The sequence below is a fragment of the Paramormyrops kingsleyae genome, chromosome 16, assembly GCF_048594095.1.
Source record: "Paramormyrops kingsleyae isolate MSU_618 chromosome 16, PKINGS_0.4, whole genome shotgun sequence".
NCBI classification, from domain to species: domain Eukaryota; kingdom Metazoa; phylum Chordata; class Actinopteri; order Osteoglossiformes; family Mormyridae; genus Paramormyrops; species Paramormyrops kingsleyae.
The window spans coordinates 10,747,577-10,891,755 of NC_132812.1; the positions used below are offsets into that span (position 1 = coordinate 10,747,577).

A 144,179-nucleotide genomic window follows, 5' to 3' on the forward strand; every position below is an offset into this window, starting at 1 on the left:
GAGAATGGCATGGATAAACAATTGCTTAATTGAGCATACCAGCTCCAGATCGATTAATTGACTGGCAAGTGCCGGATCTCCTGAGAGAAATTAGGCTGACTGCCGGCTGTGAGAAAGCCGAGAAAATGTTCTTGCTTGACAAACGAATCTTTCAGCGGCTTCTCATTACACGTGTGCCAGCCATTCAAGCCTGGGCCTGCCAACAAGGAGCCGGCCTTGGCCTTCATCCTGCCTCTGCTGCACCGGATAGCTGGACCAGGACAGTGCTATTCAGGAACTGCCCAGAGATATTAGTTTACATCATAATAACATATATATATCATGTCTTCCATTTCTGGGCAAGTAGTATTTATGAAAATAAATTCTATATTCGGAATTTTTAAAAAATGGAATTTTTCTGTCTTCGGTTAATTTGGAGGCAGAATGCATGGATAAAATTGATCACAGACCGGAAAACTACATAACAACAAGCCAAACAGGTCAGTACACTATATAAGTCACAGATAAGGTGGTACGATGGCACAGTGGGTGGCACTGTCACCTCACACCTCCACGGATTGGGTGTCAAATTCTGCCCCCGTTCTGTGTGTGTGGAGTATGCATGTTCTCCCCAGGAACACTGCTTTTCCCCTGCAGTCCAAAGACAAGCAGTGAGGTGAACAGAATCCTAAATAGCCCATGGTGTGTGTGTCCTGTTATGGTCTGGCATCCCATGCGGGAGCTGCCCCTGCTATTGGTGCAGTACCTCAGCGCGTAGGTTCAACACCAAGCAGCGGGCAGATGGGTTAGTCATAGATCCCCCTTTATTAGATAGAGTTATCGCCATTAAAATGCTACTTTTCAATAGATTTATCTTTCTGAATGTATATTTTGAATTTATCAATGAAAATAGCTATTTTAATCTATTTAGTTAATGCAAAAATAAATTACTTATGCTTGTACTGGAAAATTGACCGAAAATAGCATAACTTTGTCCCCCATATTAGCAGACAGAAAATTTTTATTTACTGATTATTATTATTTGACTTAATTAATTTATTGATGTTATTTATTTTTGACATCCCTAGTAACTCTTCAGAATTCTCATGAATAATTAATTTGCTCATTTAAATCACTTATTCATTTAATGAAATATTAAGACACAATTTGGTTTTTATAGTCTCTAATGAAGATGAATTATTTAATCACTGCAACTGTACTGGTCTACAATAAATCATACAATAAAAGGAAAGGTCACACAGTCAATTAGTCTGGAGTGAGTAACCTTGACCATAATAGCTTACCTCTGTAAACAAAGCAAAACCAAATGTTTTGAGAATGAACGCCTATTCTTATGTTTGACATCATGTGACAGCATTGTTCTACAGATTGGGACAGAAAAAAAAATGCCAGAAAATGCCTAATAGTATGAAGATAAATGTATAATTTGGAATAACATGCATTTACAAGTATCGCTCATGACAAACTTTGAGTTATTGACTTTGGTAAGACTTTAATTAAGGCCATGTTTTTCGTAATTTATAAACTCATTCAAAACACATAATAATGTGTTCACAAAGAATTATAAACATGGCTATAAATATTTAGAAAAATGCATGACATGTTACAGCTATGTATATTATACATTATAAATGCTTTATAAAGTTCTCATCTATAATGCACTATAGATACCTTTATAATGCATAATAATGGTGGGTATAAGCATTAAGGATGCTTTGTATTGTATTATAAAGGTATTTATAGTGCATTATAGATGAGAGCTTCATAAGGCAGTCACAATGCATTATAAAATGGCTATAATGTGTTATGCCTTTTTTATAAATGTTTATAGCCATGTTTATAATGCTTTATGAATGTATTATAATGCATTTTGAATGTGTTTATAAATTACCAAAAACATGGCCTTAAGTAAAGTGTTACCTTGACTTCTTATGTCTGGTGTTTCTTAAAGAGTTCAACATTCAGTAAGCAGTATACTACTTTATTTATTTTCTTTTTTTTCTTTATTTTGAAAATTTTTATAGTCAGCTATATCCAACCATATTCCAGAAAGCTTAGACCACATTATGGTACACCCTAGGTATTCTGTTTCCTGTTCAGTACATCCTTTATAATATATCTCCATTAATGTACTGCCTTTTAAAATCAAAAGACTATACCACAGGATTCTTGAAAGAGTCTGAACTTGATTTTCAACTGATCTCCATTATAACATCCTATCATAAGCAGAGTGGACATAAAAAGGGCTGGATCGAGTAGAAATAGAAAAAGCGGTTACATGAAGAGAGATGAGGAGGAGGACGTGTCCATAATGCTATTAAATTATACACAGTAAAATGTGTGAAATCTCAAAGCATGCATTATCATTGACTGTTCTGTGATGGACCACTAAGTCGTCCAGGAATGGCAGATCAAGATAAGCTGTTAGAAGATAGATGGGCAGATGATGGATGGATGAGTCAATGGATGGATGGATCAATGGATGGATAGATAGTTTTAAATGAGTTTTCATATAGTATTTTACTCTGCTCAAAACCCAATTTGGAAGGAAGACAGCAGAAAATTTCACAGATACACATACAAGTGACGCACATTAGCCTCTCAAAATGCTGCTCTGCCCGGGGCCGCAGTGGTCGGTGTTTTTTCCTGCTCATCCATCATGATTGGCAGAGAAGGCTTTTGGGGATCTTTGGTTGGCTACCCCTCTTGTCACTTACATATCACATAGGTAAGCATTGACGAAGTTGGTCCTAATCACCCCAGTGGCTAGACACAGCAAACTGCCCACAAACCGCAGCTGTGTAATCAGTCACAGCAGGGGATACCCAGTGGTTATACTGCTTTGTAGTATTCAGTCCATGAAGCTGTAGGTTCATTTGTCTATCAGAAAGTACAATGTTCCCACAAAAGGAAATCAGTGCTGGATTTTATCTGGCCCCTTATAATAGCTGTAGTGACCCCCCCCAAACCAGATGTACCTGGAAGTAAAATGGATACGGCCTCCAGTTGTCTCGGGGGGTGGGTTGGATTATTTGTATTGATCAGTTCCCCTGTCTCATGTTGCTATCCCAGGAGATCATCCCCACTTCCCACTGTGATGCATCAGTCTTTCAAATGTTTATTTTATTTTATTTGACTTTATTTTTTATACGTAAGCCAAGGTCCTTCTTCGATATTTTTATTTCTACAGATCTGTTTCTTCCATGTTAGCTTAACCTCAGCCAAGACCCCTCTATCTCTGAAATTGCAAAACACCGTCAGTAGACTTGGCGACATGGTTCTGTCTAGAAAACAAAGATATTCCCATACTTGTGTTTCTATATGTTGAGATGAGTTGACATGGATACACATTTACAATAAGTAAACTGTAATAAACCAAGTGATTTTCGAGGGCTGAAAATGAAACAGTGCTGGTAAAACAGTTAGTTATAAACACATTTTATGTTTTTCTTAATTTTGTCTCAGACTAACAATTTTCCCTCACAGAATGTCGTTTTAAAAGTAGTTTTTTTTCTTCACTCACAGAAATCTCCAGCCTGCTGCTTATTGATGTTTTTGTGTTACTCAACCACAACGAGAGATAAATTGCTTAGCTGAAACTCCAACAGCGAGAGTTGGATTTGGAAAGAGGTGGTGACAACGGATGGGAATGCACACGGACAATTCCAGGATGAGGAAAATTCCCCCAAAATAAATGTGTCATGGGGGAAATAAGTGAATCACCTTGAGCACCATCTGTCACATTTATTTCTCTCTTTTTTTTTTCGTTTCTCAAATCCCAGCAAAAAGAGCACATAGCGAACGACACTTTAGACTATCAGTCTGTGTATATAAAACATGCAGACACAGCACCGTACTTCAACAGGCATGCTTGTTGGCCCAAAACTTCTTGCTTTAAATCCAGTTCTGACTATGCGCTCTGCACAGCTCCAATAGTGTCTATGTATTAATGATATTTTATTAAATAAAAAACACTTAATGAGCTGATACATATGATTTTGTTGTTGTTGTTGTTGTTGAAAATATATTAGAATTACATATTGGGCATTAAAGTGTACAGCTGTACAGTATGTAAATTCCAATTTTGTTGGACTTAGCTAAAAGACCTTGGAAACGCTATATAACTGTAGAATCTAACATGCATAGCTAGAAATATTGTAAGACCATGAGTGATACAGGGAAGAATATTAAGAAGCTTTTCTTCTTCCGTGACTAATCTAATTTTTTAAAAATGTTTACACAATATCATTTTGTTTGTATCTCTCAAGGAATTAGACGTTACACACGTCATTCATTCTCTTGCAGGTAAACTATTAGCTACTAATCGAATCAGTTTTTACGAATAGTGTAGATATACTGCCCTCATTGAATATGTGTATTTCCCGTCGTATTGCTTTTGAAAAAATGAAAATTGATGATAGTTTTAGCTCTTTGTTTCTGCCTTGGGCCTTGGACTATGATTGGTTTAGGAGACCATGTCATGTTCCTTGACAAGGCTATATAACGGCCCAATTGAGCCTCCTTGTCCCGGCCCGCCAAACATCAAGGAACTTTGAGGTCTGTTTGACAGCCGCACTCTGCTGCTCTCCCGGGGACAATAGCATTTCATTGCTCCCAGTCTTCAGTCATGACAAACCCCGCCACTGGATGAGGCTGCTCACTCCTCAGTAACGGCTCAGAGGCACTGGATGAGGCTGCTCGCTCCTCAGTAACAACTCAGAGGCACTGGATGAGGCTGCTCGCTCCTCAGTAACAGCTCAGAGGCACTGGATGAGGCTGCTCGCTCCTCAGTAACGGCTCAGAGGCACTGGATGAGGCTGCTCGCTCCTCAGTAACGGCTCAGAGGCACTGGATGAGGCTGCTCGCTCCTCAGTAACAGCTCAGAGGCACTGGATGAGGCTGCTCGCTCCTCAGTAACAGCTCAGAGGCACTGGATGAGGCTGCTCGCTCCTCAGTAACAGCTCAGAGGCACTGGATGAGGCTGCTCGCTCCTCAGTAACGGCTCAGAGGCACTGGATGAGGCTGCTCGCTCCTCAGTGATGGCTCAGAGGCACTGGATGAGGCTGCCCGCTCCTCAGTAACAGCTCAGAGGCACTGGATGGCAAATAGGTGATGAATAGCTTTGTTATCGACTAAAGTTGGCTTTAATTTGTGGTGCTTAGAAAACCATTCACATAGTTTTCAAACTATCAGTACTAAAAAAGGGGGTTGCTTTATTTTCCATTCAATATCACACCTTAGCCCGACACCAAGCAGGAGATGCTAAAGTTTTAATCATAATGGCATTTTATATATGATTCATACAAATGACACCTATTCTACGATTATCACAGCAAAGACAGGGAATTGATTTCTACAGAGAAAGAAGTCTACTTTAATCACTAAACTTTTGCCAGATGGCTGGATTGTATAAAAGTATGAATGGTATCAAATGAACTTAAATTTAAATTTAACTGCCTCATTATTGTCTTGTTGTCCAGTGCTGCTGGCTATTTGGATTCCACAGCTCATTTTTACAAGCACATGACATCAGTTTAAGTAAACACATTACATTGCAAATGGCAAGTCAGATTTAATCAACTTCCCCTCAGATAACGTTTGTCATCCACTGCTTGAATTCCGTGAGCTGTTTGCTGGAAATAAAAGGTAGTTGAACAATAATGATTGTTTGCACAGTGAGTCCAGAGTCTAACTCATTCTCTGCCTCACTGCCCTTTTGTGTGTGTGTGTGTGTGTGTGTGTGTGTGTGTGTGTGTTCTATCACAAATCTATATATTTTTATTTGCCTGGTACTGTACATTGCTCTATGTAATTATCAAGGCAGAACTAAATCCATACTGTATTACAACACCCAACTGAAGTGGAGAGCCAGCAGTAGACGGTCACCCTGCCTGTAAGACCCACCCAAGTCAAGAAAATATATTTCTACCTAAAATGGCAAAAAATTAAGATAGCCTTCATTTGCAAGTAAATAGACATTCCTGGTAATGGACTGATAAGGTGCTATTCTATACACATTGGTTTAGTGGGTAATTGTTTATAAGATTACAGTAGTTCATTCAGTTCATGAACAATTTCAAATTCTTTCCCTTACTGTCCATGTTATTAGTTTTATAGCTAAAACCATAGAATGAGAGATTGTTACGGTAGATGATTTAGTCACTGCTTCTAAACGCTTAATTGTCATGTGTCAGATATATTGTTGGCTATGTTGATATCAGAGAGAGAGCTGGCAGTGTTTTGATGCATTGGCTTCCATAACCGATAGCTTACATCTGAATCGAATAGAAACACACTGCATGGGATTCGGATTAAAAATTTTCATTCTTGCACCTAAAAATCTACTGTAGAAAGGCGGGCTTGTTATCACTTTGGTTGGCTTGCACAGAGGTTCATCTGTATGCCGTGTGCTGATATAGGTGCTGCAGTGTTTATAGCTGTAGTGTAATGAAATCACATGGTATCACATTGGGCATTCCGTTCAAGCGAGATTAAGCTAATATAAGGGATTTTATTGGTCTGGTAAAAAGCCAACTTACTTATTTGCCATTGTAATTGGGGATGCTGGTGAGTCTGTAACTTTACTATGTAGCTGTGTGTCTGAGGGGTGATGACCTACAATATAAAACAGAACAAGCCTTTGAACAAAGCATCTTTTGGCCTCTGTCATTTCTTGAGTACTGGATGCTTTTTTTTTACTATTATGAACATAACAGGTGGAGTAAAGTCAAGCTATTAATTGCAGTATAGCCATTGTAGAGGTCTTTGCACTTTTCTGGATTTTTCTACCTGCATTACTTCCTTTTCAGGTCTCCTCATGAACAATCAAAATACCAAGGATACAAAATTCATTAGTTATGAATATTTAGCATGGAAACCTTGTACGATAACAACAGCAGGCCTGTATAAAATATTACCAACATTTAGAAAGTGACTTATGCACACTGGCCACTCTGAGTTGCGCAGGGCTGAATTGCAGTAGAGTTATAGTTTAATACCAAGCTTTGCATCGCTGTGGGAGTGAAGGTTGGAGCCAGAGGAGGTGCCTCAGCTCGTCTGACAGGCGCCCACAGCCGGCACTGGCACCGGCTCCTCCAATCAGCGATCGCCGTCTCACTCACCACGACATTGCTGGCAGAGCATAAAGGCAGCCGGCCGTTTTGTCAGACGGTGCCGTGGACGGGGGGGACACCCTGTCTTCCGGGGATGGTGTCGAGCGAGGGGGCAGCGCAGAAGGGTGACTTTGATGCTGACATGGACTCAACAGTTTGGGGCTGCAATAAAAATATCATCCGCTTAAATCTTGTCATGTTGTCATGTCATGTGACATATGCTGGCCATAAATAGTTGTGTTCTGCACACAGTCAGTGTGGGTATGTACTGTATATGTTTTTCAGTTCACAATATTCTTGCAACATCCTGTGCAGAACTTCCTGGATACACGCTCAAACTAACATTGATTCTCAGATTATCCATGGGTCGATGTTCTTTCTTGCTACTTGCTCTTACTCTCCTTATATGAACTGATTTGGAAATTGCTTGGTGTACAAATGTCGGATAAATGACTTGATTCATATGTCAAGGCAAATGGGCAGAAGGTACAGGATGTTTATGGAGGCTGGCGCTCCTTATTCGCCGGGGATCTTGACATGAAGAACAACGTGTGGCAGGGGAGTGTAGAGAGGGGTTCATTAGGCAAACACACACTGCGAGCAAAGCTACTTTAGCAACAATGGGTTTCGCCTCGTTTGCCAAATCAGGAGTGCGCGATGTTGCTGTGAGTTATGCGGCTATCCCTTTGTTTTGCTGATTTTTGTTTCTTTTTTGATTTTTTCCAGCTTTAACTCAGCTGCGAATCTGCACAAAACTGTAAAGTTACCTACCTAGTTTGCCGAAATGTTAGCTGCACATATGTATATCTCTAGGCAGAACATAAAAGTATTTTACAATATTTAATATTATTATTAGTAGTAGCAGTAGTAGGAGGTGTAGTATTAAAATAAATTAGAAAATATAAAATACCACGACTGATGATACTGCCTACAGTGTGTTCATCAAGTGCCACTGATTTCTGTTTTTTATTTGTGTGCTGAGGACTTAACTAGTCCCTTTGGCAAGTCAACATGCTCAAAATCTAGGCATTAATAATTGAGTGATAATGAATACAAAAGAGCACTTCACAGCAATATATCAGCCACTGACAAGTGGTTTGGTGTCATATATTAAGATTCCATTATAGTGAGTTTCTCCCGAGAACTCCCAGCGAGATAGCTGTCCTTCACAGGATCGTTATTCCGGAGTTCCCATCGCCTCAGTGATTTCAGGCATCATCAGAGTCCAGTCAGCTCCTCCAAGAATCGCTGTGCTTGTTTTCTATACAGCCATCTATCCAGCATGAGGTATTCCACATATAAAGCATTGTTTAAGACAAGCAGCTTTTAATAAATGAAGAAACGGGAGATCTTATCCTGAACAGATGGAATGCCGTGTCTTCAGGGCCAGAATCGTAGCCGTGTAACTCACTGATGGGCATAGAACTCGAGCACTAAGCAGATTTCAATCGTGAAGGCAAACTGAAATTACAGAAAACACTAACAGGCAAAACAAATTATGAACTTTTCAAAAAGCAGTGACTATCACTGCAAGAATAAGAATATCACTGCACCATGGAATTTATTCTGTACTGGTGTTACACAATTTCATGAGAGTGAAACACCTAATCAGTTGATTAGTGAGCTAAAAATGTTAGGAGGTGAAATCTATTTCTTATTAAAAAGACTGATTTATTCTGACAAAAAACGAATGCAGCAAAACAGTAATGCAATAGAAATTATTAATTATAAATATCTGGAAGTGGCACCAAAGCAAACTGAAAATGATTATACTCAAGAACAAACTGAATTAGATTTACAAGAGCGATGTCTGGGAGGTCGGACCTGCTTAGGAAAGCTCATCTTGTTCCTGAGTGCTGGAGAGAAACATCTCAGTTTCTGGTGGAGAGAAACAAACATCTCAATTTCAGCATGAGAACAAGTTTAACTCTGCAAGTGCCGCTAGGGTACTGAGCACCGGGGGAATGTATATACCTTAATGCACATGAGAAAGGAGAGAAGTTGAATCATTTATTATTCAAATGCAGCATGCGTACTTATGTTCTGGAGTTTGTCTGGATGCTGACTCTACTTACATAAATGGAAAGCAGCTAAATAAACGGCATGTCCCTGGAACTGGACCACTGGATTTTTTCCCCTGTAGTTTTTTGGTTCCTCTTCTTTTTCTTCTGGTATTTCCCCCCCCTCTCATTCACCATTTTGTATTAATGATCTAATAATGGATTGGTGACTGTGTTTTTAAAAGTGATATATAAAAACAAATTGCATTGAATGGTAAAATGAATGGGCAGGTAAACACATTAAATAAATACGAAAAACTGAGTAAGCCTGCAATTTCTATATTTCAACAGATTCCATGTTCTTCAGTCTATCCTTGCCTATTCCTCAGGCCGATATCACCCTTGGCTTATTTTGGCAGGTACCAATCCATCCAGTCGTAACAGAGTCTGGGTGATAATGGGATGAACTTCATTAATACTAGAGGAGAAAATTAGCGTGAATACAACGGCAACATGAAACGAGTGCAATTGAAGGATGAGGCACAAGCAGAGCAGCATCAGAAGGGGAAATGTTAATGCGTGTTAATGCGAGTGCATAAGGACATGTAGCACTTGTGCAGCAGCATACGCAGACAGAGATGGAGAATGTCATTTAATTACAGTGAAGGGCAGAAGAGGAGTTTAAAGCAAAGAAAAGCAAGCATAAAAATAAAGAAGGCAAATAAATAAAATAAAACAACATAAACAGGTAGGGAAATGTGATAAAAAAAAAAAGAAAAAAAGAATCATGTTAGCAGAGTTGCTGCCATAAAATATATTTGCGATTAAGGGACTGAAACAGAACAACAGTCCAATTTATACTATTTTTGGGAATCCGGGGCTGGTGGAACTAATCTGCATATAAAAACCTTGGTCACCTGACTCTGCCTCCTTTGACCAGCCCCCAGAAAAGCATTCAGAGTATGAAGGCTGGTAAATATGTGCTCTGGGCTTTCCCTGCAGTTATTATGCAGACTTGTTCCTAAGACCGTGATATACAGAACTCTGTAATCTCAGTCGGTAAGCCGCCACACAGTTTGTTGTGGGGGCAGTTTATTTTCCAGTTTAAGTTCCAGTGCTGGTTTTGTGTGAGTTTATTGGCACGCTTACAAAATGCATCTGTATGATGTAAATCCTAAGTGGAGAGGTAAGATTAAAATTAAGATGGACTTTATTGATCCCAGGGGAGGAATTCTGACATGTGCAGCAGCGAGAACGTAGATTCAGTGCCAAACAGACACGGTGTAAAGACTGTACACAAAGTGCAGACAAGTTAACGTGGTGCAGACAAATATAAAAAGTGTACAGTACTCAAAAAACCCCCAGAAAAACAGAATATTTCAATATATGTATGATATGTATGATATGAGGTATATAACTGAGACTTCTAAGCACTTATATAAGTCGCTCTGGCTAAGGCTGTCTGCCAAATGCCGTCAATGTAAACTGCAATTTTGAAAGACGTCATAGTGACTTGTGGATAATATTGTTGTTTGCACCGGTAGGGCTGCTGGTGTGAATCCCACCTCAGCTCAGTGTGTGAAGCTTGCATATTCTTTCCTTTAGAGTGCCCTACTGTATAACGAACTGGCATCCCGGTTGCGCTATTTACTTGCCCTATGCTGCCTGGAATAGGCTCTAGGCCCCTCCATGTCCTGGATGAGATTGGAAGATTTAGTATCGTATAATTTTCCATCTACATAGCTGGACGTTTAGTCTAACAACGAAAGCAACAAATCAGGCACCTCAATCTTTCACAATAAATAAATCTGCATTTTTATACATGCTTTTACACATTTTCACCTTGAAATTATCTGAGTGCGATTGAGGAATCCTAGAAGCGGCCTGGAGCAGGTGTGGAGGTTAATGGCTTTGCAACTTTGCTTTGATACCTTCTGATGGCTCTTATAGGTTGTCTTTTTTTTGGTCACAGGGGAAACAGAGTTGATCAAGTTGCCACATCCTGCAAACCATTTGGCGCTAATGGAAATCATCTTTGGCCTGCCACTTCAATTTACACCATAGTCTCCAGGAGTAATTTAAGCCTGCAGGACTTAAAGAGAGCAGATTCCCATTTTCTAGGCTAGTCCTCCTCAGATAATACCTCCCTGTTACACGTGGCCATTAGGTATGAGATGTTGTAGAGAGAAACATATCAGTCATATTGTCCTCCTGTTTCTGCACTTGTTTCAGACTCATCATCATCCTCAGCAGCACTTTGACAAGGATGCCATTAATTGGGGGGCGATTGAACAACAATAAGGCAAGTGCTCTAATCTATTTTCTGATGTAGCACCAGTACAAACTAAGACTTATAGACTGGAATATACTGTATGGGAACTGGGCTGGTATTCTCAGTGGATGTGTCTTCAGGCATGTATCTTTGGTCAAGTCAAGTCAAGCTTTATTCAAAATATGCAGGCATGCAGTGAAATTAATTTGCATCTCTCCAAGACTTAAAAACGACTTTACACAGAATATAACAAACTGGTCACACAAGACAATAATGCATAAATAAATAAATATGCTCTACAAAGTGCCACTTTCGACTAAGGCAGTGCGATACTTTGGTTGTTCATTATCACAGCTAAGAAATGTTTGTGTAAACAGCTTGCAGTGAAAGAACAGTGGTAAAAAGCAGTGTATTAAGCAGGGTGTGAGGCAGTTCTTGAGCTGTTATGTGCAACTGATACATAAAGTCAAGGACGTGCGGAGGGGAAGCAGGGTCTCTGTAGCACCTGGCCTGTTTTGTCCTTCATGGAACGTCCCATGGAAAGTGACTCCCATTCAGGTCCTGAGTGCTCCTTTCCCATTACTGACATTCACCTCAAATTTATGAACCCCCTACCCCGGCCTGCCCCATCGGCAAAATTTATCAAGGGGGACTTCCCTCTCCCCACTTGGCAAATTTTACCAAGGGGACACCCCCTGCGTAATGTGACCAGTGCAGCCAGTAATGGGACCTCCTGTCTTCCATCGACTCCTCCTGTCTTTCCCAGTAATCACATGGGCCAACTTATTCCGATCAGATACAGTAGATGCATACATTTTGCTCATCTGTGTCATATCAGAGACCCGTGCAGCTGCCTTCAGAAGATAATGATTTGTAGTTTGTCACTTATTTGAAATAGATTTACCGTGTCCAACGTCCCCCTGCTTCGGGAGAGCAGCCACTGAAACTCATCAGTTCGGGGAGCGAGACTTTAACGTCTGGCTTCCATACTCGTTCCTGACTTACCAGGTCAAGTTATGATGTGGCACATTGGAGGGTCGGGTGTTTCTTGGGCCTGTCAGCGCAACATCTTTCGCAAAGCCCACAGTTTAAATGTAAATTTCTGGTGCCGTCGATGGTTAGCTCAGTCATGTGACAGCTAGCCATTATTTTCCCCGCTAGCGATGGGGTGGGTACCTGATCCGCGGATAATAAGATCCACTCTGTCACTCTCTGAGGTCTGTCACCAGCAATTAATTCAAAATATCGTCCAGGGCCTATTTTGGGAACAGGGACCGTAGAATGCTTTTTCCTTGCCACAAAGAGTGCTATCTTCTGTAATAATACGGCAGTGTGGTTTCAGTATGAATTATGAAATCGCAAGTCTGAACTGTCAGAGGAGTTAGAGGAGATCGGGCAAAAGGTGCCCTCCTGCTAAATAGGAGAATCAAATGTTTTATTTAAAAACGTATGATACTCAGCAAGAAATACATGTGACAACCGCTGACTATCCAAAAAGTCCCACTTTGAGATAACTTAGGTGTTTTCCCACATAATTTGTTTGTGTGCTTGTTTCTTGGGTGTTATTGTAGTATTAGGTGTTATCTATTTACTTAAAAAAAAGTAAAACAACTAAGAAACACTATGTCTGTGTTTTCCAACCTGGTCTTTGGGGACCCACAAACAATCCACATTTTTGCTCCTTCTCCGCTCCCTCCCAGACAATCCACATTTTTGCTCCTTCTTGGGTCCCTCCCGACAGTCCACGTTTTTGCTCCTTCTCAGCTCCCTCCCAGACAATCCACGTTTTTGCTCCCTACCAAGCACCGGGTTGAGAAACGCTGCACTACGTCACATCTTGTTCGTTTTTTCATATTGTGAGATGAACTGATTAAAATTCAGGTTTGGGTGCTTGTGCTACAGATGTTCTCACATAAGTTATTGATGGGGCAGTAAGCTTTCAGAAAAATAACTCAAACGAATAAATCTGCCCTTATTGGCAGTGGAGACAGCGTGACCTGGGATGGATCAGGGAAGGAATCGAGGGCTTCTGTCAGACCTGATGCTGCCCTTTTTTACATCATTGCAGAGTCTTGCATTTGCTCTCTCACCATGTGCCGTTCAGATAATTACCGGCTGGATTTGCCCATCTTCACACCTTTGGCACATGGTGAGATCACAGGCCAAACTGAGCTCTGTAAAAGCCAGCAAAGTGCGGCCAGGTGCGTGTTTTCCTGCGGCCGGAGAAATTAGAGTTTTTTTCAGGAAAATATGCAGTTTCATGAGTGAAAGATGAACCTGAGAAGTTGTTCTTCATGCTGGAAAATCGGCTTCAGTGCTGCGGGAGATGCATGTTAAAATGAAACATTTAAGCTGCAAAAATAAAAGAAAGTAAGCGGACCGTGGGGGATACAATAGCATTTTTATTACACACAATTAAGCAATAAAATAAAATAAAATAAAATAATAAATAAAGCAACCTGCTCAACTCCTCTAGGATATAATGTAGCCCTGGACTTGTTATGCTCTTCGTCATTATCATGAAATTTCAGTGACATTTCCAGTGTGTTAATAACCCTGACACCTCTCTGCTACTAAGAGTCGTGCCTTGAACAAACACTTCGCTGCCTCTGCAGTCAGGCTGCTCCTTATTGCTTCCATAGAAGCTGAGCAGATGAATGACCTCAAGGCACGACACTTCAGTCTAAAGGTTGTTCTCATTTCCGGACGGATAAGGCTGCAATCCAACATTATGATCACTATGGTCAGCAACTAACAAATCAATATCCCAGTTGTTGTGTCTCAGTTGTGAATGTCATGTATGGGGGATGGCTTCTTCGAGGTGTTAGTAAGCATCACTCTACTCTCTCTTCAACCATCTCTAGAACATCAGGACTTTTATTCCCAGTCAAATCCATTGTGTCCACGGTGGGAAAGTACACAAATGTAACCCTTTGGCTGAGTATAACTGAAAGGTCAGATTCACTGGGTAATTTCTTGCATGTGCTACACACACACACTTGGCCAATAAACCAGATTCTGATTTACTGGGTAATTGTAGGACAATGCATCCTCTTCGAGGGATATATACCATCAGGCATTACAAATAAAATATGGCTAGGGATCTTTTACATGTATTTCATTGAGCAGACACCATTGTCCAAAGTGACATATGACTGAGGCAAATAACACATTACAAATAAACAGATGTTAGGGAGTGAACTGGGCATAAGTGCAGTTAGGCTGAGCTTCCAGTAAAGGCCCAGTTACTAGTGTAAGCAACATTGGTGCAGGAGCTAGACAACGTCTTCCAAACAAACCAAGAACCTAATAATACAGCTACTGAAATCAGCAGAATGTGCAGCATTGAGAGCAACTCAGAGAACATGGAGTGGCAAGAGGCTAGTGGAGGTGTTCCTGGAGCAGATGGGTCTTGATGCGTCTCTTTAAGTTGGAGAGGGAGTCTGATGACCGGTTGTGGTTTGGCAGCTCATTGCATGATCAGGGGAACCACACATGAGAAACATCTGGAGTGACACTTCTCACACGGTGGAGGGATCTCCAAGATATGACTTTTTTTCTGGTGACTGTCTCTGGATCCAGCACAGCTGAAGAGGTTTTACTCAAATGATGGTTGATGGTCCAACCAGCCACCTCCTTTGTTTCCAGTATATAAACTAGATATGAGATTTGAGACATGTCCACATGTGTATTTTGGAAAGAATCAACCCAAAGCAGACATGCAACAATGTTACAGCACTGCTGAAATTCTGTTTGCGATTATAAGCAAGAACAGCCATTGGAATGTTATAAACAATTGCTTTTTTAAACTCTTAATATAAATTATTTTTACAGTCAGACTCTATTGAAAGGAACGTGAAATCAATCCTACGTAAGACCATAAAGCAAATCCAATCAAACTTTTGTTCCAACAAGGCACCGGAATGGTCCTTGAGTCAAGCAGTAATACAAGGTACAATCAATAATACCCTTGAAGTCCCCGTTCCTGTCAAGTGAATTGTTAAAGTAATACTGTATCATTCACTGTGCAGAGAGGTCGACAATTAATCATGTTTTATGGACTGAAAAGAAAATGAGGAAATCTTTAAAAGAAGACTAAAGAGAAAAAAGGCAAAACAGAAGCAGTAAATTGCCAGCGAAACTTCTGCATCAGACAGGATTCCAAAAAGCCTGACAGCAAGAAAAACTCGCTCATGGAAGACATCCTAGCAGTGCTCTGTTAATGGTCATTCTGATGTCTCTATGTTCTCCATCCTCTAATTGATGAAGAAATAGGCATTAAGTTTATAGCGTGGAAGCGCACACTAACACATTCACAATGTATCTCGTATTGCTGGTGGAATGGGGGGCTCTCGACGGTGGCCGTGTTCCATAGTGTGCTGTCCGTAACCCTGAAAATAGAGATAATCCTTTTGCACATTTCCTCTGGCTCCTTATCAGTGCTAGAATACGCAACGGTGGCTTAAGTTAAGTGGCCAGCAATGTAAGTGAATGCAGCTGATAACGGCCGCTATCATAGATGTACGGTCTGTAGATTATACTGCTTAATATTTGATGAGGAAAAGCAACAAGAACATAGGAGGGCAGAAAGAAAACAAAAAAAGCTGAAATATTATCCTAAATAAATAATTAATCACACATTATTTATTCATGTAACTCTTTCTCTTCTTTGTCTTCATTTTTTTTTTTAAATGAGGCTGATTCAGATTTTATATATATATAATGTATATATTTAATGTAACTGGGTAGGCCCCAACACATTCTCATGCTTTTAAATTCTCCTGTATCCTGATGGAAATATCATGTCTCAGGACTGAATTGTGCCATTATAGTAATGGAGTAGAGTAAGTCAATTTACCCATGTAATCTGTGTTCTTTATAGACAGCTCTGTAAGTAAAATGCGTGCTTCTTTTACATTTCATACTGGAATAATAAGGCCAACAAGAATTTTGAGAATATAGACATGAAACACCTTTCAGCTGTTTTCTGAGGATTTTCGAACGTGAATATTGGTTTCTCTTTTGAATCAAAATCAGTATAAAACTTTCTGCAAAGCAGACATATGGCTTTCAGCGTATTTACAGTAAGCACTGCGACTGATTACAGTAAAAAGCGGCTAAAATACAGTTTATATACAGTTTATATATTATGTTTTTATACATGGAGGAGTGGTTATTTATTTTCATGGAATTGTGTAATTATACCATACTCATATCAAGGTTTGGTTTTAATGCATTTTTCTCCGAAAATCAAACGTATATTTGTTTTATAATATTTTTAGTACCTCATACTCTTTCTTTAATCTGTGTTCAGGCGTGAAACAGTGGTGGGACTTTCCAGAGAAGCAAATCTCGAGAGAAACCTCACACATTCACAAGATAATATAGCAGGAAATAAATATAGTCACTGAAAATACACCCACGCCTATAGTAACCAGATTTCAAGAAGTAATGGCAGAGAACAGAGGGGTTACATATGATCTTTCAGGGCAAAGCTTCATTGTAGATTTAATAAGAAAAAAAAGACATTTCAAATTATATCCTGATTAACAGACTTGCAAAAGGTATTAATACTAATGACATACATAATGAATAACTGATAGCTAATAACATCATACTGAATCAGTTAAATAATAAGGATTGTGTTGTTTTAACATATTGTTCAAGTTTCTTCCAGATTTAATGATAAAAGAGGGGAGTTCAAATGGTTAAATTCAAACTTCATGTGTCAGCAGGCTTTGACCTGGAAAAGGTCTATGTACAGAATTACATTTTGAGTCAGATTAGGTTCAATCTTCTACCTAGGTCACCTGTGCTTTTGGTACTTTCAAACTCCACCATTTTAACACTCTAGCTCAGCACGTCTGCTCTCAGTAATGGCTTCAACTTGGAGGTATTGTGGCGTGACAGAGGAAAATCCCGTTAGCGGGTTCGGCTGTTGGACCTCTCCGGTGCGTAAGCGGCACCACACTGGCGTGTTCTCTCGCAAGTCAGCGAAACTGTGGCCCCTGACAGTAATCACTCTAACAAGAGCGGGCTCTGCTTTGGGGCCAGGATCCAGCACTGCAGCAGCCACAAGTCAGGCTGGCTTTATCCACACCTCCCACCCTGTTTTTCTCCTATTCCAGATGGGAAGTCAGACTTAATAACCTTAACAGTGACACTTCACTTTGACCAAAGGACAACCATCTCAGGCAAAGGTTTTACAATAGTCACAATAGTCTTTTGGTTTGGGCTTCTGAGTATCTAAAAAAATCATCTGGTCACAAGAGAAACTGCCAACAGAGGAATGCAGTAAGCGTTAGCAATTAACCACAATTACTTTAATTATACTAGTTATTTTTTCATGTATTATAGTACTATTTCCATTTTCACCTAATAGAGGCCTGTGTGTTGAATTGCATTAAAACCATTATATAGCCTTTATCCATAAAGACTTGTCAGAGCAGCTTGAAGACACTGGTACTCTTACCATGATGTGCAACATATCATAATCAATGGATCACAATCAATAGAAGGTGAGTCCTCATATTTTATTCAGCCTCCTCTCACAGTATCAGTACCCTTCACTAAAAAATGTCACTATCAATTATTTCATAGGTACAAATTTTCAGAGAACGAACATTCACTAGGGCATCATTGTACAGTTAAGCTCTTTGTGAAATGCATTAATTTGTACTGGTTCGCGATAATCCCAGCTGTCTCTTATAACACCCATAATCTAGTGTAAAGCCCCTGTATAATTACCAGGTCTTGTAATGCTAAGACCTTATTTAATTATATAACCAGATCTTTATTTATTTGGAATTAGAGTGTATTTACAACCTCAATATAACCGACATTGTAAACAGACATGTTTTCTAAATTATAACTTATATTTAATTCATATCATATATCAATGGTATATGAAAATTTGTTTTTGTGTATTTACAAGGGAAATGTTATGCATGGACTCAGTAGCCACTTTATTAAGTACAGTACGCCTATCTAGTACCAGGTAGGACCCACTTTTGCCTACAGAACAGCTTTAAGGGTTGATGAGTTGTTCATTCAGAGAAGCCTTTCCACACATCACTTTTGTACTGAGCTGTTATTTTTTGCACTTGTGGTTGTTAGCTTTTAACTTCTGCAAGCTTTAATGAGTCTGATAATTTTCTCCTGACCCCTCTCATTAACAAGGTGTTCTCACCCAAAGAACTAGATGTTTTTTGTTAATTGTGCTTTCCTCTGTAAACTCTGCAGTGTGTGAGAATAACACAGGCTGACTGTTTCCAACATGCTGCAACCATCAGGCTTGGCACCAACAATCACACGGCTCTCTAAATCTGTTAGATCAGGTATCTTCACTATTCTGCTGCTTATCCAAATAGAAACTGACTCTTTTGACCCTGTCTGTCTGCTGTATGTATGTATTCTGTTGCAGCCACGTGGTTCACTGTTTGGATGAACAGGCTGTTTGCATTAATACCTAATAAAGTGGCGACTGAGTGTAAATATATGTAACAAATATGAGCTAGTAAGCTATGGGGATAGCTAAGTTTTATTATGTTATTGCATTTAATAATGGCAATTGAATAGATATTCAATAATTGTATTCTAGCTACATAGTTGCAATTTTCAATATAAAGCTGCTTAAACAACACAAAACATATACAAACTTTATGTGTCATTTTGCCTTAAAAATGGGGCTCTGCAGGACAATACTGATAATGACATCTGCCAAAAAATATATAATGACAATTAATTGTGCTCTGGAAACTCTCCTGGACATCTAAAGACAGCCTTCTAATTATCTAAAGAAGCAGATGCAGTTCCTGTAGTGAAACAGCAAAGGTTTTACTGAGTCTCTGTGGGTTGCACTGTATGCCTACAGGTGTGTGTGTTTCCATGATGAAGTAAACCATGAAATGTTGACAGCGTATGTACTTTTTTCCCATCTTTGAGTGCTGGGAAGGGTGTTCAGTGTAAATCTGGCCTTTCCTTAACCTCCTGACAGGAGTCAGCAGGTCTTTGTGCAAGCTTTCCGATTGACTGCTCTATCTGGACCTCGGCTTGAGTCAACCGGCATGTAGCTGCGCGTGCTCCAGCGTGGTGTACAAGCCATACTGTAACGCTAAATAATAACAATAAAACACACTCGTGTCCAGCACAATTCCCAAAGAGGAAAAGCACTGTGCACAAAAATAGTATATTAAAATTAATAGTGAAGTACACAGGCTAATGCTTTTCAGGTCAACATTCAACAACAGGTCTATGGTGTGTTAGACATCGCCTTTGTTATTTTCTCATTTGTCCAGAGCACCGCCAATGACGAGTCAGGATGACACTGTATTTGTGCATCAGGAACGTCGTCACCAAAGGCCAAACTCTGCGTCCTCAATAGAAATGGCCTCCCAGCAGAAAACACAATTAGCTTACGCTTCCTGTGTCCCCGTCTTCTGTAAATTACATATAATTGCACTGCATATAGTTTCTAATGCAACCCACCTGTTTATGACCATTGAAAGTGCCTAACCTCACACATCAGACTGGCCAGTTATCCGCCTTACACTCATATGCAATATGCACATTTTTTGCATTATGTGTTTACACTGCACAGTATTTATGTATGTTGTTATAATTGTACTCATATTTTTTGTTTTATTGACTTACTGTTTAATTGTACTCTGCTTTTGTCTTGAGTGTGTAATTTGCGTTTTCTGTTGTGGCCAGAAGGTCATCCAGACTATGATTTTAATTGTATAATGGAACTGACTGTTCACTGTGCGTCTGACAATAAACTCTTGACTCAACTTGTGAAATGTGTCCCATAGTCCAAAAAAAGTGAAAGATGAAGGGAAATTCGTGTTGCGTGAGCTGTGAAGCTGCCAGGCCGTTCATTGAGAGCTCCCTGGTATCGCTGCCATCTCTCACCCCCTTGCTGCATCTGGCTGCTTCTGGGTGATGCTCTTGTTTGACCTCAATTTCGAGGTCAGCAGACCCACAGAACAACAACTAACGGTACATTACACGTCCACACTATTTTTTTCATTTTAAAATGAAAACTCGGCTACTATTTCCAAAATGTTTTGCTTTGCCACTGTTGTCATACAATGCTTTGAATGCTATAAAGGCTAATTTAAGCCATAGTGGTTGTTTTCATTGTTTTTTTGTTTTTTTTTAATCAGACCTAATGCATTTATTGCAATAAAAAACAAACTAAAATATGAAAATATGTTTATTGCCATAGCAATGCATTTGATGTTTCATTGTTTTTTTACATTTGTATAATGTGATAGAATAAACGTATGTTAATTAATTGGTTTTTGAATACTATATTATTAATAATAATTACTAATGAGCATAGCTACATTGCAGTCACGGTGAAATGTCCTTCCTGGGGGGCTAAACCTGTACTATGGTCGCACATCAATCACTGGAATAATAGTGGGACACGTCGTTGCGGAAACTTATGGCCTGATCATCTATTTCATACGCACTAATGTGTAACAATTATCTATATTTTAGAAAATAATCGTGTCAAAATGTTTCAAATGACGCGTAAACTGTGATATTATAGTGTGCTAAAACAAACGGCGAATTTGATTTTTTAAATTTTTCTTAATTTTCCTAGTCAGCACACTAGAAAAACAATATTAAAATGTTCAGTGCGAGGGAAATGCGGCATTTTATTATCTGAAAGATGAACACACTCGGTAAAAAAAAAAAAAAAAAACCAGTTCAAAAATATTTTTATGTTCTGTTGAACTTATTTTATAATAGGGCAACCAAACATAAAACATATTTTTATATCGTTACTTTTAAATATGTAATAAAAAATAATGAATGCAAAAATGCATTAACCGATGCAGATTTAAACTGAATTGTCCCTATTGCCTGATCCGCACTTCCCCATTTGTTCGTTTTTGTGTCATTACACATTACAGAGGCCCTTCAATCGGAAATCCAACAGGCATAGTTGGCATTATGTGTAGCATATTTAATTTGGGCGTAAAGACACGACTGCTCTTTTATATATATATATATATATATATATATATATATATATATATATATATATATATATATATATATATATATATATATATACATATATATATATATATATATAATAAGTGAAGTGTTTGGAATTTTGGGAGATAAATGTAAGCGGACGGGGAGCTGTCCATTGCCATGGTTCTGTAACTGCAGCGTGGAGTTATACTGCCGTTCAACTAGCTATGATTGCAGTTTAAACGTGATAATTGGATAGAAAGCATTATATTTTACAATTAACATACATTACGCAAAAACTGCTGCCGGGGCTGCTATGCGAGAGAGAGAGAGAGAGAGAGAGAGAGAGAGAGAGAGAGGGGGGGGGGGGGGGGGTGGGAGAGAGAGAGAGAGAGAGAGGCGCTCCCGGGGTCCGCAAGCGCGTCGCGGTAGGAGCGTCTTTAAGGGTCTGCGGGGGAGACGCTTTGCTATATTATTACCGGCAACCCTGGCTGCAGGGTGAGGGTACGGAAGCTTCTCTGGAGCATTACTGGATGCAAGGCGCTTTGGAGATATTTTGCCGAAAACTTAGGATACAAGGCGGTCTGGATTCTGGGTGCTGAAGATGGGATCGCAGAATCCGTCTTGGTGCTTCAGCATCACCGTGTTGAGTGTCTTCACTTCAGCGTTGGCTGCCAGTAGCTGTAAGTTAAATACGTAAAATAAGCCTGTTTAAAGTGTTAAAACAATAATGGACCATCTGCATAGTCTGAAAGCTTGCGCAAAGTGCATGTTTACATTTGTTTTATTTTTATTAATTCTGGAGTTTGGGGAATCTCGTTCTGTGTAATAGGCAAAGATGGGGTTGGAATTAGTCTGGAACTAGTTGGCCGTGTTGGCTGGTGGGTAACATACACTGTGATCAACACTGCGCTCTGTACAGCTGGTTTGAGGTTGACAACACATTTTCTGCGATCGCATCGAATCTAGCGTGTTGTAGCTGGAGGATTTGCTCTGTATTCCCGAGAAAAAGATGTATACTGATCGTGATTGAACCTCTATCCATGTATATTTCATTTTATTTTATGTTATTTTATTTTATTTTACATTTACAGCCTGCATAATAGCATAGTTATTGCTTGCACTGATGCTTTCCCCTACGATGAGACTTATTTGAATGCAGTACAGACCTTGCCATGCAGGAGCACGTTTTGACTTCAGCACTCTCGGTTTATGTTCTGAGCATGTTGCGCAGATATTTAAGCCTCCTCCTAATTCAACAGCGCGCCTGGCTTTCGCATCTTTTAACGGGCTGAAGTTGGAGAAATCCTGTTTTCCTGCATGTACGGATCTGCAAACTTCTTTCTCCTTGCGCTTCACTAACTTTAACAGAACATATACAAAATATGCATTTTTCCCAACGTGCCACGTCACCATATAATAGCGACAAACTCATGTTATTTAAACATATGATAGGATAGACTGTCTTGTCAAAAATATTTGGTTTTGTGATGCATCCCAAACTTAGGTTTCGGAGCCTAATCTTAAAATCCCATACTTTAAATCTGGTGTTTTGATTCTGTAATCACTAGAGGTCGCTGTTCTTCGTTTTTTTTCCCCAGTCACAGTAACTGATAACAGTGGAAATAACCAGCGCAAACAAATCCGTAAATGTGAATACGATTTGGATATCGCGCCTGTCCTTCCTCACAATTATTCCCTAAATCCCACAGAAGTCTGCACGTGAAATAGTATTAATTTATAAATCTGGTTCTTACAGGCTAATATATTCGCAAAGATGAATGCCGACAATATGTCGCTGTTGTAAGGTGTTACATTAAAAATAATATAATGGCGTATTATTTTAAAAACATGGACGTTGTGGTTAGAGATATTGCATTTTTAAATAGTTTCAGTTGCTGATGTACATTATTATTATGACTATTATTATTAATATTAGTATTATTAATAATAATAACAATAATAATGATAATAATAATGCTAAGTGCAATTCTTTCAAATACGATCGTCCCTTTATTATAATTATGATTATATGATTATGACTATGATCATTACTAATGGATTTTATTTTGTTTTCCCTGTATTCGGCACATGCCCATGCAGTCTCTGAATTGCTGCTCAGTCAGGACTGAAAACACGGCTGTTCTTCTCCACTGGTTTGCTGAATAGTCAGCATCTGTTCTGTCAGTGTAGTTTCGGGTTATTTGCCTATAAATCTAGTTTATTCTGCATGTGACAGGTGTTCAAGGACCTGCCCCATGGGCAGTGATAATATGCACACTACATTTACTTCGGGCCTGGAATCCAGTGATTTTAAAATATTTAAGGAATATTTGAGATTCTTTCAATTACCTGTTACATTTTTTTCTTTAGAACTGTACAGAGTAAATTGTATTGATTAGTTCAGAATTTTTTTTGAAGATAGAGAATAGTTCCCGCACCAAGGAAAAAGACAAATATGTGACAAGAACTACTGAAGAATTCATTTAACACATCAAAGCAAAGGAAGTCTAGGTTGCTCTTCACATTGTGTTCGCTTGGCAGCACTTATCTGAAAACCAGATACGGATTTTGGCCAAGAACAGTTTATGCTAATTCTGCTTCTCTATTGTGGATCAGAGATGTCTAATATAACAATATTGGTTCAAAATTGTATTATTGTTGCATTGTTTAAATAGGAGAAAAAATATAAATTTGTCGGCAGTTTGACAATCTAAATGTACATACTGATTGTGCGGTACAAGTGATAATGCGTAACTAACAATTTTTTAAATAAGAAAATTAAAAAAAGATGTTTACCCAGGCAAGATTAAATCATCAGGAGTTTCTTTATTTGTATATTTACTGTTTATTCGTTTGCTTGTTTAGCTACTGAGATAGAATGTCATTAAGCAGCATTTTATACATTTTAATGGAGGGGATTAGGTACAGTATTTCTGCTTTTTCATCCTTGCAAAGTATAAAATAGAATAGAATACGTTTCTTGTCATTATATAGTGTACAATGAAATCAAACACTGAAGAATGCGCCATTCGTTTGTCTTATTTTGGATGAATCCATGCCAGGACAGTTTTCATACCGTACCGTTAACACGCTTGTCAGGCAGAGGCCTGGGCTACTGGACTTAATGGATCATTTAACAGTTTATAATTAACACAGTCAACAGTCAAATAGCACCACTTATGTATTCGTTGTTGTTTGTGTTGTTATCTTAAAGTAAATGCAGTCAAATTACCGGGGACCAGCAAGTGAAAAATTCTGTTTACTAATATATGCTTGTGATTGATGTCAATATCAGCATCTGTTTGCCCAAGGATGACCGTATTGCAAATGTTTGTTTATTTTACTCTTCACAGATCATATGAGTCAAGGTAATATTTTAGTATGCCCATTAACTGAAATGTGCTGGCAGTTTATGTTTAGATGTCTCAGTTGTTCAATGTATACAGAGAAAAATACTATTCAAAAATAACACATGCATTTAAAAAAAAAAAAACTCTGTGGAGCAACTTTATCAACAAACAGACTCTGTAAATAAACTCAGACTTACATTTTACATATATATTTTTTATTTGCCTTGCGCTTGTAGCCTCTGGGATAGGCTCTGGACCCCCCCGCATCCCGGAATAGGACAAGCAGTTACAGAAAATGGATGGATTTTAAATTTTTTTTTGCTCTAACATTCGCTCAATATGCACTGACTGTTTGAGGTTCTACTCAACTGACCGAGTGGGTCATGCAGTATCATGCAGTACCATGCAGCATCATTAGTGTTCCCAATTCCTTCGGTTGTATCACAGCACCAGACTCACAGTTAAGGCCGCATTCTACAGTCCCGATTTCTAGATTGCCCCCAGTAATCAAGCATGACATGCTGGTACTGATGAAGTAGGCAGATTCTTTTGGAGGACAAGCGAGACAAAAGGCAGGACGAGGAATCGGCCGCGGTGGGAGCGTGTCGTCTGTGTCAGGTGACAGAGATAACACTTCCCTTCTGAGAAGAATATCCATGCACTTGCTCTGTCTCTCAGAGAGAGATAACGAAGGGTGTCCTTCTGTCTTCGGTTTCCCAAGAAAGTAACTTTATCTGACTTTGGTGCGGTTTATCAGATTCAGAAAATTTTCCCACAAAGGATTTTTTGAGCATTGTTTAGGACAACAGAGGGTTTGTATATGGATGCATGATGTCCATTAAGATGCACTATGAAACATTTCATGCATACTGAGATATCAACCCAAACAGAGCCACAATCAGTAACGGAATACGAATGGTATTCATGAACTGTATTCCCTGTGAAGAACGGGTGCACAGGGATGATTGCATATTACAATAAGCAGATTTCCGAGGTAGCTGTACATTGTCCTTAACCAATATACAGACACTCCTCTACTTACGAACTTTCAACTTACGAACTTTCAGACATACGAACAAAGAGGACTGTAAGTCCAAATTATGTTAATTGGGCTCCCATTTCCTGTCCGCAACATAATTTTTTTTTTTTGTGTCCCAATTCTGCCTAGTATGTCTTCTGGCTGCTATTCCCGCCGCGCAGCAGCGTAGCGTGCATACTCCCAGCATCCTAGTTCTTTGTACTTGCGTATACCCTTAAAATGATGTTGAATAATGACTTACGAACACTTCAAATTACGAACGGCCGTTTGGAACGTATCTCATTCGCAAGTAGAAGAGCTTCTGTATATTTTTTTTTATTTGATAGCACTATTCACCTATATCCAAAAATTTCCTCTATCTCTGCCTGTTCTTATAAGGTCAAATTTATAGGTCTCTGAAAGGAAGAAACCCCAAGGTGAACGGAAGTATAAAGACAGACTTGGGAGAGGAACAGCAGAAACTTTTATTGCAGAACTCCGCTCCCGAAGTGGAGCCTCTGATGTTCTGTTGCACGGCACCCTGGACCTGCAGAGCACATCCACAAGAGAAAACCAATTAATTTAAGGTCAGAGCAGAATCAGATCATTAGAGCAGACAGCACACTAAGGAATAAATCTATATCACATTATGAGAAACAGGTTATTTAAAGGATAAATAATTCTAGAAATAAACGCAAAAAAAGCAACTGGCTCAGGCATGTTCAGTACATATAATTAGAAAAGTCGCAATGAAATTTATCGAAGTGCATTTTATGGAACCACAGAAGTCAACAGCTGTTTCACAAAGTTCCCCTGGGATCAATGAACTTAATCTCATTTTATCTTATTGATTTTCTATGTTCATCTACATTAACATTTGTTCATTTTACTGAGTGTTACGCAGTGGATACTTTGTTTGAGGTGATAGAGTCGATGTGGAAAAAGGTTTATAAGTTTAACGAATGCACCTTGCAGGAATTTAATGAGAGTTAATCCTGGAACTGAACAGTCTACTTCCATTAATCCTGAGTCTCAGTTCTGCTGCATTTGTGCCTGATTTTGCAAGTATGAGGCGAAGTTATATTTACAAAGAGGAAGAGAGAGCAAAGAAAAGGGGGAGAAACAGAGGAGAAGGATGCCAAAGATGACAGAAGAGAATCCAGTAAATTAAAACATGCTCATGCAAGATGACAAAGGGTCATGGTCAGCTGTGAAAATGTAAGACAAATGATGCTTTTCAGGGAAATCCTTGATATGATCCTAAAGCCTGATTCGTTAAAACAAGTTTGGCACATTCTTTTCCCATTTCATTTCTGATACTGCCTTCTATTCAGTCTGTAACAAGTAGCTAAATATGTAAAAAATGGATCCTTCCTTTATGACCTCGTCCTCTTTGTGAAAAGCTGTGCTTTGAAGATGCCTCATTAAAAATAGAACTATTTGCTGAATATAATTTATTGAAATGTATTGGATATCTCTTATTAGGTAAAAACTGTGAAACTGTGTAAATACATTATTTGTGTGTGTGTATATATATATATATATATATATATATACAGACAATATAATTTAGATATATATATATATATATATATATATATATATATATATATATATATATATACATACATTTTAAAAGTAGGAAACTAGAGGAAAAAAGAGAGAACATGAAGGATGTGTTGGAAACATGATGAGGCTGTTTCCAGGGCGATAGATTGCCATGGTGGCTTTGGAAAAGCGGTGACCAGGCAGCCTTATGGGATGGATGCCACAGCAGGTCATCGGCCGGCATCCAGTCTAATCATTCACTCAATGGCCGCACTCATAACATGGCCTATCTACAGTCCGTCCCCATCAGTCCTTTAAATAGCCAGTGTCCTCCTGCCCATTGGCTGCTGAAGTGTCCAGAAGTGTTTGGACAGTTAAATACCAGGCGTGTCGGAATAAGTAGAGATCGGGATTGCGCGGTATTTTAAAAGAAAGCAGCTGAAAATGCATTTAATCTAACGTGTGTAACTTTAAAGGTGACCTCCAGCATGGCTCTAAAAAGGAGGACACATGCCCAAATAAGAGAAGTAAGGCTCAAAAAGAGGCAACCTGTGTCCAGAAAGTAGGACTAAGGTTGAAAAAGGAAGACACCGATCACTGTGGGGGGAGGGGGGGTCTTTATAATATACATTCTATGGATGCTGTCATGATTATCCCGAAATAACAGCCTAAAGTGTAATTGCAATCACTGCCACTCTTGGTTTCGTGGTACAGTATGTGTGTGCATGTAGTTCATGTTTTTGTGTGATGGGGGTGTTGGAGAGAGTACTGCTAGTTTTTGATGGGGAGAAGTTGGGGGGGGGGGGGTGCAAGGGGACTAAAAGGAGGACACCCAACAGCAGTCTGGACAGAAGCTGGAAAACCGGACAAGTGGTCACCCTACTGACTTTTAATAGCATGTTCTTCTAAACATTTCATGAGCTACGTCTGTTTGTTACTTTAGTACATATATTCATGTGGCTCGTGGTGTTACTCAGTGCCCTAACACCTCCAGTGCCATTGCTTTGCACAATGTTGTTACCACCAGAAGTTCAAAGAAATGCACTTTAGGTGGATCAGTGTGGAGTACCGTCCTGGATGTACCCGGTACCGCATCGACTGGGACTGAGTTCATCTGATTCAGCTGGAATAGCTGGAGAACAAGACATAAGGGACCCTGTCTGCACCTTTTTGGGTCCAGGTCCACACCCTAAATTAATAATTTATCAGGTTCCCAACAAGAAACAGAGGCTGTCCAACCAATGATCACAACACACATGCACAGACAGACACACACACACACATGCACACACACTGTTACCTGTTGGGTTCTTGTAAAATATATAATAGAATAGGCCAGGGCTGCACAGTAAACATTTTGTATGAACATATTTTATCACCAATTTCAAATACCAATTTCCAACAATAGTGATATGTCAAGTCATGTCATCTCATTCCAGATTGGCCTTGGAATTGGAAAAAAAACGATCCGATAAAAGCTTCCAAGTATCAATATTTGCCAAAATGACCTATGACAATAAACAGGCCATACATTATATTTACCATCCATAATAGGATGTTGCTCTGCAGTGAAAGATGCTCATATTGAAGTTTTCCTCAAACTATGCCCTAGTGACCTTGAAGATAGATAGATAGATAGATAGATAGATAGATAGATAGATCCATTGATTATTCCTAAATAATTCTCAATTATTATAAGTTAAACAACTTGGCAATATTCAGCAACCTAAACTGTATTTCTGCTTACAGAAATGGGATCCTCCGTAACCCTTTAAATGCAACATGTGGTGTTTGATTTGCCTTTCATAAATGATAGCTGTCATGTCAATCTTGAATGTTGTCATGTTGAATCATGCTTTTGACTGCTCTGACTCAGTGGACGTCGAAGCAGATGCATCATGCAGAATGACTCATGATGCATCTCCCATGGCGTTGGACTGTGAGACAAGCTGCTGCAGGTACAGTAGGTGGCTGGACCGCTTGGCTCAACCATCTGTGTCTCTTGGGCTGTAGGATAGTAGCCATGCAACCATCGCGCTCATCACTGCAAGATGACCTCTGGCTTTTTTTACAGCACACAGTGATGTTTCCCAGTCCGGGCCACGTTTTTGCTGGTTGGGAGCTGGGAGGGAGCAAAAACATGGACCGACTGTGGGTCCCTTGAGGGCTGGATTGGGAATCACTGGCATATTATGTTGATCTTTGTCACTTTTCATCATGTTCCTGATTCCTCTGGGTTGACTTCTTGGTCAAACAAGTGAACTCAGCTCCACAGTTGTTAGTCAATGGTCAATTCTTAATTTTTAAAATGAATTTTATAATCTGCCATATGACATATTTTCCCATTTTATACATTATTGAGGTGCAAATAACTTGACAAAAAATTCTGTGATTACTGAAGACCATCTTTTGTTGTTCTAAGGAACAGTAACATCACTGAAATATGCCATAAACTTCATATCACGCTTTAGCAGAGTTGATTAGTTCAGGCCTAGAAAGTAAAAACCCAGACTAATATTTTGTTTCAACCAGCCAGTTGAGTATAAAGAGTATAAAGAGTCACAGAGAACTCAACTAGTTGGTTGAAACAAAATCTTGGTCTGTATTTTTACTTTCTGGAACTGAACTATCCACCTCTGCTATTTAGGAAGTGACTTAGACTGGGAAAGTAAAAAGATTAACTTCGTGTTTAAATACAAATGTAAAGACACATTTGTAGAACAAATAAAGACCAATTTGTAGGCTTGGTTGACCATGTCCACTATTAATATTTTTTCAAATGTATGACATATATGTTGTCTGGATATTCTTAGTCATTCCAACCTGGCTGCTTGCCTTATGCACGGTGTTTCTTGGGATAAGCTTCACGCTCACCTTGACCCTGAATACACGGATGGATATATCTTGAGGAAAAAAAAAATGATTTAGCAAGTATAATATCGAGTCTCATCTTTGCATGGTATTTGGTCTTTGGATTCACTGCCTCATATCCAATCATCGTATATGGCTGTCTACGACCAAATCATCCGTGTCACTGTGCAGTTAATGTAAATAACGTTCTAATGTGAAATTATTCAGTTCTGTACTTTGCAGTGGATTCTAGCTGTCAAAACATACAGTCCATTTAGCAGTATTACTTCCTGTCAGAGATAAGGTGCAAATCACTGCCATTTTTTACAACCACTCAAACCATGAATTTACTTGGAGTCCCCAGTGTTTGGGGGGCCTATTAAAAACAAACAGTCACTACACTTAATATTAAATAAACATGTTCCTTATTTAGGAGGTGCTGAAGCAGCATGTTCTGCTAACCAGCTAGCTAGCTATGATCTTCTGACTCCACTTATTAGCTATTTATTTAGTTTTTGAAACATCTGAGAAGGGGGCCCCAAAGGAACATTTGAGCAGGGGGCCCCAGTGTGACATTTGAGTAGGGGGCCCCAGAAATAATAAACCCACAACTGTCTAATAGGAGCCACCTCAGCATTTCTGTAGACCTGACTCTTCCACATTGAGCTAAATGCCAATGTTCTTCTATTCAAGAAAAACTGTTAAAGTAGTTCTTATATTGTGAGAAAAGTGCACCACTTTCATGTATGGCATGCAGCTCATAAAATGGTGGGTGGGTGGTGAATGATATGGAATATTTTTGGGTTTGGGTGAGAAGGTCCATGTGCCGTGTACAAAGCCTAGGAAGGTGTAGTGTATTTTTAATAAGGCACTTCTATTTTGGGCCATAGTTCTTCATACATTACATGTTCTGAGTGGCACCTTGACCCTGACTGCCACCACAACAATTGTCGGGTTTTTTTTTCAGTCACATATTATCTGCTATGTTTTTTTTGTCCCATCTGTGTTGATTCGATAAAGGAGAGAATCACGTCCTCTGGGTCTCGAGGTTGTCACCGTGGCCTTTGTTTTTGCAGCTAATCGGCCGTGAACGTGACGGTGATGGGCAAAGCCATACTGATAAGGACACAGATTACCGGTCCAAACTCTGTATTGTTTCCTATATTTGCTTTCAGAGTTAAACGGGGCTGTGTTGTGTCCCCTAATCATAACATCAATACACACTTCCTGAAGATCAATCCTTCCAGGTTGCTAATTGGCTTGCAGAGCTCTGACCGTCGGTTGGGATGAACCGTTTCATGCCAGAGGTGCTTAATCTGTGCAGCATATCAGTTTCTGTCTATTGATTCCACCAAGGGCAAAAGATGATCCTGAGATGCACGATTCCCCTGTATCGCTCCCATCTATACACCAGCATGGCCAAAGCGGAGGAGGGACTGTCAGACACTTTGTCCTGTGCTCTCCCAGCAATCTCTCTGAGTCTCTGTTCCATTGGAGGATCTGTATCATTTCAATAGAGGGATGGTGGTGTGTACTTTTTCTCTCAAGAATAATATGCAGGTTGAATGATCTGCATGAATAACATGTAAGCAGGCATTGAGAATAGCAGCATTTAATGAATAATGACATACAGCAGACAGTCTTATCCAAAGTGATGTACAATTGAGGAAGTCAGTCACTGCGGCAATTGGAGTTAAAGGCCTTGCTCCAGGGACCAATGGTGACATCACTCTACTGACCCTGGGACTTGAACCAGCCACCTTCCATCCATGAGCACAGTGGCTATGTTTAACTTATAGCACTGTGATATTATAAGGGATATACAGAAAAGGGTGGACTTAAAAGCCAACCAATCATATGAGTCCCATAGATTAAACCTGAGCCAAATCCGTAGCGATCTTAAGATGAAAATCAGCACCGGTCTTTGCTAAAAGTCATTTGTGAAAGTGAACGCTTTAATTTTAATCAGAAAGCAAATATATACTCCTGCTGATTGGTTTCTTTGAAACGTTGAATAAGAGTGTTAAAATATTAGTGTTCTGTGATGGGTTGGCGCCCCATCCTAGGTCGATCCCTGTCCTGCGGCCGTAGCCTCCGGGATAGACTCCGCACCCCCCGCGGTTTCAGAAAACAGACAGATGGAAATATTAATGTTAGTGTGTGATGTGAGAAACAATGTATCACTATATTTGACTATATATATATATATATATATATATATATATATATATATATATATACAGTATATACACTGTATATATATATATAGAAAGATCAGATTAAAATGTTCTTTCACATTACTTTGTAAAAAAAACTAAAAACCACAGCTAGCTGTGCAATGTGAATAATTGCTCATTTGTTGCTGAGTGAGATTAGCCGTTTGGTTGGGTTATGACCTGTTTCAAGCCGTGTCAAAACAGAAGGAACAAAGGAGCACCAATTTTATAAGGCAAACCATTCTTTTTTTATTATTTTCAAACCGCACAGCTTGCGGTATATAAGATTTTAGAAGTTGTTTAAGAGCTTCGGATCCAGCTAAAGCTTGCTTTTTTTTCTTAAAAAAAAGGTCAGTGTTAGAGAAATGTAATTATGCTTCCTGTGGCAGCCTCTAAATTGACTCACTGTGCCAGTCCGTGACCTTGGGCTGGAGTTCAGCGGTTAGAATCAATGGGTGATTTTACAGTCATGTTTCTACTTCAGTGACAGGTAAATGATCTACTTATCTCATGTAAACACTGACAAATATTTCAATGGAGCAGTCAAAATCAGGGAGGGAAATGATTCAAGCTAATAATGAAACACTACATAGACATACTGTAAGGTGTGTCCTGGTGCATCAATGTGAAAGGAAGAGTATGTTGTGTACAGATGAGTAGAGCAAGCTTTCCGAATAACTGCTGTGTTACACTTTACCAGCTCCGTGATTCTCATTTACTCCAGCGTATGGGAATACAGGGTGAAATGATTTCCAGACACAAGAATGTTTGTAATTCTCAGCAATGACAATGAAGAGTGCCTACCAAATCCTCTCCCATTGATTTCAGTTTATACTGGATATTAGGCAACAAATGAAAATTTCCCATTTGCATGAATGCATTTTGTTTTGTTTTAGAAGCCACTGAATTTTCAAACTCCTATACTGTACCTGTCAAGTCAATACATGATTTTTGAAAATCTATGCAATAAAATAATGCATTTACATATTGTTCCCAGAAAAAGGCTTTTTATCGGTTTGTTTGTTGATTTTGTTGGCTAGGAAGTCACAGAGTGATAAAACGACACCATTGAATGTGTGAAACAATAAACATTGAAAATTTTTACATTTCTGGGAAGTTTTTTTGTTGTTTTTCTTGTATGAAGGGACACAGCATCTTGTACTGTACTGCTGCTTAGTCATATGCTGCTGTTTACAATAAACACTCAATCCACCTGATCCCACCAATCCAAACATCTGCCGTTAAATGATGACAGTGGCAGGCAGATTGGGTCAGAACAAAAAATTGGTATACAGTCCAGCTAGCCTCGTACAATGCGGCATATGTGGTTAAGGACTCGTCCGAGGTATTGCATTCCCTGTATCCCATCTTCTCATCAGAAAATCCATCTGTTTCTAGGTCAGAACTGATAGGAGTTCTTTTAGGGCTAAACGCTTAAAAAAAAAACACAGACCCAGAATAACAGTTATTGCATCATGATGGAACAGGACCAGCAGGAACATCAATGGAAACAGGCAATCGTCAGAACTTTTGGCTGCTGATTGGACAGACGGATGTGCACAGGAAGTGTTTGTGAAGTTGCGAACTTCCGGTTTCAATTAAAATATAAGGAGCCCCTACAGTACATCATCCCGGATAAGACAAGGGACACAGGTGCAGCGAAGGGGCTGTTAACTCCGGCTCGGTCTGGGGAATGCATCAAAAAAACATCTGCCTGGAAGCCATTAAACCACAGCTACCGGTTTTTGTCTGTCAAGGCCGCTGTTATTAATATCAATGAGGGAGACAACCCTGGCAGACCCGGGCAATTAGAGTAACAGACTGCCTGAGATGCTGGTGTAGCGGAGGCCTGAGCAGTAAGCTGAGAACCCCAGGGTGCAGAAGGTCATGGTCACTCCACAGGCTAACGGTCAGCCTTGTCAATGAACTGATGTGGTCACGCTTTATCCGCCGCTGTCTGCTTGTGCCGTCGACCACTCAGTTTAACGTTTATTTTGACCGTGTAAATGTGAAACATAATTTAACATGTATATTTATTTTATTTTATTTACTTTGTTTATTTGTCATTGTTTTTTTTAAAGTCTAAAATGTGCATTATTGGGTATTAATTAAAGTTAAATGTAATAATTACAAATCTTATTTGGATGTAAAGAACAACATCAGAAATAATCCCTAGCGTGCCCAGGGGTGTATCAGATAAAGTTTTGGAGCTGGATACCCCAAAGGCACGTAAAATCGATCAAGATTAATTGTCATTGTTCACACACCACAGTGCACAACAACGAAATCTGTCCTCTGCATTTAACCCATATGTGACATAGCAGGGGGCAGCTAATTCAGCACCCGGGGAGCAGTGCTTGGGGGCAGTACCTTGCTTGGGGGCGGTACCTTGCTTAGGGTATCTCAGTGGTGCCTTGCTGGTTGGAATTCGAACCTGCAATCCTTCAATTACAAGCGCGCGTCCCTAACCATTAAGCCACCACTGCCCACAGCCAATGCCCCACAAATGCTTGTGCCACATTGTGCACTGTACAGTTCTTTCATTGTACCCTTTCGTAAAATGCATTATCTGGTGCTGCTTACGCATGCAGCTAAGTGGTAGGACGTTATTTACATTTACGACCAAGCTGGCTTTTGCGGAGAACTCTCACAGAGGTAATTTGCTCAGCCAATTTGACAGAATTACTCTGAAGGCCGTATTGATCTGGTTTAATTACCCATGTATTTCATTTATGAACATTAAAAAACTTCTTGCATCTACATCCGCTGCAATACTCAAACAGATAATGTATTTCTTTTTAAACATATTTTTAGAAATAGAATGGTTTGTAAATTTATTTATATAATGAGAACAAACTGTTAAGGTAATTGAGTTAACGGCAATCATGGTTCATTAGATTTCAAATGTTTTCTATTTAAACGCCTTGTTTAAATGCCAACTATCATTTTCAAGCATAGTGTTGAACTAAGCAAGAATTTCCATGTCAATTTAACAGGTGATAATGAGGACTATGGGCAGATTCCAGCTATTGAAAAGAAAAACATTTCATTTTGGGTTTATGTATATAACTATATTGTGATTAATGTTATTTGAATAATGTTTATATTTGTGATTCACACAACATCAAATAAAATAATACATGCCTGTAGGTCTGACAAAAACGGCAAAAACCGTTATAGATTTCATAGAGTTTCACATATATTTAACGTTTTGATGATATATTCTAGTGTGTGTGTGTCTGATGTGCAGATGAAGATAATAATAATAATAATAATAATAATAATAATGGAAATTAACACGTAGAAGTTGCAGTTCCAGTCAATATCAATTAAAAATAAAAATTGCCAAAAAGGCTAATTTGCCTTTGCTAATGTTATTAGTTTGGGGGTGATAACCATTGCGGAAATAACTGAAATGTGAGGAAAAAAGCTAATTTACATATATAATGGCTCATACTTTTAAATTAATTTCTGAACACAGACAAATGACACAACACCTAATAATCAGTAATGATGTGCCACATGCATAATTTATTTTGAGAAATCACTGGAAAAATTAATGTCGTGCTTAATCGTTTTACATCAGGGCTTAAGAGAAATCGGAGGATGGACTCTGTTTTTAATTATGTTCTTTAGGACACTTTCCAAAAGAACAAAATGTCACTAATGTCAGAGACTTAACTGAGGGACATCCGGAGCCTGAGAGCGCTGGGAGTCCCTTATCAAGCATTACCAGCTTTTTAGGATTTCAGGAGAATTTTACCATTTACTTAATAATTGTCCGGCGGTACATAGAGTCAGGGAGCTTACGTGAGTTACCCCCATGTCACCAGCCCCGGTGGACTCCTGGAATGCTGTACTCCTCCTGCTGTGTCGAGCTTTAGGCAATGAATAGTATAAAGGAACAAGGTCACCACCACACCGGCCCAAAATAACCCCGTGAAGTCCCCACTGTCCCCTTCTGTGGGTCCTTGAACGAGGGCCACAGCCGGACCGGGGCCCTGCTTCTTAAAAATAGCCCCGAAGCTGCTGGCCGTTCCCTCTGAGATACCTCGGCCTCTCGGGCAGGAAGCCGGCTCGTTTGTCTTTACGGGCTGGCGTCCGTGAGCGTACCTCGCCTTCCGCGCCGGCTGGGCCCGTTTACGCTGCTTTTAGCGCTGACGCCACCTCCACTCGCCTCACCCAGGGCCGCTTCCCTGCCAGCCTCGTGCCACAGCAGCTGAAGTCCAAACTCTGCCATTAATCCACTTGACATTTACCTGAAGCAGATGCCATACTCAAAGGAATAGACGACAGACTTCCAGCGCTGCTACGTTGTTGATTCAGATACGGCCAGCTGCACATTCTCTTTAAAATTGAATTCAACCGATAGACAATGTTTTAAACACATTTATTAAGTCTGCAAGCTGCCTGGGGGGGGGTCCTTTAAATTGCCCATGAAGTTACGGACTAAATTATGCAAACGGCAGATGTGATAACATTTATTCCTGTCTGACGTGAAGAAAGAGCCTACGCTGTGAAAATGGAACCACAAAAATGACGGACAGCCTCCCTCGAAAGGCTAACTGACTGAGGTTGGCTCAGTCATCCCCTTATAAATACTGAATGTGCAAGAGCCATCGCAGTCATCGCATTATCTGCAGTGGCTCAGATGTGTCCTGCATTGCGATGTCAGGGAGCCCGGGCTCTTTCCCCTGGGCTCGCAGGTAACGGCAGGGATGCCATTGATGTAATATACCTAAAACCAGCATGGAGATTTCTGAGAGAGAATTCTACAGCTTTGGAACTCAACGGGTCATCCATCATTGTGGGTATTTCCTTCTTTTTAGGTCACAGTGCTACATATTTAAGTCTACCTGTAATAATAATAATAAAATAATAATAATAATAATAATGATGATGATATGGATGATGATGTGGATGACTCATGAGTAGTGCTGTTGCCTCACACCTCCAGGGTTGGGGGTCGAATTGTACCCCATTTGGTGCATGTGGAATTCATGTGATCTCCCAATGTGCCGCTTGTGTAACCATTTTACTTTGCTATTAATAAAACTCCCCCAAGTCTCCAGAGGTGTGGATAAAAGGAGGCAGATGACAGTTGATGAGGAGGAACTTTTCTTTATTTACTTGCCAACCCAAACAGCTCTGCTCTGTTCGCTCTCACACCTTTGTTCCACCCCAAAATGACATTCTTACACATACGGAACACATTATGTATGGTACTAAATGCAAACACAAATGCTTCACATGTGAACATAGCAAAATATACTCAGTGGCAAAAAAAAGTTAAGCACCCAGAAGTAATGGTCCGATTTGGATGTAATTTGGTACACGTGCAGACCAGCGATGGGTGTGTAAATGATTCGATTTGGAAGAAGCTGGCACGTCTAGTCACCAGACACAGAGGATGCCTCGTAGACGCATTAGACAGCATTACCAGCACTTCATGGAGTTTGATAGGGGTCACATTGTGGGTTTGCATGAGGCCAGCTGATCATATCGTGGAATCGTCCGGCATGTGTGGCATGCAGATGTCACAGTCGCCCGATGTTGGAAACAATGGGCATGTGAGGGGACCCACACATGTCATGAAGGTTCCGGTTGCCTGAGACAGACCACACCAAGGGAGTACCCCATGATAGAACCCCATGACATCTGCACCTGCCATCCGGACACAGGTATTGGACTCTCTACAACACCGCATCATGTTTCGATGACTGACATCAGCCGTCCCATGCGTAGGCTGCTGTTAACACCAGCACGAGTGGCTTCAAACCATGTTCAGCGATGAATCTCGGTTCTGCATTACCACATATGACCATCATGTGTGTGCATTGACGACACCAAGGGAAGAGGACCAATCTGCCAATGTTGTGGAGAGACACACCAGTGTTACTCCTGGCATCATGGTGTGGGGAGCCATAGGGTATGACATCATGGTGTGGGGAGCCATAGGGTATGACATCATGGTGTGGGGAGCCATAGGGTATGACATCATGGTGTGGGGAGCCAGAGGGTATGACATCATGGTGTGGGGAGCCATAGGGTATGACATCATGGTATGGGGAGCCAGAGGGTATGACATCATGGTGTGGGGAGCCAGAGGGTATGACATCATGGTGTGGGGAGCCATAGGGTATGACATCATGGTGTGGGGAGCCATAGGGTATGACATCATGGTGTGGGGAGCCATAGGGTATGACATCATGGTGTGGGGAGCCAGAGGGTATGACATCATGGTGTGGGGAGCCATAGGGTATGGCATCATGGTGTGGGGAGCCAGAGGGTATGACATCATGGTGTGGGGAGCCATAGGGTATGACTTCAGGTCATCTCTGGTAGTGACATGGTGGGAGCCTGACGGTACAGCGCTACGTCAGTGACATCCTGCGTCCGCATGTCTTACCTCTCCTGTGACAGCACCCTGGTACAGTCTTTCAACAAGACAACACCTGTCAACACACAGCACATGTGTCTATGGACTGCCTGCATCATGTTGAGGTCCTCCCCTGAACAGCCAGGTCCCCTGATCTTTCCCCAATCAAACATGTGTGGGATCAACTTGGACGTCAACTTATACCCAGTGCTAATGTGCTGAATCTCAAGGGCCAGTTACAACAGCTATGGGCTGAACTTGCTGCAGGAGAGGATACAATGGCTGTATGGCTCCCTGCCACACTGTATCGTCTGCCCCAGGTGTCCCCCTGCCCCGTGTGTCCCCCTGCCCCAGGTGTCCCTCTGCCCAGGGTGTCCCCCTGCCCCGTGTGTCCCTCTGTCCCAGGTGTCCCCCTGCCCCGGGTGTCCCTCTGCCCCGGGTGTCCCCCTGCCCCGGGTGTCCCTCTGCCCCGTGTGTCCCCCTTGCCCCAGGTGTCTCTCTGGCCCAGGTGTCCCCCTGCCCCGTGTGTCCCCCTGCCCCGTGTGTCCCCCTGCCCCGTGTGTCCCTCTGTCCCGGGTGTCCCCCTGCCCCGGGTGTCCCTCTGCCCCATGTGTCCCCCTTGCCCCAGGTGTCCCTCTGGCCCAGGTGTCCCCCTGCCCCGTGTGTCCCCCTGCCCCGTGTGTCCCTCTGCCCCGGGTGTCCCCCTGCCCTGCGGTGCCCCCCCTGCCTTGTGGCCCATGCTGCCTGGAATAGGCTCCAAGCCCCCCTGCCATCCTGTACCAGTTGGAAGATGGATGTATTTAACACATTACCTGTCATAAATTACAGGGATTGCATTATGTGTGATCAATTATTCCTTGATTTCCATTTCACCTTCGCCGGTGCCTTCTGATCACATCTCTTGCTCGCAGAGGTTTAAAAGTGTAAATTTTTTTGTCCCCTGCATTTTTGCCATGTTTTCTGAGAGGTTTGTCAGAATAGTAAGAGATGAGCGACTACTGCAGATTGTGTTCCAGTGGCAGAATAACATGTGAGATATTGTTAGTTTGCATCTGTATTAAATTGTTTCCCGCATGCACGTTCCCCCCGCTTGTTTTTATGGGTCTTTTGGGACCTGTTTGGCTTTGTGCATCCATGTAGCCCAAATATTCATAACTGCCTTGAAAGAAAATAGCAGCGGCTTCCCGCTGCAGTGGATGTCATGTCATGGCAGAGGCCTGCGATGAGGCGTGGACAATTGAAGCGGCACAGGCAAAACAGCTATTGCGCCTATTCAGCCCTCATAATGAAATCCTGTCTTCTTTCTCCAAAGGGAGATTTCATTCAGCTTAACTGCATGGCTCTTTGTTCTGTGTTCAGGCAGCCCGTCACGATTTGAACCTGAAAATTGTTTGGGAGAAACTCACTCTCTCTCCATGTCTGTTCTCTCACATTTGTATTGGTTGGCTTGTCCATGTCTCCTGTCTAATTAACTTCCTTTGCATGTCGGAGAAGACAGCACACTTAAGTAGATGTTCTAATTTGTAGCGTCCGTGGGATTTTTTTGAGCGCCTTGAAGCAAGTTATTCACTTTGTCGTCCATTTTGCCACAGCTGAAGGCTGGCTTAGCGATTAATGTTGGCTGTGGAACATTCTGCCCTGGTGTCTAACCAGAAGCCACAATTTGTGGCAGGTTGACGCTCAGACCATCTCCTTCCATCATTCCCTCTCTTCCATACAAACATTCACTTTTACTTCTCTCTTTGCTTAGGTTAAAAAAAATGAGTCTTGCAGCTGAAAGTAATTGATCTTTAGTCACCCAGACTTCCTTTGAAAGGTTAATTGCTTGCAGAATCATCTTATATCCAATGAATCAGAATGTAAGCCGATGTGGCTGCAGATTCATGTACTGTTACCTTGAAAAAAAAACCAGTACGCATGTACTTATTTATTTTTCACGTCCATGAAAGACTTTATGCAAATGCACTACAGGGTCACTGGAAAGGCATGTGGTCTTCAAAGTGAAAAAATACCGTACGCAAAGAGAGCTGCAGGTATTAGGGTTGAGATTTCTCCAAACTGCTTATGGCTTTGCACAGGCCCTGTGATGTTCATGCTAAAAAATAACCCACAGCGGACATAATTCTAACTGCAGCATCGAAACACAGGAGTTGCCTTTCAATAAAGAAATAATTATATTAAGAATAATGTCAGGCTAACTGGTCCACTTCTTTGCTGGGTTACCTCCCATCCCTTATAATACTGGATTGGTAACCCTATTCATTGCCATTCCAACAAAGGCAAGATGCTTTTGAGGTTGAGGGTGCCAGAGCACCTGCCCTGTTTGCCCGAAAAATGCCCAGTGTCCACTTTTTTCCGAGTGCCCCTTTTCAATCACCGACAATCATGCAGATTTTACCGAGGGACCCCCCCCCTCCTGGTCGACCACCTGGCTCTCGAAAAGTCTCTGCACGATACACTGGAATTAATAACGATAATGGCAGGGGTGGCCGAGGTTGTCCATGTACATCAGCGGGGACCACAGGAAATGATACGGCCCCCATGCGTCAATTTCACGGGCCGTCAGCAAGCGGTAGGCCGGGGGGAGGGGTGGGGTGGTGACTGCTGGAAGGTCATCAGAAGGTAGAGCTACACACCGCTGCTGCTTACAGCTGTGGGTCACAGCTGGCAGGGAGGAGGCTGTCATCACTGAGGTCCACACCACAGGGGCACCAGGTTGCAGGGAAGGCATGAGCCAACGAGAGAGAAAACTGTCAAGGTCCAGGGGTGCAGGGCCACAGAGTGCAGGGGGCGGCATAGTGTATCGCGTGTCCCTGCTGTCACTCGTGAGGTATGGGCAGTGGTATGATACAGGGTAAAGCTACAGAACACAGAGTGAAGCTAGTGCCAGTTTCTCTGCTTTTGATTAAATGCACCTCAAGTGCAAAGGCTATTCTAACAGGAAATGCCCAAGAGACCTAGCAAGTTGCCTTTTCGTGTTTGTGTATGTAGTTCAAACATAGAAAGAAATCTAACCCGGCTGTACATCTAACCCAGTTCTCACCCCGGTGTTTAATCTCAGTCGTGTTATCTGTGGGCCGTCCGTTGAATTTCCTCTGAATGCCGTTCACTGAACTGTATCCGCAGAAAGACAGGGCAGCAGCGTTAATGACTAACTGGCCAACTACTTCACTGTATGTGTTGTATCACTGATACGTCACTATTCCAACACAGGTAAAAAATTTTGCATTGCTAATCCTTCTCAATTTCTGGACTTTTTCGTCGGAGTTTAATGTGTTGTCAATAATTTATGATGACTGGCCTCCTTATGATTGTGATAAATCAGTTAGCTACATTCAAGTGAACATTGTGACAACTTATGGAAGGGCACTGTTGCATTCTAATTTTCACTGGATGGCTTTTTGTGCTGATTATTATTATTTTTATTATTATTATTATTATTATTATTAGTAGTAGTAGTAGTAGTAGTAGTAGTAGTAGTAGAAGTAGTGAATGCTTGTCTAGAAGAGATAATATGTGCTCTGAAAAAGAAAACGATGATGACAGCCTGATTCTACTGTAAAGTTTGACACTTTGTATCAAATTAAAGATTAAAGAAATCACGGCATCCCCTTTGGATTCAGTTACATTAATTCAGTGCTTTGATGTTTGCAGTGACAAATGATATCAAGGAGCACCTAAATAAGTGAGCAAGTTCAGAACAAAGTCACCACTAACATCAAAAACTGTGCCTTCCTGGAAACTTCCCTGACCAATTAGAAGTAAAGAATTACTGTTTGCCAGATTGACAGGAGCAGTACATAATTCAAGCAGTTGTTACTTTTATGTCTCCATAAATGTGCATATCAGTTGGGAAAATAGGCTTTAAGGGACTTGGTGTCTACATATATATATATATATATATATATATATATATATATATATATATATATATATATATACTGTATATATATATACAGTATATAGACCGCAAACACATTTGGTCCCCACAATGTAATATGTAATTTAAACCTAATTCACAAACACACACACACTCCCACACACACACACCTCACACAGATTTTGTGTTTATTCATTTATTTTTATTTATTTTTGTTTGTTGAATGTTAACAGTGAATTGAGAGTTCCATGCACTTGGTGCCCCATGTAAAGTGGTTAGTTGGAGAGGTAAACTGTGCATTTCATATCATCTCATTTCTGCCAGAATAAGAAATAAACTGCCACCAATAGTATCATGTATAGTCGACTACACCTGCCTACTGTATCTCCACACAGCAGCCATGGATTCGCTGTGAATAGTGCAGACTAGGGCACAGTTTGATGCATTAAGTCAAGGTACATACATATTTTCCATTAATTACTACATGTGCAGCTTCTGTAATGTACCATATCATAATAAATCTCGGGATGCAGGAAGTGCTGGGAAACTCTAAATGCAAAAATTCATTAAGTACATCATCAAGATCCCCAGCGACTCTGTACTAGATGAGCAGCTGGAAGTATCTGGATGGATGATCAAAATCATGAATTAAAATTTTACATTGAAGACAGCCAGTTTCCTCTTATATAATAGTTCATCCAGTTCATATATGCATATTTTATTCATCATGATGATTTTAGCATCAACATTAGTCATCTTCATAATGAATATCAAATGTATATCCACTATCATTGCTCAAGTTTTTACTTGAAATTAACAGAAAGTTTGACTCCGCTTATATACTTTACCAATAATCCACTTTCAGGTCTATTTTTAGTGAAACTGATGACGCCGATATTAAATATCAGAGGAACTTGTGAAGAAAAAAACAAGACAAAATGAAAACCAGGCAGAGTCCAAATATCTAGATGATGTGATACCATTGCTTCTGTGAAGACATTAAATTATAAATAACCTTTAAGCCTGATTTATTAACATGCTAGAGCAATATTATAAATTATGCAAAAATAATATAATATACTGTGCCAGATACCTACACATATTATTTGCCTTACTATCTCCTTCAGAACCTTCTATCAGTGTAATCAGAAAGCCTCTTTACTTTCTTCCCATGCTCAGTCGTTACTGATAGCCTATCTGTAAAAGAATATTCTGTTGCTTTTTAAGCTGCCATTTTATCTGCACAGGCAATATGCAGCAGTATAATGGTTACATTAATCTTCTAGCGGTAGGCAAGACACTGGAAGCATCTGTATCCCATAGTGTGAGTTGTAGGTTAGTGAGAGTGAAATAAAAAAAAAAACTAAAAATGCTACATAACAAACTACACCCATGTTAGAGCACTAATGATGAAGAACACAAGCCATCTGAGTTCGGACCCGATTGCTGTTCATATGACTGTGTTGCATGACCGACAAACGATGGCGTTAATTGTCTTAATAGGTAGAGCACAGTGTTTAAAAAAGACTAATTCTGAACATAGTGGATACTGGAAAGGAGTGAAGTTCAACTTCTCCTTGAAGACTAAGTAAATTTATTACAGGCATGAACTAATTCATGTGTGTAACACTTGCTGTTGTTCTGTATTTCATCCAGGATCGCTGAGAATGTTCCGTCTCTAACTGCTTCTCCCTTCCTTCACACAGATAATTGTGACAGCCCTCTTGTGTCTGTGCTGCCCCTGGCATCTTTCGAGAGTTCATCGCACTCATCAGAAAACCACTCCCCGCGTTTCGCCAAACTCAACAGAAGAGACGGTTAGTATGAGTTCACAGCCACTCTCTGGTTTGATCTCTAAAAAAGTATGTGGAGGGGGTGTGTTTGTTGTATTTTGATCTCTAAACACTATTTTGGGAGTTATTATCTGGGAGTTAATATTTGGGAGTTGTGGGCATAGTTTCTAGTAGGTCTGTCTCAGTCTCTGTGTTTTAGTGTAACACCTCAACGTTTCACCTCAGAGGCCCAACGCAAAACCTTAGGGCCCCTACGCAAAACCTCAGGGGCCCAACGCAAAACCTCAGGGCCCCTACGCAAAACTTCAGGGCCCCTACGCAAAACCTCAGAGGCCCAACGCAAAACCTCAGGGCCCCTACGCAAAACCTCAGGGGCCCAATGCAAAACCTCAGGGACCCTACGCAAAACCTCAGGGGCCCAATGCAAAACCTCAGGGCCCCTACGCAAATGTGTGGTTTGAGTGGTGCTAAACCATTGTTTATATCTCAGGAAATGGTAGCTGAAGTTCTCTGTGTTAGCTTAAGAAATCACCCAGGAGCATAAATGTGTTTCCACTTGGTGCAGAATAGGCGGGATATTAATATTACCTATATTGCAAACAATTACAGACATGCCGGACTGCCTTTTGTGAAAACCACGGCAAACCTTCATAAGTGGCATAACAGATATTCCCTCACGCTGCAGCACACAACCTGCTAATATTTGCATTCCTTTGTTTTACATTGTCAAATGGGATGATGAGAAAGAACCTTAATGAAATGTCCAAGGTCAGAGACTTCACATTCAACTGAGTGGCAGATCACTTCCAATCAATCTACACGATCCAGCCTGCTGAAAGCAACACGGGTGGAGAGAACAGCCTCTCTTTCGAAATGTCTTCGGCATCCTTATACTAACTAAATCAGATTATTCTGATCCGCGACAAACGCCTGCCATTCTGGTGACGCATGAAGCCATCCCAGGCCACAGAGGTGCTTTGTAAATGGCGTCTCTCTGTGGAGGAAGTCCGGACTTGGTATTCAGCCCCTGCCCGTGTCTCGCCGCGGCTCTTCAGCCCCGAGCAGCTGAATAATGAACCTCTCTGCCCGTGTTGCCCTGCTCCCCCAGCCGGAAGGCTGACTGGCTCAGGCATTTGTTGTTAAAGCCATTGAAGGTATAGCAGCCCCTCCAGGTAGATTTTCTTCTTCTCTTTCAGACCGAGGGTGTGTCGGTATTTGGCAGGTGCTACAAAGTTCTGACATGTTTGCTTTCCAATAAAAATTAATGTCTCTTCCCCCCCCCGAGAGCTAGACGCTTTAGGCAAACATGATTTATCCATTGTGGAACTCTGATGTTTATAAAACACATATGATAAGGTTCAGCTGCTACCTATAAGGTAAACCAGATGCAATCATTGACACTTTCAAATCTGCCGTGCACAATTAAACCTGTTTTGCAGGATGAGTGGTTTATAAATGTGTTTTCATACCTTGCTGGAGAGTAAACTGTTCGCTAATATAGTAAAATAATAAAGTAGAATACACCATCTGTTGGCAAACACACGCAGGTGTGAACATACAGTAAGTATTATTGCCAGAATGATCTAAATTGAATGCGCAGTTGTTTTGCTGGCTTTTGGTCCCATATGAGGAATTTGCATATTTTCCGTCTTTTTGACGACCAAGTATGAAGTATCAAACAGCAGCAATGTCAATGTGTTAATGCTCTCTGTCTATTACCCTACTGTTGTATTATTTCATTTTTAGCAAATTGCATGTTTCTGGTTATATCTACATATAAAAATGTTTACTGACTGGTTCTAAATTAAAGAGGCAATTTTCTATGTGCTCCCACGTGACTTATTAGGTGACACTGATTAATACAGAGTACCTGGTTACTAAAGTCCTGTTAAAGGTGGCTCCCGTGATGGATATGACGCAAGCTCCCGCTGTACCGCGCCTATTTAGCATGATGCAGTGAAATATGACGCAATCTCCCACTGTGCCGCGCCTATTTAGCATGATGCAGTGAGATATGACACAAGCTCCCGCTGTACCGCGCCTATTTAGCATGATGCAGTGAGATATGACGCAAGCTCCCGCTGTACCGCGCCTATTTAGCATGATGCAGTGAGATATGACGCAATCTCCCGCTGTGCCGCGCCTATTTAGCATGATGCAGTGAGATATGACGCAAGCTCCCGCTGTGCCGCGCATATTTAGCATGATGCAGTGAGATATGACGCAAGCTCCCGCTGTGCCGCGCCTATTTAGCATGATGCAGTGAGATATGACGCAATCTCCCACTGTGCCGCGCCTATTTAGCATGATGCAGTGAGATATGACGCAAGCTCCCGCTGTGCCGCGCCTATTTAGCATGATGCAGTGAGATATGACGCAAGCTCCCGCTCTACCGCGCCTATTTAGCATGATGCAGTGAGATATGATGCAAGCTCCCGCTGTACTGCACCTATTTAGCATGATGCAGTGAGATATGATGCAAGCTCCCGCTCTACCGCGCCTATTTAGCATGATGCAGTGAGGTCGGGCGGGAGGTCACGGAAAGTAGCTTTGCCGTGGGGAGATCGAACTCACAAATATAGCTATTTACACTCACTCAGCTTCCCCGCAGCGAGCAAGCTGGCTTCACAGAGATAAGCGATTACTGAAAACGACGACAAAGAAAGTCTGTCACTGGCACGTCGAAGCCCCTCTGGATTGGAGACACCGTGTTATCGCCTGCTCTGTTTTGCATGTACAGGAGACACACAATATAGACGTTGCTGGATTTGGGAAATTTTTCTTTTTAATACTAATTAGACATCAGGCTGATATTGAATAGCGTATCTGACCATGAAAACATGGTTATGGTATGACTTGTAATGCAATAATACAATATAAAAGTCGGCTTCTTTGGAATCTGAATGAAAATGGAAAAAAATGACAATGGAGAGAAACCAAAAAAATAACAAATATACAAATTGATTCTTTTTCCATTGGTGGGGAACCTGATCCATGCTGGTTTTTGGAATGACCTCTCAATCAGCCAATAGCAGTGGGTCCCCAGGACTGGAGTTGAGAACCACTGCTTTATTATTGGCTGATTGAGAGGCCATCCTAAAAACCCGCACCCACACCAGCCCTCAATGGAACAGGTTCCCCACCCTTGTTCTAAACTTTTAAAGCACAGTATTGTGCTATGGTGCCAATAATCAATACATCCATCCATATTCACCCTGCTTTTCTCGTTCTAACTGACAGTGAGCCTGAATCGACAGGGCACAAGGCAGAGGGGATACCTTGTATGTCACTTATTTTAATAATGAAGCGCCAAACACAGACACTGCTTATTTCCAGTGTTTTATTGTGCAGTATGCTTGTTTATTGTGGATTCCTGCTCTCTGCTTTACTCTTAATACTGCAGCATCTCCCCGTGCAGAGCTGGGTAAGTGTTTCACGCTTATCCCGAGGGGGGTGGAGGCCCTCTGAGAGGCTCATGTCGCCTTTCTCTTCTTACAGGGGGGGGAGGCTGGGCCCCGCAGCGGACAGACAGGAGCCAGTGGCTGCAGGTGGACCTACGGGACAGGATGGAGGTCACGGGCGTGGCCACACAGGGGTGCTACGGCAGCTCGGACTGGGTCACCAGCTACATGCTGCTGTTCAGCGACATGGGGAAGTCCTGGAAGCAGTATAGGCAGGAGGACGGGGTCGGAGTGAGTACCTCCTCTTCTGTCATAACTCCATTTGCCTTTGATTCACTAAGAATTATCATTGTGACTTCAGGGTACAGATTTCATTTGTTAATGGGTTCAAATGATGGAAAATAGAAGCAAATTGATCTGAAAATTAGCATAACGTGTATCTTTTGTTATCTTAGATTGAGACTTAATTTCTAAGATCCCCTTTTTGATGCAGAATTCTTTTATAAGACTAGTGACCAAAGCTGGAATTCAAAACAAAGCCAAAGTTTTATAATTGTTTTATAATTGGTTTATTTATCATTTATATTCAGCTGTTTGAAGTTCTAGCAGCAGCCATCAGCAGAATGTGTTATATCAATCTAAAAGAATCTGTGGTTATGTTTATATAGACAGATATGTACATGCATGCACATCCATACAGAATACATGCAAGATGCCTGAGGTCTGATTATAGTGTTGTTACCTAGCAATGTGGAGATGCTCTGTGTGCGGATTGACTCTCCTTCCTGTAACATATGCACTGTGACATCAAAGGCAGGCCAAGGCAGTTCCAAGGCGGACTATTTGAGTCGCACTATTTGAACATTGCTTGCAAACATTACAAAAAAAATAACTGCATCATGTACAGCCATGAATGAAAAGATATGCTGTTTTGCACGTGAGCGCATTCATATCACCGACAGAGCAAAGCACACTCCACAGGTGCACGTACTTAGGCTGTATTTTTTGGTGCGGTTCCAATGCAGGGCATCTGTATGAAATGTGAAATATCTGCAGGGCATAGACAAGGGCACAGAGGAGCCTTTGAGATTAATGCTGAGCAGCTTAGGGGAGGCTCACGTCCTCTTTGAAATGGAAAATGCTGTCACGGTCATCATCCTTGTACTTTCTGTCCTCTCAACCTTCGTTACAATAGGGTAACCTGGATCTCCTCTCCCAACAAAGGCCGCATGTGGACGTCTGTAGTACAGCGAGACCTTCAGCGCGCCGCTTCTATCTGCTCATTGAGATGCGCAGCCACATTGCGTTCAGACGCGCCTAAGCCCCGAGTGTTCTATAATTGGCGTTAGTCAGCGGCGCTAGCAGGTGCGTTTTAGGACAGACGCCCCGGCTACGCTTTGTGTAAATGCCTCAATATTCATGACGGCAGCCAAAGAATATTAAACAGGAGCTACAGTGTCTAAATGCCTCCTGTTCCGAATCCCCCTAAGAATCACATTCATAAAGAATCTCTGTGATAGCCGGTGTGGCTAAAGGCACCAGCCCCCCGAAACTCAGCCACTGTCCGTAAGAGGAGGCAGGAGTGGCGACTGCGTGTGGCATTTTCACCAAAAAGGATGCACCCTGAGGCATTGTGTTTGTTCTCTTTCGCCACAGTTTATCAACACTGTACGCAGTATCGAGTTTAAACATTTCCCCCGGACAAGTAATCCGCGCATTCAAACCGGAGGATTCCGGCATTTCAGCAGTCAGGGGGTCTTAGAGAAGGCAGCAAATGCTCTGTACTGTAGCTGACTCGGGCACATTTTAATCCCCCTCCTGCAGCGAAAACTGCTCTGTCAGTTATTGTTGGGTGCTTTGTTAGCATGTGTACATAACTGAATCATGGGGAAAAAAACCCTGTTTATTCCTTCAGCTCCTGGCATGTGTGTGAACGTCCCATGTGCTGCCCTGACGCCTTTACTGGTGAGATAACAGTGAAATTATCACCAGGGCACCCGAAATGAAAATCCCCCAGTTTGTAGTTTATAGTTTTCCTTCTTTCACAGGACAGGAGTTAATGACACAAGAATCTCCCAGAAACTGCGAGCTGCACTCTTAGAGTGTAATTACTGGTGCTGAACATACAAATAGAATGATTAATGGCAGATCCTGTATTCAATTACTTTATTCATTTCTCATCTGCACAAGCTTACATAAGCCTTTTAAGTAAAACTGCGGGCGTCGGAGGCTCAAAGATAAAAACATAGATTCAGGCCTCTTATTAATGCTCTTAATAGCTAAGTAAACAAATATTCTCTCCATATTAAGTTAAACCAGCATTACATATTTTAAGTGCTTTTCACTTCATAATTCAAGTTTCAAATGTAGTGAAAACTACATTTGTTTTTTCGTTTACTTTGATTGTCGTTAATAAGGTGAAGGTCAGAATAACATGTGGCATTATCATTATTTTTGTTGTTCTTGCAGAACTTTTCCAAAGCAGGTTTTCAGTTAGTTAACCATCATTTAATCAATGTTAAGTACATCACTCAAACCTACAACACCGGTCTGCTTCTCGGGACCAGAAGAGTCGACGTCTCTGTACTTCACTGTTTGTGCTCCGTAGTCTAATGACCTAGTTATGGTTCAGGTGCACTGACAGTGATTTCAAACTTCACGGATTAATACAGTCGCATCTTATTGCCTAAAACTGCAGCCTATCAGTGTCAGTGTGTTTGTCCGTTGTATTTGCCCCTCCCTTTATTTTACATGCAGAAAAGCAGAGAATGTACGGATGGCTTTGGTATTCTTCACAAAATGTTCAGACATAGACAGACTATTTCCCAAAATGAATATGACACAAACGACACCAAATGTGCTCCTACCAGATACATGTGGATCCTTCACTGTCTGTGTCCTGAACAGTGGCGGTTTTAGCTTGTATGCTGCCCTCGGCAAATCCCCTCTTCAGCCCCCCCACCAACAAAAATTGGGTGTCCATCCCCCACCCCCAGCCCCACCGCCAACAAAGTAAAACAACCTTTTGACAATAACTGTCATTTTAATTAACATATTTCTGAACAGGGCTGTGCAGAGACTTTTTGAGGGATTGCTAAGTCAGTAACCCTGGCACTCAAAACTAAAAAGCACTAGAATGGCACTCAGTGCCTCAAAAGAAGGTACATCTCATATTTCAGGCAATAGGGGCAGGTGTCAGCCCCCCCACCCCGGCACCCACCCCGGCACCCACCCTGCACAAGCCTGTTTTGGAACAATAGATAATAAAAAAGCCTAAAACTGTATAAATATAAAAAGTTCATAAATATCAAAAAGAAGCAAGAAAGAAAAATAGAACCAAACTGCAATATATAAAGTGAAAAGTAATAATAAAAAAATAATTATTACAATATTACTCGATTGGCTAAAAAACAAAATAGTGTTATACTGGCCTATCTCAGTACATGCATAATATCATATTCATATAGAGGTGAAATATCTGCATTCCTTTATCTTCTGCATGTTTCTGCTCTTCTTTCCCCTTCTTTCTAAACTGGGCACCTGATGGCTCAGACCTTTTCTTGTCCATTTGTGTTAATTTTCCACTTGAGCTTCATTACGTCACCCATCCTGCAACACTGTCAGCCAAGAGTCGACACCAAACATGTTGACCTTGGGGGTGTGCAGACTGGCTTTATATTATTCAGGAGGATTTCACATAAACTATAAAAATGCAACAATATGTCTGTGAAACAGTATATTCACAGTATTATGAATGTGTTGTGGTTTATTTGGTAGCATTTCATAGTGTGACTGCTTTTAATTGCATTAGTACTGCACAAAGTCAGTGGTTCACTATTCAATAGATTCCCCTGCTCCCCCCACCTCGGGCTTCCAGTGGGGCGACCTGAGCTCAGCCCAGCTCCGCCCCCCTCCCCATCTTGTACTCCTGAATGGTAGCTGTCTAGCTCACAAACAATCAGGGCACCCATTCTAACAAGGTTAATTGACCCAAGGTGACATGATATCATTGATGTGACATGCAAATGAGCAACAGAAAACCGATCATGCAAATGACTCCATTCTGATTTTTTTTTTGTGCCACTGCCCTGTGCCACCCCTGGCAAGATGCCACCCTGGGTGGCTGCCCATGTCACCCAAACCTAAATCCACCAGTTGTTCTGGCGCATATTGGTGCTATTTATGACACACAGTTGATTCTCATTTGGAGTAGTAATCAACTGGATTTATTAGTATTCCATCTGAAGTAAGGACAATGAACAATACAGGAGAGTAGATCATCTGAAGGTAGCCATTCATTACCTTCATTTCCCAATTCATCATCCTGAATTTGTATTTTATATGCCAAACACTATTACCTTAGGTTTTGTTTTTCACACAGATACGATGAGCTCATGGCCCTGGGTTTCCAAAAATACATATATAATATATAAATAAAGCATTACAACAGGGTCCCAGCAAGCCATTAACGTCTGTGGGCATCTGCCAAACTGTTTAGTGTTTTAGCACTATTATCGATTGACCCCGATTGGTCCATAATTCCATTCATACAACCCATGGATGGCCTGACCCTCCCACCTCTGTGTTAGCCGCAAGGCTAACCTTGATAGCTTTTATGGCATATTGTGTGCATAGGCGCATGTTAGCCAGCACTGTCATTTCGCTGTGTCCTGGAGTGTAAACGCCGTGATTGAAACCCGCTCTTCCCCCGGCCAGGAATGCTGCGCTGCGCAGCTGAGCAAGCAGTTCTGTTTGTCAGCCTCTGTTTAAGGAGGTTCACCTCAGCGGGTCACGGCTGCTGTGCAATGAACACACTTGTCCTACAACCGGCCCGTGCTCCTCTGTGAACTGACCTGCTCAACATTCATTGGCTGCCTGCCCAGAGATTTACAGGGCCACTGCTTTGACCCTGCCCCTGGTATTGTGAGCGTACCGAGGTAGAGAGCCGTTGAATTGGGACCACACAGACCAGGCATTTCTCCCTGTTGGATCCCCATATACTGTATGCTTATGGGGAAATAGTATTTGATTTATTGGATAAATTCGGAGCTGAGCGTGCCTTCTAGTGCCCTTAGGAAACTCTTGCCCATGTACATTATCCGTAAACGACTTATGGCAGATGGTGAGGCTGTGTGGCCAGTGGGGGGGGGGCGAGTGGTCATGGGAGATCATAGATGACAGAAGTTAAGACCTCCTGAAGAATGAGGCACCCTGTCTTCTCTGCCCATTCTCATGGACATACAACCTCAGGATATCTCTGTCCTTGTATACAACCCACATGGAATTGTAGCACACTTATACTCTGGGGGATAGGAAAGGTTCAAAACATGCTCTCCTGAGAGAATAAAACTCTCCTTGAGAAGGGCATTATCTCAGCTGAAAGCATTTCCATGATGAGTTCGGTGTGAGATGGTAGCCTTTTATTTGGCTTAATCCTTCATGATGAGACATCTTATTGGGTTCACCCAGCCTCACTTCTTGTAGTTTGTCTAAAAAGTAGCTTGGCACACAAACATTTTAAGATCTCCAAGATCTGCGTGCGGTTTTTCAGCAGGATGTCATACTGAACACTTTGGCCGAGGACTATTTTGTCCTCTAGATCTGCACTTCAAACCTTTCAGTTCACCAACCTGGCTGTTCTCAGCAGACATTCTATGACATGACATGACTCGCTGGTGATTGGTTCAGGAATATTTGATTAGATAATATTTACTTCAATAATATTTACTTCTCTTTACAGTATATCGATGTTGCTTTTGTGTCCTTTATTTATTGATTTGTTTGTTTGTTTGTTTTGGAGAGCTAAATGAGCAATCCAAAACGTGCATGCTTTCCTCTGAACATCTTCTTGCTTGTTGAGTGCTGTGGGTACTTCTGCACAGCATAATTGCTTCACTGACTGGATATTAGCGAATCAGTCGGCCCTCTTTCAGCATACTTACAATTCCCCGCCTGTGCTGATTGATGCTGTTCCCAGAACCATTCTTCTAAACTAATTAAAGTACTTTCACTGGATTGGTGAGATAGCATTAAGTTTAACATCACTTGATCACATAGAAGAGGAGAACAATGTTATGAATGTATAAAATCAAATTCAATTTGTATTTGTAGATACATATTTGTAATGGCTAAAATTGCTTTACTTGTGTTTATGTTGGACTGATTTTCATTTAAATAGATAAAAACATAAAAGAATGTTTATTCATGCTGATTTAGGCTAATATTGTATATCCTCCATTAAATAACAATTAAGTGCTAAGATGAAATAATACATACAGTGGTACCTCATAACTCGAACTTAATCCGTTCAGAACTCCGGATCGAATCCTAAAAAGTTTGAGTTCTGATCGAATTTTCCCCATAAGAAGTAATGGAAAACCAAATAATTGGTTCCCGGCCCCAAAAAATTACACCGAAATATGTTTTTTTTTTATCATTTAAACACAAAATGAACCGGATAAAACAAGAAGAGCATATACTGTACTAAACACATCTACGCACATGTATCAAAGCAGTCATTTTTAAAGTAAGAAAATAAATGTATCCAAACAATGTGTCCTGCCCCGATCGTCCGCTCCTTCCGCGTGCCACGCCTCCTCGTTAACCCTGTGTGGAATCCTCGTGTGATCAGCTGTTTCTGCTTGTTGTCATTAGTCCTCTGTATTTAGTCCGCGTTTCAGTTTGTTTCCCCAGCCCGGTCATTGTATTGTCCGTTCCCGTTTTGCCTGCCTTACCTGTAATTAAACCCCGTATTCCCCGATACCCTGACGTCTGCGCCTTTGTCTCCGTTCCGTCCCCGCTGGGCATGACAATATTATTATAATTAAATGTATTGATGGTTTATTTTATTAATATTAAAATAATTAATAAGAAATCTTTATTTTGAAATGTATTTTATTATATAATAATTACTGTTACTGTCTATCATTGTGTAAATGTATTTTTACTGTCTAAATATATGTATTCAGCTAGTGTAAACATGCACCATGCTACCACAGCGAATGCGAGGCTGAGACTGAAGCGTTACCCTTTGTTTCCGCTGAGAGACGTGCCGCGTGACTCATTTCCCCGCGCGTACAAGTTATCTTAGGTTGGCGTTCACGGTTTGACTTCTGAGATTTAGATCGAGTTCTTGGTCATTTTTTTTCGAACTGCATGGTTGGTTCGACTTTTAAGAAATTCGAGTTATAATGAGTTCGAGAACTGAGGTACCACTGTATTTGAAATGGATGTATGTGACTGTAAAACTTTTGCTTGATAATCATTACAAATACTTTTTGCTGTGACTAGCACAGATTCTGCTCAGTTAAAATGGATAAGCAATGACAGGTGTAGCTCACAGCTTCATTAAAACACAGAGTTCTGTAGCACAAAGTCGGTATAAACTGCATGCTGCCAGACGCAGGGTGTGGAATGCCGCAGCCTGCAGAATGTGCTCTTTCTACCTGCAGAGAAATTAAGGCAGATTTTCTCTGAATATCTCCCAGCTGGACTAAGACATTCTGCTCGTTTTTTTTTCCTTTCTTTCTTTTTTTTTATTGGATGGACTTAAAAGCAAAGACTTAAGCAATATAACGCTACGCTTCTCAAGGCTGGCATTTCAATGGGGGTTTCAGAAGTGGAGGGAGAGGATGGAAAAGGCGTCTGAAAGGAAAGGGAGGGTTTGGACAAAGCTGTGCAATAAATATGAATGTAGTCAATTCTGATACATTTACAAAGGAAACTGGATTTAAGAAATTCTTGCTATAAGTGGGTGTGTGTGTGTGTGTGTGTGTGTGTGTATATATATATATATATATGTACACTAGCTGCTTTGAAAGCAGCCATATATTTTGATTAACTTGCCGACCTACTTCTTCTTTGTAAAGCTGTGTTCCTATTGGCTGCCATTGGTGCAGAAAAAGCCTTAGCTAATATATTGGTTAGCCCTAGTTGGAATCGCAGAGAAGGAGCATTGGATTTCAGAATTGACAGAGATACGTTGATTGTGTGCTCAGCGCAAAGGCCGAGCTGTTTCAGGGTAAGCCTTACGGGACATAACAGAGCACCACGCTGGATTTTTATCACGCCAGGGGTGGCGTCTGGCATTGTACTATATTTGAGTATAAAGAGGAGTATCTTCCGAGTGTAAAATGGAGAACTGCTGCTGGTTCTCACAATTTCCTGACCTTTTAGTACATTGATTATTTAAAACAATGCTGGTATTATTTATAACGTGACAACATTGCTTTAACCAGCTGATGTAGAAAAAGAAGGAAAAAAAAAAGGGATGGACATTTTTGTTGCACCTTTTAAACAGTATCTTGGAATTCATCTGTTTTTCGTAACGTAGGGCTATGGTGAGTTTGGGGGGAAACATTATTCAAGGAAGCGCCAGACAGGGAATACCCTGGACAGGATGTCAGACCATACCGCACTCAGAGGATCTGCTGGGAGACAGATCTGCATAATGTGTGTGTCACTGGGCTCTGCGAGGAGACCGGAGTCACTACAATAAATTAGAATTTTGGTTAGAATTATGCTTAGATCTGCAAAGCTTTTACTCACCAGTTACAAAAAGTATAAGGAATTTATTTAGATGTAGGTGCACAATTAAACATATGATTGAAACAAATGTAAAATTAATTATTTGTAAATATTAATAAACAATAAATTACATAAAAAATAACTAGAGACGGAAACACAAATAAGTATCTGCAAATAAAAAACATGTAGATGTACAGTATCAGCAAAGGTCATAGTGCCTGAGCCTCATATAGTATATCTGACAGTGCAGTATTCACTGGAACAGGCACAAAACACAGACACATGTTTACAGTTTGCGCATTTTTATAATCTCTCATTCAAAAATGCAGTTCTCCCCTTTACTGTTATCTGGTCCATTTATTCCCATAACATGAGCAACAGATGCAGGAAATGTCCCTCCCAAGGTCCACATGAGACACTGACCCACTCTAGCACTCCAGTCCCCCTCAGGCTACAGGATTAATTTAGCGATTTCTATATAATCCTGACAGATATACTTTCCCCTGACAGTGAAATTCCCTGTGTGCGTGAACATACTTGGCCAATAAACCTCATTCTGATGATCTGTGAAAAATCACATATGGTCATATATATATATGGGGATGAATATATATATGTGTGTGTGTGTGTGTGTGTTCTTTTTTCATTTACTACATACACACACATACACCTTGTCACGCCTCCTCATCACTCTCCTGCTCTCACTCACATCAGGAAGAAGAATCATCTGTCTGCCTTACCATCGTACAGGCTGTACTGTACATCTCCTGCCCCTATACAGTATGATTCAGCCCACATTCGGCCCCTATTTACAGTGCACTGACAAACCCAGCAGATACTTCTTCCACTCTAATAACCTCTCACTGTTATCTTTCCTTAGCCACTGAAAACATACTTAACCCAGACATCACCTTAACCTTAACCTTTAAGTAAAATATCTGTTTAGCTTCTGACTCACCAAACCCCTAAATGTGATTCATTTTAAACTGTCCCGTCTATGTCCAGCCCATCAAGTACATCATTCATTAATCGCGCAACAGTACAGACCAGCCAGAAATACACCAGTTCCCATTTGTTGCAGTGCAGTGACCCTCCCAGGTGGCATTTGAGCTACGTTGCCAGGGTCTCTGAAATCCCTCTGGATTTCCGCATTGTTCCTGCCTTGAACACAGCATCAGAAGCTCTCAGGCTGGCTGGATTCCACCCCTGTGTCTACAGCGGTTTTTCAGATGCTGGCATGTTAGGCTGGATTGCTTTGCTTACACATCTTGCATGGTTCTTTAAAGCTGCAAAATTGTATGTCGTATTTTTTTGAGTTTCTAACTGGAATCATCAACCTTCGACAGAAACGCCTTTCCTATGTGGAGAACTTAGATATGTAGCTTGCTTACAAGTTCTTTCTCTTTGTAACATGGTTCATAGTTAAGTCAGATGCAAAATTATGGTTTCTCCTTAAACAGCAAAACATGAGTCATGTACATTGTATAACAATAGCTATCCTCTGCCATTTACTAATTATAAGTCATATTCATTTTTCTCCACATCTAAAGTCAGAAATTTGGTTCATTGTGGAAAAATGACAAAAAGTTGCATAGAAAGAACTTGTGTGTTCTCCCTTTAGGTTAAGGGTAACACAGCAACGATATGGTTAAGGCTACAAGTAGTGAATCCATAAACCAGACATAAGCCCATCACAGTCGTGCTCTGAGCAGAGTTTGTAAGTGCAGTCCTGTCTGATTGTCATAAATGTGATTGCTGCAATCTTCATATATCTTAAAGTGACTCATTGCCCGTGGATTTAAATTTACCTTCATGGTAAAGCAGCTCTGATGGAAATCTGACAGTAAAATTTACTGCAGCTTCATGGCTATATCTGTCTAGGGGCCTGTGAATGCACAGTTTCAGAAGCAAACGTCAATATGGCTTCATATTAGACGGTAGACAATTTCTTCGAAAATGAGGTCCCTTTTATCATGTTTCTTCAATCAGTCTTCCCCAGAGTCTCTTCCAGTTACAACTAATATGTGTATTTGCATTTTTTTTGCATGAGAGAATACAGAATTTTGCACTCTCTAAGCAGTTGTTAAGACAGCGATCGTGTACGTGTATTTGTTTTCCTTTCTGGTACAGCTGTTTCCCTACGTCAGTGTGGCTGTTTTTCCAGCTTCTTTGCGATGCTACTCATATTTGCTCATCCCTGGGTTATACCGCTAAAGAGTCAAACTCTCTCCTGGGAAAGAGCTCAAGCATGATGCACCGCTGAGGATCGAGAGGAAGGGAAACTAAACACTCTTAATGAATGGGGCTCTCCAGCTACTCAGCGCACACAGGAATGGCGGTAACCATGTCAGCGCGGAGCCCGATCTGCATGAATGGTACCTAACCAGGGTCCACTGGGAGAGGAGCGGAGACCCAAAGGTCCTGACGGCACACTTTGGCAACACAATGGGAGGTGGATTTCAAGGATGTGTTGACGTTTTGTCTCCCACCTGGAGAAAGTAAGTCATGGTGGGTGCGGATGTTCCCTTGGTATGCTGAGAATCATCGGCCACCAGAGATGCCAGCTGCCAATTTAGTGATGCAACTTCATGTGGTGCTTGCCTAATGTGACCACGTTTGTCTGGCAGGTATCTCAGAAACTTCAGCTGTTACGCTACCATTATTTTTGCATACACCTTATGATTTTGTATGGTTTGTTACTGCTCTGTGGTAATATATCCAGCATTGAACATGTATCAGAAGGCAATGTTTGTATATAAACAGCTTATTTGTGACTTACTATCTGGATTCTCTCTGCTTAAGTATAGTAGAAATATTTTTTTCCTTCTCATGTCTGATACTACAGTACTAGTAAAAGTTGATACTGCTTGTGAAGAAGTATTGGGGATTCTGCTTCAGTAGGAGTTATGGGAGAGTCCGCTTGAGTAGAAGTTACCAGAGAGTCTGAGTAGAAGATACCAGAGAGTAGGGGAGGGTGATCTTCCCAAAAAATCCTATTGCAATCTTTATAATACACAATTGCGATCCACAATCTGACTTGCGATCTTTATTCTTAATTTTGAAATGTGATGTCAAGAATATTTAGACTTGAAGAAGCTTAGGGACTTATCTGTGATATCGATGGTGGTAATGAAATTCTGGGTTAAACTTTATTTTAAATATTAAATAAAGTCCTGCTGGCTGCTTCCTTTTATGGTGGTTGAATAGATTTGTTGTATTACTGCTGGAAGAGGCGACTGCAGCCCGACAAAGTTTACAGATAATTTTGCTTTGTGAAATATCTGACTGTCCATGGCCAATTTGTACCAGCCCAGAATGGGAAATTAAGCTACATGTTCTAATTTTGGATTCTTTGTGCTCTCTGTTTCTTAAAAGTTCTGTACAGAACCTGTTCATGATTTAAGTACCCCAGTCACAGTAATGACCGCGTAAGTCCCTTCAGTTCAAAGAGAACCAAAGCAATAAGGATACCAAAATACCATGTGACTAGATAGCAGCAATTTCAACTGATAGAAACATAAATTAATATACCAGATATAGGGTATTTAGGTAATAGTATTGATCCAAAAACTGGAAACAGATGACAGAAGTGAACATTTAAAATGACAAGAAAAAAAAAATGTTTTTTTTTTTTAAGTAAGTGGGATCATTAACATTAATTCTTGTTAAACAATAAAGTGACCTCTGTAGTTTGCTCAGATATAGATAATATGGTTTGCCATAAAATGGCAGGATGAACAGATCGGGCAGTTCCAGAAAATATTATGTGGCGCATAGAATTCTGTTATGGTGGGCATCACGACGGAGAGACGATCCATGTCAAAAAGGGTTATTTAACATGAGAGAACACAAGTGAGGGCCAGAAAGTAAACGGGCCACAAGGGGTCAGAAAGAAAAATGTTAAAACAAAAATTAACTGTTCTGGCCCCACTGCACTGTATCCCATGATGCAACTCGACAGCCACCTAAACACCTTCCACAATCAACAAACCAAGAGTATCTAAAACATGAACGGGTGAAAATGAAGACAAAATACAAATTATAAAATTCTCATTTATAAAGTTGTTTTAACAAGATGTGAAGAATTTCTTTATACAATCAGTTTACACTTTATTAATTATAAAGCATTCTACTTAAAACAGGGGTTTTAATAATATATATATCCATATTTGTTACAAAATAAGGTTTATTACCATTTTGCCAAATTACTGCTCGTCTCACCAGCAAATGAAACAAGTATAAACGATTAGAAACACAAAATCGCAAAAATATCAAAGGATGAGTAAAAACAGGATTTAGAAGGTAGTAGAGACACCAAAATACTCATTACTTGCTCGATTATCACATGACTAGCGTAACTTTTTGTGGACATTTCCCAATAACCGTGAGAACACAACACTGACTAAACTGACCACAAAGAAAACGAATATTAAAATAAAACAGCTAAGACACGTGGGGACCGAGGAAAGAGCATAACTCTAATTTTTGAAGGAACCAACACATAGATACAACCACAATGACCAACTAAGGAACAAAACAAAGGCCAGCACTTAAATGCAGGTGTGGGATACTCACAGCTATTGGCAACGAGCAGCTGGTGAGGTCAATCAACAGATACAGGAAAGATACAAACGCTAAGGGAAATTAAAACAAGGAAAACTGAACAAAGAGGGAATAGGGAGCAAAAAAAAAAACAAAGAACTAACTGAAGTACCCAAACTAAGAAAACACAATATAGCAAATGTTATATAACTAGTCGAGGCTGATGACAGGCCACCAGCTGACCACTGGTCACCTTCGAACACCCAACAAAAGGGGAATGGGGATGGTGGCCAGCCACTTAGCCCAATAAGCTACATGGCAGCTCTGGGGTGGAGACAACACATTAGGGTGACACCAAAGTGAGAACTGCCGGCTAAATGAGAGGAAGGCACATGGGACGTGGCTGGATGAGCACCAGTCCTGGCAGGATCAGCTGGTCACACCTTAGTTCCCTGTGAGGTATCAGCAGGGGCAGATGAGGAAGTATAGTACACATCAGATTGTGACACCGTATAAAAGATCACGCATGATCTCTACAATTCGCATGAGAAGTAGAGCAGATTAATCACCATATGAAATCATCTGAAATCATTTGAGTAGAAGTTACTGTGCAGTCTGTTTGAGTACAAGTTTTCAGAGAGTCTGTTTGAGTAGTTTTCATTCATGTCCTCTGGTTCATTTTCACAGCTTTGGATTGGCTTATCCCTGCTGCTGCAAGCTGAAGATGCTGCCTGTATTGTTTTGGGACTTGGTCCATGAAGTCAAACACACAGAGCAGTCATGGGCATCTAATGGCAGAAACTGATTTCAGTTTATTTAAGTCAAATTGAAAGCCATGCTTCTCCAGGGAAGCTGAAAAATACAAAATGGCACTTTTGGGACTACAGTAAAGCTTTCATGAAAGGGAAAGCGGGAATACAATATTTAATTGTGGCATTGAACAAAGGTCAGACAGAAGACCAGACAGATCGAATATGTCTGGTAATGAAATTTTAAATGATAAAACATTGATGGCTCTGCTCAGGTCTGTCAGGTGATATGATTAAAATGGCCATGAGTATTTAAATTAATCAGTTATGATATCTAGTATTTAATGCAGAAGTAACTGGACATGTCTGTGGGTCAGTCTAACGTGGACACACTCATTGGAGTTGAAAAACATTTATTCTAATTCGGACATGAAAGACACGTCTTTAAATTGTTGTATATCAACACGAACGCCAAAGGGGAACAACTTGCAATGGTTTAGTACTGCCTGTGGAAAACCCACTGCTGCCTCAGAGATTTGCAATGAATGAGAGAATATTAATTTGTGGACTGTGCTTCTGTGTATTGTCATTGTCGATAGCATCAGAATATTGCCTGAGGGAAGGCCACTTAATCCATGTGACAGAATTTTAAAGACTTTTAAAGGCAAACGAGATGCAACATATTGACTCCATGAAATCTATTTGCTCCGTCTGCATTTTGCCTTGATCTCGCTATGTGGAATTAGCGATAACAACACTGATAATTTACTGATTGTAAGATTAAAATATTTGGCTTCATATGCTGAGCCAGGGAATGCTCAGGCAAATCTCATACAGAAATGTACAGCATACAGAATGGTTATTGGATGGCTTCGGGGCATGTTTAGCTAGGGGAGAGTCAAGTTGCACAAATCTCTCATCTACAAGAGTACTTCAAATGCATTTGCTTACAGATCTGCAAAAATCATGTATAATTTGGTTATCAGTACAGGCAGTCCTTGACTGACGCAAGTAATCCATTCCACAAACCCTTACGTAAGTAGAATTAGACGTAAGTGGGATTTACCTTCCCATACCATTCAGGATACCATAGTTTGCAAAAAAAAAAGAAAAAAACTTACAGAAGTATGTCAACTTTTTTTTCGTTAGCGCTTCTACAGTATATACGCTATGCGTCTCGTATATTTTAAATCCATGAATCCAGATGTATGTTCAGTTTTGCAGAAGTCAAGAGCTGTCTGTACTTTGGTTGTATATGAACACTGTAATGTAATGATTAGGTCCTGTGCATATTAAGAGTAACTGTTAGGGGCTTGGCACAAAGCTGGCAGTGTTTGTGTGGTGTGTCTGTGTACACATTACCTAACAATGGTTGCTTTGAACAGGAGTCTCTAAAGCTGGAAATGTGTAGGAAGGATCGTGATAGCCTAATAAAAGGTGTATTGCATCCTCCTGCCAGCATCTCCTTTCAGGGTCTTCTAAACCCCTAGACTCTTTGATTAATGACCCTTCAGGGCATTGGGTACCCTATACACAAGTGATACAGCGAATCTTTATTCAGTGTTTTATATTTATAATTTTCTGTGGCAGATATATCTAGGCTTTTTTTCTTCCACCTTTTCTCATTGGCCTGTTTGATATATTGATGAGTTGGGGTCAGAGGGTACAAACTAGGAGCTCTGGCCCTTGAAGTATCATCATATTCGTTGAGGATGGGGTGTCTTTAGAGGTTACTGAGCATTAACAAGTAACAAAAACCAGGGAATACTCTTATCAGTGCACCAGACGTATTTTTTTTAAATCCTTTTTCAGCAAATTTGTGCATGATTACCAATAGTTCATATTTGCCAGCAGTGACATCATTACCAAATGCATCACTCTGTTTATGTACCTTTCAGGGCCTAATTGCTTACAAAAAAGAGACAATCATCCATATCATTTGAAAGGCTGCTCTGAGCATTTTAAAGAATGTGACTTTAGTAGGGAAGTTCTAATTGTCTCAGAAATGCAGGGGTCTACTACGCGATATAACTCAAGAAGAGTAGGGGATGCAAAGGCTGCCATTCCTACAGTAGATACATGAGGAAACTGTCCCCTCATAGCCCCATAGTGACTGAAGCTAGCAGACCAGCCTTGATATTAGCCACATTGGAGTCACGTCACACAAACTTAGGCAAATAGAGAGAGACATCAAGTATATCAGCCTGCAGGAGGATTGTCAAAGGACTTTCTGGGGATGTTAGAGCAGATATGGCCTGAATGTGGGCTGGCCTCAACTGCACTATACAAGACAAGCATTAAGGCTTGGAAAATAAAAGGGATTCTAAAATTTCAAATAGATTTGATTCTTATGAATATAATAAGAAAATGCTTTAATTATTCCAAGGGATGATAAAGAATTTGTACTTTAAGAGGAAAAGAGGCAAAAAACTAGAGCAAAGAATGGTAAGACATTATTCGTAGGGTGATATTTCAGAAGGTGATGCTAGGCTGTGATTTGCCCTCTGAATATTCTTAGCAAAGTTTAGATACATTAATATTGTTTGGAGTTGCTTTTTTCTCACTAACTTGCAAAGAAAACATTCCATCTGATGGAAATTTCTAAGAATGTCAGCTTTCCCAAACAGATGGAACAAGACTAAACAGTATTTGTCTAGTTATTTTCTGATTATTTGCCCAACTGTTCGGTTGAATTATGCCTCTGGTAGGTTAAGTTTGATATGTGACTAAATATAGTAATGATATAGTATAAAAATATTACACTACTGTATTCTTTATGATTAAGGATGTACTGTTTCAAAGGTTAGTTAAGGAAATTTAAGAACAAGATACAGAGAGTACAAATCCAGACCAAGATTGTATTTCAACCAACTAGTTGAGTATCCTGTGACTGCGACTCTTTATACTCAACTGGTTGACTGAAACAAAATCTTGGTCTGGATTTGTAATCTCTGGACCTGAAATCTCCACCTCTGTACAGTTTACTAATTTGTGAAGATGTCCTGTAGTGTATTATTCATGGCAACATGGTTTTACATTTACTCATCTATTTCAAAAAACTTACTATAGAGGGAAGGGTTACAATTTATGTGTTCCCGAGGAGCCCACAGCATCTGCAGTGTTAGCACAATGATCTACTTGTTAAGCTAGAGGGGCTGGGTTTCTGTCAGGACACAAAATGCATCCTGCATTATTTTTCCACCTCTTTTGCGGCAATATATCATAGAGTTCCAATTTGATGTACGATGCCATGCAGAAGTGTTTGATGGCTATAATATTTCATCTTTGGATATCATGATTATTTATGACTGAAGCCACATAAATAAGACTGCCAAAAATAATATGAATGAAACTTAGAAAAAAAAATATGAGTGCCGAGTGGATGTACTGGAAAAGCCCACACTGTGATATGGTTGCCTTAGGGGTTTATTAAAATGGTGGACTAGAGGCAGAGGTCCAGCAGTGCCTGAGAATTGGGACACCAAGCTCATTTACGTCAGTAACTATAGTTCTGATTGTATAATCTGTATATTACATATTGAGTGTAATATTTATACATAAATTAAATGTTGACTTTCAGTGTTAGGAAAACAAAAAATGTTTTACCATAGTTCTTCTTAAAACTTGACTCATTCTGAAGTGATCAGTAAACTTAGCTAAACTCCAGGAACTGGACCTATTAAGTGAAGACAAGTGCTGATGTCTATTGGGGATGAAACAATAGTCCCATACAGTTAGTCTGTGGATCCGGTTAGTTAAAATAGTTGCATTGCTCCTTTTAGGTTGAGTTTCCATTTACATTAGCTTTGGAGAATTAGTCTGGGGCATCAATAGGATCATTTACATCACTTATTTCGGCAGATTTACTTCTATTTGTATGTTAATAGGAACCCATTTCTCCATTATTAAATATGCCAAGTGATAAGACCCAGACCATTAAATCAAAGTTCTATTATGAAGATCTCATTGTGAGAAAAGGAAGTATTATTCCATTATTTCTACTCTAGTCATCTAGACTGCTCTACATAATTCACCATGTTCCTATTTTTTATATATAGATATATTCATTTCCCATACTTTGTTTCTAGACTTTCCAAGGGAACACCAATGCGGATGGGGTGGTCCACCACAAGTTCTCGCACCCTATCAGGACTCGCTTCCTCCGCTTTGTTCCCTTAGAGTGGAGCCCCAGTGGATGGGTGGGGCTGAGGGTGGAGGCCTACGGATGCACATACAGTGAGTAGCTACTTGGTATCTCGTGTGAAGTCCTACTGCTATCATGAATCCTCAAACAACTTATGTACGTATAATCATGCACATACTTTATTACATGGGTGCCCCAGTCAAGACAGGGCAGCTACACTAAAGTAATATGAATGAAGTAAAAGAAAAGTCAATAATTAATACCTTGTTATATATATATAACATCATATATATAATGTTGGATAAACTGCTTCAAGCCAATATAATGTGAGCAACCATTATTATTAAAAATGTCAGTTTCAAAGTTGCTGCTTCCTGAGGACAGAATGATTTGCAGCCAAGCGAAATACGATGGCGTGACCTTAATATGGTGAGTTTAGTGGCTTGTGGATATTATTTCAGGTGAGGAAAGGGCAGTGAGGTCTGCAGAAGGCTGACATCTTATCAAACTGGATAAGTGCATGTGCTGACCATACAGTATTATCCTAATTAGGTCTGCTGATAGAAGACTTGGCTAGTTAAAGACCGCTTCTGTCGCTTTGACACTAAATAAATAAATGGGATCCGCTCCAACACAACTATCATGTATGGAGCGCTAAACGTATTAGTCTGTGAATTACTGTTCCGTAATGACATTTATAATTATCCCTTAGTGAGCACATCCATTATGCATAATGGTTTCACAGCATGATCCCTGTATTAATGTTGGATGAATGTGTGCTTTGCTAATAAATGCTGCATAAGAACAAGCTGATTTCAGTCACCATAAAAATGGGTACTGGAGACCCCAGACGCTGAAACTTTAAACTCAGACTCAGACCTTGAGACCATGTGCATCCCTCTGTATCTCATAATTATGGATCGTTGGTTTTGATTAAAGGCTTTGCATTCATTGAAACGTTGATTGATTCCTCCAGTTGAATATAATTGCTTAGCGCTAGCTACGGTAGGAACAAACTCCCAATATGGAATATTTTCTTGAGACGGTGTTCCTGAAGCTGTCACGCTTAATTGCTCTGTTGATTCCCGTAAGAACCCAAACCAGACCAGGCTGACTGTCCCCTGCCTCTCCACTGTCTTGTTAGGGGTTTGGCTTATTAGAGGAATCGACCTGGAACTACATCTCTATATTTCTTTGAGCAGGACATGACTGTCTACCTCCGCATGTCTGAAAGCAGACCCAGACAGCTGGTGGATTAAGAGCCGTCACCCCACTGGGCTGCTATGTTTTCATGTCTCAAAGTTTGCAAATAAAGATAAAAAAAAAGCTATGGAGAAATACAGCCCATGTACTTCCTACTTTGAAATAACCCAGTTTCTACATATACGTACAAACATATATGACCTACAAAGGCTTTTTACATAAGCTAGCTAACCTGCTGTGATATTTGTCTGTGCAGATGCAGTAAAAATAAAATTTGCAAGATGCCATTGCCTAAAGGGACTGTTGTTTTACACATTTTCGGTTCTGGTACAAAATTATCACGAAATGTATTTAAATTTCAGTCCCTTTCCAGGCAAAGCTTCTCAGAACTGAAAGGTCACAGTTATATTATTTGTCTTTCTAGTGATTCTGCTTCTGAGTTTTGTAAGGTCGGTTAAGGAATGATTCATTAAGGGCTAAAAAGACGCAAGGTCATCTAGACAAACAATGAAGAGCAGAATATGGTACCACTGTGAGAAAATGCCAGATGCTGCCGGAAGCCCCATTCAAAGGTTATGACCTTAATTTGCAGTCATGTCCTTTATGCCTAAGTCTTTCCTACTGGTGCACAGAGTCAGACGTGGCGGACTTCGATGGCAGAAGCTCCCTGCTGTATCGATTCAACCAGAAGTCCATGAGCACGGTGAAGGACGTCATCTCGCTGAGGTTTAAGAGCCAGCAGGGGGAGGGCGTGCTGGTGCATGGAGAGGGCCAGAGAGGCGATTACATCACCCTGGAGCTACACCAGGGCAAGCTGGCCCTGCACCTGAACCTGGGTGAGCCGCAGGGGTCAGAGATCAGAGAGTGTGAAGGTGTGGGCTTTGAGAAAGGCGGAGCTACGGCTGAAGGAAGCGGGCCAGCGAATAGCAGCGCGGAAGCCTGCTAAGTGTCAGATGAGCAGTGAATGTCGAACATGAGCGGGCTTGTACGTCCAATTAGCATTGTGCCCCACTGCCTCAGACAGCTGGGTGCAAAGCCCGGGACAAAGCTAGTCTTCAATGTGCTGGTTAGGATGCGCTGCCTGTGATTGGAAGGTTGCTAGTTCAAATCCCACCACAGAGAGATTTCACCAATATTCCATACATATTAATTTTATGTATTCCCCAAATATTATTTTTTCTTATTTTTCTCTGTGCCACACTCTGAATTGCCTCTCAGTCTGTAATGTGCCATGTAATTAAGTCTGCCTCGCCTGTGTGCTCCCGTGTTTAACTGTCACCCCCGCATCCCCGCCCACTTCCCCTCGTCCGCCAGACGACGCCAAGCATCACTCCAGCAGCGGGCACATGTCAGTGACGCTGGGCAGCCTGCTGGATGACCAGCACTGGCACTCGGTGCTCATTGAGCGTTTCAACCGGCACGTCAACATCACCGTGGACAAACACGCGCAGCACTTTCGTGCCAAGGGCAATGACGACTCGCTGGAGGTCGACTACGAGGTGCGTCTCTCCTCGTCGCCCCCACATTTCTCTGGGGGGGGGGGGGGGGGTTTAAGATTCATTACTTGCTCTTTGTACATCAGTACATAGGAATTCATATTTGTGCCAAACTGTCCTTTAGGTTACATCTAAACTGGATTAAGCAGTACAGAAGAATGGCATAAATATAAAATAAATAAAATAAACGGCTGAAATAGAAAATGCTGCAGAATAAAGTGTAACGTGCAATATCAATCTGTCCAGTTAGGTGTACTGTGCATTTATGAGCAATTATTGCTCTGCATCAAATTGCCGGATCACAAAGGGGTAGAAACTGTTCTTAAACTGTTTGGTGGCTTCTGAAGCCCAATGACTGGTGCTGGCCCTTGTAGGGGGAGCAGAGACAGGATCTTTGAGGCCCTCTGCTTCAAGTACCCAAACTCACCATTAACCACGGTGATAATTGTGTCACTACATGGGTTAGGCTCCTGCCCCTGTGGACAGAAAATCACCGGGTCGGATCCCAGGGTCGGCAGAGCCATTTTGCCCTTAAGCCCCAAATCGTGTCAGGGACCGTCTGAGCCAGCTCTCTCAATTGTACGTCACTTTGGATAAAAATGTCTCCTTCATAAATAAAATGTGAAAAGGACACGCCAAATGAGAATAAAATTGCGACGTGCCGTGGTAACATTGTATGATGATAGCACTCTGACTATTTAGAGACTGTCGCCAGATGAAAGCGAAGGAGGTGATAGACAGATGGCGGTTATGCGATGTTCGGGGGGGGGGGGGGGGGGGGGGTGAGGATGCACACACCTACTTGATAACTTTAATCATAGCTTTATGAACTCCAGCCAAATACACAACCTATCATTTCCAAGTCAAACTCAAAGACATTATTTAAAGGGAATTGACATTTTCGTGCATGGGGGACTTCGTCAGCTATGCTATCTTTATATGAAATATTACACTGCTCCTTTTTTTATAAACTATTGCTAAATGAAGCAAATAAAATCATATCAAGAAGAAAAAAGTGCAAAATTCCTCTCCAAGCTGCTTCAGCTCTGAGACACAGGAGGTGAATAAATTCTCTCACAATCCAATTACTGCCAAAAAATAATAAAGGTAATGGCATTAAAAATAGATCACTCCGATGTTCAGTGCATTTTAGGGAATTTATTTTTCAGTATCTCCCCTCTTGGCACTAGCTGGAAAGTTACTGGGAGACTTGCTGGTAAATTTCCTCTGAGTTGTCTTGACGTGTGTCGGCACTTTCAGGTACAGTGTTTGTGGTTTCGGTTGTCCGCAGTTTACCACGGCCTGAAAAATTGGAAAATTCCAGAAATAAATGGTTCATATGTTTTGAACCACTCACCAAGCGAGTACAGACTGTAACATGGTGAAACCCACCAGCCCATTCATGCCCAGTACACCTTGGCTGCAGACCCACGCTTCTCCGCAGAACTCTCATCCAGTCTGTCTAGCATTCTCACTGATCCCATTCATTGCCATGATATCGCAGTGTATGCTATAATAATATATAAAAAGCATAATTTTCATTGCTTTGTCATCCATTGATGCATGATGTTTTTTCATTGCTCTATTGTTGTCACGCCCGGCTCGTACGATCCTCGTGTGTGCCACGCCCCCTCATTACCTACGCGTGCTACCCCGATTGTGATCACCTGTTGTCCGTTATTTTCTGCTTGTCTTACTGTATGTATTTAGTCCGCATCTGAGTTAGTTTTCCCCAGATTGGTCATTGATGTTTGTCGCTATCTGCCATGTCCGTGTCAATAAACCCCTATTCCTGACTTCACGGCTTCACTGCCTTCCTGCCCGCTGGGCGATTATAACAATTGTCTCTTGAGAATTTGGCTAAAACGTCAGAATCCCTTCCATTCAAGAAAGAAAAAGTTCAGTAATGTACAGTACTGTATAATAATGTAGAATATACTTTATTACTGTATTTAATGTTGGTAATGACTATGCGTAATTTATCAATAAAATTTTACCACATGTATGTACATGAAAATCATGTTATATATGGGGTCTGCAAATTCGCTATTATCCGTGATTTTGGCTACCCGCTGTAGGTATTGGAAGGTATCAGTCACAGATGCAAGGGGACTATTATACTCTATAAACCTGCACATTCCATGATTTCCTGTTGTAAATGTTTCATTCACTGTATATTTCCAGGACTCTTCCATAAACCAAGCAACATTAATTTCCATCCTGATTAAATTATTGGGATGATTCTTTCTGAAAGCACTTTAAAAATTATGGGAAAAGAGCAATTTTGCACTCATTCTTGACCTGTTCATTAATGTATGGCTGATTTGGCTTTGACGTATTTTCCCATGTGGGCCAGACAGCGCGTCATTCTGAGAGGGAGGCAGATATTTTTTTTTCTTTAAAGGGCCGCTCCCTGTAAAAATATGGCTGGATGTTCAAAACTAAGATTTACCTCACATGATACTTGTCAGTGAAAAAACAAAATCCATGTGACGCAAGGAAGTGAATTACGTCTTTTAAATCGGAAAGTTTTCAAGGGTAGAGAGGCCCCACACGACATAAACAAAAATAAAACAGCCAGCTGGGCCAGAGGAATGAACTAAATGAGAGTTGGGTTTTGTGCTTTAGGGACAAAGAGAACCAAAATGGACGGGCTGTGGTTAGGGGTTTGGGGACAGGGATCAGTATTTTAGATACAGGTTACCTGGAGGAGAACAAAACAGCAAACCAGGTTATATTTACATGGGGAACAGCGGCGGATTAACCAACTTTGTCCCATTAAAGACTTTAACAATCAGAGGAACAAGCGAACAAACCAAAAGAATAGAACGCCCTAGTAACATACTAATCAGTGATATATGCATACATAACATTCAGATACTGATATTTCATGATATTTCAGTGATATTTTTGTTCAAAAAACCCATTGTAAAGACTGACCCAGCATACAAACTATTAGTTATTTACCCTTTTTTAAGAAAATCTGTAACCTTATATGGCATAGGACGTACTTACCAGTTTATATTGCTGGGATTGGCAGTTAGGTGAACAGCGAATGAGATCAGTGCTTTATCGTAGAGCTATTACACGTGGCTTTAATAAGTTAAATGGTTCTTAAATGCCTAAGGTTATAAAGGAAGGCCGGCAGTGAGGCATTCATCACCTCTCTGACACCTGTTTCTGACATCACCTCTCTGAACCTCCCGTGCTTAAGGCCAAAACATTACATTGATGAATGACCAGCATTAAAGCCCTTTATCACAGTAGTAAGTTTTTTTTTGTGTAAAGAGGGCAATCTTTATCAAACATACAGTGTGAATGTTTTTTTTTTTATCCAAATTTAAATTTAATCCTATACTATTGATTTTTTTTGCCACTTCACCATCACGGAAATTATTCTCTAGTGTGTTGGGTTACAAAGACAATAAATTTAAGATCATTGCATCACTAGAGTTTTCTGTGCCTGAAAGATTCACTCTCAGATATTTTTAAAACTGTTTATATGTCTATCCCCCTCCCCACACCCCCCACGGCCCACCCGGTTCGTTCCCTTCACAAAGCTCAGCTTCGGGGGAATCCCTCTGCCCGGCAAGCCCGGCACCTTCCTGAGGAAGAACTTCCATGGCTGCATGGAGAACTTGTACTACAACGGGGTCAACGTCATCGACCTGGCCAAGAGGCGCAAGCCGCAGATCTACAGTGTGGTAAGTCGAGTATCTTTATCATCAGCTTTCATCAGCTAATTGATGCATGGGACGTACACTGATGGCATTTAAAAGACATTTATATATATATGGCCTCTAGACTCATCTTACAGAAGATTACAAGCAGCATACGGACAGCAGAAGTGCTGGACAATAAATACATGAAGGAATTCCAGGGAGATGGGCAGTAACCGGCCATAGTGCAGTACCCTTGGGTGGTCAACGTGAAGGTCGCTAGAGGGTGTAAAAACAGCGAGCTATGGAAGTCACACCACATGCTTCATTCGTAGCAAATACTGGGAATAATGGACGCTCCCAATTCTGGCACCGATAGACAGTTGTCGCAGTCACAAATCACCGGTTTTATTTCCCCTGAAACAAAGTGCAAATACCGAATAAACAAACCAAACTCTCCCCCGGTGTACCCCCTCAAGGGCTCCTAAGAAGAAAATAATTAACTTGAATTAAAAAAGAAGATAATGAAACAAGAGAGACAAACACACTCCTCGTCCGTTTTTTTTTTGGTCTGTCCTTTCTGCATTCAGAATGGAACAGCTCGTTCGCTCGCCGCTGAGCTTATTCTTACTCCCGGTTGCTTCACCACTTCGGCGAGTAACAAGGGACCTTTCAGCAGGAACACGGCTCGGTTACCCAAACGCAGCCCGACCGCGTCTGTTATCGCGCTGCTGCCGGTTGGCATGGCTACACCACCGCTTAACCCACGCAGCACCCGCACGGACAGGTGTGTCTCTCGGTAAATGGCCGCCATGCCAGGGAGCGTGGGACGTGCTGTCTAAGCCCGGAGACTGAAAAACTCAACAAGCTAGCAGCTCCACACATTCGCAAGCTATGTCAAAAGAGTGGTCCTGCATTGCTGTACTCCTCTGACTTCAGAGTATTCCTGCCAATATCCAAGTCCTGGAGGCTAAGTTTTAATGGCCAGAAACCCTGAAATATGGACCCTGGACTTCAGCAGCAGATAAGATTTCAAGCCCAATCAACACTGGGGGCAATTCTTCCCTTTTAATTGTAGAGATGATCTGTCACCACGGTCCCAGCAGACTATGACTGCCCATTTTCTTACACAAATACTCAGCGTTTCTGCTTGTTTTAAGGGATTTGATCCCAGAAGTCCATTTCTGCCTAATTAGCTGAAGGCAGTGAAGCGTGGTTTCTCGTGCATTAAAGCCTTCCTGGTCCATGCTAAGGACTGGGCTTGAAATGTGTGATAGACAGTCTGAGGAAGAAAACAAAGGGAAACAAGGGAATCATTTCCAGATAAGTGAGAAAGTTCTAGTTTTACATTTGAGCATAGTAAGAAAGTGGAATCCCCCACTGCTTTATCAGAAACAAACAGATCAGCTAATGGGAAAGTTTGGCCTGGAGTCTTACAGTTTGAGAAAGAATGGCATGGATATCGATATTGCCGACCATATCTTTTTATTAAAATGGCTCAAAATCGATAACTTTTCTCTTTCTGCGACCTTTATCAGGTATCACTTTCCTTTCTGGCACATTTAATACATTATATATTGCAACACACATTAATTATATGAGAGAATAGATGGTCGATATCTGATTTAACCTGAAGTGGCATCAGTGCTTGTGTTCTTTCAACATCAAGCTTAACTTAAAAATTCTTAGCTGAACGGCGGCAGGCTTGCTGTTGAGACTGATCGTCGGGCAGGCCGAAGCATTGCTTCTTATAATGTGATGTGTGCTTCTTATAATGTGATGTGCTGTCAGGTCACTCTGTGTCAGATTGTGCCAGGGCTTCAAAATACAAAACGTTATTGTTTTCTATTATTTTGTTACAAACCCTTTGCAGGCCACATACTCACACACCGTGGGCAATTTACAACTGTTAGCCTAATCGATTTTTGACTATGGGAAGAAAGTGGAGTATGCAACATATAAAGAGTAACGTACAAAAAGAGGGAAAATATACAAACTTCACACATACTGTACATAGCCTAGAGCAGCCAGTCAAACCCAAAACCCTTGGGTATGATACTTATGCTAAGTGATTAGCTATCTAATTGCTTTTCCTGTGTTATTTAAAACTATTTCTTTTAGCTAAGAGTCACACCAAAATGTTCACTTCATGTTAACTTGTGCTGTGAGTCAGTAACGCGTGTGAATTTCTCCGGCCAATTTTGGATTGGATTATCGCATTACTGAAAAACTGAGTGATAACAGACATGCCACACATGTTTACCTAACTGCCCAATAGCAGATGGTGTGGATGCCTAATACTGGCTAAAATGATAATGCCTGTATATGTACGGAATTTAAAGAGTATTCCATATTTTTCTGTATTCTGGTTCTGTATCAGTCATTTACTGCCACTGTGTTGCATAGTCAGAGTTTCCAGGTTCTTTGTGTGTCTGAATTGAGTTGGATCCAAGCAATCTTCTTCTGTCAATCTTTCTTATGTTCAATGATAACAAGCACTGGCATATCTTACTTGCAGGAAAGCTATATGGCATGGACAATTTTTAAAATGAAATTTAATTTTAAAGTTGCCGTTGTTCACTGAGGGCATTTCACTCTGGAAATGATTGAAGTTAATTGTCCTTTTTCTCCCTTTAGCGATGCTGAACATGCGTTATCCTACCACTATAGCATATGAAAGGGCTGACAATTACAATTTGTTTTTCATTTGCTAAAAAAATACATAACTCATCTTTTTCATTCCTTATTTTGAAATGTAACTGGTCAAATGTTCAGGAAATGTGCGATCAGCAGACTGGGGCTGGCAAAAAGACATTATTATAAATATTTGCTAACATCATCACCTTGACATTCTTTGTTCTCATTCTCTGCTGACCCCTGCCTGTTATTTCAATATACTTTTCATTCTCAGCTAATGTTCTCGCATTTTCCGCACATTAGGCCTTGTGTGAAGGTTTACAGGTAGGTGCAAATTGCTGTGCATGATCAAAGGTGCTGCACGTACACGCACAAGAAACAACAGCAAAACCAGATGACTGTAATAGCACATCCTCCTTAAACAGAGAACCAAATTATGGCATAAATGGATGAAGAAGAAGCAGAGTGTAAATAGGCTTTATCCTGTGCTGAAATCTATTAAAAGCAATGCAAAGTGGTTCAGAACTTCATATTGATTCTTTGTGCCATAAAAAATATATATATATAATAAACGCCTATAAGATAGATACCATGGATGTCTTGAAACAAGCCTTTGTTTCAGTACTGATTTTGCTTTGATGAAAACTATATAAAGGGTGTTCTGCTGCCTCCTGATGTTGCCAGGGCAATGTGACGTTCTCCTGCTCGGAGCCACAGACGATGGCCATCACCTTCCTGAGTTCCAGTGGCAGTTTCCTCTTCCTCCCCATGGAGACCGCCTTCGAGGGCCTGTCCATCCGCTTCCAGTTCCGCACCTGGAACCGAGACGGGATGCTGCTGTCCACCTTGCTCGCTCGTGGCTCAGAACGAGTGGTCCTGCAGATCAGGAATGGCCATCTCCACCTCTCACACCATCCCTCAGCTATGCAGAAGTCAGAAATCTCCACTGGTGAGGAGTGAAGCTCACTCTACACCTGACACACTGCATCACTCTTTTGTAACCCTTTTGAACATCACACAATACAGTCATATGAGCAACTAGACTTGGAAAAGGGTCTTCTTAATTTATCGTTATCATTAAGTGTGGAGACTCTCTCAACCCAAACGGTCTTTATCAAACTGAAAGTTCCCCGGTTTACCTTTTAGTGCCTGAATATGGGACCAATTGGTTAGTGATGCAATTTATTGAGTGGTGCATTCAATCAGATCATGCTGGGTTAAATAACATTAGTACTGTAGGTGGCTTGGATGACTGACGTAATTGTAGTGAAGGTTACAAGTATAACAATGAAGACATTGATACAGGCTTGTGGTTTTCATGATTGTTATTTGTGCATATGAAGCACTCTTTAAAGAGGATCTTTATTATATAATACGATGTGAACATCTGGACTGACTTTAATTTGAATTTTGAACAAGCAGCTATGCACATCAGCAATATTCATGCATATTTTAAATGATATCTGTAAAACTCATTCACATATAAATATATTAAAATGTCACTTTTCCAACAGATGGGGAGCACAGAGTGTGTCCTACAAACCCAGCAGACTTGTAGTCTTTAGTGTTGATTTTGTGTCCAGTTTTAATCCAGATTCATCCCAGTTCGCCAATGAATACGGGATTTATTGTGCTAAAAAGTGTCGCTTGTTCAACTGCAGATGGGACAACACCTCTGTAGTTTGCTGATTCACATTTGTCAGGGATTTAATTAAATATTAATCTCAGTTTTAATGAAAACCTAGAAATCTGTGTCTAGTCATTTTCCTATGGCACAGGTGACTCGCAGTCTGATAAATGGCTGTATGATTATGGTTAAGATATCAGTTTCACTCCGTAGGTGATCGCCTGAGTGATGGACTCTGGCACACAGTGACTCTTAGTACCAGAGGTCTGCAGCTGCATTTGACCCTGGACAATGACCCGGCATTAACCATGGACCTGGGAGATCATGTTGACTCAGGCAGCAGCTTCTTCTTTGGAGGTAGGATGGTTGTGCTTTACTGGGCAGGTTTTAAAATCACGCTCTTGTGCCAGTGTTAGCTCTTTAACAGCTGTATGCATTATCAGCCCGACTTCGATGTCACTATGCACAAAGGTGTCCATCAAATAAATATACGCAAATGTATTTGCCCAGGACAATTAAGAGATGCTCAGCTGATGATAAGACAGAGCAGATTACAAACTAGTTAAGGGCAGCTGACCCACTCTGTTTATCTGGGTACTGTTTTATATACTATATTGCCAAAAGACGTACTTCAAAAGCCACCACACTTTGTGGGAAAAGAAATGGTCTGATCTGATGTAAGCTATCCTGGTTCTGTATCAGTCATCCTATATTTTAAACTAATACTAATATTTTTCTCTGCCCCTAAGGATCCTCTGTACCTTGCATCAATATATGTATATTGCAATAGGCCTTATAATGAAACCCATGAGGCTGTGGAAATACAAAATAAATTATGCCTTGCGATTGCCAGCTATGGTCTTTTGAGAGAACAAAAAGAATACATGAAATTTACTTTTTCAAAGGTGCCTCTATTTCAGTTTTTTCCCTGGTGTTTATGGGATAACACGGCACAAACCGTTCTTATTCTCAGGTTCCGTTAACATGAGCCTTTGTATTATCACTCTCCATGCATGAACGCTTTCGCCGTGATGGACTGTAAATATTATGTGGGACAGATAGGAGCCAAACTCCCTAAAAGCTTCCGTTTCTTTGCCTAAATAAGGAGGCCAGCCAGCCCGATTCTGTTCCCCGAAGACAGAAAGCAGGTGTCTCTGGACGTAGACTCCCTTGTTTGGGAGGCGGCCTCTTAATTTGGTTTGTCATGTCGCTCATTGGTAAAGCCCTCCATGGCTCATTTACTATGGGAGGACATTTTCTCCCCGTGCGTCATTGGGTCGACAGCCTACTATTAAAAGGCTATTATCTCTGATCTCGAAGGGTTTTAGACCTTGACAATAACTTCTCTGTGATCGCCGCTTATAAATTAAATGGGATGGCTGTTATTAACAAATTTGTGAAAGAGTCTTAGAAAATGTCAGAACTTGGGAATTATTACTGGTGAAGATTATGAGCATGGTGTAATGTAGAGTATATATGCACCACGCCCAAACTTATAATAACGAGGAAATGAGGAGCCTGATAACATTATAATATTTTCCATGTAACTTGTAGAATCGAGTCTGTGCATAAGAATTTAGATGACTTAAATTTAGCTAATATGCTATAGCATACTCTTTATACGTTGTGAAGCTCTTTAATTCATACCATGCTATTGAAAAAGAACCTTCTCTCTTGTCAGGTTGCCCTTCGGCTCCAAACAGCCTCGGTTGCAGGAATCCCACTCTAGCTTTCCAGGGGTGCATGCGTCTTATCTCCATCAACAACCAGCCACTGGATTTATTCCGTGTGCAGCGAGGCATGCTGGGTAACTACAGCGAGCTGCAAATTGACGTCTGTGGCATTCAAGATAGGTAAGTACTGCAGGAAGTCCACTTGAACTTGACTGAATTCATGATTAAGCACGAGCAGATGTCAATTACGTGTTCTAGTCATCCACAGCAGATTGTTCTAGATCGTTTTGAGGGCTAATATAGAAGAAAAGAGTATCAGGGCAGTTGTGGTGGGTGTTTTTCTCTTGGGCAGCTTGCTGACTCACACCTTCAGCATCGGGGGTCCTGATTCCAACTCAACTCTGCGTGTGTGGAGTTTGCATGTTCTCCCCGTGGATTTCCTCCCAAAGTCTAAATGTGCATTTAGGCTAATTATGTAATTGGCTATTCTCTCATTCAGTGTGTACCTTATGTTGCCTGGGATAGGCTCCAGGTGATCCTACTCAGAATAAGTGGTTAGAAAATGGATACACAGATGATTTCTGGAAAGGAATGTGGCTAAGAGGACTGATAATTGGATTTGGCTTTGACTAGAAGGACATTTTTTTTCTCTATATTCCTCAACAGATGTATCATAGTACTGTAGAAGATGGTGGACATCATCAAGTGTGTTAGTCATATTGCAGATCCAAGTACAGTAATTATAGGACTGTGTTTATCTAATCTTTTTTGTATCTGTGTTCTTCTGGATGACAAAGATGTCTCAGTCAAGAGGGGTGCAACTGAAAAAAGGAGGAGCCTAATAGATCCTTACAGCCTCTTTATAGATAGTAAATCCAGAGTTTGTTCTGGGGTTGATAGGTGAGACTGAGACTGTGCTGAACAAGGGGTAACAGAAGAACCGCTGCGTTCACAGCTTTCTTAGCTATGATCATCCAGGAGGAATCCTCTTTGAAGCTTAATCTCTTCAACTGTGCTCATTGGGGCCATAAACACAGCTGTCACATTTTATGAAAAAGCTCCCAGAATATCCCATTAAATATAAAGCAGTTACAGGAATTTTTTCAAAGACATTAAATACATTAAAAGCATGAAAGAATTCAAATGTGACCGTATTACATAATACCATACATGTGGTTACTATAATACTTTTTTTCTTCTATTAGCTGAATGCAAATGCTGTACTGAACATTTCAGGATAGATCTTCATTTTAGTGATTGATTTATCTGCTGTGTTGTGGAAAGCCCTGCATATCCGAGAGGAAAAACAAGGGCAAACTGGGCAAACGAAAGCACGTTTGCAGCTTTTTCCGACCTGTCCCTTGTAGAGTCCGCTGGGGAGGAAGTAGACCGTGACTCGGGTGCCATTCCATGCTGATCACGCCGTCCAGCACTGCCGTGCCATGACAGGGCTTGTCCTCAGCGTAATTCTCAAACCTGGCAAGGACAAGGATTAAAATTTCTGCTAAGAGGTTGGAAAGAGGTTCAAAGAGTGGACTGGCAGCTTAGGCATCCGGGAGGTTTTTTTTTTTTTCAACAGGCTTGTGATTGGGCAGCTACTAAAACAGCAAGCGAATGTCAATGTTTCGGCGTTCCTCTTCCTGATAACCCAGCCATACCTGCAAATCCTTCTCATATATATAGAACTTCACTGCATACAGTCATACAGTTTGATGGGTTTCTCTGGGGTTTTTCTTTTCTTTTTTTTTTTTCCTTGTGCTGTGAGTTTGTTTGCTTATTTATTTATTTTGCCGCTTGTTTTCTGAACGTCGCTGGACCTCCGGCGCACTTACTGTAAGTTACGGCATGAGTCAGCACAAGTGAGCGTTGTCGGATTTGCCGAGGTTCCCTGGGAGTGCAGTAATTGCGGTTTAGAGGCAGTAGCTGGACTGAAAATCCCGTGCTGTTTCCCTCAGAGGTGTCACTTCGTTGTTGACAAACTTCTTTGAATATCTCCAGGCCTCTCTGTCACAGAGTTTCAGTAGCCGTTCATCACTCAGAACCGGCAACCGTCACTTGGCATCTGAAGGGCTTCCGCTATATTCACTGTGACAGTTGCCAGCCTTTTGTACTAGCTTGAAACATTCCCAAAATGTCCTCCAAGGCATGATGCCAGAATGAAATGAGAGTCCATGTGAGATCATCTTGGAAACAAATCAATACAAATATCCCTCCTTACCTGACTTCCTAATACAACTGGAGCCCTAATCCCAACCATTTCACTAAAGAATTTCATATTTATTTATCTGCTTGTTGGTTCGTTTTAATTAATGCAAATATTTTTGATATTGGTGAATGGTCAGACACATGGTGCTAATTATTTTAGAAATGGGCGTAAAAGGCTTGTAGGTAACATAAGAAGGTCTCAACTATAGGTTTTTACGCTATAGCAGGGTTTTCCAATCCGGTGCCCAAGGACTCACAGATGGTCCACATTTTTGCTCCCTCCTAGCTCCCTACCGGAGGAAGCAAAAACGTGGACTGTCTGTGAGTCCCAGAGGACCGGATTGGAAAACCCTGCTCTATACAAGTATTTTCAGTTTTCAGCATGTAGTTTTTATAGCACTGTTTCATAGCTGCTAGTTGCCTTGTAAAAGGTAAATTATGTCGAGTAGGACGGGCTAAGAAACGCCGGTGTCTGCTGTCTCGAAAGTGCTGCACGTTCATTAATTATGCAATGCTTTCTTGTAACAAGGACTAAACACTGAGGCATATTACCCTTTCAGTGGTTTCTCCCCTCACACAAGCCATGCAATTTGCTGCATTAACGGTAGCGGCTCCTTCTGCATTTTACACTGAACAGGCCTCATCGTGTCATTAAAAATTAATGAGTGGATAAATAAATTCTGATGTATTTGTCAGCATAAATGTACGGTGCACATATCCTTGTTTGTTTTCATGTTTTACAGAGAAACTTGTTTAATGAATGATGAATCAAAACCAATTTTTTTGAAAAGCAACATATCAGAGTTATTTTTTTTCGTCATTGTTTAATAAATGACAGCTTCACATTGAACGGGACATTTGCAGGTAGTAGTTGTCTTCAGTAATCCAATAGTTTTCATGTTTTCATTTCTCCCTGGACTGGAATGTTACATTGAGAATTAACAATGTCTCCCAGGTTTATTAAACACGCTGTTTAAATCTGTTGACTTTGTACAATAATTGTACTGAATGGCTGTTTACCATCACGCGGGGAATGGTTTTCAGAGACGACAAGAGGCTTTAGAATGTATAAATCACATTTCTCTCAGTTTGCTAACCTTTTTATGTCATGCTCATTAAAAGTTGATGAGCCACTTTATTTCAAAGGCGCGGTTCTGTGGCTTGATAGTGAAATTTAATGGTCCACAGGAGTCATTTTATGTCCATGATTAACAATAGCAAGGCAACAATTAAACCATTGTCTGAAACACTATCTGTACTGTAGCCATTTCTACTGCAATTAATGGGGCCGTGCTGGAAGTATCCTATAAAAAGGATCCTCTGTCCTTCGGGATCTTGGGAAATTATATATGCACACTTAAAAAGGCCAGTCATTGTGAAATTTAAGGAGGCTTGAAGAAAGTACATTTATCAAGTGTGAGGTGGAAACTGCTGTAAAATGCCTGCCTGTTATTTTTTCACATGCCAGCGGATTATGTGACCGATCGTATTTGAAATGAAATCGGCGTCATCTTCAGAATGCCAGGCCGTGGTGATGAAGGCATTAAGGCTGCCTGAATGTCTGCTGATTTGGCCCTCAAAGCCCCCCCTCACGCTGCGGGCCAGCGAGTGTTTACCATGCGATCAGGGGAGCCGTTCATACTGTAGTTACTCTGTAACAGGTCTTCTCATGTTAATCCTTTGCTTCCTTAATGCTGGCAACCGAAATAAATCTATTAAACCACAGGGCACTTCACTATGTCCTAACAAGTCCTGTACATTCAGGGTCCAGGGAGTTTCCCAGTGAATAACAGATACATAGTGATGTACTGTAGCATGAGTAAATGTCCTGAGACACTGACTGGGACAAGCAGGTACAGAAAATGGATGGATGAGTGAATGAATGAGTGAATGAATGAATGAAGATGGAATTTTAAACACACAGCAGTAAAATATGCTGATATCGTAAGTCATGTACTAAATTATTTACTTATTTATTTACTTAATAGTCAACTTATTCATCAATTAATTTGTTTATGAATTGATTAATCGATTGCTATTATCTTCTTTGAGGCAGCATGGTGGTGCAAGGTGGTTGGCACTGTTGCCCCGCACCTCTGGGTCCAGGGTTCGAGTCTCCACCATGGTTCCATGTGTGTGGAGTTTGTATGTTGTCACTATGGTGTTTCCCAGGGGGTGCTCTGGTTTCCCTCCCCCACAGTCCAAATACACCTTAATGTGAATTGGAGTTACCACATTGTCTGTCACGTTGTCTGTATGTGTGAATGGTGTGTGTTTATGGGCTGGTGCCTCATCCTGGGTCGTTCCCTGCCTTCTTCCCATAGCCTCTGAGATAGACTCAACACTCCCATCACCCTGAATAGGATAAGTGGTTAGAGAAGATGGATGCACAATTTAAATTTTTATTTTTATTATTAGGGATGGTAATGTCATTGTCAACCGCTGGTGACCATAGAGAAAGAATTTCCTTTAATGGGCCTTCCGTCTATTCTTCAGGACTGTTGTCGAAAATCATCTACTTCTTTCAAGCATTATGCCCTTTTCCAATAATAGTTAGCGTCAATTTATCCGATCGTGCTTTACTTGTGTCATGAGTTTCCATGGCCCTGGTGCCTTTGTACTCTTCCTCATACCCCAACGTGCATCTTTTTTTTTTTTTTTTTTTTTTTTTTTTTTTTAAATTTTTTTTTTTTTTTTTAATGCCCACCACCACCCCCCCTCTTCGGAGGACAACTTTATTTTACATTACATTCAAGAGTAAAGATTGTGGCCGCTCCGAACTCACCAGTACCGTGGAAAAGGAGAAAAACAGGGGGGGTACAAAAACAACAGCGTAACAATAACAGACATCAATCACCATGGGGAGAGGGGGAGAGAGAAAAGAAAAAAAGAAAAAAAAAAGGTATACAGAAATAATAACACTAATAATGTAGGCGGGATGGAAAAAAGATGAAGTATAGGGGAATACAGAATACAAACAACCATAAGAAACATAACACTCATCAAACAACAAGAATTATAACAACATCAGTGATACTAATAATAATTAATACAAATCGGTATTATATATATGTAGCATACACACACGTAATCGTACCGTTATATATGTATATTTCAATTCCTAAATCTATAACATACCCTAAAAAGTCATAATAATAATGATATTGATCGCTCAACCAGTCTTGTATGCATGTGCAAGTGTAGGTGTGACCTGATTTGTCATTGGATGTGCTGGCATTTAATGCCGTCAGGGGAGGCGGCAGCACCCCCCCCCCCCAGGCCCAAGGTGAAGGCAGGAGAACCAGGCAACCGAGGCCACCCTACTGCCCCCCCGGCACAAGGGCCCACAGCCACGCATCCCAGAGACAACCACCCGCCCAACCCGAGAGGGAGCCCGCGAGGGACTAAGGGGGCGCCAACCCCCGCACAGGGAGGCCCGCAGAGGGAGGACGGGCGGCGAGCCCCCCAGCCCCACCCGCAACCACCCCACCGGGGCAGGCGGGTCCAGGGCCGAAGGGCCCCACCCACCAGGACCACCCCCCCCGGCGGACGGCCCCCCACACACCGGGGGAGCCCCAGCCCCCCCAGCCCGTCCCCCGGGAGGACGGGCCGCCGCCCACCGCAGCGACCCGGCACGCCTCCCCCCCAACACTGCAGGATGATCCAAGGGGGGCCCATACAAAGAGCCCCCCCCCCACCCGGGAGCGGACCCGCGGCGACCGGGGAGCGGCAGACACCCCCAACGTGCATCTGACGCAAAGCCAGTGATGCTCATTTCATGTGAAAACCACAATTTAATTTGATGAGACAGTTGATTTAAATTTAATACAGCTGATTTTGCTGCACGTCTAATGAGACGCACAAAGAATTAAAGGGCAAAGGATGCCTCTGCTTAGACATGCAGATCTGCACTTTGCTGCTTTCTCACCTGTTGGGCCCCCACTCATGAAAAGGAAGCGTACAGCATTATTCTAACATAAAGAGAAAAGTAAACAAAAAAAAAATAGAAATTTATATTGTCATCTTCAACTATATGAGTCATGTGACATACGTTGAAAAGAAATTCAAGTGCAAGAAACAGAAATAAATAGAATATAAATATGTAAGACATTTAAACATGACATATTGACTTATGGGTATAAGTCAGAACACAAAAAATGCAATTAAAAATGCATTGTGCAATTGGGCAATAGAATTGAATATACATAAATGTCAATAAACAGATGCTGTTTACGGTGTTATGCATCAGAATATCCCGATTGTTCACGTACTTAGAGACGTCTGATTGGCCACTGCAACACCATCTTGGTTAATAAAGGTGCATCGAGTATCATCTTGAATAGTAACACAGCAACAGAGACTGGTAGTGGGACTGCTGCATGAATGACAGTGAAATGTCTTTCCCACCAAATTGGACGTAATCATCATGCCGATGTAGCGATTCACACCAACATGTCAGTTCTGCACTATCGACTGCATGCGAACAAGTGCCGACCTTTGTGCGTGCGTCCATCAGTTTGGCACCAGCTTCAGGAACCTGGGCATTTGGTTATCCGCAAACAGCTGCTTTTAGCCTAGGTGTCTCTCATAAACGGCAGTACAGTGCAAAGCGTGTAAGGGGAATGTCATTCGCTTTCAGCGTAAAAGTGATGAAAATACAGTGGCAATCATCATTCTCACAAGTATAATCTCCAACTTCAAGGCAGTAAAACATTTTTATTATCTGAAAGTTTAAAGTGGTCCATTTAGGAGCTTTATTGGGTGCCTTGCTCCCTGTCAACCCTGCCTGCTATTGTTGGGTTTTTTATTATTTTTGCTTAGGAATGTTCTAGGGAGCTGCGTCACAGTAGAGTTCCTCATTCAGGTCTCCCAGTGAGGGTGTGTGGAGCAGGTCTACTGAATGCGAGGGACTCTCTCTGGTGTCACACACTTCAAACATGACGTTGGGGACTTTCAGACGCACTTGCCCTCCTTCCCAGAATCCCCAGGGCTCTCACAAAAGCTATAATTCTCCTTCTGTATTACAATCAGAGAATAAGTAGAGAGTTCACTTATCCTCCTCAGCCGCCATTGTCTCATAAACATTTTCAGATGAAAAAAGCTATATGCATAATCTGGTCTTTGCAATAAAATCATGGTAAAAAAGGTTACTAATAAACATATATCAGTAATAATTTATTGATTTGTTTTTTTTTTGATGTAAGACAGGTGATTGCGCTTTAAATACATTGACTCTTTTGTTCATGTGGTGTTATAATGATTATTTCTTCAAGACTTAATTGAACAAGACATTTAAATGATTAAACTGAATTATACAAATGTCACAATAATTACATTTACATACATTATTAGGTTGTGAATTGCCAATGGCCGTGCCTTGGGTATGAGGGAACACTTCATTTTTCAGATGCCTGCCCAGCTTCTGTGAGCACGGAGGCCGGTGCTCACAGTCCTGGAGCACTTTCCACTGCGACTGCTCTGGGACAGGATACACAGGGGCCACCTGCCACAACTGTGAGTCACTGTCAGCACCTCCGCACCCAGAACCCCATTAGCCTACAGCTCACTAGGTGCTCATGCTTCTGAACTAATTTGGACTGGACACAAATCTCTCACCATGCCTCGAAACTTCCTACAAGTTTACTAAACCTCAGCTGATATTTTGCACATTTAAATGTATTTTCTGCATGCCTGTATTTTGTTTACACAGGATCTTGTTTATTTTTCCTGGGGCTGTAACAACACATAATGTATTAATGCCGCATTGTGTATTAACTCGACAGAATGTAACAACTGAATGGTGATAGTAACAATGATAATAATAATAAGAATATGGTAATGTTGCAATATAAAATTATAATGTAGTGTATAAATTTGTTACATTTTGTCAACTTATTAGATAATGAGGTGTTGCTACATAATGTGGTGTTACATGGTGTGTATCAACGCATTATGTAATAACATCACATTATGTGTTGAAAATTTGGGTCATTTAGTGGAGCTTTTACATGACACGGTATTATTATTATTATTATTGCAAAATGTGTTGTTACAGGGGCCCCCATCCCTGATGATATTTCAAAAACTAAATAAATAGCTACTGAGTATAATCAGAAGATCATAGCTAGCTAGCTGGTTAGCGAAGTATCTGCTAAATAAGGAACGTCTTTATTTAATGCTTAATGAAGAGACTCCATGTGTGGTTCATATGATGGTAAAAAATGTTGCTGCTTGATCATACAGTGTGCCACCACACTGTACTTGGACTTATGGGAGATGTAGAGTACCTAATGAGTGCCGTAAGATCTAAACGTGGTTAAGAAATAAATACTGATAGGGTAACTGGAAGCCTTTATCCCTTATCCTCCCACGTGTCCAGCGATCTATGAACCGTCATGTGAAGCATACATGCATGCAGGGAGTGCCTCAGGCTACTTCTCCATCGACCCAGATGGGAGTGGCCCCCTGCTGTCCACCCTAGTGTACTGCAATATGACGGGTGAGTCTATCCTTCGGCTGCCAGAACTGAAAATGTACGGAACAGTCAGTCTGTTTGTCTGTCTATCTGTGTTTGATTAACCTTATAATTATTACCACAGTGGCTAATTCAGGTCTCCCAGCAAACTAAAAACATCCATCCTACTTTGTCTGTGAATTCTCTTGGTTGTGTACTGAAGAATCAAGAAAATGATGCTTTATTTGCTATTTGTATGAGGATTTGAGTACGGATGCATTAGAACGCTTCAGTTTTCGTATATTATGTCATGCTGTCCTTTAAGACATACACACAGATGTACAGGTGAGGGTGAAGCTTGCAGTCCAAGCAAAGGCTCAGTCATTTATCTAGTAAAGCATTTTCAGAGCATTTTCCACACTTTTATCGTTTTGGTTATTTTCATGTATAAGATGTGGTGGAAGTCAGTGTATCAGTGAATGAATTTGACTAAGAGCAGAACTGGGATTGTATAAGCATACAGAGAAACCCCATTAATTATTTTTTTTCGTCCTGATAAAGATATTAAAACACACTCTTCAAGGCCATGCCTTGGTATGAGCTATCAATGGGGATGTGTTCCTCTCAACCCCAGTAAGATCAAAAAGTCCTTCTCAGCCAAATATATACTAAAGGATATTAGTTCATCGTACACTCCTTTTTAGAAGGTTATTTCAAAGAGAGTGAGAAGAAACTCTGTGTTACAAAGAAACTTTGCTGAATCACAGATGATCACACATCTTACATTTGAGCTGGTTCTTTAAGGAATTTAAGGAGGATTCTGGAGAATTTGGAACCATTAAAACTATAATACAGACGCTCCTCTACTTACGAATGAGTTACGTTCCGAAAAGCCGTTCGTAACTTGAAATGTTCGTAAGTCGTTATTCAACATCATTTTAAGGGTATATGCAAGTACAAAGAACTAGGATGCTGAGAGTACGCACGCTACACTGCTGCGCGGCGGGAGTAGCGGCCAGAAGTCGTACTAGGCGGAACTGGCGCGCAGAAAAAAAAAATTTATGTTGTGGACAGGAAACAGGAGCCCAATGGACACAATTTGGGCTTGCAGTCCTCTCCGTTCGTATGTCTGAAAGTTCGTAAGTTGAAAGTTCGTAAGTAGAGGAGTGTCTGTATATTAACATTTATTTTGTTCGGAGCTGGGGATAACTTATTCAACAACATACAATTGCGTTTATGCCTTGTTTTAGAGGACAAAGTCTGGACAGTTGTCACCCACAACAACACAGAACTAATAAAAGTACAAGGGTCCACACTGCAAAAGCCCCATGTCATGCGATTCAACTACAGTGCCTCAAGTGAACAGCTACGATCCCTGGTAACCATGTCTGAGCAGTGTCAACAGGAAGTGGTCTACCGCTGCAAGAAGTCCCGCCTCTTCAACACATGGGGTGAGGCACAGTATCTCAAATTTATTCTTGTATTTGTGCTTTCTTCAAATGATGCTCCATAGTAATAATTATAGATAATCAGCTAAAACAAACATTATAATTAAGCAACTAAAGTATAATTAGCATTGATGTGTCTGTTGATGTGCTTCTTACTTTGTAATCAAAACAAAAAAAGTTTCATACGGTCAAAAAAGCTGCAAAATGCTATTATAATAAGTGAAAGTTTTAATACTAAGGACAGGAATTTCGTGAACATGCAAGGTTTAAGCTGAAATTGTGACATGCAAATTGTAGGGCCAGGGTTGCAAAAACATTTCTCCTGCAGAGCCATTGTGAACCCCGAATCGGATCATAATGTGTGACTGATTGGTGCCGCAGGACCTTGTGGAGGAACATGCAAAAAGCAGTTCAGGATAATTGGCCTGGCTGGGAGTGTATTAATGTATTGCCATCAGATGCCATCGGACGCCAGGGGCTTCGATTCTTTTAATATGCTGCTTGGGCACAAGTGACCTCCTTGAATAAATGATTACTGCTCTGTGGGGGGGGGGGGGGTATTTATTTGTCTCAGTCCATGATCCACAGCTTCCTTGCAGCATGTGCAAAGATCACATCTCATGTGACATATTTGGCTTTCAAACGCTGAGGCAGAAAACAGTGTGTAGAGAAATATGGGCAAGTGTCGTCAAAAAGCAGCTTATAATTTAATATAATTGCTCACAGTAGGTCAGTGATGTTAGAGTTCTCATAAAAGCCTTTTTTATTCATTTGTTTAAACAACAGTATTAATAGAAATGAATTCAGCATGCAGCAAGCACTCAAGTTCGTCTTGAGTGTTCTCATAACATTGAGAGCAGGAAGGTTACGCCGGCTGCATTAGGCAAAATCACTGTCATTTCATTCCATAACTAGAATTGCAGTGGATTTTTATGTGGCAGCTGGAGGTTGCTCCTCTTTGGTGTGTATGTGTGTGTTTGTGTGTCCCATTGTTGCCATAGTAATGTGTTTTTGTTCCTTTTCTAACTACATACAGTGGGAACCGCTTATAGTGATCAAATCTCTGGGTGAAATTGATCACTGTAAGCGGATGATCATTATAACCGATTTTTTTCTTCTTTACAAATTACCATCTAACTTATGTGTGTATTTCTTACATGAATATAAGGTAGTTAAATGGACAGAGTCACTATTTACTTACTTATTCACTATTACTCAAAATACAGTACAACTATTTCAAATGCTTTTCAAATTACAGTTCTGTAGAAATTAAATTACTAAACTGTGTATAATTCAATTACGCTATAATACAGTACTGTATATAAAATATAGCTTATTGTAGTTTCGCTGCTGCATCTCGTTGGCTCATTTTTGGCAGTTTACCATGAGCTTTGACGAGTTTATATTTGTCATTGAAAGAAAATGACTTTCTTTTTCCCCATCATGCAAGGCAAAGTAGGGTGATCAAAAGTAAAACATAGTTTTAATTTTTCCATATGTTGTCATGTTTAAAAAATACCCAAATGAACACTGTAAATGGACTACTTGATTACTATAAGCAAATTATTTAAACAGCATATGTACAGGTATGATTCTGTCCCAAGCTTTTTGATCCATATCAGTGGTTGATCACTATAACCATGATCACAATAAGTGGTTTCCACTGTATATGCAATCTGCTATTATTATTAGTTTTTTATTATTAGCCCTTATTATTATTATTATTATTATTAGCCCTGATAATAATGAAAATAGTATTGATTTGCTTCATTAATATTTTGTCTTTCAATATATTCTATTTGTGTACTGTATACTTTTTAATTTGTTTGCAGCATGGTTACCTGTTTGCACTAGTTCTGTCTTTCAACTTCATTTGTTTTGCGCTACATGTACGTTTGTCTGTGCGCTGCATACCTTGCTGCTGTTTGCAGAAGAATTTCCTGCTGAGATTCTTCTCAGTAAAACACGTGGATAATAACGAATGGCAAAGTAATAATTTAGTGCGATTTCATTTTGTGCTCCCTGTATACTGTAGATGTATCAGTAACAGGAAGTGCGTTAGCTTATGTCCGTCACTTTCGGAAGGTTCGGGTCGCCGTCGCTCAGATGCCTCACGCTGCTTTGCAGATGGCGCCCCCATGTCCTGGTGGGCGGACAGAAGCGGGGAGAGGCGCACCTACTGGGGGGGCTTCCTGCCCGGGGTGCAGCAGTGCTCCTGCAGTTTGGAGGAGAACTGCATCGACATGAACTACTTCTGCAACTGCGACGCTGACAGGGATTCATGGTAATGGAGCTGAAAGCCAAAACCGTTCAATATTAGTCTATTTACTGCCTTTAACCTGGGCCATTCTCTACAAGATAAACTTAATGTTTATCACTGTGTTATTTTACAAAATTGGTCAATTACGTTTCTGTTACAAATACGTTTGAAAAGAACTCTTGCCCTTTACTTGAATGCCATCCGCGCACTTCTTATTAATCAGGAAATGATTGCTATGTCATGTGTTTACTAGCTTGCATTTCTGTTTATAAAAGTAGTGGTGCATAATTCTACAGAGAGTTCAGCTTCCTGTGGCTTTATTAACAGATATCCACATGTTCAGTACTGACTGCAGGGGATAGCTGTAGGCTTGTCTGCGGGGAATTTGTAATGATTCTAGCCATAATAAGCACAGAAGCATTTCTAAAGGGAAACAGATTTACAGTGCAAACATCTAGCGAAACCCAAGCCCAGCTTATGTGAAGCGGATACAGAAATCGGACATGCTTAAATCTCTGAAGACAGAAACAAATTTGAAAAATAAATGCGCTGCGTACCTTAAATGATTATGGACCTGAATGGAAAAAATGCAAAATTACAAGTGATGTAAGTGCTGATAGATACCAAACTAATTAGTGGTATAATGGAACAGTGGATTTTTCAAAGGAAAGTTATTCCTGAACGTAATCAGTGGATGTTTCAAGTTAGTACAAGGAAAGTTACCAAGCTAATAGCATTTTTAAAGTTATTTTCAGTACTTTGAAGCTCCATTTACATTCCATACAGTTACATTTTCAGCCGATGTGTGGCATAGTGGGTTAGGACTCTGTGCCTGTGAATGTCAGCTGAAATCCTGTGGTTGGCAGACTAATCATATCTCTGATGGGCCCCTGAGCGTGGCCCCTAACCCCAATTGCCCCAGGGACTGGCTGACCCAGCCTTCTCAACTGTTTGTCGCTTTGGATAAAGGCATCTGCTAAATAGATAAATGTAAATGTTGTACATAACCTTGCTAACAAAATTAATTTATTATAATTTATTGCTGAGAATTCCCCGTGTGCGTTTCTGTACCTCTGGCCCTGATATGTGTTGCGGATAAAAATGCACATTTCCCTGCGAGTGTTTTATGTCGTGTCATTGGATCAGGTTACCTGTTTCCTTATTCCTGTTCTCAGAAACCATCTGTAACCTCTATGTCATTTTAAAGGGCAAATGACACAGGGCTTCTCTCCTACAAGGACCATTTGCCAGTGAGTGAAATTACAATTGGAGACACAAATAGGACAGGATCAGAAGCTCTCTACAGAATTGGAGCTCTGCATTGTTATGGGGACAGTAAGTGTCTTACTGCCTGCAAATGATCAGTCTAATAGCTTCAGGATTTTGTAGGGGACCAGGATAAATGTTAAGAATACAACATTTACGAGACATTTATAAATTTGAGAAGGAATATAATATAGTTGGTCATATGCGGTGGGTATTGATCACATATATGTAACAGTAAATACTTATTTAACTATAAGAAATGTTGGTAACACTTGAGGGGGCTCAAGTAACTTAGTAACTCAGTTACTACTCAAGTACTTATCATGAGCAAATGTAGTAACTGCATAAAATGAACCATTATGATTTATTAATGATGAACCAACAAGGAATTAGTATGTAACTAACATTTAGTTACTGGTTAATTAATGCATTAAGTAAGAGTGTACTACTACATTGTGCCCCCTCGAGGAGTGTCACCAAAATGTTTTTTTTTTTTACTACAGTTTCTATTTGCTTATTACATCCCTGTTGTTACAAATTGAAATTGGCATTACTGCTGGTTACCCATGGCGATATTATTTTTATTTTCTCTGTCTTCTCCCTCCAGGGTTTTTCTGGAACGCGGCATCATTTTATCAGGAGTCGTCATACCTTCATTTCCCCACTCTCCAAGCAGAGCTCAGCACTGACATCTCCTTCTACTTCAAGACCACCGCACCCTTTGGAGTTTTCCTCGAGAACTTGGGAGTGAGAGACTTCCTCCGTGTGGAGCTGAGCTGTAAGTCCCTCACTTGCTTTGAGGAAAAATTGACTATTCTGTTGCTTAGAGACAGACATCTTAAAATGACTTCTGTATCTGTCAGAGCCAGCTGTATCATCTGAATACCTTTTGCATATTTAAGTGGCTTGAGTGCTATTTCATGGTTCCTCTAAGGCACATGGCAGGACTGATCTAAGATATGTGGAAGGATTCATCTTCCAGCTTTTACATACAAAAGAACCAAGTATCCAACAAACAGCAGCAAAGGAAAAACAATTCATTCCCAAAAAGTATGACATCTTGAAGTGCCGCGGAAGACCTTCTACTGATTGGACAAAATGAGTCAGGCATTTTATGTTAAATAAAAAAGTCCCTTCTTTACACTCTACCTGGCTTTTCAAATGTTTAACAGATTTGGATCTAAATTTAAACACAGCTTTCGAGTTTATGCCTTATTCACTTGGCTGATAGTCTTATTCAGTGTGATGTACAGCCACTTTGCTGAAAATTGCAGGAAGTGTCCTATATATAGGAAGCACTTCTGAACGCCCTTAAAGTACTGGGAATAAAAGCTCATTCTTGTATATACGAAACTTAGAACTTACGTCAAAGAAATTAAAGCCAAAATTCAGAAAGTGATCTTTTATTTTTTCCCCAATCTGGACGGGGTAACATAATATTGTTCATCATGAGGGTTTGGGGAGAGGGAGGTCTGGGTATATCTGCTTAAACTGCTGCCCCCATGACCCTACCCCAGATAAAGAGAGATGATGGAAGGATCGCTTTGAACAATATGTCCTTCTGCTTCGTAAACTGCTGAACAATAAGCATGATGTTTATCTTTTTTTGTTTTTTACATTTTCTTCACATTCAGGAATATTTTTATGTCATCCACTGTGTGGTCTTTTCTGGATGATCTGTTCTCTGCCTTTTCTCAAACCCAGTTGTTTCCATTCATCTTAATGAGTTTGTTTTGGTGGTGATTGCCTGTCCTCCCATTCGCAGCATAGCCGTTGAAATGAAAGGCTTTAAAAACACATCCACCGTTGCTAAAGGTTCATGACTCTTCCCTGCGCACTCAGTGAATGCAGCAGACAGCTGGACAGTTAGAATCACCTGTAATGCTGGTGCTCTCCATACGTATGCTTATCTAAAATGTGGCCATTCGCACACCACAAGTGCTACTAGTGTGTAATGCTAACATGCATATCCATTAACTTACCAGTAGGAAAAGGGAATATTCTTTTTCCTTATATGTATCTTCTGCACTGAAATCTATATTTTTTGAACATCTAGTTATTTGGACTCTGGATTAACTGGCTTGACTGGCTTTTAACCCATCAGCATTACCAAGACCCGAAACACCACTTTTCCACTACTCAGACTTTTACAAAGTTGCCGGGTACCTGAAGCCTCTCTCGAGTAGTGTATGTTTACTTAACCGTACCATTTACTGAGCTCAGCAGCAGCACGGGGCCTCATCCCCAGCATGAAGTAAAACTTTAAATCAAATCATGTAAATGAGTCATTATCAAGTTTGGCTCATCTCTTTTGCTTTGACCTTTTTCTGCTTAAAGCAACATAACATACCCATTACATTAAAACGGGAGACTTTTGTCCTTTAAGCCAACTTAACTTAAATAGATTTAGCCGTGGACACTTTTGCCTTTTACCGTACTATATCTTGCAGCATATATTTATACGGTTTACTCTACTACATGTTACAGCAAATATTTGTACTTTATACTGTACTACATTTCTACTTAGCGCTGTGTTACATTTTACAGTCGTATTGCTGTTTTTTTCCCCATCGGATGAGGACAGGGAAAAGCAGTGGTGGGACAGATAATACCGAGATTTTGGAGCTTTTCTCTTCAAAGTAAAGCCCAGCGACTCAAAGCAGGGAGTCGGCGTCAGCAATTTTGAATCCTGTCAGCCCTTAGAAACATTTATATAAGCAAGATGAAACCTTTCGGCGTGTTTTTCTTTTTTTCTCCCCCAGTTGGAGATATTGATTGCTATAGAGTCAGTACTATATATGACACCTTCTGATTCATTAACTAAATGGCAAGAGGTGTTCCTTGAATGTAATGTGATCAGGCTAACTTATTGGTTCATTGTGAATAGCACGTTGATGATGTCATGACAACATGTGTTAAAATCTTCATTCTGTGGCCATTAGCTGGTAAGTTTTATTTAATAACACAGACATATAGGGCTCTGCGATATGACCAAAATCGCATATGCCGATATGACGATATATCCCATTTTCGGTAAATTCAATGAATAAATGGTTTATATAAAATGACCACATGAAAAGACCTATTTATTACTATTTTGATTTGATCAAAAAATGAGAGGTACTCCTACATTTTTCATTATTTATAATAGCTGGGTAATTATGTAAACCTAATTTCAGAAGCTCTTATTAAAACTAGCATTTCATGTTTTAAATGTATAGATTAGAAAATAAAATGCTGAAATTCCTGAACTTTTGTATTTAACTAAATTTATGTACAGTAGACGCACCTAATGCTGTCTTGTTGCATCAGGGACTAGTACTATTACTGTAATACTTTAAGTATATTTACAAGCAAGTACTTAATTTTACTGAAGTAGAAAGGCCAAAGGGGTACCTCAGTTTTTACTAGAGTACATTCTCAGCTTGTTTATTTCTACTTTTGCTTAAGTAAATTGTTTGAGTACTTCCTCCACCACCGTTTTTGTATCAAAATCATTTACATTCTTGTTTCACGAAAAAAACTGTATTATAACACAAAACAGTTCTTGTTAAAGCAAGGTTATTTTGTGTCTCATTACAGTATAATGTGAAAAAAAATCTAATTACAAGGAGAAAGGTTTCTCGTTATAATGAGAAACTGGGCAAATTTTAGTTTTGTTAGGGTGGAAACGATATCCTGCCCTAGTAAACTTGACGACTTCTCACACTAATTACATTCTGTAATACATTATTTTGTTAATTCATTCACTACCAAATATGTAAGTATGGCACATGTATCTCACATTTATTTGTATTAACATATATTTTATTTAGCAGATGCTTTTGCCCAAAGCAACATGCAAGTGAGAGGAATTACGCATTATAAATGTACAGCTGTCACGGAGTTGACCGGGCATAAGTGCAGCTAGGCTGAGTTTCCAGTAACTGCCCTACCTGGGCAAGCAGTATTGGAGAAACATCTTCCAAACAAAGCAAGAAACTAAAATACAGCTACTGAAATCAGCAGAATGTGCAGCATTGAGAGCACTTGGAGAACATGGAATGGTACGAGGCTAGTGGAGGTGTTCCTGGAGCAGATGTGTTGTGAGCCATTTCTTCTGCTCTTCACGTTTCTTCAGCTACTTCATGTTCTCTGTTGTATTTGAGTTCTCAGTACTCTAGTTCTATCAGTAAATGTGGTTGTTCTTTCGATAAACAGACGATCCATCTCTGTGGCTTCTTCCCCTCAGCGCCGTCCACCGTGACGTTCGTTTTCGACGTGGGGAACGGCCCCGTGGTCCTACTGGCCAAGTCCCCCGTCCCCCTGAATGATAAACAGTGGCACTACGTGAGAGCCGAGCGCAACGTCAAGGAAGCTTCACTGCAGGTGGACCAGCTGCCGCTGCGATACACCGAAGCGCCCCCCGATGGCCATTTCCGGCTGCAGCTCAACAGTCAGCTGTTCGTAGGTAGGAGCCGGCATCAGTCTCATCTGAATGGTTACCCCATACCACATCACCCCTACCACATCACCCCTTCCACATCACTTCATTTTCTTTTATAACCAACATTTCTTCAGATGACATTATAGCAGGGGAGAAAAAGCTCACATACAGTTAAACTAACACAGCATTTTTTTAATCAAATGATGTGTTATCATAGTTCCTCAGTGGGTATCACTGTTGCCTCACACCTCCAGGGTTCGAATCCCACCTCTGCTCTGCTTGTGTGGAGTGTGCCTGTTCTCCCTGTGTCGCCTTGATTTCCTCCGCCAAGCTCTGCTTTTTTCCTTGCAGTCAGGCTAATTGGCCTGGGACATGTGACTCTGTGTGTCTGTGTGACCAGCAGTGGACTGTCATCCTGTGCAGGGTATAGTCCTGCCTTGTGCCCTATGCTGCCTGGGATAGACTCCAGGCCCCCCAATGTGACCCTGATCAGGATAAATGGATGGATGGATATCCTGTTGTCTGCTCCTCTGTGATTTTTCGACGGTACGCCTCGGGTATTGATGCACTCCCCCTGCCGCAGGCGGCACAGCTTCCCGCCAGAGAGGCTTTCTGGGATGCATCCGCGCGCTCACCGCCAACGGCATCACTCTGGACCTGGAGGAGCGTGCCAAGATGACGCCCGGCGTGAGCGCCGGCTGTCCGGGCCACTGCAGCGGCCACGGCAACCTGTGCCACAACCGCGGGCGCTGCGTGGAGAGGAACGGCGGCTATTTCTGCGACTGCACGTACTCCGCTTACGGCGGACCAAGCTGTAAGAACGGTACGGCACCGGATTCGTTTTTATTTATTTATTTATTTAGCTAGCTATATTATTCATGACAGACATCGACAGTCACTGACTAGTGTGGGCATTCATTCTAAAGACACACTAAAGCACTCAACTAAACTTTATCCACCTAACCTAATTAATTAAACCGTTCCAGCCATTATCGAAGTCGTTAGGGGTGTAAAGAGAATCGGCTTCCACCCTAGACCATTATGCTTTGATTGAGGACCCCCGCTTTAAAAGAAGGACACAGTTTCTATTCTCTATTTAGGCTAGAAAAAATACCATTTAAGGGTTTGTTTGATCTTTTTTTAGGGTTGACTTTGTCTTAATGGATGTGTCCCTTCTTTGTAATTCTGTGTTCCAGAATGTCAACACATTTGTGAGTGACAGCATAGTGCTTGATTGATTAGTGATATTTTTTATTTATTTGTATATATATATATTTATATGGTAAATATGCAACAATAACAAAACCACTACTAAGCAGCTCCAATTTTACATTGTGCATCAGATGATGCTTTTTTTTTTTTCTCTAATAAAGACTCGTGTGGGTGTTGGCATCTTTCAAAAGTTATAATGTGTTTTGGAGTTTCACACTTTTATATTTTTTCAAAATGCAGCTGAGATTTTCTTTGGCCATGTATAGTTTCATAACACCACGGTACAAAAAAAATACCCGTAGCATGTCAAAATCCATCATAAACCTAGTTTATAATTTACCGTAGCCATTTTTATCTTTCGCTATCGTATGTAGAAACATTTTGCAGATCTCTAACACTGAAACCAGCATTTGGTTCAGTTTGATGTGATTAAACTGGAAGAGGACTAGAGACTGCTCCTGAAGGTCTCTCCTGTCTTTGATAAGCCAATATCTATATTTACGCAAAGTTTAAGGCTGTGTCTTTTTGTGCAAGAGGAAATCACTTCAGTCAAGCTAGTTTTGCCTCCAGCCGACCCAACACAAACATGGCTCTGTGCCACCAATCCTTTTAATAAGAAAATTCACCAGTCTTACACTCGACAATCTCTTCATACCCCATTGTGAGAGACGGACAGCTTCAGACTTATTCTTTGTACAGTTATTAGACTGTGCACCAGCTACGCTCTTTAGAAAGAATAAAACAAGGCTTTTCTAACTTTGCCGCATGCTATGGGTGAACTTGGCAACTTGGAGACGACTCAATCAAACCCCCTGCATATTTTTGCATTAATGTGTTAGTATCCAGTACATTATACATTATTAAGATTAGGACAGATTCAGATATGCATTTTTACTTTGTGCAAAATGATGTATTTGCATGGAGATAGGAGGGCTCGTTCACAAATCCAACATTTGAAAATCCTTTCCAAAAATATTTTGGAAGATGTCACACGGTGTCACTCATTTTTCTCTCCCTGTCTTCCCGACTGCGCAGAGGTGTCCATGTCTTTCGAGGGCGGTTCCTCGGTGACCTACAACTTCCGAGAGCCCTTCTCTAGCATGATCAACAGAAGCATCCAGACTTCTGCCATCTATGCCCAGAACAGGAACTCCCGGGAGAACGTGGCCCTCAGCTTCCGTACCACACAGACTCCAGCTATGCTGCTTACTGCCAGCACCGTCTACCAGCAGTACATGGCTATCATACTGGCCCGCAATGGTACTGGAGTGTCTTTCCTTACCAAAACTGTGTCTTGACTGATCTGCTGTATATATGAGTCATAGATAACCAGAGACAGATTCTGTGTGTGTGTGTGTGAGCATATTGGCCAAAAAACCTAATTCTCATAAAAATGGATTTTTATTTCTATTCAAAGACCCTCATACTAACAAGGCAGCACAAATTTATGCAATTAACAGGTAAAATATTAATCTCAGGTTTTGTTCTACTGAAAACAACAGAAGTGAATTCTGAGCCTTCAGACTATAAAAAGGTTAAGTATCAATTTGTTCAACTTTAGAATGAATGTGATCATAGAATATTCCAAAAGTTTCTGGGATCCTTTTGTGACATATGGCTCTTAGCTTAGGCTTCAACCTTTAAAATTACCCTAGTAAAACTGCTTGGTGTTCCTGTCTGATGTGGCTGTTATTAACATTTGGTTATCGTCAAGTGCCTGTAATTACATACTGCAAGTCTTTTGCCGGAGTGCTTAGCGGTTGGGCTAGGTGAGCAGAGAGAAGATAAGGAAATGAAAGCACGAGAGAGGATGGGAAATGAATTAAGTTGTAACTGAATTTGCATGCAATGCATCATGGTCCTCATATATTCAGGGTACTGGCGTTGATGGACCACTGGATGGATTATATGGCTGATAAGATGATTTCTGCTCAGCCAGCAGAAGAGAAACATAGAACCGGCCATTTGCTCAGAAGATTACAGCAAAATTTTCCTGCTATTAAAATAACAAAGGGTTTCAGGTGTTTGGGTGACAGTCATATCATACTGCAGCGTACATTTATCATTTATGTTAAGTATTTCTGATAAATTATATATTTCTTTGGCAGTATATCAGCATAGAGCCTGACTGTAAAATGCTGTGACGGTTTGACAGAGCGTGTATAATCGGACTACTTACTAGTGAATACAGCTGTCACTGTACTCCTGCTAATGGTAATCATCATTATAGTCATTTCTGGTGTTATGCATATTCAGCAATGAGGACTGGGCGTTGCTTAGTACATCATTTAAACATTGGCTTAATGCCCCCCCTCCCCCCGATCCTTTAGGGAGCCTGCAGATCTGGTACAGGTTCAATAGGGAAAGGAAGCCAGACGTGTTCATGCCTGCAACGGGCAGCCTGGCTAATGGACAGCTCCACTGGGTGCGAGTGCATCGAGATGGGCGGGACGTCTACCTTCAGGTGAGTTTCCTGTGTGGTTTCAGTAAACCACAGTTAGGCTTTTAGGCAAAGTAAAGTAACTTGAATTTAGCAAAGAAAATCAAGGTAAACTCAGTAGAAGATACTGACTTTCATATGGTGACTGAGTACTTATATCTGCAGTAAGACATGTTCTGGACGTTACTGTTGTTCTTTGACTGCCGAATTATTTACATTAATGTGTCCTGTAATAATGACCTTATTGTGATTTATTTTCAATAGAAATGACACCTATCCAAAACCCGCTATCAGGATCGGACTGAAACTCGCAAAAAAATCATGATCAGATACCACGGGGGGGGAGGGGGGGGCAGAAACCGATCCGATTTTCCATCAGAGATAGGTCGAGTCTGGAAAACAGCGAAAATTCTTGTCGCGTTAGCACGACATACTGTTAACAGAAGTGAGGGTCACGTGATGGCTAGTTCTTCAGTAAGGCATGTGTAAGGCATGTGCGTCGGAGCTGTAATGCCGGCTGAGTGTAAATGCAGTAGCTCCTTAACAGTGCATTTCACACGCTTGGATTTGATTATTGAACAATTAAACCGGAATAATGAGTCCAAAACGTAGTGCCTCCAGTGTACAGTAATAACTTTGTACATTCAGGTCAGCATAGGAAATGAGACAGTAATTTGACAGGCAACGTGTACAGTACAATGCTGTTTGTTTTACTTATATTTCTTATTAATCAGGCTAACAGACTGTTATGAGTTGAGGTTGGGGGTGCCTGTTATTTGCGAATTCTTTCTAAAGTTTGGTTAATTACTACTTTAAGTTTTATGTGTTTTATCTGTACACGAGACGTGTACCTTTTTGACAAGAAATGGTTGGGTGGGGTATGCTATAATATTTTAATGACCAATTTCTTTATTATATTTAATTTCGCAACAGACATCATGGTTTGCACTTTTAGAAATATTTCTGATCATTTTTCATCAAGTTGTTACTAAATAAAACAAAGAAGCAAATTGTGTAAACCTTGTTCGTCATGGATTTTTTCATGGAGCAATGTGGGATTGCTTTTGTTTGAGCAACATGACCGTTATATTTTCCTATTATTATAGTATATACAAAGAATGCAGCTACAACACTAAATGCAGATACTTTGCCAGCTTAATTGGCATTTATTGATACAAATAAATTATTTAATGCTTATTTGTTAATAAAAAGGGAAAATATTCAGATTGGTGTCGATCGGTATCGGCAGATACTCAAAATTTTAATATCGGGATCGGACAAGAAAAAATGATATCGTTCCACCTCTAATTTTCAACAAATCTTTTTGGATTGGCTGCTATCTTTAAATTCAGTCTTAAACTGGCTGTCTGCCGATGGAGAGGATAAGCAGCAGACATGCTGCAGTGGTATACTTCCTGGCAGTTTATCATTCCTTAAAAACTGCCCTTGAGGTTATTTTTTTCAGGACCTATACACAGATCTCTGTGGGCAGTTGAAAACGAAGTTGGATTATGGAATTTCTTTTACAGTCCTGTTTATTTATTCCCTTTTATTTCCCCTGCCAGATTGATAATGATATAAACCAAAAATACAGCCTGACATCCGAGGGAGACTTGAACGCAATTAGATTCCTGACTTTGGGCAAAGTCACAGGTAAGTGGACTTGTGAAAAGAAAGCAATCTGGATGGAGTGAAATGAAAAGGTGTGATATCGGTCTGCATTAATAAAGTCTTATACGCTAATCCCGATTGGGATTCCTCAATAAATAAATCACACAGTTATACCAGGACCCAATTAAAAAAAAAAAACCTTTGTGTAATGACCGGCGAGCGGGGAAGCAAGCGAGAGAGCCGTAAGTACGAGTATAACGGGGTTTATTTAGGGCTGACAGGACGACTGGGAGCACACACAAACTAAGTCAATGACAGACCTGGGGAAACAGACTTGAACGCGGACTGAAATACACAATACAAGCCGAAATAACAGGAAACAGGTGATCTTAATCGGGGTAGCACGCGTAGGTAATGAGGGGGCGTGACACACACGAGGATTGTACAAGCCGGGCGTGACACTTTGTCCACAAAACAAATCTGCAATTAAGCTACAGTACATTAGACATTGCATTGACAGGGCATTGATGCCCCTTTAAAATGCATAGGTCAATAAAGTTAATATAGGTTATATGGAAATACAAACATGTCAAGTCTGCCAATTTGATGGAAATGATAAAAAAATTGTGACTAATGGAAGCACTATGTATTCATCAAATCATTTTTCCTGTGCTCATTCACTAATCCCGTGAACATTTTGTAAGAATAAAGGACCAGTTGAGCAAAGGGTAGATTAATTCATTGAGCGAGAACCTCACGTAGACCTAATTTCATGGAAGCCTTTATCTTTAATCATGTCACTAAACATAAATGGAGCCACTGCCTTTTCTCAACGTCTAAAAGTGGATAGAGCTTTTAGTATTATTGATAACGTAAGTGAAAGCAAAATCTACATTCTAAAAACCTTCTAACAGCAACTTTGGGAAAATTAAGGAAAGCAGCCTGGAACAATGAAAGGTGAACGATTCAATTTTAACATAAAATTTCATCTATTACTGTTAATGTTTTGATAAAAAAACAAAACAGTTTGAAGCAGCACATAACTCATTTTTCTTGCAGAAAACATTCCCTGTGATGTTTAAGATTGAATCCCAGTTGAACAAATAAATTATTTCAACCAAATAAATTATTTCAGCAATATCCACTCAGAGAGTAACATTTCAATAATAATGAAATGCTTCCTTAACCATTCTTTCATTTTCCTAAGCTCCATATCCAGGACCTACCATTTATTTCTATTGGAAAGACCCTAATCGCAATCACAACACTCTTAACCCCTACCCAGCCCTAACCAAAACCATAACTAAAAAAACAAAATACAAGACTTTTGGCATTTTTACTTTTTTGATTGCTTTCACAGATTTTTAGAAAACCCACACAGACATACACACGCTCACAAGGAGAGAGAGAGATTACGTATCTTTGTGGAGACTCTACATTCATTTCTATGGTGTTAACCCTACTCCTGGTTATGACCTTATGCATAAGCATAAGCAACTAAACAAAATGCAAGACTATTTTAGTTTTTTTTCATTGCATTCAAAGACTTTTTATAAAATGTAGTTTTATATATCCCCATAACAATATCCCCATAAGGTTAGATTAACAGGTTTTTATCACATTGTGCAGACATTTGGTCCCCACAAAATAACACAGTGGTACAGTACCTTGGAACACAAACTTAATTTGTTATCGAAGGCTGGTCAAGTTGCAATTTGGTCGAGGTCCAAGTCAAATTTCCCTATTAGAAATAATGTCAATGAATTTAATCCAAAATGAGTGTTAAACCTATCTATTTACAATCAATTAATATTAACAATCAATATAAAACTCATACACACATGAAAAAGTACACAAACAAAAGCAATAAACTTGAAACAAATGACAATCTCACACTCCGAAACGTGCACCACCCTCAGGTCTCGCTATAATTTCCTTTTTAAGTTCTACAGCTACTACTTTCCTCTTTGGTTTGCTGCTGTCACTGCTCACTTTCTTAGGGGCCATGATTACTGTATCACTAAACGCACTGTAGATTAAGCACGAAAAAATTCACACAGGACCACAACTTTCAAACGTCAATCTGGGTTGTTAGGTACCGCGAGACTGAGAGTGGGTCATAGGCATCAGCCTCCCAGTAGGTCCATGTGCCTTCATTTCAGCCCATCAGAGACGTGTCTGGAACTAACAAATTTTAGCTGGTGTATTTTGTTTTGTCATGTTCCGAGTTTTTGGTCGTATTGCGGTTACATTTTTCTCGACTAACCCGTATGAGGTACGAATCGGTAGAGTTGAACGCATCTCAACCCATGCAAGTTTTAGTAGAAATGGTTGAGTTCCAAGATTTCGATTGAGGTACAAGTCAAAAAAAAATTCAACAGACCCGTTCGATGTCCAAGTTGGTCGAGTTAAGAGGGGTTCGAGTTCCAAGGTTCTACTGTATATATATAACCACACACACACACTCACACACACATAAATAATAATGTGTCAATAATTCCCCTAACAATGTGCTTTTGGACAATCAATTAATTGATATAAATTTACATAATCCTTGGCTATATATTTGTTTTCTTATCTGAAAGATTGAGTGTATGAAGGGTAATTTCCCTTTTTCACAATGATCAAATTCACTAATGATAAAAATGTACTACTTAGAAATGCTTAAATGTAATCACAATCATGCCATCTTCTGCAAACAACCCAGCCGTACGTGCTGCATAATTACACTTAAACTGGATGAATTCTCTGCATTTTCTGCTACGATAATTGCATTTGCATGTATTTAAAATGCAAATTAAGAGTGAGATGAGATATCAACACCATCTATTTTCATTCTTTTTTTTATTAAAATCGCAAAAGCTTTTGAATGAGGCCTCAATTGAAATGGATCAATAGGACTTAACAGACATTGACTCCATTGAAATATATATTTTTTTCCCTCCAGGCAATTCATTCTAAGTATATATTGCATCAAAATTGCTATTCAGATACTGTTTCTTCATTCTCAGTTAAATTTGTAACTTTGCATATTTGTATTGAACTTGCTGACCAATGGTTACTAATGTTTTTGCAGGAAGTCTGGGATTGGACGAAGACGTCATGCAGGCTGGATATAGAGGCTTCATTGGTTGCCTGTCTTCAGTCCAGTTCAATAATGTGGTTCCACTGAAGGCAGCGCTGTTGAATCAAGGTAGCTCATTGGTCAGCATCCGAGGGCGCCTCTTCGAGTCGAACTGCGGGGCCTCAGCTGACATGACGACGTCTCACTCTCTGGCTGGTGCGTTCGCTTTAACAGTTTTTTGATTCTGACTCTAATCCTGCCAAAATCGCTAGTAAACATTCATTTGTCAAAATCCAGCTAGCAGTACAATGTGATTAAGGATCAATAAAATATCAGCCTAAAAATGTTTGTATCACTAGCATTCTCGAAAATAGAGGTTAAGTCCACTGCTATTATTGAATGATGTCATGTAACCCAGTAAATGATTGAACCATTTCAGAATTGCAGCTTTCTATGGGTATTTGAGGCACTTTAAGTGCTTTGTAACAAGCACAAATGTTGTGTAACAAAAACACCGGCCCTTTAATAATAATTCAGTTAAACTAGCTTATCATTCCTATCATAATAGCTTCACAACATCATCATAAAACGTAATGCCATAATACCATTTCATGACAGCTGTTGTACTGCCATTACATGCATGTTATTTATGGACAGGCAAGCTGCTAACGTCTAGATAGCAGTAAACTAATTAGCCAGGATGCTGGTTAACTAATCACTGTAGCTGAGTTTGCTTATCAACCATAAATGGACTCTGATGGGATTGGATCAAGATTTACATTTACATAGTAAATAAATAATAAATTAAATTGATTGATAAAAAATAGTGGTAACACTTTACTTAAAGATGTCATTTATATTGCATTATAGATACCTTCATAATGCATTATAATGGCCAGTATAAGAAATAATAAAGCATTGTAGCATCTTCTGTTGACAGTTATATAAGGATATTATAGTGTTGATTATAATACTTAATAAGCTCCAGTGAAGCTCTTATCTATAATGCACTGTAGATACCTCATAATGTATTATAATGGTCAGTATAAGAATTAATAAAGCATTACAACGCTTCTCTATTGACAGTTAAAGGGCATTATAGTGTTGATTATACAAGCTCCTAAGTTCCAATGAAGTTTTCATCTGTAATGCTTTATAATGTTCAGTATAAGAATTAAGGATGCTTTGTACTGCATTATGAAGGTATCTATAGTGCCTTATAAATGAGAGCCTCATTAAGCATTCATAATGCATAATAAACATAGGTATAATGTGTTATGCCTTTTTAGAAATATTTATTGTCATGTTAATATACTAAAATTATAATGTGTTATGACTGTGTCCATAGATTCTTATAGACATGTCATGCATAGAAGGTTTTACCAAAATAGTTTTCAACGCACTTTGTATTCATATTGAGATATTTCCAGCTAACAGATAATGTTCCTGTTATTTTACGGTTTTCTCAAAGTTAGCAGAGAAATGTTCTTACTACAATGTCAATAGAATGTTATTTCTACATTTTACATTAGTGTTAGCACAGTAACATTTTTACCCAGCCATGCTTTTACTGTGATGTTGAAAAAATATTGTTTTATAATAAACAAAAATATTATTTTATATGCGTACACTGTGAACATGTCGTTCACCTGGAACCCACATGAGGTTTAACGTGAAAGTGTTCCCTCCTGCCCTACCATGCCCTTTACTTGGTTCTACATTATTATTCTTAGTTGCAGTAATAGGTGTAGTAGTGGGATAACATTCTGGGAGCATCAAGAATACTGGACAATTTGAACGTTTCCATACCTCAATCGTATAGTTAGATAAACAATTCTAGAGCAAAAAAACTGTTGGCTGGGTTAGTAGATCTTGGTGGGGGGGGGGGGTTATTTATCTCCAGTGCTAAGTGAAAGGTCAAGGACTCAGTCTCTGTACTTTATACATTCACACCCCTCTTCCCTCTCCCCACAGATCATTCAGAGAAAGCCGAGAGAGGCAAGGAGTTGCCAAAAACCTCACAGAGTGATTCGGCCGTAATTGGAGGTGAGCCCCGCCATCTTGTGTCATCATATTGTTCAGTTGCTGAAGGCACTCTGCGTGAAATGAGGTCCTGCTATCTCCATCGCCTCAGACATGCGCCGGCCGCCGCTTGAACGCCACACAGTGAAGTTCTGCCGTTAGACGCACTTTCAAATCCATTAGTTAAAGCTGGGGTAACTTTGACTATGAAGGAGCAGCGATACCGGTGGTGTTTACCGCTGTTTGGGGCCCCTGGGATTCAGGGGCCACTTGTTGGCCACGATCATTGCACAAAATATTCAATATTAAGCATGTTCTGCTAACTAGCTAGCTAAGATCTTCTGACTCTAATCACTGTCCATTTATTTAGTTTTTCAAACATCTGAAGGTGAGTGGGGGGGTCCCCAAGTGACTTTTTTAAGTGGAGCCCCAGAAACAAGAAACCCGGCCCGCGTATGTTGGCAGATTCAGAGAGCGTTCATGGCATTGCCTGAGATCTCAAGACATGTAAGGTTAAGTGCATGGCAGGATTATAAAGACAGCCATAATAACAGAAACTGAAAGTGAAATTGTTTATTCAGATGGCATTGGGTGCGACATCTGTGTTCACAGGCGTGATTGCAGCTGTGGTCTTCATCACTCTCTGCGTGGGAGCAGTTGTGACGCGCTTCCTGTACCAGCATCGGCAAGCACAGCAGCTGGCTGCAGTCAAAGAGAAGGAGCACCGGCGCGCCCTTGAGTCTGCCTACCGCGCGGAACTGGACCTTCAGAACTCTGTCCGCGGCACCAGAAAGGAATACTTCATCTGAAACGCTGCTGCTGCCAAGAACTGCCCCGAGCCTTTCCTGATGTCACCCCGTCTGTCTCCCGTTTTGTCGACCTGCTGACCCGGAACGAGGTGCATGGCCCCTGGAGAAGAAGTAACTGTGGCGTTCCGTGCGTTTTTCTGGCTTCTCAGTATAAGCACTCTCTCCCTGGGAATTCTGGGAAGGGAAAGCACCCCTCTGACTGTTGTAAACGTGTAGGTAGCCTGGTAGGACAAGAGGAGTAGCTGCTTAGATGTATAGGTTGTTGACAAAAGAGGGAGTGGAAAAGATTGGGCGTGGGGCAGGGGCTGATTCACTATGTTTTTAAATAGATCTCAAATGGCGTACGTGTTTATCATCTTGTGATTCAAGTGAGTTGAGAGCCTCAAAAGTTCAAAGGGCCAAGTTAAACATGCAAGTCCACTGTTGCACTGTCCTTCCTGTCCAATGCTCCCAGAAGAAGCCCACAGGACAGGAAAGAAACTGTAATATAAAACCTGAAACTGATCTGTGGCTCCGTAAATCATCTGGTCCACAAGGTGCATGGGAGTAGTAGTTCCTGTGAGGTATAGCTGCCGCCAGGTCCGTCCCTGCTGGCTGTTTGTCCGCCAAATGGGCACTATGAACACCTACACGTGGACGGTAGCAGATGCATTTGCCCACATGTAGGAGTGGCAAAACAGCTTTGATAGTGTGGGTTCTTCAATAGTGTGAGGTTCCAATAAAAGCGTTGAGTTTTGTATTTCTTCAGGTGTGTCGCTGCCTTACCAGTCATCATGTCTGTGCAGGTCACACATCTTACAACAATGTCAATCCTCGCATTATTTTTGGCACCAGTCACCTGCAACCATAAACTCACGATACGGAATCCAGGGTCTTGAGGCTTGCCCCTTCGCACACCGTGTATCAGTAAGGACTACAGGCCACGTAATTGACCAGTCTTGCATGAAATACTCATGAGTACCGCAATCACCAAAACTCTTAAAGTATACTTTTGTGTTCTTTATGTTCTCAACTCTCACATATACACTGACAGTCACAGCGATCTACTACGTAGTATAAGGAGAGCTACTGTATTTTTATACACCCCAGTTAAGTTGCTTCAGGAGAAACAGCACATTCTTGTGCATACTGGTGAATTTCTTGCAGTTGCAAAGCCTGATACCTAGATACCCATGAAACTGCAGTATCTAGCAGTGCTTCTTGTCAGTGCGGGCCAGTGCTTAACATGTGCCGGATCCTGCCGGAACGCGTTCCGGAAGCTCTGTTTCTGACTGTGTGCATTATTATTACTATTTGTGCAAGTCTGACACTTTTCTGGTTAAACAAAAAAACAAAGACATTTAAAAAAATCAATAAGTATGTATTTTAAGTTTTACAGACCAATTTGTGTGCAATTTCATGTCCTTTACGAGTTTGGATTTCTTTCTAAAAATACATAGCATGTTTTCAGCACCGCGGTTGGGTACTGTACCCACCAGATCATCAGAGAGACTCTTCAGAGCAGGTTCACTACAATTTACATTCTTCTTTGCCTGGCAATGATTCTGAATTACTCCCCGAGTTCCTTTTGCACATATCTCCTGAATACTTATTGACATTCTTATTGTTTAGCAATTTCCTGTTGCCTAAATACTTCTGAAATTCCATATATGTCATTCCCGTACCTTGATCGACAAGTCACTTCTTCCTCCCCCTTGTTTACACCAAAATTATATTCAGTGTACTTAAGAAAAACATTTTTAGGTTTCATGTAACGTAACTGAAATATTTAAGAAATTGAGATAATATAATGTAATGGCATCCTTATGCATGGAGTAAATAATGCAAAACTCTAGGACAGTTACATCAGGATAGAAATGACTAAAATGTCAAAGGACAATGAGAAGTCTCTCTGAGACATCACAAGCAAGAAGGATACATCAAACAAGCACTTTTCAACTCTCTAAATATCCTTACAAAAGCAAATAGATTAAGAACGTTTCTTCAGATGTTTCAAAGGGAGCCCTTGCTTATTTTGAATTCTAAATTCCCCGTTGAAGCTTTCACTAAACTTCAAGGCAGAAATCTGTCAAGAGGCATACGCATTGTCATCATGCACCTATCTATATATATATATATATATATTCTAAATACTATTTTTGATAAAATGTGTTCTTCATCTCACTGACCGGGTGATCCTTTGCACTTTTGAAATGAACCATTAAAATGAATAATTGCTAGTAATCATTCTAATCATATTTCTTAGGTTCACTCACTGTAATGAACACACAGGGGTGCACAACCAGATGCTCATTTTATTTTATTAAGTTTGCTTGCATTATATTGGTAACTGTATGGCTAACATTGCATTAACTACCGTGTCGTTTTATATATTGTAATAAATACAAAACTACTGCAAAAGTGATTTTACTAGTTTACGCATTTCCGGTCCTTAAGGCAGGGCTTCAGTCCTGAAGTATTTGAAAGGCAAAATAATCTTTAAAACATATATGTGGTATGTTAAATCCCGTTGAGGTAGGACTTTATTATAGACACTGCTCTTAATGAGGTGACATTCTCTTAGAATAATCCAATGACCAGAGTGCACATAAAACTGAAATAATAGATGTAATAAATCATTTATTTTTACGGGGCATTTCTGCAAGTATCATATATCTTTGTTTGCTTGTTTATAAATGTTTGTTCATTTTTGTTAGTTCATTAATTAAAGTCTGTTCTTGTTCCTTAAGTACAATGTTAAGTGGTTTATATAAATCAGATGGTATAATAGTGAATATTGTACTGCTTTTAAGAATGTGGGTCTAGTCATCATCCCTGATATGTCTTCATATTGCAGGACACCGCTTATAATCCTGTTAAAAAAAACAGACATTAATAACTTCTTTGTCTTTTTCTGATATTTAAAAACCATAGGGAAACAGGTAGTACAATGAAACGGTGAGACGTGGGGGATGGTGGCTAGTTCTGCATACTGTCCTTATTAACAGACCGCTAGGTACAGAATGTTTTCTTTGGTAATCTAGATTTCATGAAAGTAAAGAACAAGATCAGAGTTTATCCTTTACTTCAAAGGCGCACGAAGCCGACAAGCTATTCTCATTAACATACTCAAAGTTTTTTTTTTCTAAAAGATTTTTTTTAGAGAATTTTGAAAGACAAAAACAGAAATGTGGTGTTGCTCTGTCTCCAGGGGCCCGCTGCGGATCGAGTGTAAAGCCAGCGCTCGGCTTCAAAGATCTGCTCCTAATCTAGCGATACAGCGGTGGCCCCCGCGCTAACGCTGAGGCTCAGGCCGCTCACACGCAGTGGCAAAAGTGTTTGCTGACAAGCCACCAGAGCTGCTGAACTTTCAGGCCACCAGCACCGCAGAATCACAAGCGCCAGGCCCTGAAAATACCCGCATTCTCCAACCTCAGTTACTGATTGGTGGCTTCTTTCTCCTTCAGTGTGTGCACACGCACACACACACACACACACACACACACAAAGATGACGACAGCTACAGTAGCGACCTATTGCCTGAATACCTGCTTTTGAAGTGCATTACAGTATGTTCTTTAAATCTTGTTTGTTGGACCTCTGGAATTATCCTGTTTATTAATTTCAATATTTCTTTATATTGATATGAATACTTATGAGTTTGTTTTATATGGCTATAATTGTACAGGTATATTGTAAATAGATGTATATTTAATAAAGAAAGAAGCCATTTTTACAGCTTTATGTGCAGAGCTTCTGTGTAGAAAGTCTTTTTAATCATTATCATATGCCCATGCGTTACTGTATGTTTGTGTGTGTGTGTGTATGTATGTACTATGGTAGCACTGTTGTGACAGACATTAAGGTGTATGCTTTCCTAGTCCTTTTGTCAGAATCTATTTCTAAATATCTCACATGTCCCTATATCTAAGCTGACATTAAATACAGGTGAAAAAAAATGGTAATTTTGAGCCAGGTTTTGCTCCGGGTTTTAAGACATAGTATTGCTGGATTTTATTAATATTCATATTCAATTGATGATAATATCGCATGACACCCTGTCCAAGGTGTACCTCAGCCGTTTGCCCTGTGCAGCCTGGGATGGTCTCCAAGGGAGATGGATGATAATCATTTTATAGTATAAATTTTGTGTCTGAGGGAATTCTTGGTTTTTACATCTTTCTTGGGTGACTCAATTAATTTTTCAAATTAATGATTTTATTGTTGTTGTGTGTCAATCTTTTTTTTTTGTTTTTTTTGTTGTGTTTATCACAGGTATTCAGACATTAAGATACTATGCAGCAGATGTGTACCACAGCTCAGTGTTGTGCTCTGATTCAAGAGAAACTCATTTCTTAAAGCGAAATGACATTTTATTGCACAAAGGATGTGGAATATCTCAAGACTGCCTCAAGTACTTTACCAGAGATCATTTATGTTACCTACAGATGCATTATAGAGGATCGATGCTTCAAAATAATTACTTTTATATTGACATATCTGTAATACGTTTTTGAATTTCTAGAGGATTATATTCAACTACAATGGGTTGGCACCCTGTCGTAGGTTATTCCCTGCCTTATGCCCGTAGCTTCTGAGATAGGCTCTGGACCCCCACAACCCTGCATGGGACAAGTGGGTTTGGAAAATGGATGGACAGAGATTATATTGCATTACCAAAGTTTCAAGTCTATTCAGAGAAAACACCATTAAATCAAGAATGGGGAATTTCATAGTCTTTTCCCTGTAGAATGGCATAGGTGTGACAGCAGACAGGAGGCATCTGTATGGCTGTCCTCTTCTCCGCCCCCTGCACCTGTATGGCTGCCCTCTGCTCCGCCCCCTGCACCTGTATGGCTGGCTTCTGCTCCACCCCATGCACCTGTATGGCTGCCCTCTGCTCCGCCCCATGCACCTGTATGGCTGCCCTCTGCTCCGCCCCCTGCACCTAGCCATGCCCCATGATGTACTCCCATTGGACTACATGATCTTCCAGGCAAAAAGGAGACACTTTAAGGAGGAACTGTATTTCTAGCATGCACCCAGGAAATCCTGAAACTGCAGGATAATATCTACAGAGCACGTTTGGCTTCTGTGTTACAAACTGTTTAAGTTCTGATTGTGCCAGGCATTTCTTTTGAAGACAAAGCTACAAATTTCAAAATATTCTAATATTTCTAATGCCAACAATGCATTAAACCTAGAGAAAACAGGTGAAATAGGTTTATTGGATAATAATTTTACCAGGATTAAAATACTTTAAATATTTCCTAGACATTTCCTTTATATATTTCCCCTAGTTCTGAGGTGATCCATAGTAAAAGCTACCAGAAGTTAATTGTTACGCATTTCTACAAATGCATATTTTAAAAGAGCGCTATAAAAATGAAGGGTGCTTGTGACTGTGATTCTAGGAATATGTCATTATTTTTCATTACCCAAGTACAATGAATTCAAGGTAAATTATTAGGCAATAAATAGTTTGTGTTGATTCACTCCACAGGTCCGCTGTTAACATGCATTGCTTTGATTGGATGAGCTCCATCCGATGTCACGCCCTGTGAACCCATCCAGGCCAGATTCCCATGGCATTATGTTTTTCCCTTATGCACACACCCAAAGTTTATTTGTATTGTTCTTTTGTATTTTTTTTTTATTTGTCATGTTTCCCTGCTTTCGGGCTGATCCCATCTTTGCCCCTTCCTGCAATTCTCACAGGAATGTAAATATTGCAGGAAATTTTATTCCATTACATCACATTGCTTCTGGAAATATGATTACAAATGAGTTGTACCATGGGTCTCATTGCAAACACAGAAATGCATTGCTTGTCTGCTTGTCGGCATTAACAAGATGACTACCATCTGCCTGAATTTACCCCGCACTAAATTACATGAATCTGTGCTGCCCACTGCTAAAGGAGGACGGGTATCCCCCTTCAGGCTGGCATCTACCAAGCTTTTGTCTTTTCTCTGCCGCTCATTTACTGTCTAGGGACCTCATTCCCGAGACTCTCTAAAGTGCTTTTTTTTTTAAAGCACAAGCAGTTCTCAACTTAAATGCAAAAAATACCCAAGATACACTCTACATCGACTTTACAAAAGCACTAATGCAAAAAGGCAAAATACACCTGTAAGTAAATTTACACTTCATCTTTTCATTAATTAGTGACTTCTTTAGTGCATATTATTAGTATATTTTCGGTTTATGTGTTTTTGCTGTATGACTTACGTAAGGGTTACTTAGATCTGTCAAGAACTATCTGCATATACTGTATACAAGTGACACTGATTTGACCAAAAGGACTTTCCAATACTCTAAAAAAAAACGCCTCATCCTTGCAATTTTATTGCAAATAGACATCTTTTTCTGTAAGCAAATTATTATATTGATTGATTATGCATATTTATTCAAAGTGCACACCTGTCATATGAAAATATGTGAGGTGGAAAGCTGTCAGGTCACAAGGGGAGTCATGTGACCTAGGTCCTTAGCATATTTCATCTGTCTTGACAGAATATATCAACTGATGCATACCCTTCTTGGTCTCCCCAGTAAACCCAAACAGACTCTGATACAATCTGCTACTGTGTGTCTTGTTTCCCTGATACATATTCAGGTTTAATTTTGCTTCTCCTTCTTGCCAAAACACCTCTTTCGTTTTTCCCATCTGTGTTGTGTTGATCCCTTTGCTGTCCAATCTGTGTAAAACCAAAAAAACGGGAATCCCTGTGCTGAAACAGCCTGTCATTACATACTCCCGCCTCACATCCTGTCACTCAATTTGGCATCCCTGTAATACACATACTCATGTATGAGAGTCATGTATATTTTGTGTAAATATAGAGATACTTCATGTTGTCCATATTGTTCAGATTTTATTTTTCTCTTTAATTCTAGTTCTACTTCTCTTTGCAGAGCAGGGAAAATGCTATGCAACCAGTATGGTAATTAGATGCGTTACACATGGCTAAAACCACCAAGTTCTTTTTTATTAAGATTACTATGAAGTATGTTAAATCAGATATTATTTAACCATCCATCCGTCGGTGCATCTCCCAGCAGGGATACAGGCAGTGGCATACACTATACACTATGGAGAATTTAGAGACACCATCTTATCTAGCTTCCTACCTTTGGACTATGTTACTGAATTAATTAATTTGCTAACTTTCAGTTTTATAGTCAGATTTCACAGTATGAAAATTACAGTGAAACCAGCTGCTTTATTTATATATGGTCAGCATGCCCAGTGGCTTTTGGTTGCCCATTATCCCCAATATTTATGCTTCTATTTATTTGGAGCAATAAACTGTGAGTGATATTTGAAAAACTGCAATATTCTGGCATAGATATATAACCAGATTTCCGAGACAATGGGAGTAGAGATAAGCAGAATTTCTACAACATGGTGCACAGATCTATTTTTTAAGGCATTTTGTGAAGATCTGGCAAAGAAGCCAAAAAAAAAGAAATGTGAGAAATCAAAGCAGTAAGTTTCTTCTTTGTGCTACAGTCATCTTGTTTCATCTAGCAGAAATGCAGCAGAGAAGCACCCTGATCTCACTGTGCTTTTGCCTTTCCTCCGAGTTCATGAACCCCTGATATGGCAGCTGTCCTTCAATCCCATGGCCTGGAGGAACAACAGCTCTGGGGGGCTGTCACATCTTATCAGAGTCCAAGGCATTCTCACTGATAGCTGCGTGCAAACGTAGAGAAATTCTATCCCCAAATAAAACCAGGATTGAGAATGGTTACTTCCTGTCTGTCTGTCCCTCTATTTGTCTGTCTGTCTGTCTGTCAAGGAAACAGAGTGGAACTTAGTCCTGAAGTATGACAATACCCCAAAACGCTTTCCCCAAGACTCTTTATCTGTTCCAGTGTGTAACACCCCCCAAAAAAGCCACTGAGAGTGAACACACCTCGAAATATTTACCACAGATATTTATACAGTGAGAAGTACAGATCAGCAACATGACCTAATGTTCTATTACAGTGGACAATTCTCTCAGAACAACATGTCCTTGTATATAAAATAGTATCGCAACTCGAGCTATAAAAACACCAGTATTGTCCTGGTTCTAATCCCAGCTGTCCTTGGGGCAGTCTTTGCAGTTTCTTTCTTTCCCAGTTCTCTGGTTTTCTCTTTGTCACGTGGTCCTTCAGTCAGTCACAGGACTCATTGTCTTTATTTTTCTACTTTCCACATTACAGTTTTAATTATCTACACTATCACAACAGGATGCCAGTGTTTGTTCTTTTTATCTTTATAAAATGCCGTAGTTTACACTGCATGCTAATGTAATTTTGTAAGTCAGAGTCTTTAGATAGAGGTTGCAAACCCTCACGTGTCGCTTGCAGAAGATGCACTTTATACGCAATCATAGTTAAACAAAATACTATTCATCAAAACAATGCTCTCCAAACTTGCAATATCAAAGCATTTTCTATGAGAAAGCAAAACTAAAGCTTTCATTTTCGATATCTAGTCAGTTTACTAGCAACAATAGAGCAGATGTAGACTTTTCACTGCAGACTTTTGCTGAAGATACTTTCAGATTTGAAATCCTCCATTCAAACTGATCAAAGCAATTTCAGTGTAATGAAATTACATGCTCTGGGCTTGGAGATATCACCACACTCACAGTTCATTTGTCTTGGGGTCATATTTTTTATTGAAAATTTGAATGGTGTTGCTTTCTGACTCTGTATTCTGGAGATTTTTACTAAGAAGCAATCAAAAGTTTAAATCTCACTCCTGTTTGTTAATTATTTGGTAAATTAGCATTAAACTAATATTGTTTCTGCACAAAATATTGAATTAAGCAAAACCAAACAGTACTATATCTTACGTTAAAATAAGTTGCATATATTACATGAATCAATTAGCTTATTCATGAACATCATTCTGTGGCTATGAGAAAAAGGAAAATCTTGACAAGTAATTATAAGGCCGACACAAAGTAACGATTTGCAGAGTGATTGATGTTCTGAAAACAAAAGCATGCTGATGAGATGTCATTGGGTAACTGCTTGATAACATCCTCCTAAACAATGACACGGTATAATCTGCGGAATAAGCCGGGGCATACAGAATTCAGTAAACTGCCAAATGGAATTCAAAATGGCAAGATGTAAAAAGATTCACTCCTGAATCAGAAAGGGGCTTTTTAAGGCCTGCGTCGACTACACATAGCGAGAACAGAATCTGTTAAAAAATAGCAGAAATCTTGATTATACTCAGCCTTTAATCGTATAGTCAAATAAGTCCATTTGTTAGAGTAATGAAGAAAGACAACCCATAGTTATTTAATTCTCATTTTGAATTTTTGTCTTTTCCATTTTACTTATTATAGATTATTTTATGATATAAAAGTATTGTTTACAGCAACATATTGTTGCCACCACTGCGGATTTTGGTATGGATTACCGGGGCTAAAGCCCCCCTAAAATAGGCAAAAATTTGGAGCCCTGGTTGACTCTTTTGGGGGATGGGTAATGTATTGATGCTTGACTACCAAATTAACACAAATGGATATGAAAACGTCTAAGCCATCAGGTATCCAGTATAGAAAAAAAGAGGATGAGGAGAAATGCAAAAATAATAAAGGAATGCAGGTCTTTCATCTCTTCATGAGTATAATATTATGCATGTAAGGAAATAGGCTAATACAGTCAGTCCTGCTACAATGCAAGTAATGCGTATCAGAAAAACCTCATGTTCAATTAAACTGTGTTCACTAAAGTACACATACGCAATGGAAAAATAGGGCTAGTGGAATGCAACTCCAAAACTTATGACAAGCAAAATGGATTAAATAAAAAAGCAAGGGATACCAGTGGCCAATAATGTAATTATTCACAATTTAGATAAGGAAAAAATACCATAGCATATATAAATGATATCATGAACATCTACTGTGGGTTTTATGAGTATCGTGATAATTGCCTAGTAAACGCTTCCACTGAATGTGCCGGACTTGCTAACTTATAGATTGCTGAGAGTCAGGAGTAGTGAGATTATGGAAGACTTAATTGTTAAGATGTGATTGGGTGTAGGCTGTGGACCAGCAGGATCATTGAGTAAGTGGGCTGTCAAGGGTCTGTTGTTTATTATTGCCATGACTTCATAAAGGTAAGTCCGCAAAGTAGAACATTCCAGTCTTCGGGACGATTGATCCAGAATTGATGTCAACACACTTCTTATTGTCCTGATCTGCCTTTCCCAGGCACCACCCATACGGCTTGGAGTGTCCATAACAAATTCACAACCTAGTTTCTTCCGGCATTCTTCATCCATTTTCTTTACAGTTTCCAAGAACTTGCGTCTCGCACCGACAAGGTTAGAGCCCTGGTCTGATCGAAGCTGTTGAACGTTTCCACGTAAGGCAATGAAGGCACGAAGAGCATTGATAAAAGCATTAGTTGTCATATCGTCAAGTAGTTCTATGTGCACAGCACGGGAGCATTAACAGTTAAATAGCAGATCATAGCGCTTCAACTCCTTTCTTCCCTATTTGATGTAGAATGGGCCAAAACAAGTCCATCCCACAATAAGTAAAAGGAGGAGTTGCATTCATGTGTTCATGGGGTAAATCTAGAATTTTCTGCTCCTTAGTGCACCATCTAAGCCTTCTACACTTAACACACTTGTAGATACAGGACGACATAGCTTGACTACATCCAAGTATTCAAATACTGTTTGATCGCAATGCATTCATTGTCATACCACGCCCTTGGTGCTGCACTTGCTGATGATAATGTTCGATCAGTAATTTTGATATGTGACTGTTCTTAGGCAAGATTACTGGATGTTTGATGTGTGGGTGTAACACAACACACTCCAGCCGTCCTCCCACCCTGAGGATGCCTTGCTTGTCCAGAAAAGGATCCAATCTGTACAACCTATTAGCTTTATCTTTGGTAATTGCCTCCCTCCTCTGTAGAAGACCTTGAATTTCTTCAGAGAAGGTTGCCCTTTGGACAGTGCTTATGATGGTAAGTTCTGGCTCCTTTCTCTCTTCAAGACTTGTGGCTTCATTGCTTTTTGATGTCAAGTCTTTGAGCTCTTTTCCACACCGTATAAGCCTGGCAATAGTTTTGACTAATCTTATCCAGCTGGAAAATTTCTGGAAGTGATCAAGCAGTGAAACTTCTGTCGTCAAAGTCCTCTGTGCGAAGGTCTTGCGAACTTCTAGGTCTTCATCTGCAACATCCCCCACCTTGATATCCCCACTGTGAAGCTCATCATGCCAGATGAAGTCTGGACCAGTAAACCAGTTGGAAGCAATGAGCTCTTTAGTCTTAAGGCCCCTTGACCCATGATCAACAGGATTGTCTTCAGAAGGTATTTGTCTCCACTGAACTTTCCTTAATACGCTGTATGCGGTTTGCCACAAACACATGAAACCTTCTGGCATCATTGCTGGCAAATCCAAGGACGACCTTTGAATTCTTGGGCACCTATTTCCAACTCTTTTCTGAGCAGGTCACTTGTGCATAGGCTAGCAGTCATAGAACCAATCTAACATCTCTCTTCATCTGATCCTACATCTTGTTCATAGATTTGCAGTTGTACCTTCGCAGCATTCATCTCCTTAACTGTCTCCAAGTGCTCAATCTGCCGGCACTTCTATGCTAATGCATTTTGACTTGCAATATGTTTAGCTTCTTGTAGCACCAGTCTCTCTCTGTACTTGCTTTCAAGGTTTGCAAGCTCTTGTTTCTCACATTTCTTCCAAGACCTTCAAAATGGCTTGGGTCGCAGCTAGATCTGCAGCAGCTTCTTGCTTCTTTGTAGAGGACAGGCTTGAACGTTTTGATCTTATGATAGACCTGCTTGCAGTCCTAGGACCTTTATAGCTTAAACTAGATGACTGGGATGCTACAAATGAGAATGCTGAGCCAGTCTCAGTCCAGTATGCCCATTTTTTATGAGAATCTCATTCTTTGTCGTTCTCTTTAAGATGATCCCATGCATGTTCCCAGATCAGTCTTGAGACAGCATCACAAGTGTCTACTCGGAGACGGGTTTCTCCATCAGGTGGAATGCAACAGCATAAGTCTTCATAAGCTTGCTTTACCTCTGTTGAAGCACAGTGGATCTTCGTCATGAGCTCTTGCATGCCTTCACTGGAGGGAGGTCCACTGAGTGCATGTTTGGCCTCCTTAGCAAGAGCCTTTCATTTGCCATAAGTTCTCATGAAGAATTGATGAAGGCCTTTGCATTTCCCATCATGCAGTTCTTGACCCTTTTCAGGTTTGTTTCTATTTGTCTTTGTTACTCATTTTTTAATATTTATTAGTTTATTTTGTATATATATATTTATAGTTCTAAATTTATCATTATCTGTATTGGTTCAAAGGTCTTAATAAAAATGGGGCTATTTTGTTGGGGGGCGGGGAGTAGGGGATGGACACACAATTGTTATTGGAGGGGGCTGAAGGGGAGGGTTTGCCCACCGCGCCATGCAAGCTAGAACCACGACTGGTTGCCACCATGACAAAAACACTGCGAAGTTTCGTATTATAATAAGAAGACATTCTCATCATATTTTTATGCAAAAGTGTAATGTATCTCATTTTAACGAGAAATGTTTCTCATTTTAACGTGTTAAATGTTTCATTTGTTATCCTCCACAATTCAGGGCAAAATTTCTCATCCCCAGCATAAAATAAAACTTGATTGAATCATGTAAATGAGCCATTATCAGTTTGCCGCTCCTCTTTTGTCTTCATTCTAATTTCGATATAAAAGATGTGTGTGAATTCCTACAAATACACAACATGAATCCTTCAGGGAGTATACAATGCTGTCAATTAAGTGGGATTAGCATAAACATTTACTGATTATAATGAACTCATCAGTGACATTTGTGAAGATGACACAGATCATAATTTGCAATTTTTCTGGCTTGTGAGTTAATAACAATAAATATATTCACCAGAATCACCAGTGACAACCCCAGAGGGACAAATTAGGAGATCTGCTCAAGGACTGGACATTTTTCTAATTTCACAATGGTCCAGTGTCTCCATGGTTAACTAATTCTACTGGTATTATAGAAAATACTTATTGCAAGTTTTAGGTAAATCTGTGTTAATGGGTTTTTTGGCACCTTGATCTCAACAGGGTACCCAAAAAGACATCAGAAGTACAGTAAATACTTCACAATTTAGCTATAATCAGAGGTGGAAAGTTCAGGTTCAGAAACACAAATCCTGACAAAGATTTTGTTTCAACCAACCAGTTGACTTTTCACCTCTGACTATAATGGCATGCCCCCATCGAACCCCTCCCATTGCCACGACCATAGTCCACTGCCTCATTGGTCATTTCTCCCCTGAGATGTATGAAGCAGATATGCATTAAGAGAAAAGTAATATTTACAATGTTTGAATTTAACACTAAAGATCTATAACCTACAATGGGGTTGATGTAATGTCCTCCAACCCATTAGCCCCTGGATCATGAATCCATCCATCCAGTTTCTGGATGAGAGCTATTGCGAGTTTCTCCTTAAGTGTTTAGTTCTGATGTCCTTTTGTATACCGGCCCCTTGCTCACATTTTCCAACCCCGTCTCATGGCTTGTGATTTGGATCTAGGATGCTCCTGGTTCTGGTATCATCCCCTTCCTGTCATTACAGTGTTTGGATTTTAGGTGGCGATTTTTGTTTTGCGAAAAGAAACATATAAGATCCTGCACATAGAGCTGAACCCCATTCCTTACACTTTCTATGCAAAGAGATCTAAGATGTTTCCAAAAAGTGATCACCAGTAACACCCTCATCTGGGGTATACATCTAAATTAATTTATAATATATTTTTGCATGTACAGATGGCATACACACCATGTATGAATGAAATGTAATTGCACTATTGATTTACTTTATGGGGGGGCACAGTGGTGCAGTGGTTGGCAATATTGCCTCAACCCTCTAGGTCTTGGGTTCGAGTATCCACCAGGGTTCCATATGTGTGGGGTTTGCATGTTCTCTCCCTTTGTCATGGTGGGGTTTCCTCCGGGTACTTCAGTCTCCCCCTGCAGTCATAAAACATGCTGAGGCTGAGTGGAGTTACCAAATTGCCCGTAGGTGTGCGTGTGTGAGTGTGCCATTTGAAGGGTTGGTGCCCCGTCCTGGGTTGTTCCCTGTCTTGTGGTCGTAGACTCCAGGATAGACTCCGGACCCCCCGCAACCCTGAACAAGATAAGCAGCTTCAGAAGATGAATGGATTTATTTCATGAATGATATTCATATGTTGAGTAAACTCATATTTTTTGTAAGGCCATCTCTCTGACAATTTTAGCACATCCGGCACATACAAATTAAATAATTTCTATATACGATGGCTTGAAAAACATATTTCAGACAAGGGAGGAAAAGAAAAAGGGTGACGGAGCCCCATACAAGAGCAAAAGCTGGCATGGGCATTCAGGAGTACGCTGCCATGGAGCGATCTCTAAAACGGGTGCTGCCAAGTTTACCGGAACTCTTCTTTTTCTGTAAATCTTTTCAGTGTTTTCCTCACCTTCTGAATGCCGCTCGCACTACGTGGAGAAGGAGCACACCGGTGACACCTCTGAAACTTCTGCAAACAAGGATGCAGTACTGTTCTCCAAGCAGCAGCAAAGCTATGCTTTTTTTCCCTGACATTTGTCTCGCTGCTTTCTTTCAGACTCCAAGTATTCCTGCCCATTGCCGTATCTTACTTGAGACTCAACAACTTTCTCGCCTTCTGCTCACTCAGCCTTTTCTGTCGTATCATTATTTATTTTTTGTCAAAGTGCCTATTCTTCTGGATGGAGAGCATCAAAACTGTAATTTACTCGGACATCATCATTGAAAAACACCTGCTTTTCTGTATTTTATTTAAAAATTGGCTCAAATAGATCAGTCCTTTGAAGTCCCTTTGATAAAATCAGAGCTAGATAAGATTTTAACAACTCTGAGCTATTAGTTAAGTTCTCCCCAAACGAGCTTGATGGGCCGAATGGCCTCCTCTCGTTTGTAAATTTCTTATGTTCTTATGTTCTTATGTTCTAGATCATCAATTCAGCAGTAGTTGGATCTTACAATGAAAGCCAACTCTGTTTCTAGGAGAAGTATTTTACTGAGTGATACTGTGATTATATTTCTTGGAGTGGTGGTATACCAATACTATTACAATTTTGTGTACATTGACAAATGCTATAACTCTAATTCTAATCCATATAGCAACCCTAACCGAAATCCTACCTCTAAAACTTAAAACAAACCTAACCCTAACCCCCTAGCTTGAACCCTAACAGCGACCCTAACTCTAACCTCAATGCAATTCTAACCCTAAGCCTAATCCTAAAACGAAACCTAAACCTAACCCTAACCCTTATATCAACCCTATCCCTAACTCTCACCCCAATAACTACCCAAACACTATCTCTAACCCTAATCAGAACCCCAAGTTTAACCCTACTTCTGACCCAAATAGAAAATCATGTTATATCACATGCAAACTAATCTCTAATCATAAACGTTTGAATAGTGATCCTTTTTCTTATTAAGGTTGCACTTCAGGTTCTTCAGATGCATGGAGGAACCTCCCAGAGCTCCTAGCAGAATGCCAATAGGATGACTGAGGTGGGTACTGGCTCAAGGATCGTATGAGGCTGATTGATAAAGTACCTGTTCTCCTGGCTTATTTCCGAGCAGCATACTAATTAAAACCTGATGTACTGTTTCTCGTACTCATGTATACCGTTTCTGACTTCATCAAGCACGTCAGACTCACCTACTTTGTCTTTCATCTCAAGGAAGTGAAGGAAGTGTTACTTCAATCTGCATCCACATTGCTCATTGTATGGGCTATTTTGTAGCGTTTACACCATAAAGAATACTGTTGATGTATGTTTTGGCACAGAAAGCCACAGATCAAATTTCATCTTGAATCACTTGTATATATGTATGTGTGTGTGTGTGTGTGTGCGTATGTGTGTGACTAAGATTAATTTAGTGTTTCAGAAATACACTGTGATAGCTCAATTTAGTGTGACTAAGATTAATTTTCGGTAAGGTTAACCTATCGTCATGTTGAGGAATACTATGTCTGACATGCAGCCAAGGTAGCAGTAAGTGATAGTTTCACTAATACCCTGATTGCTGCCCTGACCCCGTGTCTGCTGCATGTTCTTCCTCCGATTGTATTGTTTCATCACATAGCTTAAAGGTTAGGACTGGTGCACCTGCCTCCTGGGAAAAGAATTACTGTATCTCTGCATTAAATGATCTATTAGGTAGCAATAAAATATATAAGCATGTAACACACATACACAAAGTTTTATGACATTTATAAATGCAATATAGAGAAGATGTAAGTTAGATAAAGAAAACATATAATTGAAATGTTCTGCTAGGATACATCAAAAGAGAGAATGGAATAAAACATGTCTAATAATTTTAATACATTTTTAACAGACTAACTTTCTTATTCTAATGATAGGTGAGTCATAAGGAAACACAGCAAGAGAAAAGACATAAAATGTCACACATGTCAGATAAATTCTCAGGTACTGCCGTTCCCTCTTATTTTAAGGGCTTTTGCGTACTGCTTTATTAATGATATTCCTGACTGTGGTTCTGGCATGTCATCCTGACCAGACCTGAAACAATGACCTTCTCAGACAAAGAAGTTCTAAGCACATCAAATATTCAATGTATTTTCTCCCAAGTGGCCAATCTTGCTCCCAGATTTATCGTACTGTCATCAAAAGCATGGTCAGGAGAAGAATTAGCACAATAGCTCATTCATAAAGGTAAAGGTAAAGCGCTGACAGAGACCATTATGTCTAAAATGATGCATAGCATTTCAGTTTAGCTTCAAATTCATTAGCAAGCAGATGTTATTGTGTGATGATGACAAGTTTGTCAGGAGCTATCAAACACTGCATCCTTCTGAAGATGCAAAAATCCCAATTTAATCAATAGAATTTGTTTGCCGGTACATACTAGCAAACAAAATGTTATTACATAGTACAAATCCTACAAATGACAAACTGCAAGCACAGTAGACAAAAGGTATATATTCATCAATTCCAAGAAAGCAAAATCTGTTGATTACCTTAAAATCATTAGTAAATTAGTCCACTGCTACCTTAGACCAGTGTTTTTCAACCTGGTCTTTGATGACCCCTGGGCGATCTACGTTTTTGCTCCCTCCCAGCTCCCTGCTAGACAGTCCACATTTTTGCCCCCTTCTACTGTAGCTCACTAGTATGATTCTGGGACAGAGCAAAACTGTTTCTCAGGGTTCCCAATGATCAGGGTGAGAAACGCTGCCTTTGACCATTCAGAAATACAGTGTGAGAGCTCAGATCAGTTTGTGGTTTCTTGCAGAGCAGCACTGTGAATGCATTTATCCTCTGGATATGAGCAATGGGCTCTACCTTCACAGAATTCATATCTATACATATAACGTATAGCTTAAATAAGATCACATTCCTTTCTTACTGTGGCGAAATTGTGTTGCTGGTCTGTAATGAAACTACAATAGTGTTTAATGAAAATAAAGTGTTATCCTAATCATTATCATTGTGTTTAAGTTGGCAGAAGAAAGGAAGATAGGCAAAAAATGTAATAAGCTTCCAATTTTAAAAATCTGTTAACATGTTACCTAAACAAGTCTCTGAAATGAATATACGAAGTTGCATACTGTGACACTTTGGTGATCTTATCAAGTGGATAATATGAGGTAGAATGCTGTCCATTATTGAAAAGGGATAATGCAGGGTTATAGGTTTTCCTTTGGACTGATGATTTTTCATTGTTGTTTTATATGCATAAAGGGGATGTAAAAAAATAATGCCAAATATTATCCACTATTAAGGATATAAAAAACTGATTTTTTTTTTGTGGGAATAAAATAATGTGAGAAGTAGAAAAAGGTACATAATTCAAAAATACTTACATTTTTTCCATGTATAAAGGGTATAATTAGTGTTATCATTTTAACACATTGGAGTACTGCAATTACACCATTTTTGGTTGAAAGTGTGAAGGGAAAATTAACAACACCTCTGCATACAAGTACATTTTTCTCATCTTTTGTTTCTCAGTAACACTAACCAGTGGAGTTAGCAACTAATTATTATAACAGATAGACTTGGATTAGTGTTTGTTTGGTTATGTCTCAGAAAGATTTATGTCCTGGAGCACATTACAGTAAAATCCCATTATAGCGGATATAGCGCATATAACGGAATTTCGCTTCTAACGGACAAACAATTTGGTCCCCAGGGCCACTTTTAGCTGTAGTTTTGTTTGGCTATAACCGACATGCAGAAAAAGCATCGGATATAGTGGACTCGCATATAACGGAATTTCGCTTCTAACGGACAAACAGTTTGGTCCCCAGGGCCGCTTTTAGCTGTAGTTTTGTTTGGCTATAACCGACATGCAGAAAAAGCATCGGATATAGTGGACTCGCATATAACGGAATTTCGCTTCTAACGGACAAACAGTTTGGTCCCCAGGGCCACTTTTAGCTGTAGTTTTGTTTGGCTGTAACGGACATGCAGGCTCCGCCTACAAGGCGTGTGGCGTGCCGGTGATATCCAGCGCAGATACATAGTCGGGATTATTAATAGTCACGCATCTGGTCAGGTAAAGTTAGATTACTACATGTACAATATAATAATCTATAGCACAAGTGTGTCTGTTGGGGTGTGGCATGAGTAAATGGTGTCCTGTAGTTGTGTTCTGGCCATACAGCAACTCTGGATATAACAGAATTTGGATATAACGGACTGTTTTGCCAGGTCCTTTGAAGTCCCTTATAATGGCATTTTACTGTACTTAAAAATTATTGAAGCTAAAAATTTATTACTTTTAATTTTTATTTACATCTATGTACTTAATATTGTTTTTCAGGGAGTTATATTTGTGTTTAAATATTTTTAAACTTATTTGCACAATGTTTACTTGTGTTCACTATACTGATCATCAACCACTGACAGCTGAAATAAATAACATTGATTATCTCATTACCATGGCACCTGTCAAGGGTGACATTATACACTCACCTAAAGGATTATTAGGAACACCTGTTCAATTTCTCATTAATGCAATTATCTAATCAACCAATCACATGGCAGTTGCTTCAATGCATTTAGGGGTGTGGTCCTGGTCAAGACAATCTCCTGAACTCAAAACTGAATGTCAGAATGGGAAAGAAAGGTGATTTAAGCAATTTTGAGCGTGGCATGGTTGTTGGTGCCAGACGGGCCGGTGTGAGTATTTCACAATCTGCTCAGTTACTGGGATTTTCACGCACAAGCATTTCTAGGGTTTACAAAGAATGGTGTGCAAAGGGAAAAACATCCAGTATGCAGCAGTCCTGTGGGCGAAAATGCCTTGTTGATGCTAGAGGTCAGAGGAGAATGGGCCGACTAATTCAAGTTGAAAGAAGAGCAACTTTGACTGAAATAACCACTCGTTACAACCGAGGTATGCAGCAAAGCATTTGTGAAGCCACAACACGCACAACCATGAGGCGGATGGGCTACAACAGCAGAAGACCCCACCGGGTACCACTCATCTCCACTACAAATAGGAAAAAGAGGCTACAATTTGCACGAGCTCACCAAAATTGGACAGTTGAAGACTGGAAAAATGTTGCCTGGTCTGATTAGTCTCGATTTCTGTTGAGACATTCAAATGGTAGAGTCAGAATTTGGCGTAAACAGAATGAGAACATGGATCCATCATGCCTTGTTACCACTGTGCAGGTTGGTGGTGGTGGTGTAATGGTGTGGGGGATGTTTTCTTGGCACACCTTAGGCCCCTTAGTGCCAATTGGGCATCGTTTAAATGCCACGGCCTACCTGAGCATTGTTTCTGACCATGTCCATCCCTTTATGACCACCATGTACCCATCCTCTGATGGCTACTTCCAGCAGGATAATGCACCATGTCACAAAGCTCGAATAATTTCAAATTGGTTTCTTGAACATGACAATGAGTTCACTGTACTAAAATGGCCCCCACAGTCACCAGATCTCAACCCAATAGAGCATCTTTGGGATGTGGTGGAACGGGAGCTTCGTGCCCTGGATGTGCATCCCACAAATCTCCATCAACTGCAAGATGCTATCCTATCAATATGGGCCAACATTTCTAAAGAATGCTTTCAGCACCTTGTTGAATCAATGCCACGTAGAATTAAGGCAGTTCTGAAGGCGAAAGGGGGTCAAACACCGTATTAGTATGGTGTTCCTAATAATCCTTTAGGTAAGTGTATATTAGGCAAATGAACCGTCAGTTCTTGAAGTTGATGCGTTAGACACAGGAAAAATGGGTATCTGACTGACTTTGACAAGGGTCAAACTGCGGTGACCAAAAGACTGGGTCAGAGCATTTCCAAGTGAAGTGTTCCTGGTATAGAGTGGTCAGTACCATCCAAGGAAGGCTACAGTAACTGGTGAACTGGTGACAAGGTCATTGGTGCCTAAGACTCATTGATGCACATGGGGAGCAAAGGCTAACCCCTATTGTCCAGTCCCACAGGAGAGCTACTGTAGCACAAATTGCTGAAAAAGTTAATGCTGGATATGATAGAAATGTGTCAGAACGCACAGTAAATCACAGCTTGCTGCGTATGGGGCTGTGTTGTGCCTACAACGGGCATGTGAACGTCAGAACTGGACCATCGAGCAAGCCCTGGTCATGGTTTCTTTTATGTCATGTGGACGGCCGGGTGCGAGTGCATCGTTTAAGTGGGGAAGAGATGACACCAGGATGCACTATGAGAAGAAGTCAAGCTGGTGTGGAAGTGTGATGCTCTGGGCAATGTTCCCCTGGGAATCCTTGGGCCCTGTCATTCATGTGGATGTTACTTTGACACGTACCACCTAGCTAAACGTTGCTGCAAAGTACAACCTTTCATGACAACAGTATTCCCTGATGACGGTGGCCTCTTTCAGCAGGATAATGCGCCCTGCCACACTGCAAAAATTGTTCAAGAATGGTTTGTCAAAAACAGTTCAAGGTATTGAGTTGGCATCCAAATTCCCCAGATCACAATCTGAGCATCTGTGGAACGTGCTGGACAAACAAATCCTATCCATGGGGGCCCTACCTTGCAACTTACCGGACTGCAGGTAACGTGTTGGTGCCAGTTACCACTGGACAATTTCAGAAGTCTTGTGGAGTCTGCTTTTGCACTAAATGTTTGCTTTTCCAGGTTATGTATTTTGCGGCTGCAAGCAAAAGGATTTCCCACTGGGATCAATAAAGTTTCCTATCATGCACACAAAGAGCAAAAATAAGAAAAACCCATATTTTATGAAACATTGCATTTGTCTGTACTGCAGCCACTCTCTATGCCCCTATTATTCAAATCAGTCCTCGAGGTCTAAGCACTACTGATTTTCCAGCCTTCCTTTACCTGTGAGCCAGGTGTGAAGCCTCTGACCAATCAGAATCACTAATTATTAAACTAACTACCTGGGAGAACTGAAAATAAGGCCTGGATTTGGAATGGAGGTCCAGATTTGAAGAACCCTGATCTATGCTGTTATTTGGGTATTAGGCCCCATTACTCAGCTGACATATACTGTCCCACTAAATGAGATCTGCTCATATGGCCCTAGTCAATTTCCACTTGCTTCTCTGATGTCGCTCAGAGGGTGACATGGTAAGAAGAACGCTAACAGCTCGGTAAGAGCAGGTGAAGATCAGGGTAAAGCTGTCTTGCAGCTTGGAAACTTGACCTTCATAGGACAACACAGGGATCTGGCAGCCTTTAATTGTTGCCGACACCCGAGTTTCGCTTTCGCAGTGCGGTCAGTTTCCGCCTCGGCAAGTCACGTGCCGAACCTGCTCCTTTCTCCTCAGCTGAACTGGGAAAGGAAGTGGTTCAGTTACTGTCTCTGACAGTGCCTGTAATGGCCACTTCTTCTTCAGTGGTCCACTAAAAAATTACGTCACCCAATATAAAAAATAACCTCTTTAATGTTCAAAACCAGTTTTACCTATCATAATTGCATCAAAGTGAGTTAAATGTGTTTTACTTCAGTTATTAGGGACATGACCGGTTATTTAAGCATATTGTGTCAGGAAATGGATAAATGAACATAAAATTATGCCTGATTAACCCATTTATTATTCCTTTGATATATTTATTTTTCGATCTGTACTGGTGGGGGTGTGGAGGAACAGGAAATATATATATATATAAACTATATTTTCATACAGTATCAGTCTTAAACATATAATTTATGCTTTTGGTAGATAACTAATGAGAATGAGTAAGATCTAAGAAATAAATAATGAAATTAAAAGAAACAAATGGATGAGTACAATGTAAGAAGAAGCAATTAAAAGACGTTTCACATTTCATGTTTATTCATGGTATCTGAGATTTCAATTAACACAAAATCCATTTTAGATTTAATTTAGATCCACTAAGTGTCTCATTATGCTGAACTGATGTTCCCTCTGAAACACTGAATTACCTCAAATGCTTTTTTTTTTTTTGATTTTCATCAAACAATCAATTACCAAGTATTGCATTTTGTCCAGTTAAACCTCTAGCAATTCTTGTGGAGAAAAAAAAATAAAACAAAATAATAATAATAATAATAATCACACTCACTGATCTTTATAAAGCTTCTGTGGCTTGACCCTTTGTACATATACGTGGGGATGTGACCAACATGCATCTTGACGTCTTACTCTACTAAGCCTCTTTAACCGTATTCTTGTCAATGCATGTTTCTAAGTCTTATGTTTCGGGTTTTTCTGCTCAGGATTGGCAGCTGGGGCCTGTATCACAAAGCTGGATTCTTGGGATAGCAAGAAAACTTGTTGGATTTAACAACATCTTGGCTAAATTTAAGTGAACTGCAGTACCATAAATCCGACAAGTTTTCTAACTAACCAACAAATCTCACTTCATGATACAGGCCCCGGTCCTCTTGGTCACTTTTTGATTGTGAATCGGTTTTTGATCTCTCTTCTGCAGTTTAGATTTGTTCGGGCAGCTCTCTGATTTTGATGGTTTTAGCCATGATTAGTTAGCTCTCTGACCTCAGCTGATCTTGTGTAGTTCCACGATCTCAGAGGATAGCCATTATCACATACTCAGGGCTTGAGTCCGGCTTAGGCACCTTAACTATGCACCTTATAGTCAGTGCCCCCCCCCCCCCCAGTGCTGTCAGTGGTGCTGGTCATTAGGCAGCCATCTAGCGCGTCGTCTTTTTTTGCGAGGGGGAGTGGCGGTTAACTTGCCTAGGGCATCACATGGGCCTGTGTGTGTGTGTGTGTGTTTGGGGGGGGTGGGGGGTGGGTTAGGATAATTCCAAGGACCCCTGAGCTGAATTAGTAGTTAATTCTGGCCTCCCTGGCAAAATGTCACCTTGGGCCTCGCAAATTGGTCATCTATTATTTGTGATATTCAGGGGTCCCTTCAAAGCGCTGCCCCCCCCTTAATGTGCCAGGGTATCCCTGCCCCTGTCATGCCCCTGTCATGCCCCTGCTCTCAGCGCTGCCTACCTGTAGGATCTCATGCCAGACAGGAGAGCTCTGACATATTTTGTTGTTTTAAATAAAAAACGGCAATAATCACATTTTCGAAACATTCCAACCATGTTTACAGTCATAATACGTATTTGTAGACGCTGCTCTGCTGGCAATTGTCAGCAGAATGATTGCACAATCTAGCCTTGCCTGAGGAAACGGAGGGCATGAAATGGGGACACTCCAGTGAAGGGAAAACAGCTGCTTTGTCTGCGCTGTGCCGCTATAATTCTTTATCTGCTATGCATTCTCATTCTGACAGCTCCTCCTCATCTTTTCCACTCAGGTGCCTATATAGTTTCCAGACTCCAAACCCTTTACTTAGAGAATTGACAGACCTTTTCCCCATCCCGCAGCTATTTGTCGTTTTTGGGGACTCACGTGACAGGTATGCTTTTCCCGACCTGTCAAAACCGCCAGTTTGGCACCAGCTTTGTTTTCGCTCCTGTGGACTGATGGCCGACTCAATGCGAATGAAAATCCCTGCGTGAACCGCCTTGGCCTTGAAGTGCAAAGCGGAGTAGCGCTTCAGAGGATATGTAACGGGACAGGGGACAATTAATAATTCAAAAACAAAACTCGACATAAAAAAGTGAATGTTATCAGAAACAGGAATGTTTTGATGGATGAAGCAGATGTCAATCACTGTCCTGTGAAATTAAAGGGAGATGAGACACAGCTGTGGAGAAGAATGCACATTTAAAATGTACTACAGATGTTCCTGTCAAAGTAGTTATAAGAGGAAATGTACTGAACAGGAAGGCCTAGCAAATTGTTATGGAACCCCATCGACTTTTGAAAGTATTGAATTCAGATAGAAGTAGAATCTAAGGATGCACCATTCTTACACAGATAACCAGCGGGGGTCTGTTGTTAGTTGCCTTGTCTCTGTGTGCATAATAGAAAAGAATTTCCATTTGTCTTATACATGTATTTTTGTTGGTTTCACAATAATCCTATTGATGATTCCTCTTCTATTTCTGGCAGTGATTTGTGTGTGGGCGTGAGTGTAACTCTCCACTGAATACTTATGTCAAGTAGTAGATGGTCCGAAAAAAATCAGATCTTCGATGCATAACAACAATGCTTATTTTCATAAAAGCTAAATATTGCTGATGTTAAAACTGTTTATTTTAATGAAATGTTTAATTGCAGGTGTGTGAGTGTACCCTGAGACCAGTCGGCGCCCCATTCTGGGTTGCCTTGTGCCCATAGCCACTGGGATATGCTCCGTCACCCCCCCACCCCCAAAACACGATAAGCAGTTTCAGAGAATGCATGGATGGATGGGTGGGTGGATGGATGTTTTATTGCAATGCAATAGTACGTTTAACAGAATATAACGTCAAAATTATCTTCTTTTCAAGATACTAAGAAGAAACTGACTTGAATTTGTTAGAAAGCAGAGTGATTAATAATGAGGAGACCCAGGTGTGATTGTTGTATAGGAGAAATGTCTGTCTCCTTATCTTAGTTTGTCTACTTCCTACTGATAGAATCAATGGCCTTCCAGTAGTTTTGATGCCAGATAACCTAGAACATTCCTCTCTTCTCACATTCAGCACAGCAACAGCCCGGTACTGCTGCACCGTTTCCTTCTTTGATTTGAGGTTATGATTATACTTTTAAAACATTCAAGAATTCTAGTTATTCATACACCATATCTCAGATATAACATTATTATGGATTCCTAATAAATTTTGTACTTTGTGTCTATTATTAAATAAAAAATTGTAGCAATGACACACACAAGCTTTTTATCAAATTGTTCAAATATTCCAGTCATTTGTGGTTTGTTCGAATAGCTCAAGCCTTCGTGGTTTGTTCGAATAGCCCAGGCCTTCATGGTTTGTTCGAATAGCTCAAGCCTTCATGGTTTGTTCGAATATCTCAGGCCTTCATGGTTTGTTCAAATAGCCTAGGCCTTTGTGGTTTGTTCGAATGTCCCAGTCCTTTGTGGTTTGTTGCTCAGTCTTTTGTGGTTTGTTGAAATAGCCCAGGCCTCTCTTTAGGTTCTCAATCTAATAATTTTACAGTTTACATTTTTATTTTGCTCCTCCTTGGATTGCCACCTTATCGTGGTGGAGGGGTTTGCGTGCCTCCATGAACCTGGGGGCTATGTTGTCCGGGGCAATAGCCCCTGGTAGGGTCTCCCAAGGCAAAAAGGTCCCAGGGTAGAGGCCAGACAAAGAGCAATCCAAAAGAACCCCATGAAAAAGTTAAATATCAAAGTCCCGTTTCCCTCGCCCGGACTAGGGTCACCGGGGCCCCACCCTGGAGCCAGGCCTGGGGGAGGGGCCCGTTGGCGAGCGCCTGGTGGCCGGGCCTTGGCCCGTGGGGCCCGGCCGGGCACAGCCCGAAGGAGGCACGCGGGACTGTCCCCAGGTGGGCCCACCACCCGCAGGGGGAATGTCAGGGGTTCGGTGCTTTGTGGATCGGGTGGCAGCCAAGGGAGTTCCTGGCGGTCCGATCCCCGGCTGACAAAATCCCCCCCGAGGAGCTGGTGGAGGTAGCTGGGGAGAGGGAGGTCTGGGTGCCTCTCCTGAAGCTGCTGCCCCCGCGACCCGAACCCCGGACAAGCGGCAGATGATGGATGGATGGATGGATGGATTTTTATTTTGTTTTACATGACTCGATACATTATTGAAACGAAGGACTATCTGGTAACACTTACAAATAATGCAGTAATACCATCCATCCATCCATCACTACCACTTTTCCAGGTCGGGTCGGGGGGTAGCAGTCTAATCAGGGAAACCCAGACTTCCCTCTCCCCGGCCACTTCATCCAGCTCCTGTGGGGGAATCCCAAGGCGTTCCCAGGCCAGCCGAGAGACATAGTCTCTCCAGCGTGTCCTGGGTCTTCCCTGGGGCCTCCTCCCAGTGGGACATGCCCGGAACACCTCACCAGGGAGGCGTCCAGGAGGCATCCTGATCAGATGCCCGAGCCACCTCATCTGGCTCCTCTCGATGCGGAGGAGCAGCGGCTCTACTCTGAGTCCTTCCCGAATGACCAAGCTTCTCACCCTATCTCTAAGGGAGAGCCCAGCAGACCCTGCGGAGGAAACTCATTTCGGCCGCTTGCACTCGCGATCTCGTTCTTTCGGTCACTACCCACAGCTCGTGACCATAGGTGAGGGTAGGAACGTAGATCGACTGGTAAATCGAGAGCTTTGCTTTTTGGCTCAGCTCCTTCTTTACCATGACAGACCGATGCAGCGCCCGCATCACTGCTGACGCCGCACCGATCCGCCTGTAGATCTCCCGCTCCATCCTTCCCTCACTCATGAACAAGACCCCGAGATACTTAAACTCCTCCACTTGGGGAAGGACCCCCTCCCTGACCTGGAGAGAGCACTCCACCCTTTTCCAGCTGAGGACCATGGTCTCGGATTTGGAGGTGCTGATTTTCATCCCAGCCGCTTCACACTCGGCTGCAAACTGCTCCAGGGAGAGCCGAAGGTCACAGTCTGATGAGGCCAACAGAACCACATCATCTGCAAAAAAGCAGAGACCTAATCCTGAGGTCACCAAACCGGACACCCTAAACACCCTGGCTGTGCCTAGATATTCTGTCCATGAAAGCTATGCACAGAATCGGTGACAAAGGGCAAACCATCACCGAAAACGAGTCCAACTTATTGCCGCCCATGCAGACCAAGCTCTGACACCGGTCATACAGGGCCCGAACAGCCCTTATAAGGAAGCCCGGCACCCCATACTCCTGAAGCACTCCCCACAGGACTCCCTGAGGGACACGGTCGAATACCTTCTACAAATCCACAAAACACATGTAGACTGTTGGGCAAACTCCCATGAACCCTCCAAGACCCTGCTGAGAATATGGAGCTGGTCCACTGTTCCATGGCCAGGCCGAAAACCACACTGCTCCTCCTGAATCCAAGGTTCGACTATCCGATGGACCTTCCTCTCCAGCACCCCTGAATAGACCTTACCAGGGAGGCTGAGGAGTGTGATCCCCCTATAGTTGGAACACACCCTCCGGTCCCCCTTCTTGAAGAAGGGGACCACCGGTCTGCCAATCCAGAGGCACCGCCCCCGATGTCCAAGCGATGCTGCAGATGTGTGTCAATCAAGACAGCCCTGCAACATCCAGAGCCTTGAGGAACTCCGGCCGGATCTCATCCACCCCCGGGGCCCGGCCACCGAGGAGCTTTTTACCACCTCAGCGACCTCCGCCCCAGAGATAGGGGAGTCCACCCGCAAGTCCCCAGACTCTGCTTCCTCATTGGAAGGCATGTCAGTGGGATTTAGGAGGTCTTCGAAGTATTCCTTCCACCGACCTACAACGTCCCAAGCTGAGGTCAGCAGCACCCCATCCGCACCATAAACAGTGTTGATGCTGCACCGCTTTCCTGCCCTGAGCCGCCGGATGGTGGACCAGAATCTCCTCAAAGCCGTCCGGAAGTCGATCTCCATGGCCTCGCCAAACTCCTCTCATACCCGAGTTTTTGCCTCAGAAACCGCCAAAGTCGCGTTCCGCTTAGCCCGCCAGTACTCATCAGCTGCCTCCAGAGTCCCACAGGCCAAAAAGGCCCGATAGGACTCCTTCAGCTTGACGGCATCCCTCACCACTGGTGCCCACCAGTAGGTTCGGGGATTGCCGCCGCGACAGGCACCGACCACCTTACGGCCACAGCTCCAGTCAGCCGTCTCCACAATGGAGGCGCGGAACATGGCCCATTCGGACTCGATGTCCCCCGCCTCCCCCTGGACATGGGTGAAGTTCTGCCGGAGGTAGGAGTTGAAGCTCCTTCTGACAGGGGATTCCGGCAGATGTTCCCAGCAGCCCCGCACCATACGCTTGGGTCTGCCAGGTCTGGCTGGCTTCCTCGATCATCGAACTGCGGCCTAGGGTGTCCTGGTGTCAAGTGCACATATGGACACCCTTATGCTTGAACATGGTGTTCATTATGGACAATCCGTGACGAGCACAGAAGTCCAATAACAAAACACCACTCGGGTTCAGATCAAGGGGGCCGTTCCTCCCAATCACGCCGCTACAGGTCTCACTGTCGTTGCCCACATGAGCATTGCAGAACAATGCAGTGATACACTTTTACTTAGTGTATTAATTAAACAGAAACATGGGATACGTTCTCTGCCCCCTCAAGTACAGTGTTACCAATATCCTAAGAAGCAAAATTGTTGAAAGGCTAAACATTACCTTTCAGGAGTCCAATACTGGAACAAATTGGTGCTGTTTCCACTGTAGCTACTATAATATTTGTGACGGTCAGGCAGGGCCTTGGGAGAAGCCTGCCCTTTACAGACCAAGCCTGTCTTCCTTATCCTTGAGTATGGTTATGAGCTTTGAGCAAAGACTGAAGACCCAGGATTTATTGTACAAATGCAAAAAAAAAAAAGATTTTTTTCGGTGAGGTTCTGTGGTCACCCTTGGGGATACAGCAGAAACTATAATAAGGAACCATTCAGGGTGGTTCAGGCATCTGATAAGAATCCCATCATACTATCCAGAAGTTATTGAGCAGCGTCCCTCTACAGGTGACTGGAAGGATTACATTTTTGTATTTTTGGGTTACCAAGATGACTTCTCAGGTTTGAGGTAGTACAATGTAAGTGAATGAAGATAAAGTCCATTTGAACTGGGGTACCTTAAATCCAACTTCTTATCTAACTCAGTGTTTCCCTGTCCAGTCCACATTTTTACTCCCTGAAAATAAGTAAAATTTGTTATAGGGAGCAAAAACGTGGACTGTCTGTGGCTCCCTGAGGATCGGATTGGGAAACACTGATCTAACTAATCAACAAATCTCTCTTTGTGATACCTGCTCCAGGTCTACAGTTATCGACCTGCTCGCACCGCCATCCTGAATGGCCTAAGCAGAAGAGTCAGGCTCTCGATTTTCCATTGGAAAACAGAGCATGTTGAATGTTCGGAGACTCTGAGCTGCTAACCAAGTTTAATGTGCGTAAAATATGGGAAGTCCAAAAACATCAGTAACATCATTAATGTTCTGAACAACACTAGCTAGTAGCTTTTTTCTCAGTCTAACAAATGAATCACACTACAGCTCGAAGCATAAAATAATGGTTGGTGGTTGACCAGTCAGCTGTAGGACAAGGCTAGTATTAGGCTATGCCCAGCATCAGGCCAAGACAAATTCCTCGTAACTGTGAACTGACACGGCCAATAAACCTCATACAGCTACTTTGTATGTGATCAAAGCTAAACATCAAATCCTCTTTTACATCATTATCTTCATTCATCACCTTTTCCCCCAGAAGCAGTGCAACACGAGGGTTTGCTTGATTAGTAGTGTGGCACCGTGCCACAGTTAAATAATGATTTTGAGGTCTTAAAACTGGCAGAAGGAGATCTGGTAGAAAGACTCACAACATTTTTCATTTTCTAAAAAAAACTAGTCAGAAAGACACACATACAGACACACACACACAAACGCACAATCTCCATTTGACTTTCTCAGAATCAGCACTTTAGATAATAACTTCTTGATGGCATCATCCAGGGAACTGCGCTGCCTTATTTCAATATCAAGACAACTCGGCACTAATGTCCAGACCATATTTTTGCAAACATAAAGTTAAATGAGCCCATTCACAGATAAACACTCCAAATTAAGAAAAAGTGTTTCTTTTCTTGAAATTATATTACGTAAAACATCAGGCACAAAAGTGTCTATATAGTATGAAGGTGTTTACTGTTTACTGGCTAAAGCAAGTTTGAATGTGGATCATTCAAAAAAAAGAGGACGAAGCAATAATTTTCATGAAATTAAGACGTACTTGGCATTTGTACTGGCACATTGGAATGTTTTTCTCTCCTCATATCCCATCATGCTCTCCTTCTTTAACAAACATGTATGCAGCGGTGAGGGTGAAGCTTGGAGTCGGAGCGCAAGGTCAGCCGCCCTGCAGTCTTGCTCAATGGCCCGGTGGATATGTGACTTTTCTGAGACGCAACCCTCTGAGGCACGCTCCACCGTGAGATTGAAGCTTAATGCAGCTTCACATGACGAGAGCGCCTTCATTCCCACCCCCAGGGCTCTGGGCGACCAACATGACACGCTATCAGCTGCACGTCTGTTTGTGCTGCTCCACTAGCTTCTGTGCACCTGATCACAAGGGATCAAACATGTGCCCTTGAGGGAAGGCGTGCCACCCCGTCTGCATCCTCCAACCCTAGACGCCCACGCAGGGCGCTTCCCAAGCCCAGACTTGCCACTCCATGTCCTGTCATCCTCTGGGTGTTCAAGGTGTGAAATGATGTGCACAGGAACACTGGAGTCTTATTTCGTTCTCAGGAAGAACTGCACCTGCGCCTCCCCCCCCACCCACCCCCAAGGAAAGACTGGGAGACAGGGATCTGTCTGGTTCCCAGCCCTTCTCTGGGAAGAGAGGACACAGGGAATAACGCGTCAGTTGAGAGCATTCTGGAAGTAACGAAGCAGCTCACGGCACTAATCTCACCTATTTAACGATCTCGTCTTATCGCGAGCACAGATAAACAATGGTGCCGTGCAACCTGGAGAAGCCTTTCAATTACGGGGAAAAATGGGCATCATGGGCATGGTTTGCAGGCAGCGATGCATCATGCTGAACGGAGCCCAAAAAACGGGGATTTCCCAAGCAGCACATTACCGTTATCTGCTGGGTAAATAATTACACAGGCTGTCAACTGAAAATAGGTTTACCAAGCGGAGTGTAGGAAACTAGTCGGAATGATTCAGTTCAATTATACATTGATTGTGGGAGGCACCGCACATTATTTTAAAGCCAGCTATTACAATTATGTGATTTTAAAATGATATTTTTATCATTTGAGGAGTTAGCAGTAAATTGCCATCTGTTGAAGTGTATATAAACATCAATTGATTAAAATGCAGAATTAAACCAGAAAATTGCAGTTTATTACAAATTTCTCAGAAATTAGCTCAATTGTTTAAACTCATAGTACATTTACTGGTGGTGACATTTATTATTAATTCATTGGTTACTAACTCTGATCAGAGTTAGTAACCAAAACTGATGCCAAGTAGCTACTACTGTCCTGTCTAAATCTCTTTTACAAAATGGTAATCAGTTCTAAAAGCTTAAGCCACGGTACAATAAATTCATACTTTTCACTGCAGATTCCTTTAACTATTTTGCATTTACCAATTTAGCAGATGCTTTTGTCCAAAGACATGTAGAGGTGTGCATCAGAGCGAACTGTCAGATATTGTCCCTGGAGCCACTGGGGTTAAGACCCTCACATTCTGCTGATCCTGAGATTTACGGACATTCTGATCACATGCACAGCATCCTAACCTGCAGCGCCAAACACTGCAATTGGTCCTAGGCTCAGCAGTCACATTTCTGCTGGGTCTGCCTTTACTCAACTAGTATTTCTATCTGAATCCTAGTTCCAGTATCACGACTGATAAAATGAGAACAGTGACTTAAATGTCGTCTGAAAGTTGCACATTTTCTAGATACTGTCTCTGGTTGCTTGGCAACCTTGCTGGATTTCAGCAAAGGCAGGGGAAGTGTAGAGATGCAGATTACCGAAATGGCAGTAGACACCTCTTAAAAAAGCGCTCTGCAAAATCCGTGAAAACCTGCCAATGTCATGGCAGGACGATGCTGCCTCGTCATGAATCCTCGCCAGCTTTGTCTTACTTTCCACATATCCTTTCCAAGAGTACTACTTTCTTCTGTTCCTGACTTTCTTCCATTTTGTACATTGAAATGAATGACAAATTATCGTCAGCGTTTCAGGCAACAAGAAGAGATTTGTAGACACTCACTGCAGTGATTTAGGTAAAGTAACACTTTAGTCCACTCTAGTTACTCAAATCCTCCCATATATAATCTTTGCAGAAGTTCTCCAATAAACAATGCTGCAATTTATTTTATACGGCCCAGGGGCATCTATAATGCATTGCAGCACTGTTCACTCTGTTCACTTAATAGCTCAGGGGAAAGTCATTCTGTTGCTCAAAGGGTGTGAATTTTAAAAGCTGCTCACGCTGAAGACTTACTCTTCTATTCAATAAGCAGAGATGGGCAGTATTTCAATTAAATGTATTTAAAATATGTATTTGATTACATTTGACTATTTTGTCATTGGTATTTGGCTGGGTGGAAAAAAAAATCAGATGTAACTTGAAACAAAATACTGAAATTGTATTTTATTTATTTAAAATATTTAAAAAGATGCATTTGACCAACTATAGGGGGATCACACTTCTCAGCCTCCCTGGGAAGGTCTATTCCAGGGTACTGGAGAGGAGGGTGAGATCGATAGTCGAATCTCGGATTCAGGAGGAACAATGCGGTTTTCGTCCTGGTCGTGGAACACTGGACCAGCTTTATACCCTTGCAAGGGTACTGGAGGGGGCCTGGGAGTTTGCCTATCCAGTCTACAGTACATGTGTTTTGTGGATTTGGAAAAAGCTTACGACCGGGTTCCCCGAGGTGCTCTGTGGGGGGTGCTTCGAGAGTATGGGGTTCGGGGTCCACTGTTGTGGGCGATCCGGTCCCTGTACGAATGGAGCAGAAGCTTGGTCCGCATTGCCGGCAATAAGTCCAGGTGCGTGTTGGGCTCCGCCAGGGCTGCCCTTTGTCATCGGTCCTGTTTATCATATTTATGGACAGGATTTCTAGGCGCAGCCAAGGCGTCGAGGGTATCCAGTTTGGTGACCTCAGGATTGCCTCGCTGCTTTTTGCAGACGATGTCGTCCTGTTGGCTTCATCTGCTGGGGATCTCCGGCAGGCACTGGGGCGGTTCGCAGCCGAGTGCGAAGCGGCAGGGATGAGGATTAGCACCTCCAAGTCCGAGACCATGGTTCGCAGCCGGAAACGGGTGGTTTGCCCTCTTCGGGTCGGGGAAGACGTACTGCCTCAAGTGGAGGAGTTTCAGTATCTCGGGGTCTTGTTCACGAGTGAGGGTAGGCGAGATCGGGAGCTGGATAGACGGATCGGAGCGGCGTCTGCAGTTCTGCAGGCGCTTAACCGGTCCGTTGTGGCTAAGAAAGAACTGAGCCAAAAAGCCAAGCTCTCGATCTATTGGTCCATCTTTGTTCCTACCCTCACCTATGGTCATGAGCTATGGGTAATGACTGAAAGAACGAGATCGCGAATACAGGCGGCCGAAATGAGGTTTCTCCACAGGGTGTCTGGGCTCTCCCTTAGGGATAGGGTGAGAAGTTCGGATATCCGGGAGGGCCTCAGAGTAGAACCGCTGCTTCTTCACGTCGAAAGGAGCCAGTTGAGGTGGTTTGGACATCTGGTGCGGATGCCTCCTGGGCGGCTACCCGGAGAGGTTTTCCGTGCATGTCCTACAGGGAGGAGGCCCCGGGGCAGACCCAGGACGCGCTGGAGGGATTATATCTCTCGGCTGGCCTGGGAACGCCTCGGTGTCCCCCCCGAGGAGCTGGTGGGGTTAGCTGGGGAGGGAGGTCTGGGTGCCTCTACTGAAGCTGCTACCCCCGCGACCCGAACCCCGGACAAGCGGCAGATGATGGATGGCATTTGACATATTTTATCTATCTATCTATCTATCTATCTATCTATCTATCTATCTATCTATCTATTATTTTAAGAACAGCCATCACCTGGCTTACATACTTTTAAGTATCCTATCACCATCATTGGCTAGATGCAAATAAATCATGTGACCCCGGGCTGGCCACTCCTATAGATTCTAAATTCTAAGGGGTCGCTGACTTGCAGTCCAATTTCACTTTGCCTTGGATGGGGGTCACCGGTGGTGATGTCCAGCTAGTGTGCCAAATTGGCTAGGATGAGTTCTGACGTGAACCAGCCTGTTGGGTCCAACTTACTTGTTGTTAACTTCATTATCCCATGATTAGTAATTCAAGGAAAGAAGCTGCTTTGGTGCTCAGTGCAAACTGCCTTAAGGTAAAGCATGTAGTAAAATACATTATCAGATATTGCTCACTGAATGTCATTATAGGACAGGAAAATAGAGTGATTAGCAAACAGCGGTGCTATGCTCAGGCAGGGGCGTTGCTAGAGATTTTGGGCCCCATGAAAGCATATCATATTAGGCCCCCCAGTCCAAACCAATCCAGTTATTTTCCTAATTTTTTAGGGCCCCTGTCACTCAGGGGCCCTTGGAATCGTCCTAGCTTTCCTCCCCCTTACGGCGCCCCTGTGCTCAGGAACTTGTGAATTAACTTTCTAGCCTGTTACTGACATTCTAGTTAATTCCAAAAGGCATGTTCAGGCAGTGGCATCTTGTGGTTTGTCAAATATGGAAGACGTAATTAACGATGAATCAGGGTAGCTACTTTGGTTCCGAAGGACAAAATTAACTTCTGTTAGTTAAATGTAGGTGTTTTTATAACCACTGAGTCTGTTTAAAAGGAAGAACTGACTGCTGAGCCTATATCAAAAAAAAGTTTCTGTGAGTTTGCACATGTTGCGCACGCTACTGTAAGACAGCGGGAAATTCATGCAGTATGATAATTAATTTAAGAATGTGCTGGTGTAACATCACTAATGTTACAAAAGTCATTCTTCATTTCACAATTAACACTATAACACATGTAAATCAGAAAATGATTATTCTATTTAAAGTTAAGACAAGCTGTATGTTTTTTAAATATTACACATTATTAGGGCTGTAACCATACATATATGTGTCATGTACCATTATTATTGTTATGACGCGTACGCGCCCGGAGCGCAGACATGCAGGCAGGAATCCAGGGACCAGGAATACGGGGTTTAATGGCAGCACGAAGCATGCAACGAAACAACTTCAATGACCGGACTGGGGAAACAAACGGAAACGCGGACTAAATACAATGAACTAATGACAACAATCAGAAACAGCTGTAAAACACTGGGATTCCACATGAGGTTAACGAGGGGGCGTGGCACATGAGAGGAGCGGCCGATCGGGGCATGACAATTATATTAAATGTATTTTTATATTTTCAATTTACAAATTACTTGCATTTTAATTAATAATTCTAATTTAATTAATAATTACTGGTGTAATTTCTCACACAAGTATTTTGTATTTTATTTTGTTACATTTGATAAACAAGTATTTGTAATTTGTAGCAAGATCATTTTTGATGTTTTTGTGCCCATCTCTGTCAGTAAGTGCGTGTATCTTGATGGACAGTCCCCCCCCCCCCCCCCCATTCCATTTTCCTACAGCCCCCTGCTGAATTAACTACTCAAATTTATTATCTATTTAATCAGTTTCACTATATTTATTCCACCCTTTTAAGCTGCTGTATTTATTGTTTAGATACACAGTGCACTTTCCATTTAAATATAAATTCTTGTATCCAGCCCCCCTGTTTCACCATGTCCCGTGTCTTGCAGTTTAAATACTGTGGAAATCCCCCTCCCCCATCACCTGCTGTTTGTATGTTGCACTGTGCTCCTGGGGGAACGTTATTTCATGCCACTCTATACCTACAGTATGTATGGATGGTATGACAATAAAGTCCATTTGACTTGAGAGGTCACATGACAATTTCAGCATGATATATATAGCAGGACACATATGCTTGTACTGTGAGAGTCAGATTTAACGGTCTTGCAGATACGAATTTGTCATTGGTTACGATGAGCTGGGTAAATGGCATCTGATGTGTGAGCTCAGCTTCCCAGCAGCCAGTGGAGACATGCTGTGTTTGCTGGTCATGTGCTTCATGGGACAGGGGATATGTTTCATAATTACTGCAAAGCAGATTTTTAATTCCTGAGAAATGCCAGTGGAGAGAGATGCCTGTAGTAAAGGTCAGTACCTTAGGCTGCTGTAAATGAGTTGAATTTTTATAATCATTGTGTTACTATATCCCTATATCCCTATCCTTCTTCTGCTCATTTATAATTTCTAATGCAGGTTGAACTGTATTCCTTCAAAATTACAAATAACTAAATGCAATGCAGACAATTTCTCAGCCCCATAAAGGAGGGCCTTTTTTTCTGTTCACGTACTCAGTCTATCAGGTGCGGTCCTACACGTTGGGAAAGTATGACATCATTATGTGTAAATCTATCCTACCTGCATTTTGCTGCTGGAGACTTTTCTTTTGGAGCACGGAGGGCTAAGAATCAGATTCTCAGCAGCTAACAATCTAATAGAAAGTCTGTTTGAATGTACGGTTTATGAGTCCACTGTTGCCAATTTGCCTGCCTTCGATTGCCTTTCCCCCTTTCATTTTATTATGAAATGCCCCACAGAACCATCAGTGAGGAAAAAGAGCTTTTAACTGTGGATAATAGAGGCACACATTAAATACCTCTGGGGCTAAGGCCATGTAATGGGACTCCGTCCAGTGGATGAAGTGTACACTTTCAGCAGGCTTTGTGATGCTGGTCCGAGG

At 41.0% G+C, this 144,179-nt stretch overlaps 1 protein-coding gene across 1 annotated transcript; it reads left to right on the plus strand.

Annotated features, from left to right (window-relative positions):
• The first annotated feature begins 21,793 nt into the window (after nucleotides 1-21,793).
• LOC111845409 (contactin-associated protein-like 5) lies at nucleotides 21,794-111,017 on the plus strand. The gene is made up of 24 exons (XM_023814808.2): nucleotides 21,794-22,060; nucleotides 44,328-44,438; nucleotides 47,913-48,106; nucleotides 65,721-65,868; nucleotides 67,612-67,815; nucleotides 68,294-68,478; nucleotides 72,036-72,179; nucleotides 75,456-75,720; nucleotides 76,612-76,755; nucleotides 78,080-78,251; nucleotides 85,684-85,790; nucleotides 86,656-86,775; nucleotides 87,981-88,181; nucleotides 90,306-90,462; nucleotides 91,646-91,773; nucleotides 92,312-92,482; nucleotides 95,936-96,154; nucleotides 96,714-96,953; nucleotides 98,378-98,602; nucleotides 99,673-99,806; nucleotides 101,348-101,435; nucleotides 104,470-104,673; nucleotides 106,432-106,503; nucleotides 107,092-111,017. Exons 1-24 carry the CDS (start codon nucleotides 21,982-21,984, stop codon nucleotides 107,286-107,288), a joined length of 3,909 nt encoding a protein of 1,302 aa, XP_023670576.1. The 5' UTR covers nucleotides 21,794-21,981; the 3' UTR covers nucleotides 107,289-111,017.
• The last annotated feature ends 33,162 nt before the right edge of the window (nucleotides 111,018-144,179 follow it).

Coding starts and splice junctions, on each gene's coding strand:
- LOC111845409 (XM_023814808.2), top strand. CDS start 21,982: ATGGGATCGCAGAATCCGTCTTGGTGCTTCAGCATCACCGTGTTGAGT. Junction 48,107..65,720: donor GGCAGGAGGACGGGGTCGGA/GTGAGTACCTCC, acceptor CTTTGTTTCTAG/ACTTTCCAAGGGAACACCAA. Junction 85,791..86,655: donor AGGGGCCACCTGCCACAACT/GTGAGTCACTGT, acceptor CCACGTGTCCAG/CGATCTATGAACCGTCATGT.